This window comes from Colius striatus, chromosome 5 (genome assembly GCF_028858725.1).
Source record: "Colius striatus isolate bColStr4 chromosome 5, bColStr4.1.hap1, whole genome shotgun sequence".
NCBI lineage: Eukaryota > Metazoa > Chordata > Aves > Coliiformes > Coliidae > Colius > Colius striatus.
Genome location: NC_084763.1, coordinates 10,525,832 through 10,659,809, shown reverse-complemented (window position 1 = coordinate 10,659,809; position 133,978 = coordinate 10,525,832). Strand labels below are relative to the sequence as shown.

Here is a 133,978-nt window from a genome sequence, read left to right as displayed (position 1 = left end):
AGCAAGGCTATGCTTGTAAGAGCAAGGACTGAGGCAATGTCAACACTTGGCCTCAGCAGTGCTCCTGACAATATCTTGCAGGGATTCTCCCGGTAATCCTGTGTCAAGAGTACTTTCATGGAAAAGGAATGGCTAATAAAGTGCTATGTCTAGGTCATATTTCCCATCTACTCCATCAGCAATCCATTCTCTCCTTATCCTGGAAACTACTCCGTTAATAGATTGGCTCCTGATAAGGTATCTACAGCCCTTGATCACTTATTTTTGGGCTATTTGGTTTTTTTTTGGCTCAGAACAAGGACAGCTTTCTGAAAAGCAAGTGCTGTCTGAAGCATTCTCTGCTTTTTCCCTGGGTGTGTTTGCATGTGTATGTGGTGGCTATATAATGATGTGATATCTCTGCTTCTAGAGCCTAATGATTTTTCTCTTGCAGTCTTTGTCAAAACATCAGGCATGCCTGTGTGGTGCCGTGAAATAAATCTCCCTTAAAAATCAATAAATCAGTCATGAACTATGCTGAGCTTAGCACCCACCAACAAGCAACAGCCATGTCATTCTGCTGCGGTGTGAACTTGCCTCTTGCCTTTGAGACAGAACCATGAACTCGAGTTTGGAGGCAGCACCCACTTCCTGGGGTCGTATTCAGCCCAGCAGCTCATCCACAGGGCTGGAGAAAAGTCTTTACACCCAGGGTCGCCTGGGCTGCTCCTGAGAGTAAGCTGCTCTTTGGCAGAGGCTTCTTCAGAGTCTCACAACCACTTAGCAAACGTAGCTGGTTGCCCAGGTGGGGTTTTATTTGCACGCCTGGCTTTTGTTTGTGGCAATATGCAAATATGAGTGTCCTGCACCTCCAGATAATGACAAGGAGTGGAGTTAATTTTTAAGGAGAAGCTGTATAAGCATGGCACAGTTAAAGTTCTTGATGTAAAGAAAGTCACCAATTCACAAAGGAATTTGATTACCTCTATCCATTATACACACACAGTGAGTGATCGTGCTACTAACCATCTGTCATCTATTTCATTTGCATCATCAACACCTGCCCTGTTTATCTGCTACATTCTTTTCTTCCCTGAATTCTTACACTGCTTTAATAAAATACAGAAATGTTATTGTTAAAAACCAATTAATTTACAATCCTCCATAGAGATAGTATTACTTATAATTCAATTTAGCTTCTAATGACCTGCTTTCTTGCAAAATGACTTAATTCTAGTGTCAAAGATTAGTTATTAGACATTACCCTGCTGCACCAGTCATGTACTGCTGAGACAGGCAAAGCAGCTCTAGGTGTCCCTGGTCATTAATCAGAACTCGGAGACATTTTCCCTTTAACTCATTACAGAACCTGATTTCATCTGCCACTTTAACTCTTTGCTCTACAGACTATTTTGAATCTACCTTTTCTTGTGTTTTCCTATTTTGGGCCTTCAAAGGGGGAACAGAGTCAGAAGTCTGACCTTCAGAAAAAGCCATCATTTCCCTTTCATTCTGCTGACCCTCCACTGAGGAGTTCATTTGGCATCTCGACCATTATGTGAATGAGGTCTGAAAGGCAGTACTTGCATTTCCCTACATCAGTTTTGGGGAAATTAACACAATTAGATTTACCACACAATTGTAGTGCTGGGTGTACTTTCCTCTTCTTATTACAAGAAACAGTGTTGTAAACATACACCACAATGTGCTTCCACTGGGAGTGCGTTGGCAAGGCAGCTAATGGTAGCCACCTCCCTCTTGGCCTTCACAACATTCTCACAGCCTCAGCCGGGCTCATGTGCTTTCAGAAGAGTGGCTGGCTTTGCAGTTCACACAATGATGTTCCATAGACAAAATATTACCTGCAATCTACAGCTGGGTCAAGTTCTTCCATGTTATATCCTAGGCAAGGGTTGGCTTTTCTTGCTTGTTACTGGTATGGCTTCTTCCTTCTCAAGTGTCATAGCACCTCACTGAGACTAACCCTACTTGTGGGGCATTTTCAGGCTGTGATATGACAGTAAGAGTGGATTTCATCCTCGGAAAACAGTCCATTATTTTGTTTCTTTCTGTTTGTGTCTGTTCTATTTCTGTGACGTGTTAGAGAAAGACCTGCCATTAAATTAAATCCCAAATCTTTAGAGTATTTCAGCAACAAAGGGCATAATTGCATTTAGAAAGAGATGGATTATGTATAGAAATTAAGCCTTTTAAACAATTTATAACAACTTGAGCTTTTGAATAACTACACACAGAATATTTTTTAAATGTCTAACGAAGTTAAAACTTCAGGCTCATCAAAAGCCATTCAGGGAGATGGCACAACTGGTAGGATTTAACGTGGAAAAGGTTATTTCTTCTATTCACAGCCAAGTCTATATGCTGCAGAACTACTTCCAATAAAATCTTATTTTTAGCATGTTTAAGTGGTGCAGAGTAGAGAGGGTGACATTTTTTATTTTCCCCAAATACAGTCACTTCTGTCTTTCGAAAACTGAGAAGCTACCTATTGTTATAAAAGGCAAATGGTGTCTCATCTGACTTCTTGACAACTACATTCCACACTGGAAGAGTAAGAGATGCTCATTATTTTCATAAAGCACAGGAATTGGCTGTACGGTGCAGGCTGACGAAACTTCAACAGCTGTCTTCTAAGAAGCAGGGGTTTTTTCACAATAGACTATCAAGGGACATGTGAATAGTACACCAGACTAACTCTTAAACAACAGGCATTCTTACAAATGATCAAACTCAGCTATGAGAGCCTAAGAATAACCTCCTTTCGATGGCAGAGGTGGGATACGTTGCTCTTCGCATACTGTAAATGCTAAAGCCGTACATAAAACACTTTGCTGGGTGAATGCTCTCTTTATATAGCTTATAATATTTGCAGACAAAAATCCATCTGAAACACTAATATCTTAAATACTCTGAAGATCAGCCCTTTGGACAATACGGTAAATCTCTTTCTATGAGCATCCTTTCCAAATGATATAGACTTATCTCTTCAATCCGACTAATAAATAATTCACATTTCTAAGTAGTTTCTACACAGGGTGATGAAGCATTGTGGTAAGGTAGGAAACATTCAGCTAGAGCCTAAAATGTCTTCAGACATAATCCTAAAATCCTGTTTTCAAATGCTAAAAGTTCGTGCCTCCTGCTTAGGCTGCACATCATCAGCATCCAGATCAGGAGTTATGCCAAACTAGCTGTAATCTAATATGGAAATGAGATGTTGGCCTTGATATTGTGTCATTCTTCTGAATGGGATCACCTGCACCCATATCTCCTAGGAGGAAATTTCAAACAGAGTTAGCTCCTTAAACCTTCTAATTAAAATGAGAAATCCCCAGGCTTCCATGACTCAGCCTCAGAAAAAGATTATTAGGAATTTAATAGGGAAAATATCGCATCTCAGACCATCTGTGACCCAGTGCTCTGTGAGAATTTAAAGAAAACTGGAGGGAGGAGGTGCACGCTCCAAAGCACACTCTAGGAGTACTTTGTTGGAGCTGCAATAAATCAACATAGTTAGAGTACAGCCTTTTTCAGATTTAATTACTGTTACATAATTATTAGCAAAGCAGTCTCCTCTGAAACTGTAAAACTCATTACATCAAAAATCCCCAAGCTCCTGATGGAATTTATGAACTAGTTACTTTCTTCCTAGCTCTGGGAAAATGCAATAGGATGCATTTGGGTTTGTCTCCAGCATATTTTTTTTTCCAATGTGCTGTGTTATTCTATTCTTCTTAGTTTTGGGGAACATTACCTATTTGCCTTTTTGGTTTTTTATTATGAGCCTCATTCATTTTCATTTGTTTGCTTTTCTGCTCCTGGCATGGAATCTAGCCATAAGCATTCGAGGACAGATACCCTTTCCCCTTCACGGAAAGAGATTCGCATCTCATTTCCTCCATCACTCTAGTAGCTACTGATTAAGCTAAAGTGCAGATTCCCTCATGGAGATGCCAAAGAACAAAATTTTCGTTGTCTTTTCCCAGAGGTTTTGCTGTGAACACACAGCTTTAAAACCTGCCAATGATCTGAACAAATTGCCACGAGGGAAGAGCCATTTGGAGTCTGTATCAGGCAAGCCTGGGGCCAGCCCTTCCCTGACCATTGCTGCCTGGTTTGAGGCCATTGACAGCTGCCTCCCAGAGGATAGCAGAGAGACTGCACAATGCCCTAATGCCTTTAAATCCATGGCGTCGCCTCACAGATAGAAGTAATAAGAGACTTGAGAGAGTGAGTGAAGAATGGTAATAGCAATGGCTCTGTCAGAGTCCTATTATTTCACAGCTGGTGGGGCTGGGCTGAGCAAAGCAGTAAGGTCTCAGCTCAACCAGGTGAAAACAACTGCAGCAATCCTCCCTTTCCTACTTCCTCCCTCAGCCAGGAAATTGTACTTCTTAGTAGACTTTGTGATAGCACAGCTCAGAGATCGGTTTTAGTTGGTGTTCTTCCATGTGTGCTTGACTTTGGCTGCTTGTGAGCTCAGGAGTCACAAGTCTAGGGAAAAACATCGTAGTACATTCAGGAGTAACTCACAGATAATCAGAGCTTTTTGCCTTAAAGCAGAAAGCTGAAATCATATTTAACTGTTCAAATTGCTATGATTATAGCATCATCAGATGGGAGAAGACTGGCCTACTTGCTCTTGAGTTGCTTTGGTAAGTTTTTTACGTTGGAGAGCAACTGATCTCCCTGCATTTGCATCACCTGAAATATGACTTTGTAGTTGCATAAGTTGACTTACTCTTTCATGAAAAACTGCAAATCTTATAGTAATTTTATAGATACCCAAAATTTCTTGACTTAGTCCAATTGATGGCTTAGAAATCTTGTGCTACGCATCTACACTGGGTCAGGAATAGAGGGATATTCACTTCTGCTCTGCATTTAATATTTAAGATTTAATTTTCTTCACAGAGACTTTTGGTAGGTATTACAGGTTGCAAAACAAGAAATCCATGCAAGACTGTAAAATGTAACTTAATTTTGCATAATATTTTAATGTCATCTAAAGCCTAAAATGTTTAATTCAGTTATGGGATACATCTATAATACCTTAAAAGTAAGAATGAGGAAATAAGAATGTATAGAAGCCCTCTTTCCAAAGTAAGAGATATGGCTCAGGGATCAGGATGTGCATTTCACACAGCACAAGTGAAGCTTCCTGCACTACATTTCTGGTAGACAATAGATGAACAGATGGTTTAGAGAGGAGGGGAGAAGGATAGAGACAGTTTGGAACTGTGTTGCTTTTGCTGTTTGTTTTTTTTTTTTTTTAATGAAGGAGTTAGTAGAGTTTAATGAAAATAGGGTTCTATTGCTGATTTTTTTTCTTTTTTAAAAAAAAGTATGCTTTCTCTCCTAGGAAAAGATAACTACTCAAAGTGTGCTGGGGAAGTAGGCCTTGAGATCATAAGGACAATAAATAATGGTAGTTAAGAGGAATAAATAGCATAAACCCTGTTGGTGGGCAGAAGAGGAAAATATGGTGTATAAAATAGATGATAATGCCAGGATATGAAGACAATCTTAGTACTGTCCACAGAGTTTACTTGGATTACAGAGAGGTCTATCCAGATCTAGGTCAGAGAGAGAAGAAATAAAAGCATCTTAGGGAATTCTTTCTTTATCTGAACAAATCTTCTGAAGCATCTCACTGGAAAATTTGTTCTGAGTTTATTTTCTTGGGCACATCTTTACTTTGTGAAAGATTTGGCTCAGGATGCTTATTGGCATGGAGGCAGAGAGCATGATTTGGACAGTTATGTGGGCCACTGGGTAAAGCTTCACATTGAGGTCTCAGATACTTGAGCAAGTTACCATAGCTTAATGAGTTCCCATGTAGCAGCTGAGCTGTTGCAAATGTAGGGTAGCACATGCTAATTTAAACTATTTTCACTGAGGCTCAGCTGATGCATGGCAGCCATTAAGCCAAGGTAGCTCAGTCGTATGTCTGAAAGCTGGCTTAAGGGTTCAGTTCGGGAGGTAGGTCACCAGGCTTCTGCTCACTTTGTGACTTCTTTGGGCAACCGCTTCATCTTGGTTTTGTACATTGCAGTAGTAATGGCGTCAACTCACAACTGTAAAGTTCTTTGAGGGAGAGGAGTGAGGAAAAAGGTGCTGAAAATGATACAAGAGTGGGATGTTTCTAGTTACTGTTATGTAGAGGTGTGGAGTATACTGAACTTTGCCTGAGTTTAGTGCAAAGTTTTCATGCTTGTCCTCATTATAACCTGAGTAAATCTGATGTGTTTAAAGGGGCTTTGCTGGTATAAATGAACAGAATCTTGTCATAAATGAGGGCAGAATCTTGTCATAGGGACCTAGCCTTCTGTTGGGAAGCACATATAACCTCAGATGAGTTTTATCGCAGTTCCTGGGAAGTGCTGAGGGAAGAGCAGAAGAGTCGGGAAATGTGCTTTTTCTTACTACTTGCCCCCTTTGGGCATTCTGGGAAGTATTAGACAGCCCCATCCTCCCAGGAAAGGTGCACGTGTGTCCACTTTTTAAAAGCATGTTGTATTTTTTAAAAAAATCCTTTAATATTAAGAGGTTTGTTTTCTCCCTTATTTGAAACAAAGGTGTTCCCCCGTGAAAGGGTTTTTATTGTGTCTTTGTGTGGTGATCATAATGTGTGGCACTCCAGACAGCTATTCTGCTCAGAGCTGAAAAACACCAAGCATTTCCTTTAATGCTACCAATAAACACTTGTGTTATTTTTTCCATAAAGTGGTACTCTAAACTTGATGCCAGCTATCTGATAGATTCTTTTGGAGGCAAAAGAAAAGTATCAGGATTTACTGGTTGCCATAAGTATTTCCAAACAATTTAAGAAGCAGAAAGTCCTAAAATATTTATATATGCACATCAGTTCCAGTGCTCTGCTACCATTTATTGGGCAGAAAGACAAAATACATGTATCAGAGTTACGATTGCATTGATAATTACTTGAGGGAATCACTCCGTAATGAAAATTAGAAATAAAACTGTAATATCATGTACAGTGATTAAATATTTGTGAAATGATTTATTCTATAGTCATGGAGGTGGTTCATATTTCAAAACATCTGATCCAGAAAACTAATGTCTTGCTGCAAAGTCCCATATTCTTAGAAAAACAGCTTTAAAAGTTGTGAAGGGCGATGCTTCTCATGTATTACATCTCCCATTACAAAGGACTTTCAGACAATAAATTCATGAACTGCTACAAAAATAATCTGATTTCACTCCTGCATACATTTACAGTGGGTAATAGCTGGGAACAGCAGAACAAACATCAAAGATCTTGGTTTTTAGGGGTCCTGCCTCACAAGCATACACAGCCTCTGCCTGGTTATTCATCAGAGTAAAGATTTTCAACAGAGCTGTGCTAACCCCCTCAGCTACTGCTTCTGGGCTGGCAGTAGCAGCTGTCTCTTACCATTATGCCCTGAGGAAGCAATGGCATTTGCCAGCAACTCCCTTTGTGTCTAACTCATTTCCTACATTCTCTTCTTTCATTTGCATAGTCAACTGGTCCTTACGCCTCAAGAAAATCAGGAGAGCATCTGAGGAATAAGTTGTTAGAAATGGAGTTTTTAAACATCACACCAGGAGGTGCATGCACAGACCTCATTATATTCCCAACAGGTCTGCCAGCTCACAAGAACATAACACACCAGAGAGAGAGAGAGAGAGAGACTCTCTGTACTAACAGTTGACAGTGCTAAAATAAAGGAGGCAGCTCCCCCGCCCCCTCCCATCTCAGGAAATCATTGTGTAAATGCATTGAAATATTTCCATGAGCCTCTCTCCAACGTGATGCCCTTCTGGTGGACAGGACTTACTGATGTCAGGAAAGCTAGAAAGAGCAGAACTTAAGTTATTATTGGCTGCCAGCTTCTATTGTTCTTCCCTCCATCTGTCTCCCCTCTTTCACAGTAATTTTGCCTGGGGTTGTCCCAAAAGTGTCAGAAATTAGTCAAAATAACCTGAAATCCTAGAAGAGGTTAGATCAGAGACTTGTTCCACTGAACCCTTTCAGAATCAGGGCTTCAGCATTCTTAGTGCTTTGATCTCTGATGATTTTTCCCATCTGTGGTTAGTTGGGCTGCAATGGCATGCTGATGCCTTTTTGCCACCCAGGAAAGATCTGGCAAAGATGCTTTTCAGGTGACGGCCTCTGTTGACCTCAACTACTCTGAACAACCAAACAATTAATGATGCTTCAAAGGTGTCCCTGATAAATAATAGTTATCAAGACACAAAACAGCACTCCCTTCATTATTTTTGAAGAGCCCTGTGAATATTTGGTACGTCTATCCTCCTAGTTCTGGGTGGTGTTCGTGCCTTTGTTAGGTACTTTCAGGCTGTTATTTGACGTACTGTGGTCTCAGGCTATGAAAGGCACTTTTTTCCTGACCTCATGCTCTCTTATTCTGAGTTCAGATATGACTGAGGCTGTGCTTGATGTGGTTTCCCAGCTATAAGTGGAACCCAGGCACAGCTGAAAAGAGCTGAAACAAACCAGCTACTGACTTATCGAACAAGTGTCAAGGGCTCAATCGCAAGAGTTGTTAAGGAAAAAGAGATAATTCAGTGCTTATGATTTTCTCCTTATTTGATACTGACCTGATGCTGACTGCCGTGCCCCAGCTGATGCCAGTGGCCTATTTGAAGTAACAGAGAAAGCACACTGGGAGTCCCTGGTAATTTTATTAGCAAAGCTGGTCAGAAATCTTCCAATAAAGCAAAAGTGATTTGAAATATCTTGCTTTGGTTATGAGAGGCTTCATTGGGTGGGGTTTTTTTGGAGGAGAGGAAAGAGGGACAGAATGAGTATTGCTGTGACCTGTGTGGGCTTGCAGCCTGGTGACTAAAGCTGCGGCGTGGGATGCCAGTGTTCGTGGCCTGCTCTTATTTGGAGAGGCCTCAGTTTATTATGCTTTCTCTCAGGCAGCTAAACAATCAGACTTGAATCTAGGGGCATAGATCTGTTGTAATCACTCTTCAGTGGTCTTTGTTAGACAATAAGCCTGGTGTTGCTGGAGTTTGGTGTGGTCTTAATGCTTGAAGAAACTGAGAGACACAACTTCGAACAAAAATTGTTGCTCATTCAGACATGACAAGGCTCTGCAACAAGCCTGTTTAAGGTGAAATGCATGGACTACATACTGCCTGTACCTAGTTGATGTGTTCAAACCAATCACAGTGTCTGCACAGCTCTAGGTATGTTATGCAAAAACTCAGCAGTACTTCACCAACAGACAAACTATGAAGTGACTGTCAAAATTCATGCTCCTTGGTTGTTTTTAAGCTTTCTAGTCAATGCTAATAATGTATCATCTTGTTATGTTTTTGGTCCCGTTGGCTCTAGAAGAAGTATTGGATACTAGGTGCTATTTAAAATTGTACCTTCATGATCAGGAGGCTGAACTGATACTGGATGCCTGATTCTGGATGCCTTTCCTATGAGCTTTTGTTATATCTGTGGTTCTAGGAATGTATGTAGATATTCCTCAGTCTTATGTAGTATATGATCATCCCAAATTATGTCAGGGGGTTTGGACCTGTTTAGCCTGTGGCTGTGTGAGAACCACCTATAACAGCTTTTCTGCCAGTAAGCACAAGCTGACTTCACATACCTACAGACCATTCTGCAAATGAGCTTCTGTAGTGACCAGGGAACCTAAAATTGAAGCCATATGGAAACTTACTGTGCATATTAAATTGTATGCAGCAGTGTTAACAACATTTTGATTTGTGGCTGCAAGTAATAAATGAATTATATTAATTTTGTAGCTGCAAGCTAATTTCTCCAGAATTACTTTTTAATAACCAGCATCATGTTCACAGATAAGATTTAAATACATTTAGGAACAAATCTAAGGATTTCTTCTTTTAAAAACATTAATGCTAGATTATTACTTGAACTGCAGTTTACTTTAAAATATCTGGAGGATTATTAAATAAAATGTCACATAACAGTTGAGTGACCTAGAGTCCAGATTATCTACACATGATGAAGGAGCAGGGTTAAAAAACAGGTGGAATGAGTAATCAAGGCAGACTTTATTGTCCACTGCTACCTTCTCACATGCCAGCCTGCAGGAGAGAAGGGGCAGGTATAACACTTATCTAGGATATCTGGGTACAAGAGTTCTCCCTCCTTGTGTGTGGTCCTTTCTTGACAGTAGCTTACCTTTTTGGAAGGAGGAATGGCTTCCCAGACATCTCACTGGTGACTATAAGGCAAAAGACAAAAGTGTGTATGTTTGCAGTGTGGGATAGCTAGAAATGTGTGTGGTCCCACGTAAAATATCTCTTTTATACCTTGATCCATTAATAACATCTTTAATATATTAATACTGACATTGGTAGCAGCATTTCTGCCTAGAACAGTTTTATATTTGAAGGGAGGGCACATCCCAACAGGAAAGATAGGAAAAAGAGTATAGGGAATATGACCGTAGCAATGGTGAGATATTACACTTGCTCAGCTATTGCTGTTCGTCTCTCATGGAGGCCACTAGGCACAGCTTAAATGAACCACTGAAGAGCTTTTGCATCAGGCTGTGCCTGTGGTAGAGGCCATTACTCATGGTGGAGTCACCATCTTACAGAACATGCTGACATCTGTGTGAGTACCTGAGGGTAAGGGGAACCCGTGATTAAGTAAGATGTGGATGTATTGTACAGCAACATATCTCCTCTAGGGCATCTTTTGCAGGCTCAGCTGTTGTGAAGTGCCTGTTAATCCAGCATGAAGGCTGAAGTAACTGTTATGGGGTAGATGACCTGCTGTGCAAAGCAACTGCATCCTTCAAAGTGGGGATAGAGTTGTTGCTGGGACACACTTGCTGTCCAGGCAAAGCATGCTGGCACCTCAGCTCACATTTAACTTCTCTGTCTCTAAGGAGATATTTGAAATTGTTGTGACCATGAAGTTGCTTTTTTTTTCCCAACAGAAGCCAATTACTTCCTTACCTTTCTACAAGGTGTCACAGTGCATCCTGCGCTCAATTACTTTATGCACCAGGAAAGCCATGCTCATATTTTTTGGTGGCATTTTATCGCATCTCACATTGTTTGGTATGTTGGGGTTCTGTATCCATGGTTGCAGTATTTGTGCTTCTGGATTCTGGGTTTGGTGGTCTTAAGTCTCTCCTAAAAAAGGAGTGTGAGGTAAGCTGTGGGTACTGGGTCATCCTTTTAGCTTTGATTAGTATATTGGCAAAGGGAAAAACTGAAAAACTGATTGTGTAGAGAGAGTAAGAATATACCAAATTTAGGAGCTGAGGGAACCTGATAGTTATGACTAGTTTGATTCCACAGACTGAAAGTCCATGTAGCTAAACACCCATGGAAGTGTTGACTGGACATACTGAGTGGCTATTTACTCACTATTTTATCACACTTCTAAATTTTGTGCCCAAAATTAGTGTAACTACATGCATTCAGACAAATTATATCCCTACTTTCTGATGGGGACCTGCAAAATCTGCATTCCAGTGGATATAGGGTGTGCCTCTGTGTGTGCACTTTGTGGGTGTGAAGTGAACCAAAATGGTTTTTAAATCTGTTGTGGAGAACATATTTATTCTTCCAACATCATGCCTCTTATCAAGACAAAGATGCTAAGCACGAGAACAGCTCTCTTCATAAATCCAAAGGGAAAGGGCTTTGCACCATGACTGACGTAGAGAATTTGGGGATGGAATCTCAATTGCTTAATTATTAAAATTCACAAGAGTGTTGCTCCTGCTGTTCTCAGTGTCTGGACAATGCTTTTCTCTCTCCCATATACTTCTCCTGGTGTGGGGCGAACATCCACTATCATTCATGTGGGCTTCCCCATGGATTCTGAGGAAGATCCCATCGTAGTTTCTTTGTTTGCAAGCTGTCTGCCCTGCAAATGTCATTTCAGTTGCATCTAAGCATTATGCATCTGCTCATGTGGCTGTAAATAAATAACGTAGTGGATAAGACTACGTTTAGCTTCCCGTGTGATTTAGAACCCAATCTGGTATCTGCTGAACTCCCATGGAAAAAGAACAGACACAAGTCCTCACATTCCTGCTTTCAAGAGTACAAAATTTATGTTGTAATCTCTGATTTAGTCTGGATTCTCTATCTGTGCAAGGACCTCCAATTCAATTGATTATGACTTCAATTTGCAAACAGAGTGTCCAAGCACTTCAGAATGTATAGATTTTAACGTGTGGATACACTTACAGATCATGAAGTCTCACCAGTTTGAGACACACTTGTTCACATATTAATTCCAATTAAAAAATTATAAATAGTAATGAAAAAAAAAAGCAAACCTGCTTGGTAATGCTCTACAAAAATGCAAAAAATAGCCCAGAAAGAACAATGTTCTCTGGGCTGAGGGATGCACTGAATATCCTAGAAAAATGATAAATCATAAAGATTGCTTTTCTGTTCCAATTGTTTTTTAGCCTCCTGAGGTAGCCCAGGTTTCAGCTACAGCTGTATTTGCCTTGTTTCCGTGGAGTATGTTCTACGTACGTGATGCTCTGGAATTAAATAGTTCCAGTAGCAAAATTACAGGGATAACTGTAGAAGTTTAAGGAGGTAGTAATAAAGTAGCCAGCAGAAAATGTTTTTTTGAGGGAGGAAAAAGGAAACTTCTTAACAATTGTAACAACCTTTGTGTGTGATGACAAGTCAGAGGGACTCCACGCTGCAGGCATGAAAACACCCCCCAAAACTTTTTTCTTTTCCACAGCTGTTTTGTCTGGGAATTTAGCTTTTCTTTCCTTTTCCCTAGCTCATTTTTGCACATCCTCTGGAGTAAGAGAGAAGGCTCTGCAGGAAAATAGGCCATCGTCTTGGTATGGCACGCAAGAGTTTTGTGAGATGGCTCACTCAGGTCTGATGGTGAGGCAGAGAGGGCTTGGGAGTGCAATTCTGCATAGCAGCCCCATGTACGGTAGTTAGATTTGTATCAGTGAGACACGACAGGTCTGCCCTTGAGATTCCATGGTGGCACGGTGCCAGCTGTTCTCCACGCTGATCTGTGTCTCTCCAGAGCAAAATCACAACCTGCTGCCACGGTTCAGCTCTGGGTCAGATCTACAGCCAGATTATTGAGGGTGGTGGGGTGTTTTGTTGTTGTTTTGTTGCATTTTTTTGTTTGTTTGGGTTTACTTTTAATTTGGAAATTGCTGAAAATTTGTAAGGGGAGCTGCTTTCATGATAATTCATCCAGAAACAGTACCATCTCTGCTGCTGGTACATGAAAAGCTGTAGGATTTTGGTCCTGGGATTAAACCTGTTTTGACCTTGGATATGGACCATAAAATGTAACCTGAGGCTTGAGTTAAGCTAAATTCACAATCTGAAAAACAAAACCAGCTAGTTTTTAATTTAGGCAAGTATTATTTGCTTTTGCAAGGAAAGATTCTGCCATGTGTTTCACTGGGATTTCATTCATCTTTATTGATGGCATTTCACTTAATTTGCTGCCATTTGAGAGCCCTACAGGCAAAGGGGAGAAGAGAAGAGTAAAGCAAGGGTAAAAATGGGAAAGGGAATTGCTAGTTTAGAACAAAACCTGCCGTCACGTTTGTGCCTGTGCAATCTCTGTTCATTTTAAAAATCTTTGTGCAGATAGCTATGAAGTGAAAGAACGCAGACAGTCCCAAAGGGAGCATAGCCAGGATGTGTCCTAAAATGAGTCTATTCCTACTGTAACGCAGAGGAGATTTGAGATCTTGTCTGAGCTCTGGCAAAGCAGTGACTACCCCTCCTGCTCTCTTTGTGGTCACACTGGGATTTGTAGGACTGTGGGACTGGGACCACTGGTTTTGAATTTTACTCCTGAAGGGGTTAGGGGTTTTTTGAGATGGAGCCTAACACTACCCAATCCATCCTACTCGGTGATTACTGGTGAGCCCCACGTTACAGAGAAAAGGGTGTAAAGCCTGTGGAATGCTGCCGTGCCTCCCACCCCTTTTCCAATTCAGGCACATCCCCGTCTTCAACAGGGCTGGCTGGAATCCTGGAACATGATGTTTAGTTTCTTTTCCTGCATTTTTATTAGTGAAACAAAGATTTATTTTCCTCATCCTATTCTGATATGGGGTTTTTTTATGCCTTCATGTTGGAAACAGGGTATTAGGTTAGATGGATGCTTAATCTGAACTGGTACAGCCATTCTTAAATAATTAGTGTATTTCTGATACCATAAACACATACAGTGCTTTTTAAAAATCTCACTGAAATGTTACTCTGGGAAATAATAAATGGTAAAGAGTTCCACTGTGTAACAAAACCACATATGAAATTGCTTTTCTTCTGCCAGCTTTGGGGTTCCCACCTCTAAAATTGACAGAAGGCTTCATTACTCTTGTGCTAGAGGACAGGGGAGAATAGAAACTTCTCACCTAATTTTTCTGGAGCAGTTGCTATTTTACATATTTCTATCCTCAAGGAAGTGAAGGCAGTTAAGAGGAGAACAAGGCAGGCAGAAATGAGCAGCTTTGTTTTGCTGTATGAACAGGGTTGAAAGGAGACAAACCTCATAAAGCAGAGACTATGGGTGAAGAAACCCCCTGGCTTCTATTCCTGTGAGCTTAAAGCACCAGAACTTTCTCGACGCTCAGATTTGTTCCCTACAATAAGGCGACTTCAAAGGCTTTTATAAATCACATCAAAGCTTGGAGCACCTTATGTTCTCTGCCTGGCCAGTGAAGGAGCACAGGAATGTTTGTCGTGTTCGTAAAAGAGAAGGTATGTGAGAGAGCCCGCTCTCAAGGGAATCCCCTACTTCCATGTCTCTAAATAATCCATACTCTCCTAGATGGGGAATGTCAGGGATTTTTTTTTAGGCTGTCTCAATATTTTCCTATGGCTTGCTCCATTATTTATTCTGGACTGACTTTCCAATTTGCGATGCCCTGAGCAAGCGTGTTGCCTGCCTTGAGCTACCAGAGGGGGAATCTGGCTGCGAATTGCCTCCCCATCTGTCATGGAGTGAGCGAGAAAGATCCAAACTGGCAGGGATTTTTTTAGTATTATTATTTCTTTTTTTCCCCCTTTTTCCCTTTGCTTTGGCTTCCAGAAGGGGAAACTGGAACTGACCCATGAGTTATTGAGTTAAAACATGGCCACAGAGCTGGACACCCCCGGACTGTAGAACGAACCTGAAGTCTAAACACCCCTTGGGTGCCTGCTGAATGCACTGTGGCGGGTGTTTCCTTCCCCTGGTTCAGGACTTTACAGCTGCCTCCTCGCTTCGTTCACAACTTATGCAAACACATCCTTCCCCAGTGCAGCCACGCTGCTCCCAGGTGCTTGACTGATTTTGAGGCTTCTCTTTTAAAACTTGTTAGATAAGTTTGCTCTTACTGCCCGGTGAGACAGTATCTGCCTCTCTCTTCCCCAAAGGATCCCCTATTGCCAGGCCTGATTGCCTGTAGCTCCTTGTGATGTATATTTCCATATCTCTTCATGGGAATCGGCGCTCAGGACTGCATGCTTGCTTCTCTTTGACCAACTTCTTTCCCCTTCTGCTCTATCTTGTCACCTTTCCATGCTTTGAATATCATCTGATTCTGAATAACGGCAAAAGCAGTGTATTTTACCCTCTTCTCTTTCCCTAAACCTCTCCTAAATTCAGTGCAAAACACCTGGCGATGCTTTTGAGCTGCCAGTCATCACTATTGCCTCTCACTCAAGGCAGAAAGCCCCTGCGTGTTACTTACATAGTTCCTAACCCTGAATAAAGGTGGGATAATCCTGAGATACATCTTCTGAGCTCAATACTCTGCTTCAAAAGGCTCAACTTTGGGCCTGATATTTCTGTCTAGAGAGTGTGTTGATTAAGCAAAACCCCACGTCGACCCTCCTCCCTGTGCAAATTTGGAAGCATTTAGACCCTGATCCAAATTTTGGGATCTGTTACCCCTTTCCAGAGATTGAGGTAGCCTTGTCTGATTTAGAAGACAATGCTGTTGTCCTGAAGGAGCTGTGATGCTTGACAAGGCAAACTGTTTGCAGCATGCCCCCCTTGTGAAATTAGGCAAATAATCAGGAAAAAACTGGACCCCTCCTCTCTGTTTTTCAAGCTGCATAATCAACTGAGGGTCTGAGGTTGATGCCACTAACAACTTGCAACACAGACTGACTCAGGAGTCTCTAACTTGCAGGTGGAATTTGCACTTTCTATATAGGGACTTCACAAAAATGATTCCCTGATCATTGGCAGCATAGCATTTTGGTACTTCAGGTGAGTGCTTGTCAGGGAACGGCTATTTATCCCTCAAAATCAAGAGGCCTCGCCCACAGGTTTAAAGGCTGTAGACTTTTAGCTCAACTGTTTGTTCGTTTTGTCACTCATGGAGCTTATGGAGAAGTATCTCTGTGCAGTTAGAAAACAACTGAGACTCGGCTGAGCTCAACTCTGATAAGGTGCAAGGGGCTGTGCAGATCCCTGTAGCTGCTGAACTACTGTGAGTTGCAGACGCATCTGTAGTTTCTCCGTGCTGGATATTAGCCAGCACTAAGTTCAGCAGTGTTCAGGGAGTCCTTCCCTCTGTGGTTTTTAGTCCTCTCTCCCTTCTGCACTCCTCCATAAACCAGAGCTGGAGGGACAGCTAGGGCCTGCCCGTCTGCTCAGGGCCCTTTCCCCTATGAAATTTGGCGTTTTGTTGAGCTATACAATTGCTTTCTTCCTCTAACCTGTGTTTCATTTAGCACACAGCTGTTTCTGTGATATTTTGGGTCTGCTTTTGCTGTGTTGCTGATACATCCTTCTGAAAATAGCACGAAGTTTGCCCTGATAATTCATGATTTCCATCCCCGGGGCTCAAGCACTATGGGGGTGCAGGGAAGAAAGCTGTGTAGGCAAGACCAAAGGCAGCTGTATACTGTGAAATAAGAAGTATCAGGCAAAACACAGTATCACAGCTAATAGATGTATTTTAAAAGTGGAAACATCTATGTTTAATTGCATTTAAATTACGTAGTGAGAAACCACAGTTATACATTGTTATAACAAAACCTTTACATCTTGAAGTCAGAATAATACAAAAAAAAGTGCTGATTATATATGGTCAAAATAACTGAGGCAAAATTTTGACAACATCTTCTAAAATATTAGCATGTGGCCCCTGCCAGCAACACTCTAAAGGTCAGACTGAATAATGTCAGTGACAATCACTGATTTTCCTTATCTTACCCTAAAACAACAACCCAAAAAACTGCTTTGTTTTTTGTTTGCTTTTTTTTTTTTGCATAGCTTTCAATATTGCTGCACTCTCACCTCTGCATATTGCAAGCCCATCTCAGTTCTGAAATAATTTCTTTAAAGTTCTGAATATTTCTAATCCAGTTCTCCTCAAATACATAATATATATTTTCTACCAATTATAAATACATCATTTTTATTAATCTGATTTCAATAGCATGCATTTGTATAATTACTGTACAATCAAATAGACATTGACTTTACACAGTGTGTATGCTTTTATTTCAGCGATATCGTTCAGACACACTGCTTAATAAATCAAGCAAACAGGGAAATAAAAGACATTATATTAAAAAAAAAAAAGAAGGGGAAATAACCTCTGGGAGGAAACAGAATCTCACAGTGTTTACAGACAAAAAAACCCCCAAAAACAAAAATGAAAAGAAAAATACTTATCAGGGAAAAAAAGGATTTATTAATACATAGAAAATCCCCACAATAGTTGAAACACACTTTAGGAACTAGTAAACACGTTAAATAGAGTTGTGCCAATTATGCAGTGCCCAAGCATCTGCTTGCTCTTAATTAGATGGGGAGGTGAATGACCACTGTTTATTTTCATTTTCCTCATTAATTATGAAAAACTGCATTTAATTCATCTTGCATGGTGAGAGACTGGCTGCGCAGATGTAAGTCGTAAGGGAAGTGGCTCTCTGTAGGCAACCTGAACATCGAGCTCTGCCCAAGGGGACCCCTGGGTGGCACTGCACAGTAATGCATGCCGTAATTGTAATTTTTGCCATAGTCCAAGCTTTCTTCTTGCTTCAGGGAAAATATCCCATTATAGTTAATTGGGGGAGGACTTAAGGGACCTTCAAACTGTGGGCTGGTGCACTCGGGGGAAGTGCTTTCATAGAAGGACTCGTAAGCGCTGCAGTAATTGTAAGGTTTCATGGACTTGGAGTTGTCGAGAGTCCCATGCCCCGGGGGGGTGCCGAGCTCAGGACTGTGGTAAGGGGGGTAGAAGGTGGAGTAGGGTGAGCGGGTGTGATGGGCGCCTTCACCCGCCTGGCCCATCAGGAAACTTCTGGCATTCAGCTGCAGGCATCCCGCCACCAAGTTTGTAGTTGGCTGGGACAGACCCTTGCACAAGTTTTGGACGAAGGTGAGCAGGTCGGGTCTCTTGCCAATTCGCAGGATTTCAGAAAGAGCCCAAATGTAGTTCTTGGCTAGTCTTAAAGTTTCTATTTTGGACAGTTTTTGTGTTTTAGAGTAACAAGGGACCACTTTCCTTAAATTGTCCAGGGCGTCGTTAAGGCCGTGCATCCGGTTCCTCTCTCGCGCGTTGGCTTCTTGTCGCCTGAATTTGATCCTTTCCATCCTTATCTTGCTCGTCTTTTTTTTCCGAAGGCCCCTTCGCCTAGGCAAGCCATTCTCATCCTCCTCTTCTCTCTCTTCCTCTTCCTCCTCTTTTTCCGTGTCTTCTCCAGGAGATCTTTTAATGTTCTTTCCTCGGAGCACGATCTGCTTTGAAAAGCTTTCTGGGTTCTTCATTTGCTTTTGGTCATCACTTTCTCTGGAAAACTTTCTGCACATCTGGGATTCTGGCATTACAACAGACTCATCAAACGGTAGTGTTAACATGGTTCTATAATCTTAAGTTACCTGAAAAAATGCCAGCACAATATTTAAATATTTCCATTTTGGTTAAAGTTTGCCGACTTACACACATCCTCATGCACCTTTCCTGCGGCTGCGTGCACGCTCTGACTGTATGAGTGTGTGTGTCTATATATAAATGCACAATTTAGGCTTTTTTGCATAAGATGCCAGTTGCACATGTTTGCCTTTTTATAAAAACAAAAATAAAGACAATAAGAGCTGTCCAGAATTCTAAAATCGTTCAAAACATTCAGGATCTTGCAACTAAAAAGCCACATTTCTCACAGAGAAGTAGAGAGTAAACCAATATTTAAAATGTACAATGAACTCCCTGCTCATTTATCTTATTTTTAAGCAAGCCCTTCGAACCCTTGCCACCGTGGAATTCAAAGAAATGCAAAACATGATAAAGCAACACAGAAATTCCATTAATCCACATTCCCTTGGGTGACAAAAAAGAGGAGAGCGAGAGCAGTCTTAAAATTGAAAAGTGCCATATCTCTGTTAACTGATAGTTACATTTTTTTCATCACTTTTTCACTTATATTTCAAAGTTTGGGGTTTTTTTTACCCCTCATGTTTCTTCCCTTGCGAATCAAAGTATTAAACTCTAGTAAGTTAGAGTGGATGAGGAAAAAATAATTAATAGAACATCATCCCCTGCCAGATCACTCAGCTAGTAACATAATTAAAAACTAATATTTTTGTCCTCATGATTTGTAGAGAAATCACCTATTGCTTATTTCATATTACAACAAAAATCAGAATCATCTAACCCTAGACGTATTTAGATGAGAGTTAGGAAATAAAATCTCCCTACCTTTCTTTTCCTTTTTCCCCAGCCAAAATTCTAATTGATAGTATCTGTTTGGTTACAATCGACTTATTTGCGTTTTTCTCTCATTCTTTCCTCCTTTCTCTTTTTCTCCTTTTTTTTTTTTTCTCCCCCATCAATTGTGGTGGGGGGGAGGTGAAAAATCCCCTGCACGCTATAGCAGTGTTTATGTTCTGCGAGGCTCAGACGTCTCCCTCCAGCTCGTAGCTGACAGGAGCGGTCTGTAGATTCTGACTGAAATCCTGCACGTGTGCTCAGAATCCAGCCTGGAAGGGGAAAATAATTTCCTTTTCCCAATTATTTTGCTTTTGTTTGCAGTTTGGGAGCAGCAAAAGCTTGGATCCCACGGTCCTCAAAGAGCCTAGCAAAACGAATGCAGGGACTTTTTTTAATAGAACAAAACTAAACAAAAACCCCAGTCAAAAACTAACTCTATCAGTATTGTCTACACACTTGCAATATTACATAACACCAATGAAAGTATGCAATTGCATCAGAAGAATAAAATGTTAGGAGGAGTTATTAGACAGTCAATAACATACATAAAATACAAGACAATGATACTGTATCTTTAAACACTTGCATGCACACCCAGCACCAACTGAAATATATCTTTATTTGTATTACCTTAGCTTTTTATTTCATTCAACAATCAGTTTTCATTTTTTGCCTTCCAAATCTTTTCAGTCTGAATGTCGCATCGTCTCCTGGAGTCTAGATCTGTGTATATCTGCACTATCTCATTGATCTCTAAAAAGTGACATTGATGCCAACTGCCAGAGCTGGTACCCATGCCATCTGCTAGTGACGTCACGGGGCAGAGAAAACCACGTGAGCCTTTCTCCTGGGACCTTCATTCTGCACTGATCATCTGGCATCCCTCTAAGTGGGTACCAGCATTCATGTATCAACACAGAAGGTTAGACTGATAGAAAAAAAAAAAAAAGGGTAAAGAAAAAAAATCTGCACCAGCATTTCACATAGAGTAGGTGCATTTCCACTGGAGCTGCTTCTTTTTAGCAGTCTAGCTGCACGGATAGACGTGCCAACATTTGGTGCTATCCCTGCCTACAGGTACGGCTGCCCTGTGGTTGTTAATACGGTATTGTTTATACGAAAAGTGCTGTCTTGTATTGATCTGAGTCACTTCGGTGCACCTGGTACCCAGGAAAGAAAAAAAAGAGGCAAGAAAGGGAAGGCAGGAATGGGGAAGTAATACCGGTGTTATAACACACAGCACGGTCACAAAAAGTAGTTTTTATGTGATGCTTCTGGGAGTGATTTTTTGGGGGATGTGGGTTTTGTATGGGGTTGCTTTTGTAAAGGGTTTTTTGGGATTTTTTTTTTTTTGTTTGAGTGCAGTATGTTGTCCCAGACCTCAGGATAACAGGAGCAAACCTCTTACCAGCTGTATGAAATCCTCCCCTTGCATCCCTTGCTAGTTTTTGCCATTTCCCGAAAGGAAAAAAAAGGCGTTTGTGGGAAACTAGACATGTAAGGTGAAGATTTAAGGAGCGATGCCTTTATTCAGGAGCGTGTGGTCCCCTCCTGCCCTGGTGTGACGTGATGTGACCAGGGGCACCTGCTCCTGGCAGGGCAATGCGCTTGCAGGTGTCACTTGGGGTGTTCGGAGGCTTTGCCGCTCAGCCAAATTTTCTCTGCCTGCCTGGCCTTTTTGTGAAAGCTTCCCTGAAATCTCTTTAAAAACTGAGTTATTTCCTTTGGAAACAGGCTCTTTCTCCTCCCCAAAAAAATCTCCCCCTGCTCTTCCACTTGCCTCCCTAGCTGCTCCTTTCCTCATGCCCTTGTTTCTCCCATCAGCTGCCTCTCCTGTACTCCCTGCTCTTCCTCCCTTAACCCTTTGTCTCTTTCTACAGGCAAGAAACTGTTAAATGAAGCTGACAAAGCCTCTCGGCTCAGCCTTGCCATGGAGCTTATGGCAAACTCCACCTTGGTGTGTTTGGGGTTTGTGGGATTTTTTATTTAAGGAGTGGCATGTCACATATAAGCAATATCAAGAGAGTTACAGGGGGGACAATATGTCATCTTAGACACATTCTTTTTTAAAAGTTTGCTTTCATGATTACCACATATCACTGCTTTTTAGGGACTAAATAATCTCTGTTTTTTAAAAAAAAAATAGTGAGCCACAGAGTATGCTTTTAGTATTAAAATAATCCCTGGCAGAGCTGCTATTGTTATGGGTCTGTGTCAGCGTTTCCGTTATAAATCCTGTTTTTGAAGGGTTTATAACTCATCTGCTTTAATTCACATTGGGCCCAAGCTTGGCATTAATGTTCTCGGCCCCCCCATCCAATTATTTTGTTTTCACAAAGTTTCATTTAAATCTGTTTGGGCATTTTTTTCATTAGAGAGGGGAACAAAAAATAAGGCAGCAGCAGAACAATGTGTGTGTGGAGAGAGTGTGATGTACATCTACGTGTATGTGCTCAGTGATTTTTAGAGCCTTTCATTTAAAAAAAGAAAAAAAAAAAAAAGCCCTTACTCCAAATTTTGTATTTTTGGGTTTTTTTGCAGAAATGAAACATATCAGATTGTTCATTCTTTACAGAGCTCAGCCCTCTATTTTTCTAATTAATTTTCACTTTTTAAGATAAATGGATTTGAAGCGACAGTGATGTTAAAACTTATGTGGTAACTGTTCCAAAGGAGCAAGAACTGTACTATACACAACCTTTGTTTCATTTTATCCCAAATACTACAATCTGTGTAACAGAGGAGAGGGTAGAATCCCATTATCCTCAATAGGAATTTATGTATTAAGATTTATATTGTTGAAAGGACCTAAGGGTTGTCAACCTTTTCAAGGATTTTACATATGCAGAGTATTATACAAAGCACGATAATCTAAATATGCAAAGTCCTGAGGAGCCAAACCGTGTTTCAGTGCATACTAAAGATACTAGGAGAAACTGAAGGAAAGGTTGACATTGTAGTGGGTCTGTGTTAAGACCATCTAAATTTCCAGTTACATCACCTAACCTCCAAAATACACTTTAAAAAAATATTTTCTGTCCTTTTTTATTGCTGAATTAGATGAGTGGGTTTGGTTTGTGGTTTTCTTTTTCCAAACTACTCAAACGTTATTGTCAGATGCTTTTTTTTTAATGGCTTTTATACTGCCTCTAAAACCAAAATAAATGAATTAGTTTGTGTTGAAGGATTCCCTCTGTAGTAGTAACATAACATTTTTGCAGATTCTTAATCCATCATTTGACCTTTTTAATATTTTCAGATAAATAGTGGAGAAACAAAATAGCTGAGATATCAAGGTTTAAAAAGCCTCTACTGTGCATGCATAATAACTTTTCGTAAGGATTTTACTACGCATTTTGTATTATGGATCCATGATATGCAAATGTGTACTGCTGTTAATATGCATTCACAGCATACCCCATAACTGCTGCTTTGCTGTCTACTGTGAATGCATGTTAAGAATAATACACAAAACACAGTTAAATGCACTCTATAGAACGGCTGCACAGCACCAAATATGTTACTGAACACAGACCACAAATTTGTTTTCCTGCACCCAGGCTGAATAGTTATGAATTGTAAGTGAGTCTATGTCAAATGCAGTATTATTAGAATACATTTAACACAGCCAAATGTTAAGAGATTCACTGAAATGATATTAAGTTCAAAGGACCTCAGAACCTCCACGGTGCATCAGGGGGACTGACCCAAACTGCACTGCAATCAATGGGAGTCTTTCTGGTAACTTCAATGCGCTATCAATGGATCCTCAGGGAATATCTCGTCTCTCTTCTTTTTTTCCTGGGTGGGTTTTTTTTTTCTTTTTCCTCTTTTTCATGTTTATTTTTTTCAGTGCTCTTGCCCACCCTCTCCTAACTGGCCCACACCTCCCAGTTTCACTGAAACAGCATAACTGTGTCAGAATTAAGGAACTCTAATGACGTTTGCTCAAGACCAGTTTGATGACTGGTAGTTGAGGTCTCCGTGGTAGCAATGGGATGCTGTGGGTAGTGGAGTACTCTTCAGAAGGAGAAGTTAGCTATGTCTTTGTCTTCTTTGTTTCCTTATCTTTCTAATGTGGGTATTATATGGACACTAGTGTCACAAGGGATTTGCTACTTGTGCACATAAAGTCACGGTGACAACCCCGCAATGCCAAACTCCCTCTTCCTCACTCATGACCTGGTATGAGCTTGCCTTCCTGCCAGAGTGGCCACATGCACAGCACAAACACCAGGGAAGGAGCAGGAATATCCCCTCCAAATCCACTCGCCTCTAGTGTCCATGACAAAACCTGACTGTATGCCTGCAGCAGAGTTGGACTCTCAGCTTTCCTCAGCAGCTACCTTTGCTGCCTTGGGGGTGAGACTGAGGGCAAAAATGTACATCTAGTGCACCCAAAATTGCAAAGCCAGACCACGAGGGGCAAATGTATGGGTAACTATGAAAAACAGGCTCCTAGCTCCAGTGTCTTGCTGAGTCCAGATCCCAGGAGAAGGTGGGAATAGCTGTTTGAGGTTTTGTGTGTGTGGCTTTTTTGTAATGGTTTGGTTTGGCTGTTGTGGTTTGGGTTGTTTTTTGGTTTTATGTTTTTTCAAAAGTAGAACAAAAGGGGATGGTTTCTTGGGCAGGGCCATGGGTCTACCATACCCAGTAGGTTTCAGACTGGTCAGAACTGGAACTCTCTGGTGAAAGCAGGGCAGTGTCACAGAATCATAACGATTGGAAGGGACCTTGAAAGATCATCTAATCCAACCCCCCCCTGCCAGAGCAGGACCACCTAGAGTAGGTCACACAGGAACTTGTTCAGGTGGATTTTGAATGTCTCCAGAGAAAAAGTCTCCACAACCCATTTGTCCCAAAAGAAGGAGCTGCTGGGCAGGAGCCAATGTGTCATATGCATGTTGCATGCTAGCTAGCATGTGCAACTAGCACCTATGAAGGGATGTGCATCCATGTCCAGAGCTGACCCAGACCTTCTCTGTACCCTCAGTATGCTGCCACAGGCTATGGACTGCTTTGTGAGGGGAACCTGCCATTCCCATCAAGTTGGCTAAGCTCTGTCTCACCATTGCTAAGTTGATGTTCAGGGATATATGTTCTTCTCCCAGGAAAGATTAAAGAAGACTTTATTAAAGACCCCTCAACTTCTGAGAAATAACGTTAGTTCATGAGGATTTGATTCAGTCTGAAAACGTGATTCTTAACCCTTCTGCTAGTGCTGTAAAAGTATGCTTTCCACTATCTAAGCCCCCTGTAATGAGGATGTACTTCTTGCTCTAATCAGATATGCTTAGTTTTGTGTTTTGAATAGGCTGTTAGGAACAAATATGAAAGAGCTGCAGAGGGGTTAGTTACTTTATTTTAATGGGAATCACTTGAGTAAAACATTAATTTAGAATCCTGAAGTGGCCTCTAATACTAATTGCTTATGGTTAACCAAAAATGAGTTTGTGACTAGAAATTGCTCTAAGAGTTTTGAAATGCATGACTGGGGTCTGATTTAGATATGACATACATTTAGCTTACTCCTATTCACATTGAGCTACTCCTGGCTTGTCCTAATGTAAATGAATTGAGGGGGTGAGACCAAATAATCTTAAAATGGAAAATACTTATTGGTTAAAATTAATAAAATGTTCCACTTAAAGTAATTTCACAGTATAACCTGAGAGGCTTATTACCAAACTAACAGGTGATATGTACCTTGCACCAATATGGAATTTAAGATACTTCTCTCCTTGGGGAGAAATGCTCTAATCAGACCAGTCATGTAGCTGTGTCACTTCTTGAAACTGCAGGGAGTTAAGACAATTTCTATTGCTTTGTGGTGTGAAGCAACCCTATGGTATATCTGAGAAGCTGTTTTTGTGGGTGGGTTTTTTCCTCATCCATACTTGATAACTGGGGTTGTCACATTCTGCTACCCTGTCTCGAAAATCATCTGAGATCAGTAAGTTAGGCAGCCTTTAGAGGCTGCAGGAGGGACACTTGGCTGAAGCACACAGCCTGACGCTGCTGATCAGCAAACTCTGACAAACAGTTAGTTAGTGATACTGCTTTTTTTTTTTCCTTCCCTTTCTTCTGCTGGTGCCTACAGTGATTCACAGGCATCCTTCCTCCGTGTTTCCATTTTGAGAATGTCTCTTGTCTCCATCAAAGCATGGTTTTTGGGATGGACCTTGCAGCCAGTCCTCTCTAGAAGAAGTAGTGTGGGTATGTATGACCCCAGAATAGACCTGTGCTGCTTACCCTTCCCCAAGCAGACCCTGTGGCTGTGGTGCATGCTCTTTATTCCATAACCTGGGGACATTCTTTCCTTGAGAACTCTGAGGCTGATGGGCTGCTTTTGTCTCCCTCTTGCAAATGTCCCCGTGCAAGAGGTGCCTGATGGGATAGTCTCCCTAGGTTGCCTGTGTGGATGTATGCAGAATGCTTTAAATTAAATGCAAGGACACAGGGACATTGAATTAAACCTGACTTGATGGTAGAATTGCAAAATAAAACCTAAGACTAAAGTCGACTTCTAGTGGACAGTTCTCTCCAGAAAACTATAGGGTGTTCTGCAAGGGAAACTTTGTAAAAGATCCTTGTACAGTTTCTGAGAAACTCTGACATTTCTATTATTTGCAACAGACCTTTGAAACTCAGCAGGGAGAAAGCCCTCAGGCTAGAGAAATGACTTTTCTTTATCCCCATGAAATTTTATCCAGTTTCGGGTGAGCTGTAAGCTCCTAAGGATCATAATTTCCTTTCTCTTGCATGCACTCCTCAGGCAAATTTTAACAGCATGCTGAAATAATACCTGAACACCTTTGGAAAATAAACAAAAGCAAAAAACCTTACAAATAACCGTTCCTTTAATCGGATTTTGAAAGCACAGTATTAAAGTTGAGAAGTTGAGTAGCTGACAACAGTAAATGCCAGAGCTACAGTTGCCTGTGAAACCTCTTTCTTTATGTACAAATATGCAGGTAGTTTCTTAATAGCTCAACTGCAGTGCTTGTTTTTATGAAATAATATGAAGTGTGGGGCAGGATGACTCAGGCTTGCTGTGATGGGAATATCTGCTTCTTTTGGTTTGTCTTCTGTTATCTAAATTTATAACCCTCCTTGGACAGGGCTCTTCCCAAGATACTGGTATGATGAAGATAAGTATATTTTCCATTCAGAAAGCAGAAAAGCTGTGCAATCAGGCATCCCAACCTGCTAATGAGCTATGGCTTCCCTTACATTTCCCAAATCTGTGTTACACTTTTCAGTCCTCCTAGAACCTAGGATTGCCAACCGGCATCTCCAACATGTAAGTAAAAACTTACTGGAGATCTTTTCTTATTGAAAAGAAAGGGAACTTCAGGCTAAAAAAGAAAAGAGAAACCAGACAAAACCAAACAAACTGAACCCAGTGCCAGATCAAATGTTTTCCTTTGTCTCTGCTATGGAGCAGGGAAATGCTACTTACGAGGAGGAAAGGGGAGGCACAGGTCCTGAACTGGACCCACTGATATAAAATGCTTGATGCAAACATTAGGAACAATCAAGAACTCAATGTTTATTTCATAAATGCTCCAGAAATTCTTTCAGAAGCAAATTCAACGAAGTGTACAGTCACTGGATCTCTAGCCTTCCTGCTTTTTCCTGTTGCACAAAACAATACCTATCTTTGCTGATTTGAAGGCAGTGGAAGATGGACAGAATTATGCTTAAGAGGACTTTGACCATCAGATCTTACCTCAAGACACGCTAGTCACAGGTGCAAGTGGAAACTTGGTTGTTTGGGGTGTTTTACCCACAGAATCACTTTTCCTCTGACAGTACTGGAGACTCAGTGGCAGAATTTGATCACAGATAGAACAGGATCTTTTTTTTTTAATAAAACTGTTTTTTGGATTCAGTCCCCAAGCTTCTGAGAAAGTGAAAGGCACAGCCAATTCCAGCTCTGCTGTAAAATGTCTCTGAAATCAGATGGGGCTGTAATGATCTTTTTCTTAAATCATTTTGGAAAATTGATGTTTAAAGAATATTTTTTCAGTGATGAATGAACAAGTCTATTACTTTTAGCTGCAGATATACTTTTAGAGCAACTGATGTTTCTCATATTTATAAGAATCATTTTAACATGTTTCTTACCAAGTTTCCTGGGCAAGGGGACAAGTTGATTTTGCAAGCATTAAATTTCTTAATTTCCATTACAAATTTCATAATTTTACTAGGATAGAGTGAAAATGGAGAAGACTGAGGATAAAGCAATGGTTCCTATGTATTTAAGTACACAACTGAAAGAAGTAGAAATCAAGAGTAGATTTTACTTATACCTAGATAGATGCTTTTGGTAAGATCTGTGGACATCCCCCTGGCAGCAGCAATGTCTAACAACAGTCAATACAATTTGCCAAAATCAACATGAAGTTATGATCTGCCATAAAGAGAGGTGAGGTCACAACATATAGAAGTAGAAGCTGAAGTAAACAGTAGTTTCAGTAATTTCTATCTCTTTCCAACTCATATCTGCATAATCTCCAAGGAGTTGTGCAAGCCCTACAGCTTGCCAGCTTCCTCTGCCACCAGGCATCAGGAAAATCAGTGCTTCATGCCACAGCCTTCAGCACAGAGTGTTGTTCTTGGAGGTAACTGTGCTGCAAAGTGATCTCACCTTGCAGGGTGTGCAAAGGAAAACGAGTAGTATCTTTTGGCAGACCCAAGTTTTTCTTTCTGGCTGAGGACTGGTTTTAATCCCCAAATAGTTTAAAACAACCATAGCCAGAATGCACCTGGAACATTGGCAAGAAGCCTTCTTTTCTGGCCAAATTCCCTTTCCTAAGAAGACAGCATGATTTGCGGAGCCTGAATCCTGCTTGCGTTTCCCCTTCATTGCTGCTGTTTAAGCTGACTGTCTGTCTGGCTTCTGTGGCTTTATTTGAGGGCCTGACTCTTTAAGCTTTTGTACTGGGAAAAGGTCACACAGGGCATAGTTTGCAAAATGCTAAAGCAATCAGTGGTCAGCAGAAACAGCACTGCATATGCATATATTTTTGCATGTTAGGAATCCTTTTCTTCCCTCTTTTTTTTTTCTCCCATGGTATTGTTCATAGTGTCACTCAATATGTATCTGGCCTTATTTTGGTAACTTTGTGATAATCTTTAGTTCACTTGTTATTTTTGGAGAAATGCTCATTGCAGTTCAATTTATTATTACTTCAGTGTGACCTGGAGAGAAGCAAATATGCACTTTACAAAGTATTCAAAGCTATGTTTTCTGAGGAGTATACTATAATTTGTAACATTCTTATGTTGAGGAGTTTTATGTGTGGCTTGGGTGAAATTTGAAGTGCACTTTCTGCCTGGAAGAGTGTGCTGGCTTCTGCACTCTGTGTTTAGACCTGTAAGGCATCTCGCTGTGTAAAGCTATCTAGGTTAAAATTTACCTCCAAAGAGTACTTTGCTCTGGATTTTGAAGACAGTTGCATGGAAAACATTTGCTGTCATTAGCAGATGGTGACTGGAATAGCCACCTCTCCTTGTACCTCTAAGACCTTGAACTGTGTGAATCAAGGCAGTGCAATAATGTTTTGGGGAAGTGATGGAGGAAATACACTTGTTGTTACATCATAGGGCCAAATCCTGAGAGATTCAGAGCTCCTGCACTATGCCTTGAAGGCTAGGAGTAAAATCTGTGAGGTTCAGGTTGGTAAGGTTTAGAGCAAATACTGCTTTCCTCTGCTTTCCATTCAGTCTGTTATTCATTTGCTTCTTGCGGCACCAACTGACATCAGTGAGGGGTGGCTGGTTCTGGTGGGGTTTTTTTCCTATTGTTTTTCCAAATGATCTGACTCCCGTGGAAACAGAAATCTTGGTTATGAACAAGATATTTGCATTTTGACCTTGGAACATAAAGTGGCAGAAAATAGAACATGTTTTCTTTGAGAAGATTGTGTCTGCCTTTCAGCATAAAATTTTGTTTATTAAGTGCACTATAATGAAATTTCACTCTGAGGATGAGATATCCAGGAAAAGTAAGGTCTTTAATTCATTTCAAAGGGGTTCAAAAGGATACTTCTTTTCCCAATCACCTCTAATACATAAAATGAAAACCAGTTTCTTTCTTTTTTTTTTTTAAACAAGACATTTTGATTGATATGAAACAAATATTAACTGAAAATTTTTCATTGTGGAACACTTTCTTTTTCCCCCCTTTGCTTTTGTTTCATATCTAAAGGAAAACAAATTGAGAAATGTGAACTTTCTCCAAACAAAGAAATGACTCAGTTTGCCTAGTGTACTGAAATCCCTATAGTACCTGGGATAAATCAGTGTTTCCTCTTTCAGCTGTGTACTCTGGATTTGCAGTTTTCACTGTATTATTCCATTTCTCTATCATTTACTATATCCTATAATTCAACCTATCCTTGTTATTTAACTGCCATATATATGTTTTTACATGCTTTTTTTTTCTTTCTTTCTTTAGTCATCAGCAATTCTCTGAAGCAGCAGTTCAGGCTCCCCTATACCCTTAATTCTGTTTTGCCAAACACAACACAAAAAAAGATAGCCTTTGTTAAAAAGTTTAATGTTCTTAATTAGTAGAATTGTCAGACTAATTAGAATACCAATTAGAACTGGCAGGGCTATCGTTAATTTAGAAGTGCTGTGGTCTAGTGTTAATCGCTACTAAACCTTGTAGTTTGTGAAAGAGAGGGAGCAAGGAGATGAATACACGCACATGCAACCTCCCTCCCCTCCTGTTTTAAATGTTAAGGGTCCATAACCATAACGATTCGTGCTGTCAATGTGTACTTAGGGACTGTTTAATCCACGGAGAGGTTGATGCAAAGTTGATAACTGTTTACGCACAAAAGTAGCATTGCGGAATAAAAACTTGGAACTTTTTTTGTGTGGGCTACCATTAAAATGGTAAAATCCCATCGGGGGCTAGGAAGACACTGAAAGCACTGAGGACTTCTTATCAGAAACAAGCAAGAGAAAGACATTTTGCTCACTTTTACTTTTGGTACTGTGAAAGTTCCTTTGCACTTCCTAAAGCACGTGGTAAATAAAGATCTTGCAGCACTGTACATGCTGAAACGAAGCTTCAGTGCCAGCTGGTTCTGTGAGTTCATGTTGGTGTTTCATAGATGCAGGAGCTACCATTCACTTTCCCACAGTGAGTCAGATGTACAGTGGGGAATACACCCAGAGCTCAGCAACTTTCAGTCTCTGGATTTAACCCACATGCACAGGTGCCCTTTCCATCAACCTAATGAGAACTTGTAAGTGGTGAGAAGATTGTGAAGTAATTAAATTTTTCAACCTGAAAGAGAAATAAAGAACGTTCTATTCAAGCTAGGTACTTAAAACATCTGTCTCTGACTAAAACCATAAGGGACAAGTTCCCAGAGGTGGATGCTGTGAATATTGTTTTGAGTTCCATGTATACAGCTATCACATGCGCAGAGCCCAAATTATACCTGCAAGTGATTTGCAAGAAAGGGTGCTTGGATGATTAGAAAATCACAAGAGAGTTTGATGTCTCCAAGTCTCAAGTACAAACATAACATTTCCTAGGTACAAATATATTTCCAACTTTTATGTTTTCTCCAGCTGGTTCTATTGCCTTCTGAATTCTCTTTTTGGCTATAGATTGGGGCAAGAGTGATGGTACCATTATTATTTATCCAGGGCAGTGGTGGTGTGAGCTAGAAGAGAAAAAACTAAGGACAGAGCAGAAAAGAAAAAGGTCAGTGACACTGCTTCTATGAAGCACACAGATGTCCTACTGCCAATGCAGCAGAGCATAGACACTTTTCTGTTCCTCTCCAGCCTGATCTTGTTCAAATATTTCTCTATTTACAGAACAGCTAGTTTGTGGTCTGATAAAATCCATTTAGACTTGATTTTGCTGCCACTTCTATTCCAGAGAAACTGAATAATTGATTCTTAAGGAAGTTAGATGTTTGAAGTGCCTCTTGTAAGAATATGGCCAAGAAACCTTTGCCTTGGACAGATGATATCTTGTAAACTAATGCTTTGTTTAACCTGTGTGTGGAAAGCTTTAGTTGAGTGTGCAATGTCTTTGCTCTTGCAGGAAAAAAGTGTGAAGTTATGCTTTATGTAGGGAAATGGATATAAGAATCAGCTGCAAACTTAACCTTCATAGTTTTTCTTGTGTTACTGCTCAAAACTGAGATTTGATCCTGGGTGAATAAAAAACTGAAAAAGGAAAATAATTAAGATCTGGTAAAAGAAATTAACTGATTAAAAGAATTGTTTCACTGAAAGACAACATTTTAATTTAGTTTTCCACTAAGTAAGCTAGGTTGTGAATGTTAAAGAACTACATACACAACCAGTTTGCTCTTTACATTAGATAGTATTTAAAATGATAAATTAAAAGAGGAACTAAACATTAGTAATTAGTTAATAATGACAAAAAAAAACCCCTTTTCTCCCATAGCAAGAGTTTTTAAATACGTAAGAATGCTCACAAAATCCATTGTTGATTTTATTTGAGGGGGAGACATTTTATGGACCATGAGTGGTTTTGGTTTTTTTTCTTTAAGTGCTAGCACAATCATTTCCAGGCTTTTGTTTTGAGCTGCCTAACCACTAGGCAATGTGATCAAACCAACTTGAAGCCATTTAAAATCCCATCAAAAGTTAATTCCAAATCTGTCAGTCCCATTTTCAGTGAGAGTATTTCCTATTATGGCATGAAGAGAGATTTCTGTCAGGCTGCTGCAACCTTTGCACTTGGCCACATATTTCATGACATAGCTTCAGGTCTTTGCCACTTAATCTTACAGACTCTAAAATGTTACTAATTTCATTTTATCCAGGCAGACAGAGTCAGCCATGGTGATGCCAAGGATGACAGTGAGGGTAGGACCTTTCCACTGAGCTTAGCTTCAGGTGGATTTAACTCAGCTCAGCACTGTATTATATGGGCAATGAATAACAACCCTGCAAGTGCACTTGAAGCTGTGCAAGGACTCACATATGCCCAGTTTTACTGCTTAGTAGCTGCATGAGTGAAAGCAACTGTCTAAGCTTGCTTTTAAAGAGTGGGAAGAGAAGGCATCGTCTTCTCCTGGGGTGTCTAAACCAAATGAATCACCTTCCAGTACTTTACACTAACTCTGTGTGTGTTTTAGAAAACCTGCTTAGGACAGCCAAATGTTTTTACTGGCTGATGTTAGATCAATCAAATTCTACTGTAAATCTCTGCAAGGTCAGGACTAGGGCTGTTTGGCAGTTCGTTGCCAGAACTATTTGCTCTTGATAAAGCTGTTCTCACAAAGCAGAGTTTTCTTGAGTGTGTTTTGTTGGTAGGGAAGTCTGTTGATTATCTTCTCAGAAAGACAAAACCAGTCCTTTGTGGAGCTGATAAACTCCAACAGGAATAATCTTTATTGGGCTGTCCCAAAATGTGTACTTCTGTAGTCAGTTAAGCATCAATGTGTTCTATCCTAGAAGACACATTTTGTTATGGGACTTGTGGTGTGGACCCTGGTTCTTCTTTATGGCTTTTGTTCTGTGGCTATAAAGTGTTCTCCAGGTCACAGTGCAGCCCTTCATCTGAATGACTGTTCCTCTGTACCACAGTGGGCAGCAGGGGTGGGAAGATAGGATTGCAGGGGACACTTCCAGAGGAAAATTCCCACAATAAGTGTCTTTGGAGAAATAGCCATTTCTCCATTTTAAGTGTCTGGCAATGAGCTATTGTTTCCTACTTTGTACATCAAAGCTGAAAAGTTGAGCTTCTGACATTTAACTATGATTTTTCAGTTGAAAATACCATTAGGGAGTTTATCAACCAAATATTGCAGTACTTCAGCATCACTGGGATTGAAAACAAACCTGGAAATTTTGAGATAACTCACTGGAAGAATACTCTGATTTTGATTTATCTTTAACTATTTCAAGGAACCTTGCAGCCACAACTCCATATTAACCTATCACATAGCAGGGTCAGCATTTCTGCCTCTGTGTGTAGTACAGTGAAGTATCTTTCAAGAAAGATGAGCAAAGGTCTACAAAATATAGTAAAAGGGAGTAAACCAGACTTTTTTATCTCTGCTAGGGATGTGACAGTTCAGTTCTACGTTTCTGACCTGCATCAGTGGAAGTCCCCGTCCCTCAAGTACTGACCTGCTTCACATCTTGATTTGCATCAGGTCCTTGTTACTGCTGCCTTCCTGGGCAGCTGCAACCACAATGTCCAAGTCCTGGATTTCCAATCTTGCTATATATCACTATATTCCCCAGGACTGACTTCAAGTCCAATTCTCCACACAGGTGCCCTCTCTGAGCTGTGGATGGTATTGGATGGACATGTAGGCAGAGAGGAAGCATCGCTCTATTCCTCTGAGAGATGAACAGCAGTCTCAGTTTGCCTCTCTGGATATCTTACCACTTGGGTGAGAAGGCATCCTTGTGCTCAAAATGCCTGGAGGCAGAGAGCTGTGGTCATGGAGCTTTGGTATAGACAAATGACTTTCCCATTTTACTGCTACTATTTCCCCAATCATTATTTTTATTTTTTGCTTAGGTGGTTTGCAGTTGCCATCCTTATTCATTCTATTGTTTGCCTTTAGGGCTTCTCTGTGTCTTTTCTCCACCATTAGTCTATTCTCCTCTTTTTTTTCCCCCAGTGATTTTTATATGTAATCTTCATTTTAATCTAGCCTGATAGTTGTCCTCTTGTCCATTGTAGATGCAATTGTTTCTAAAGAGATAAACAATATTAATTAATTTGTTTGGTGAAAAAGACCTTGTGTGTTATACCACCTCTTTTGCTCAAGCAATCAAGTTTCCCATATCTTTTCTTCATCCTCTTTTTATTCTAGCCTTATAAATAGTTAGGAAAGAGCCTAAATCAACAGCCAAAAGCCATTCATTCCCATAAGAGGAAGGACTACATAGACATATAGTCTCCAGCTGAGAAGATAGGAATATTTTCTGTTTGTTTAGACCCAAGATTGGTCACATCTCATATTTATTTTTTGGCAATAGCCATTGCCAAAGAGAGACCTCTAAAGTATACACGTGAAGGTTAAAAAGAGATTACCCTTGTTAAGTCTCAACCCGTTCTCGAACAGTTGCTGAATTCTGTGAGCCCTGAAGCATGACCCAAAAACGTTATTTTAATTAATTAGGGAAACTCTGATATGCATATCAATTCCTTTTTGCAAATGTACATTTTTTAAATCCTCTTCTTGTGGCAGTGAGCTCTCCAGCCTAAGTACATATAAAGCATCTATTTTGGATGCTCTACTTAATATTTTCTTCCATTTAAAACTCTTAATGTGTATGAGTACATCAGCCGCTCCTCAGATCTAACAAAATAGCAATGTTTTAGTCATCTTTTTGCCTTCTTTTCCATCACTGAGCCTTTTATTCCTTGATTTAGAATGAGCAGGACCTTGTTCAGAACCCATCACAATCCTTGATGAATTTCTGGCAACAGTTGCAGTACTGCCATAAGGTTTCCTACTTCTCCACCCTTCCTCCAGACATCACTGAGTCAGTGCGCAGCCGAGGACAAAGCTGCAAATTAGCTCGGTGTGGTGCACATTCTGTTGCTCTGGGGTCACCTGTTCTTCCCTTGGCAAGGGTGGGGGGTCTTTAACCCTAAAAAAAGATAGATGCTGGGAAACGGTGGCCCAGTGTCATGCACGTGGAAACATTCACTTGGAAGCAGCAGAGCAACTCTAGGCAGGTCCTGCCCTCCTTTAGAGCAGGGCAAAGGAAAAAGGACATCACTGAAGTCCTTGTTTGTGCTTTGCTCACATCAAATTATTTTTTTAAGTAGAGTACTAATAAATAACGAATAATATACAGCAAATTGCTAACAGAAGTCAATAGCAAGTACACTGGTTTACTTGCCAACAAAAAACAAAAGTGAAAATGTTAACATGTGAATGCTGCTCTCTGTATGAAGAAGTGCCATGTTCCAAGCATAAGTGCAAACTAAAACCTCATTTGTGTGAATAGCTAATTATAAGGGTGAAAACACTGTCAATCTTAACACTCATCTGGGTTTCATCTTGGATGCCAAATGGGTCTTGTTGTCCTATATGTTAAGAGAAGCCTTAATTTCACAGCCCTGACAGGAGAATAAATATCAGCCAGAAGTATCTGAAAGGGAATAGACTGTCACGATGGAATTTTTATTAGCATCTCTTTTTTTTTTCCTAAAGTATTCTGAACCAAGACAATATTCTTCTGAAATAAGTATTGACAAAACTTTCTTGTTTCTAATTTATGAATGCAAGCAAAACAAAAGAGGAAAAAAGATCATTCTGTTCACAATGCCTGCCATGAGGAAGCCTACTCCAAATTGCAAAAGATGTGTGTGCTGTTGAAGGCTTCTAATTGAAGCTAACCCATCAAAGGGTCTGGAGACTTTGTCAAATGTCTAAAGTTATATCTCATGTCTCAGTGCCATTACAATTTAAACATAACTCTTTAAAGAACACTACAGACAGCCAGAACAAAGTCACATTACTGTCTCGTCCTTATTCATTGTTAAAGAGTTACCTGTGGAGTTTTGTCAAAATGTTTACATATTAATCTGTGAAAACTTGTAGGATTTTTTTTAAAACATCAGACAAAACTCACAGTAGGTGAGGAGGACTGTACTGTATAACAAACAATTTGGATCCCATGTGACTCCAGGATCCTTCAAACCTAGAAAGATCAAAAAGGTCGTTTGTTTTTAAATAAACATTTTAATTTGCATGATGTTAAATGGCATTGCCAGCAGTGCATATTTGGTATTTCAAGCAAAGATAGCAACTCTTTAAAAATAAATTTTGGGTTTGGCTGTTCCATAAACTGCCCTGTCAATTTAAATTGGTTTAGTTCTTTTAGTTACCTCTGTTTCCCAGAACCTAAGTCATGGGACTTCAATTGTCAACTCGACAGTATTTTATTCCAGTGTTTAGATATGAAAGATAAATAATAAAGAAGCTATTCTAGGGTTCCAAATTATGAGAAAAACAGAAAAACATACAATTCAAATTTCAAGAGCCTTTATCATACTAAGTTTAACCAGAACTTAATTACCTGTAAACCTCCATTTAAATAATTTGTTTCCATTTAAATAATTTAAATCAAATCATTTGAAGTGTAAATCAAAATATTTGCTCTTTTTTTTTTAACTTTTATTAGAAGATTTTTCACATGTGAGATGCCTGATTCTCAGAAATATATGAAGAACTCTGATGAATTTTGTAACACCTTCATCTGTTTTTCAGCCTATCTGTATGAGGTGGGTTAGCCTACTCAATCATATGTAAATTCCCAAGAAAACGCTCTGTAAATGTTTCACACTTATGGAAACAGTGGTGTATAACAACGAAAAGAAAGCAAATGGGGGATGCAGAAACCTCTGAGAGCTGTGGATGATGCTGCATTTCTAGTTAGCCCTAGCTTGTGTGAGATAAGAGGATGCACTTTGCCCAATGCCTCTCTAAATATCTGAGGAAAGCCTTTGGCTCCCAGGATGCCTGTGATGAATTGCACACGGTAGTGTTGATGTGAGTTAGTGTAGCTCCAGAAGATGTGGCGATTCTGCAACTCTCCTTTGATAGCCAGGTGCCATTGGATTTATTATGCTATGGGTATGTTTTTCTCTTGCCATAACAGAAGGAAGATTCTGCATAACCCCTGTCACACTGACTTCCACACCCCAATGGGCTTTGGTACCTGAGCCTCCACTAGCAAGCATCCCTGCATGCTCTTACTGGGGCATGAAGTCAGTGTGAGGAACTGCACCTTCCAGGTGTCAGTGTAGGAAAGGAAGACCACAGATCTCCCTGAGGCTGGCCAGACTGCTCCAGGAGTCTCCCTTTCTCTGGGATGCACTTAGGGAAGTGAGGGGTGCAAGGGAGAGGTGACACCAGCTGAGGAGCTAAAAGTTGCCTGTTGAAATGGATCAGAGACAAAGTAAGATTAGATGCTAGGGAAGAGCTCTGCTAGTCTTTGGTTTTCCTGACAACCCCTTCAAATGTCACCTAGTGAGGCTGCAGGACTGAATCTATAGTCATGATGGTTCTAGCAGACTCAGCTTCTTGGGATTTTAGCACAAGCTTTGGCAGCTTCATTCAGGTAGACCAAATCAAATGGTTTCCTCCAGAATATCTTTTAGGTTTGTATAAACAGCATTTGCTGCAAAATGTGTGAACTGTGGATCTCGGAGTCACAGCCTGCAGCACAGCAAACTGGCTTTTCCTGGAGCTCATAATGTGATAATTAAATTGCTAACAGGCACCTTAGTGATGGCATTTACTGGAGATGTGAAAGCCTCCTTACATTCATACCTTTCTGTAGGGGACTCATCAGTAGAAGCAGAGCTATCAGAATAGAGGGGGTTTTTTTATACATTTTCTTCAATGAGTACATTAAATTTTTATGTGGAGTGAAATGGGACAGGACGTGTTTCCCTTCCACTGCACAATGATTTATTACCCCAAAAAGACCGCAGAACTAATTAGCAGAGTAATTAATTAATATAAATTTGCATATTTGCATTTGCAATTAGTGCAGCCGACTGATTAGTCTGAAAATGGGAAGTTTGACTCATTAGATGTTAGTGTCTGCTGGACCGGAAAGCGGCTGCCAGATGAGGCGAAAAAGCATAGAATAAGCATGAGCGTGTGCGCGGGCGCAGGAGCACCCTGTCTTTTGTTAGGAGAATTTGAGTGCAAATATGCACTGGAAGATACTAAGACTGCCAGGTTTTTTCTCAAAAAATTCTTTTTGCTTTTTCTTTTTAATCACCTTTTCAGCTGTTCTCATTAATTCATTTCCCCCAATGAGCCACTGCAACCGTGGAACTCATTGGCGCTTCTGAATAGTCAAATCTTTAAGAGAGGGTAGCTGCCGCAGATCTCCTGATTTAGGTGCCGAAGGGGAGCTGTAAGGAACCTCCTTGACATATGATAGATGGGAGAGGGATATTTCCCCTCTTCCTAGTTACATCGCCTAACCAATTGCCAATGCAGAGAGGTCAAACTCGGTAGAGCCCATAAAAACCTGGGATAAGTGACTAGCTTTCCAGGTTGCTGTGCTGTCGTCTTTTCCTCCTTGGACATCCTTGTGGGTGTGCTTCTGTGTACTTCTAAACAGTGCTTCTGCTCTGTATACCTGAGTTTGGTATGCCTGACTAGCTGTTGTCCTGAGCTTTAGGGAGGTTTCAAAGAACATTGGAGAGGGATGTGACTGTTTGTGGGCTAATATATCCAGATGTCAGAATGTCTGAAGGCTCATTGCTACTAGTCCTCTCAGAGTGCCATAGCAGAGATGGTTTTCATGGAGGTCAGTAAGGGAAGTCCTGGTACCTCTCTGGGTCGCTTTATATTGCTCACTACAACTGGAGGAAACCTCCAGTCCTCCTCCAGCAAGGCTGCTCATCCCTTCAAGATTACTGGGAAAGGAGAATGAGCAGGGACTGGCCATAAAACAGAGCTCTAAAAGCTGACGAGGTGGTCCAAAAGCTTTGAATAGATTTTAGCTATTGGTGCAACTTTAACTTCTGTGTGGGTGTTGTGGAAGATTCGAATGGGTATTGTTCTTTACGTGCCACCACTGTGTATTTACAGCACAGTGGAGTTCAAGATACGTAGCAGCCTTCTCTAGCTCCTCTGATGTATCTCAACAAGTCATTTCTTCTTTTGTAAGAGCTTTCTCTATTTTTTTTTTCTTTGCTACTAAGCTTAAAAATTTAGCTACAACAGTTAGACTTGTAGTATAGATGCAGTTATACTTTTAGTAAAGCATATATCTGTTCTGTTCAAGGAATGAGTTTAAGCTAATGTACACTTTGCAGGTATAAACTCTGTCCTGTCTGTTATGCTTGCATTAGTTTATAAAATCTAAATGCAAACTTGGCTTAGGTCAACAGGATTATCTTACAAACTAGAACCCGTTAATTTTTTGTGAGATTTTCAGGTGTTGGTTAGCTCCCAAGATGCCTCTGGCATATTAGATGTATTCAAGATAATTCAAAATGGAGTCATCCCTATGAAATGAGACAATTTTTGCTTTATACACCTACACCGGGTACAGTAATTTGTTATAATGTCTGCACGGGGATTACAAGCAAAGTTACTATTTTTTTTTTCCCTGTGAATTTTATGTCTACATTTACCAAAAAAAAATGAATAATTTCCTTTAGTATTTGAAAATAATTACAAGATGAAAAAATATTATATAATATAACAAATATTGTATCATAATACTATATTTATGAAATATAATTTATTTCAATTATGAAATCCAGCACTAGTAAAAAAAGAACTTGTGAATAAGCATTTGATGAAGAAAAAACTAATATGGCTAAAGAATGTCACTTAAAGGAATCTTTTTAGCATTGCAGGTGAAGATACAGGTTTTATAGTCATTCTTTTAATATTATTCCAAAATTCTGTCATCATTACTTAGGAGAAAATATGAGCAAAGATAAAATTTGTCCTTCAGGAATGTTATCTCAGGCGAAAATCAATTTTTAGGACCAAATAACCAAACTTCATTTAACTATGGTTGCTATTATGCTTGAAAAGTAACCAGATTTCCGAACACAATCAGGACCTGTAGAGGCACATTGGTTCTTGCTGCTGTTTTCAGTGCCCCACTCCCATCAATTTTTCTATCTGCGTCCTATGACACTAAAAATCTAGCCCGGTAGGCAGGTGAGAGCCATTTTGGACATAGATGCATGTATGTATACTAGGCAGCCCTGACCTGGGGACCCATGGCACTATGTTATGTACATGTTCATCCTGATACAGGACACGCTGTCTGCCAGCAAGACATATTATTGGGACTTAACACAGCTATCCTCCTGGTAGGTTAAGATTACTTAGTACCCTGTCAGCCTCAAGTGCAGGCAGATACATAGCTCTTAGATGTCTGCAAGCTCCCAAGTCACTGAGCTATTCTTTGTTTTAATTTACAGACAGCTGTGAATTTGCTTTTTGATCTAGATTGAAATAGCATCTTCTCGTATTTGCAGCTTTATGTTTAGACATTGTCTCCAACTCCGACTATCAAAACTGTGCTAAAAGAAAATAGTGCTCTGGCTGTTTAGGGAGAACCTTTTCCCCCTCACCCACCACACCCTCCTAAATGCTGACTCAACAACTGAGCAGCTGATCACCTTCATCCTAAACTCCCCCATGCAAAAGAGGAAAACATTCTTGTTTTCACGAGGTCCAAATGCTTTGCTTCAGCTTTATTAAAGAGTTGCATTTTGATAAGGCTATTTGATTCCAACCACAAAGTAAACCGTTTTGCAGAAGCGTGACGCATAAGCAGACAGAAAAGTACAGGGCGTACGGTGCCTGCAGTTGGAGAGCACCCCCAAAGAGACTCGAGCAGCAGCAGTGACACAGCACTCTTTTTGGCTACGATACAGTGCAAAGAGAAGGATCACAATGCAGCTAGCTTCCTAAGTCTAATTAGCTGCACGGGGCCAAAGGAAAACCTGTGACATTCAAAACTGATAACTGGGTGGGGAAAGTCATCTGTATTCATGAGATGGAAGATGGGCAAAAGCCAACTTCTATTTAGATTCTAACATTGCCTATATCAGTAAGACTAAAGAAATGAGGAGGTCTTCCACCCTGAACATTGGAGAAATAGAGATTGAATAGAGTCCCAAAGGGAAAATTCAGAATCTCTCTTTCTGTAAGGTGGACATGCTGGCAAATCAGTCCCAAGACAGAACATGGTTTAACTTGATAAAAACTTGATATCTGTGCAATCCATTCCACAGCAAAGGCATGTAAAGTGGGATTTTTTTCAACAGCTAAGAATGTTTTTGCTGTCAAACATGGGCTATATTCTGGAAGCTGCAAAAATAAGTCACGTCCCAAGGTTCTGATACTGACAGCTCAGGTATTTCAGTGGCCACGTGCAAGTGCAAACCTCGGTGTCTGACAAAAGAGTATGGTTTAAAATAGTCAAACCCCTAAAACAGGTGCAATGGGGAAGGAAATGACAGTCTGAGTACATACCAACTCACTGTTTCAGGAATGCTATAGGTTCCCTATGCAATAGGCTATTTGTCAGGACACTGTAGTATGTTCTACATATAACCTGACCACGCTGGGTGAGGCAGATGAGACTGGAAGAAGAGATGAGCAGCCACAACATTTGGCAGAAAACACCTGCTGCTCTGTTATCAGCACACAAGATTTCCTGGGAAAAGGGTGCACAATGCAGAAACGCTGACAGGAGGTGAAAACGTACATGACAATTTCAAGGTATGCGACCAAGAGAAGAGGGAATACCACTGCTCAGGCAAAATGTGGGAAGCATAAACTAAGCCTGGATCATAGCAGAATGTAAATTGTTGTATAGCACATTAAGGGTTTCAGGCACCATCAGTGAAGTGAATGCCACAAAACAATCTCCCCTAAGAAACTGGAAGCCATGTGTTGAGCAACTACTTACCAATTAATATTGGGTACCAAGATCAGCAGAAGTCACAGAGTCTCCTTGTAGCCAGGATGAAGTAGCAAAATGGAACAGGAAGGACACTGTTGGCTTGGGAAAGAAACAAAATACTTTATCAAAACAAGGGAAGTCCCACCACAAGGAAGTGCTTAACAAGCAGCACTTGGAACAGCACTAGCACAAGAAGATCCACAGTGAAAGGATTGAGAATACAGACGTCAACACAGCAAAATGGTGTTCAGCTAGAAAAAAAATGAAGTATTGCTTTTGTCCCTGGGTATCAGGAGCTTAATCAGCACATATAGAGCTTTGCTGTTATCACTGGAACAGATCACAGGCCCCCAGAGGACATTCCTGACAAACCTCTAGCATCTGCATGGCCAAGACTTCATTGCAGCACTTTTAAGCTGTGAAGGTTCACTCCTTGAAAGCACAATACAAGTCCAGAAGGAAGGTTTCTTTAGGAGGTTTTTCTTGACTGCAGTTGTGTCGGGCAGCGTGTCACAAAAGAGGAGGCAAAACTAAAGGAGCAGATGTGTATACTGCAGCAGCACTTACCTGGAAAGAAGCAGAAAGTGACGATGGAATCAGTCTTTTGAAAGAAAAGATCATGTCAAGAGAGTCTGTACAACAATAAGTTCCTTTTGCTCTGGAGAGAACATGAAGCAAATTGTGGAAAGTGTATCAAGTTGAGTCCAAAGAAGTTGTGGTCAGAGGCAGAAAAATTATTCCCAGTAGACACTTTCACACAGTACTATCCAAAATATGGTTTGAAGACACATCCTCCCACTTCAGTGTTTGTGCACTGACGGCCGCATACAAACACACTCAATACCAGGATGCTCCAGGAGGCAGGGCTGGGGCTGCAGGGCCAATCTTGAGCGTGTATATGACAGTGAGGCAACAGCTGGTCTCCTCCTTGGAGACAGAGGAAAAACTATGACGGTGAGAGAAGACAACAGAATTTTTTCCAGGCCACTTCAAGAAAAGCAAGGCTGATAGATATCTTATTATCACAAAAGCAATTCCAGAATACAGAGAAGAATTTTTGCCTGAAGACTCTTGAAGGTTTTGGAGGACAACTAATGGTTTGCAGGCCACACTGACTGAAGGGCTCCTAGTCCGGGTGAGTGCAGAGGTACCAGACTGTTTGCTCAGACAGCCAAGTGACTTCAGTGTACCTTGTGAGGTTTTCCTCTGACTGTCACTATGAAGTCGTTGCTCATTTCATGGCCCGTCACTGGAAAGTTCAGCAAATAAATACAACTTCCTGACCAGAGGGAGGAGGAATCCTCCTATGAGTAAAGGCAGTAAGGTGGAAGAAAACTTCCTTTCTAGCAGAGGAAAACCCTATTGGACAGTATTAGGCTGATGTGGTAGTTGCCCAGGTGAAATGCAAAACATTCAGTTAGAAAAAGTAGTTATTGAAGTGAAGGGGCAGGCTCCAGGGAATTGCTAATACTAGTGCTACTGCCTCTGATAATGAAATCTCAGGCTGCAATACAGAGGCTGTGAGTGAGATTGCTCGTAGTAATCACAAAAGCCTAGCAAGAAGAGGAAAGGGAGAATGCAATTACGATCCCTGTGATGATTGGTTAGTGACACTACCAACATGTATTCAGCGACCCAACTCTCCTTTACTGCCAGACTATAGCATCATCTTCTGAAGTATCATCTATAGTCAATGAAGGGAGAAACTTTTTTAGAGAGTAATCCTTAGCACTTGCAGTAGGATCTTGGACTATGCCTTTCTCTGATGGTGTCTGTGTCCCATTGCTGACCATAGAGAGACCTGGGGACTTCAGCTCTGCAGTGGGTGGTCTGTAGGAAATTGCCTCACGATAGGTGTTGCGATGTTTCTTCTTACTGTGTCTTTGTAGTGAGAAAGTAATACTTGCCCCAGACACTGGAGGAGTTTCTAGTTCAAACAGTAGTAACAATACCACCAAACTTCCTTGAATTCTTGAGAGAGAATACTTAATGCCTATGCCTGGTGAGATGGCTGATGTCCCTTTAACAGAGGGACAGGCTCCTTGCCTGTGGGTACCTAGCTGGATCTCAGAGAGCAAGGGATCTGCTTGTGAGAAGACTCACGGAATCAACTCTTCTTGTTTTCTTCTGTCTTGTGTAAAATCTTAATGGCTGGGAGTGGCTTGAACCCTGGCAGCGTCAGTGAGACAGAAAGGGGCAAAGCTGGAATGGCCTTAACTGGTGACCACTCCACAGTGTTCTGCAGGAAGAAAAACCAAAAACCACATTACAACGAAGCTGAGAGAGTGCTCTACAGGTCCTGTCAGCTCTCTTAGCCTGTGTACTTCTAAAGAGATTGATCAAAATGTCTTACTTACGCAGTCAGGTGTCTTCCTCACCCCAGGGAGAAGCTTTCCAGTGGCAAGCCTTGCAGAGGGGCCAAGGGAAAGCTAATTAAAGTTAAGACTACAGGGTTCAGCCCTCAACCAGAGGAAAGGTTGCACAGAGTTCCCCAGCAACAGCAGTCTTAAGCAGGGGACTTCCAGCGAAGGGGAAACCCCAAGAAATTTCCTTTCAACCACATAACCAAACACTGCCAGGGTTTGTGAGAGAAGGCAGGCATCTGAATGCAAAGACAGGCTCGCAGAGAAGAGCATGAGCAGTCAAGGCTCATGTGTTTCGTGTAGGTCTTACACAACCAACTTCCGTCTCTTGTTCTCTTATAATTAGGTCTTGTTCTCATGCACATGCAGTACAGCCTTGTGGTTTTCCTCCTGATTGATCATCTACTGATGAGATGTGGTGTATGGGAAGGACAGACCATGGCAAAAAAAAAAAAGAGGGATTGGGGAAGTGTCATTTAAAACAGCTTAGGATGGAAGTATACTTTCTCTCCGGGTCACACAGGCATGTCTTAACACACCTGCTATGGCTGAGCGTGCATAGCAGAGCTGCATCTCCGATGCGTGGGTGGTATGTGCAGGGGTTTAAGAGCTTGAGGAGTCCAGAAATACTGCTAGTGGCAGAAAGAGACTTTCTAACACAAGGATTGCAACTTCATCCAAATCATACTGTGAGCTTGGCAAAAAAAAATGTTTGAGAGAGCCATCTGGTAGTAGCTTGGCATCCTATGGGAGCTGAGGTCTTAGTGGAAGATCTGGCCAAACAGTAAGATAATTATGGCTACCATTAGGTCTAAAGATTTTCTTTTGTGGTTGCTTCAGCACAGATGTTTAGATCGGAATGAGAATGAAGGTTGAACTGTCTTCTGCTTTTTGATGATGGCTGTGGGTGGGGAAAGATTTGTGGTGGTTTAGATGGGAAGATGTATATGGAACATGAATCTCCATACAGCATTTCTTATGGTTAAGCATTTAACTTTCAGCCTCCAGAACCTGCCACTCCAGCCTTTCTTACAAGAGTCAAGGCCAAGTATGGCTCAACATACTTTTCCTTCCTACTTTGTACATCTTTTTTGCCTGTACTACACGCAATTAAAGCAGCATTTCAGGAGAGTGTAGCATTACAGATGATGCTGTAGGTCTTTATATAAATATCTATTTTCAAAGATGTTAGAAAGGGAGAGCTTGAAAGACATACAGTACATCTTTTCCTCGTGTCTCTTTCTTCTAAGAGAGAAGTGCCAAGGAACCGTTGCATCCCACTGGTAAAATAAATTAACAAGTCTTCCGTTACTCAGTCTCCTGTGTGTACCCCTGTAGTGGCTGCAAATATTCACAGTTAACAATTATTATGCTGTGAAAGGAAGATAATTTACTTTAAAATAGCACAATTTGGAATGTAGTGCAGCTACCCTACCTGAACGTTGTGTTAGATGGCTGAACTAAGCATCCAAGTGACAGTGGCAGTTGTGCCTTCAGTTCTGCTGCTGGTTTGTTTTTCACATTGTAATCTGTACAGTCAAAAAACAAGGAACTGTTTTGCAAATGCTTTATTTGGCCTAAATCTTGGCAAATCAAGACTCAGCATGGGAGGGAGAGAGAGGTGGAATAGGGATATTTTTATACACAGGATGAGATATGTCAGAGTGACAACGGCATTTGATTCTCTACCTCCCATTCTCCCATGCTAGGAAATGATGGTGGTATGAGAGCTGAAGGTGGGAGAAGCCCACATTGCAATACTACAAGGCCCTAAACAATATAGTTTTAAATGATACTTTGTTTCTATCTTTCTGTTTATGTGAAATAATTATTTTCTTTTTAAAAAAGGAAATTATAAAGAGATGATCTTGAATATGAACACACACCACTGTCACAATGGAGAGCCTGTAGTCTTTGCCAGGGAAGCAGTGGGAACGGGAGGTTCTTGGGAGGGTGTAGAAAACCTCATCTTGAGCCAGGACTTATAGAGAAGGATTCATAGCATGGAGCTGCACTTTCAAAACCCTAAGTCCAACTTTTAAAACCTGCAGCAAACTGTAGAAGCCTAAGGCCTGCAGACTTTAAAGAAGGAAGAGGTTTTACTAATAAGACATGTAAACTTTTTTTTTTTTACTATCTAGATAGAAAATGATTCAAGAAGACCTCTCATTAGATTTTCAAAAATGACTCAGGGCTGATTTGAAGTGAGCTATGGCCTAAGTACTAGAAAGGGATAAGCAATCTAGAGTATTTGCTGTATGAGGTTGCCAAATCTGAGCTCAGTGTACAGTCATTTGAGAGAAGGAGCAACCATGCCCAATCTGGCCATCTGGAGAAGATGGTCAGGACATGATCTTCTGCAATTAGATCTTTCAAATCCATAACATCACATTTGAGAGATCTCCCATGAGATCTCCCAAATCATGCCAGAGTCACTGCTTTGGTCACTGAGGTATTATGTGGCAGTTACTTCTAGAGTCTGAATCAAAGAACACATGAGGAGTGAACAGAAGCAGGAGAACAATGCATAAAAGGGGACATAGGTGTCAAACAGGTGATGATTAACAGGGGAAAGGGAGAGAAAATCTTCCTCAGAACTTACCATGATTGCATGTTTTTTATGTAGACATTTGTGGCAGACTCAGATCTTACAGAATAATCTGAGCACAGAGAAAATCTTAATTCAAGGGACAGTTTAGAAGAAGAGTTCCATGCAGGATATAGTATAGAAGAATTGTCAGAAAAGTCTATTGGATAATAAATATAAAGCTATTTAATATATATTGAAATCTAATAGAACATTTCTGTGGGTTTTGTCTTGCTTTAGCAACATTAGTAAATGATGTCATTCCTTGAACGATTACTGTGATTACTTTATGAATATTCTGTGTTCTAGAAAATAGATATATTGTGATTGTGAATGTGTTCTTGCTAGACCTGTTTCTGATGGTGGGGTACAAGAGAACTGTAAAATCATTCTAGTGAGTATTAACTCACTTGTAGGACTATGTTTGCATATGCAAAACATCTTCATTGTATGGCAAAGGTGCAGCGAGGAAAGTTTGGCATTTTTACAAACATTAAGTCTTTATTTCAACACATTAGCAGAATGTCTTAAATATTAAAGTCTTAAATCTTGAAATATGAACACACACTCCGGAAACCTGAATCTCATATTTAGACATGAGGAAGAAATTTGAATATGGTTTAGAATTGTTCCTGTGAGACCTGATCTAGGTGGACCTGATTTAGCAGAGGGGTTGGACTAGATGATCTCTAAAGGTCCCTTCCAACACCTATCATTCCGTGATTCTCTGAAAATTGCTCTTGTTCTGGATAGTACAGCTTCCACTGTAGTCAGACTACACAAGTCTACTGTAGAAGTAGGTGTTTCCCCTCACACTTTTAGTGAAATCACACTTATGTTTTGATGCTAGTTCTGTTCCCATAGACATGTTTATAATACCTATCTGAGCAGGGTTTAGGAGAGCCTTCATATAACTGCTAGAGACTCTGTCTTTATCCATGCCTCCACAAAGAAACTGTCTTGCACGTGTAATTAGACCAAACCTAGTGCATGTAGGCAGTGTAGGAAGTCCAGACTTGCTCATCACTCAAGCCGTGACACCTTTATAAACTGGACTCATTCCTTGATGCACTAGCATGTCTGCGAGAGACTTTCTGCAAGGTCAGCTTACATACCTGACCATGCCTGATGACAAAATCAATTGTTTTCTGGAATCACAGAGGACAGTGTGATGTACTACATATGACATGAACAGAGTGGAGAGTTAGGGGTCCAACTTGCTAGTAGTGAAGTTGGCTTCAAAATGTATTTACAAATCTTGTACATTTTATTTGTGGTCTTGCTTCTGAGGCTAATGTAATCATTTAAATCCTGAAGCTGAGCTTGCAGAGACAAACATCAAATATTGTGAAACTTACTGAAATCGTGAGCTCTGGCAACACCACCTTTAAGCTGGCTCTACAGTTTTATGTAAATGTACTTACAATGTTTTTAGACACAGTTATGTGGAAAAGCTACAATCAAAGAGGTGTGTGCCGACATTTTGCCTGTTTCCTACTTCGTTTTACGATTTAAAAACATGTAGTATAATAAATGTTATCTGAAGGCCAGAGTCTGAATTCCTGGCTCTTACCGAGGAACACTTTGCTCCATCAGCAATTCCAGAAGAGTCAGGCTTTAGGTGGAAAGAATCACTGCATCGGTGTGAGGGGAAAAAGAACTAATTGTCTATCAGGTTAATGTACCCAGAACCTGAAGACCAGTTCATATTGCCAAAACCGAATGGTTTAATTTTTCAGTTTCTTGGCAGGGGTTTGGTGATTTCCCGTATGCCTAAAGTATGACTTTGAGGCCTAAAGGATTTGAGTAGATGTTCCAATAGCATCAATGTCAATGATGCATGAGAGGATCCTAAATTGGTGAGGAAATAAATGCTGCTTGTGTAGGCTTTTTCTAGTGCTAACTCCTGTGGTACCAGGATAATTTTATTCAAGTATCACAGCACGAGAAAAAAAATCTGCCCTGGTAATTGAAACTTTACATCAGGCAATCATTCATTTTAATATATCAAATGTACACATTACAAGAAACTGTTGAAAAACCCAGACTGGAAAACCCCAGGCCAAACCATATACTTCAAGACTGAAACCGATTTAAATTCCAAGAATAAGTAGCTGACAAAGATAATTTTCATAGATTAACATTTTTCACCTGGGTTTTATATATCTGGAAGAAATATACACAGCATTGGTTATGCATTGATCAAACTTTTATTGTGCCAGCTGTACTTCATAGACCTGAAAAAGTGATTCAAGCAAAACAAAAGAGAACATAAAAGCACAACTATAATGGTTTTAAATCCCAAAGAGGCAATTACAAGTTTGATTCCAGTGATGCAGCTGGACTACATTGGAAAACTAAACACTTTACACATATTAAGTAGATATGAAGGCTAGGACTAGGACTGTAAATAATAAATCCATTCCGTGGTTTTATTTGTGAAGTGCAACCCTTTTAATAAGTTGGGAAAATACAGCAATAAAATTCACACTAATTCATGTGTAAAAGGTAGTTTAACAGAGACAAAATGTGTTAAAACAGATATTTTCTTTCTTTTTTTTTTTTGAGAAAAGTTACCTAATAATTAATTGCTTAGATGAAGCAACGGCAAAGTGTACTAAAATAATGTTGCATCAGGAATTAACTATAATTCTTTAGCTTTCCTGAGTGTGTTAGGGCATAATATGATGTTTTCTATTTAGAATATTTCTTGGCTTTTTTTAGTAAAGAGAAGTCTGGTGATTGCAGTACATAATATTTAACTTTGTTCTGGGGGCTGAGTAGAAGAGTAAAAGGCAATGCAGCTTGCCCGAGGTTTAAAAGCCTGGCAATACAGAATGTGACGGTGAGAATAGTGAGAAGGAGACACACAGCCACCTCTGCAGCCTTTGCGTTCAGTCTACATGCATGGGATCTTCGCCCTCTGTTCAACCATGCCAAATAACTGTGACAGGCAATGTAGAAGCTAGTTCTGCGGGCTGCTTCAGTAGACACTTGAGAGTCATTTCTGGAGTGCTGCTCATCCCACGGAAACTGCATCAGGCTGAGATGGATCATCACTCTCCATGGAGGACCGAGAGACTCTGCATGGGTAGTTTCAACTGGGCATCTGCATTTTATGTGGTTAAAGTTAACTTAAACAGATCCTTACCTCAATAGGTGCAAGAATGATCCATCTCTTCCCTGCTTCTTCTCGTGTATTGAGTGTACAGTTGGACAGAGCAAGCTAAGGCAGTTCCTGGGATGTTTGGAGAGTTTTGCATGTGTCTGGAGTAAGGTCTTTCTTCTGATTCTCTCTGGATGGAGCAGGATGTTAAGGGTAATCTCCTTTTCTAAAGGTCAGACTTAAACACTGGTGTTTGAGAGGGGAAAAAAAAAAGATCTAATTATACATCTGTTCATCAACAATTTCAGTTCTCAGAATTAAAGAAAAAATTTTTAAATAGTAGTAAAAAATGAATGACAACAGAAGGGTAAAAATTAGCAGATCAAAAGAAAAAGAAATAGGACACCAAGTAAGTCTGCTATTTTTATTTTAGTTCTTTATTTTCTCTTTTGGAAATTGAAACATTGAAACAGTCTATTGAAGCAACAAGAAAACATGATTGATAAGGATAAGGAAAGGATAGATTTTGGCTGTTCTATTCCAATGTGAAATATTTCTGGGGAAAAATATGTTTTCTTGAAAAATTCCTTTTTGATATTTTAAAGAAGAAAGAGCTTACTGCTTTATACTTCAAACCAAAGCACAGTAAAAATCCACAGTATTTTATTTCATTTACAGTTTTAAGTGTTCCATTTTTTAAAAAATAATTATTTACATGCAATGTTTTAAGAAATCAATCTTACAGGTTTCTATTAATTTGTCATCTTCAAGGAATTCTTTTTCAGATTTTTGGCTTTATCACAAAATTCTGGAATTTCTTACATAATGGGAAAATCACTTTACATTTATTTTAATGTTTAGAATCTAGAAAGGTCTGTGGCTCAAATAATAATCAGTGTTGCGCTGTAAAATTTGGGGTGGACTTCAGTGAACTGTGTGTTGATGCTGCTTTCCACAGTATCCTGGTGGATTTGTTGCTTCTCTTCACCAGAGGCAGGTCAGTGAGAGCAATGTAAAATGTGCCTCAACATTTATGAAGCCATTTTCTTCCTGAGAAGTATGATTCGTACTAGTATTTGTCACGATTTGGCCTTAATGTTTGAGGATACCCAGAGGACACGGATGTACGCCCAGGCAGTGGAGGTGTGTAAACTAGTAGATATTGGGAGAGTTTGTCATCTACTTTATAAGTATATGCTTAGCTTCCCTGAAGCTGCTTCTGAATGTATTTAAAGTTTGTGATTAACACCTCTACCGACAGCAAGGGAGAAGTCAGACAATGAGGTCCACAGAAACATCGTTGGGGATGGGCTGAGATGTTATGAACATAACTGGTGCCACCTATAGGTAAAACAAAAGTAACTGGTGGAGCTGTGGTCTGCTTTACTGATGAAGAGCTTTGAGATGTTGACATCAGAGGTGACTGGTTGTACTATTCACAAGATTTGTAACCTGGTTGTATTTCTTTACTCTTTCCATTTTTTTTCCAGTATGGACGTACTATTGCTCTACTTGAAGCTGCAGATGTAAATTGGGAGATGTAGATGATTGAAAGGGAATTATTACACAGAACAGTTTCCTTCAGGTTAAAAAAAGGAAAATCTATTATTTCCCATTTTTATACCATTCTAATCTCCTGAGATGAGAGATATACACTTAGGTTTAATCACTCCTTTGCACCAGGACCAGAGCAGAGCTTCAAGAAGTATCTCAACTGTAGTTCACAAAGGAAAAAGAAAACTGTCCTTGAAACCTGACTAGCAGCACAGGGAATTTTAAATAAAAGTTTCAGGATCTTCTCTATCTTTGATGTCCTGACGTGACTGTTATTAGTATTTTTAAAAATCTTAAAGTATTTTAGACCATTTAAAATACTGGTGCAACTCTCTCTTTTGCAATTAGGTAGAAATAGCTTAAGGAAATGCATCACTTCACATGCAGCCCTGGGTGTTATTTCACTTTCAAACTTATCAGTTCCTGTGATTTCAAATCACATTGTTTTATCTTCTTTTCTGTGAAAGATCTAAGGGTCAAGCAGGAAAATGTGAAACTCTGATCACGATAAGACTTGGTAGAGAGTTTACTTGCTTCCATTTCATAGGACTCTGAAGATTTGAGGACAGACACATTAGCAGTTACAAAACCAGGCCTTGGTTTTCTAGTCAGGAAAAATATTGAAATTGTGGGGCTCTGAGTGTACCCACAGGTTACACGTGGATTTAGGGAAGCTCTGTGCCACTAAAAATCAGAACAAAAGTGATGCAAGATATAAAACTGCATTGATTTTATGTGTGGGAAACTCATTCACTGGGGAAAACACATATAAAAATATTAATTTCATCTACTTTAATAATTTTAAAATGCTGATTTTAAAATTTTGAGTGGAAATGTGAGTTTGAAGCTGACCTTGCCCTATGTTGCTTTTTTAGCAGCTTCCAGCAGATTTTAAAAAATTGTTTTGCAATGGATTTTTTCCAGCATAGCTCAGGTAAGCTGTCACTTTTCTTATCTCTTTCCTCTGTCCCCGTGTGAGGAATGACATACTTCCCATGAGATGTTTGTGTTGCCTCTCCTTGCTTTCCAGTGCTCATCCTTGGCATGTGCTGTGGCACTATTTATTGGTCACTTTTATGTTCTATTTTCATTTGTTGATGTGTGCATACTATACATTGTCTTATGCCTCCTATTACTAGGGCTAAAATTAGAGATATATTACTTTTCCAAACCTCAGGACCTTTCTCTGTCTGATGTCTTGTGTGTTTTTGCCTTTTATCATCAGTGCCAAGTGTATTACTGCCTGTGGGATAAGCTAGAGAAGAAATCATCATAGCAGGCATTTTGTCAAGATTCAAGCCTCTAGTCTTTTCTCTGATCATCTTTTCTGCTCTCTTATCTCCAGCTGATGAAACTTTGCACACGGTTTTCCCCTTTTTTTTTTTTGATCTTTTAAAACCAAATTGGGCTACTGTTTTGTTGATGAGGATAAGTGCATGTCTTCTAGCTTGCCAGATAAGAAAGAGTGATCCTCATATCTGTAGCAAGCACAAGTGATAGTTTTAGTAGAGTTGCTGTTAAATATCACTGTCTGGATTTAAATGTTTGGACAAAGATTAGCTGCCAGTACAAAACAAATAGCATGAATGTTTAATCGAGATCTATCGTTCCTCCTAGTCAGATATTGCCTTTTTTGTTCAAAAGCCCAGTATAATGGAGACACGATGCCCATGGAGAAGTCCTGTATCTCTGTTAATAATGGGATATTTTGAGAAATAAATCAAATTCATACCTCGGTGCACAATCAGGAGTAAAAAAAGAGTTCAATTTGTGCCTAAATAGGTAGATGTGTGCTTTACAGCTCCTTTAACATTTTAATTATGTCTTTAAAGTTAGCATCAGGACTTTCAAAAATGCAGACATTTAGTCACTAGAGGGAGACACGATCTCGTGTAACCCAGAGCACATCTACCTCCGCAAACAGGGATAAAAGGGAGGTAGATGTTAACCAGGCTGGGATGCTACTGCCCAAGTGAAAGGATGATGATTTGTTCAGCATCTGGGCGTCGTGGGGATTACATACAGTGAAAGACGCTTTCACGGACCCACCTGACCCCGCAGGGTAGCATCAGCAATTCCTTTCTGTAAAACAGAGCTGATCTGGGTTCCAATGAGATCATATTTAATTGAAGTGAGAAGAAGAGGCTTTAGCCCCATCTTAAGCCAGTGCTAGTCTGTGCCCCGTTGTTTGTCTTTCTCAAGAAACCATTTCTCACCCCAGAGCAACGTGGTAGAGTGGAGAAGTGGTAGGTCAATGGAGAAACAAAGCCCTGTCTCTCTTCAGCTTTTCTACTCTCAGCAAGTGGACTGGCACACGTTATCAGCTCCTGCTACATGCTACCCAATGATCATCTAATTCTGCCTTTGGGTTGAGAAAGATGCTGCTTGGGGGAAGCCAGTGCTGGAAGGATGTGCAGCGAAGTCTCCTGGACCATTTGCTGGCATGGAGAGAAGATCTGGTTTTCCCTTGGTGCAAGACCCTGTAGGGGACAATCTGTGCAACTGTTTGGCTGGGGAGAGCAGTACGTGAGGCTGGATTGATAGGGTCTCGCCCCAGTGATTTACTTTAACATGAAAGCTTAGGTGCAAACACGAGAGGCAGATTTTGTGCCCACCGGAAAGTGCTTTGATCAAAGCACAAAGCCCATCGCGAAGTCTGCACAAGTGTTGTTATTCATCCAAAAAACAAACAGAGCAAGCCAAAGGCCCTGTCCACACTGGGATCAGGATTGGGCTAGCACCAACCATGTTGCTGCTGATAAAACCACAGGGAAACATCTCTACATCTGGAGCTTCTGTTCAGTGTTAATCCATACTGGGATGCTGTTTAATAATGTATTTAACTAGAGTACTGCAAATGTGTGGTAAATGACATTTCTTACCATTACATTAATAATAGGTGTTATTTATCCTTTATTGCCCAGAAACATTTTAGGGACCGTTGTTAATATTTCCTTGAAATAAATGTTTATGGAATCATTAACGCTGGTTTTATTGGCCATATTTCTCACAAAGCTTCTGAGTCATGCCTTCAAGTCCGCTAGGATTTGTGATCCTGTTTTCTGTTTGCTTTGTACATTTTGTCTGTCTGTGTAATTTGAAGACAGAATTGTAGAGTGTAAGATGGAGGCAAGTATTCTTTATTTTAATTAAAATGCTAGCATAAGAAATTATCTTATTGAGTGATTGTGTTGTAACACAGCCACTTGCTCTGCCATACAGTAGTTAAGTGTGATTTGATGCTTCCTCTAGAATGCTTCCTATTCTCCAGGGCTTATACTGTAGCCAAAAAAAAATTCCCTTTTAAGCTGAAACTTGGCATGCAAAACCTCAGCTAAACTTGAAACATAAAACTTTGCTTTCCCATGTTCAAGTTACTTTGGAATACCACACCTGATGGTTCCCTCTATTGTTTCTTTGTGGAGTAATTGAAGAGCTCAATGTCTTTCTAATATTAAAAATTAAATGTTGCTGGTATTGATTTGCAATGGGAATTAATTTCTGTCCACTATGGAAAAAAAAATCTTTGTCATGGTCCAGAGAAGGTCTACGTAGACATGCATATATAACTGTTCACAAAGGAAGAAGGAATACTTTCTCTAGAAGATTTTACCTATGTTTCTTGTTCTAAATGGAAGCCTCTTACCACTCATACTGGGGCCATGCCACATGCTCTGTGACCGACCCTTGTTGAAAACAGAGGTGTCAGCTACCTGCACGTTTGGTCTGATCCAGGTGTGAGCTGTTGTGTCTTCTCAACAGCACAGTGAAGAGGTCTATTGAAGAGTGTTGATACATTGCCAATGGTGTGAGTCTAGGTTCTGCTGTAGACATTAACAATATCTTATCTACAACTATCACTGTGTAAATGGTTTCTGAGGCAAGCCAAGTGTGTTGCTGAGCACATCGTCTCTTCCCAAGAAAGCTGGTCATAATAATCTGCTTGGCTGGTTAGATTTGGGTAAATCTTTCTTCTTTTGGTAGTAGCATATACATATACATGGGAGAGCAGAGTCAAGACCTCTGTAACCTTAGGATACATAAAGACCAGGTCTAGCACAACTTGCACACCTGGGACCAACAAGTACCTGTGCAGCAAGGCTGCAAAGCTGGACAATACATATTTATCTAGCTTTTTTCTTCTGTAAATTTTATATCTGATTGATTTCAAGCCATTTTTGCAGCATGTTTTTTTCAAGAGCTTTACCATAAATTAGTAGCTGCTGATGACTGATTGTTCTCTTGATTTTATTTATATTCACCCTTTGAAATGTCCTTGCACATTTAAAAAACATAAGAGACAATGTTAGATTATAATTTCTATGGCTATGAACTATCCATGAAAAGGGTTCTTTTTGGTAGAAAGAAGGGAAAAAAAGTTCTTTCAGTATAGGAGAAAAGGAGCAGTCAAAGTTTTTTCAGTTGGAGAATTAGAATCATGGACTGGTAGGGGTTGGAAGGGACCTTTAAAGATCATCTAGTCCAACCCCCCTGGCAAAGCAGGAAGAAGTACTGACTGACCTTTGAGAACAGGGAAATAAAGTTTCAGGTAGAAGAATTTGTGGTTATTTAAGCTGGTCGAGAGTCATAAGGAAATTCAGAGAGAGACAACAGGACCTAACACAGTGACAGAGGAAGATGAAAGTTGATAAATGCATGTCATTTATCTTGAGGTAAAATGAAGGTAAAATGTGAAATAGCCCACTCATTTTGGAGTTTACAAGTTAACTTTAATCATCAGGAAAAATATCACTGAACACAGGTCAGTCAGAACTGGTCAGTCTCTAATAGCAGCTCAAGCATAGGCAAGCCATCAGTACCTGTAAAGGCTGGAATATAAAACTTTGTCAATCAGTTACAGCTAGAGAAGAGTGTGAACCTAATAATGTTCTAATAACTAATGTTCTAATAACTCTGCATCAGTGATATATTGTCACTTGTGACATAGGATCAGAGGAGCCTATCCAGAAGATGAAGAACTAACTTTCTATTTTTCCTTCTTACAAATGCTTGTATTATATTCATAAGATTCCAGTACTTATATACCAGTACAGTTTACGAAACCTGCTTTTGTCAGCAGAGAGTCAGAAGCCGATGTGGATCTTCCCAGGCCACCATTCCAGTGTCTGTGGGGGTATGAAATTGTATAAATCCAGATGAAAGGCTGAATTACAGTTTTCTCCCTTTCCATGGGTAACTTCTTCCATTCCACCAACCTCCAGTGATCAGAAGGATGTCAATTTCCATGTGATGTCACTGATTCTACAAGAAGAGGAGTTATTTTCCTGTACTCTCCAGTAAGGCACCTACTTACCTGCTCATCTTTAGGCATGTCAGTGACATGAGGATTCTTGCAGGATGTCACATGCATGATGGGAGCTGGAGCTGGGCAAGTAGAAACTCATGGGACCTCGTGCTGGTGTGAGAACGGCCTATCAGATGACAACAGCATGCACAAATGGGCAAGGGAGTTTACTGTGTTTGGGTGGAATAAGAATGACTGCTGAAACATTGAGCAATGGAGCCTGACTCTGCTCTCAGAGATTGTGGGAATCATTGGCCTGAAAGAGATGGAGTAGTGTTTATGCAGAAGTGGCTTAAGAGGAGCGAAACTCTGTTTTGCAGCCTTTATGGGGTTAGTCTTTTCATATTCCTGTGAGCAGAGTTGGTGAACAAGGTGAGTTAATAGTACATAAGTAAAATTGAAGCCTACAGCAATTAAATTAAAAGCTAAAAAGATCTGGAATGGTAAAACTGAATTCATTTTAATTGAACATAATTCTGTTGAAGACTATTAAATTACCACAGTGGAATAGAAGCACAAAAAACCATGATAATGAGTTCCTGAATGAAAATTTTAAATGGATAAACTGAAAAATTGCAGGTACCCCGGTGTATGACATGCTCATGATATGAGAACATGAATTATTTATATCTCCTTTAAATGTAGAATGTAAATTTGGTTTGAATTAATTTCTATTGGGAAATCACTACAGAGTAAACATAACTGTCTCTTAGGGCTATGTTTTTTCCTTCTAATTATTATTATTATTATTTTATTACAATGTTGTTTGGAAAGGGGAAGGGAAAATGGCAGATTTTGTGGCAGGAAGTCATTGAAGTAGTGGTTATATTGAAAGCAAGGTGGTGCTTTACTTCGGGGTGAAACATACGGTAAGCTAGACTGCTGTTAAAGTAACTTAGGACACATAGACTCCACTTTGATGTTGCTGTGATGGGGTAAAGCAGCTGGTATTTGGTTTCCCAACAGCAAGTAGGTCAGTAGGCTGGTAGGGGACATGAAAGGGTCCAGCTAGTGACTTATTACTGTTGTGATCTGTAGGATGCAAAGGCAGGTGTCAAAGCTCATGGTGAGGCAGTTGTGGCTGTAGGAGTAATCCAAGAACGGAGAAAAAGCTCTTGTAAGCAGGAAGAGGGTTGTTAAAGGAACGAGCCACCCTTATTGTGACCTTTATTCTCTTTTGTTTTCACATCTACAGGTGTGTACAACAGTAGGGGAAAGGTGTCACTTTGAGGGAATTAGGACAAACAGATATGCTCATAGCTAGACTGTTGATGTTGTTTTAGTCAAGTGATTGCCTTTGCAACATGCAGGCAAACCTATGGTAAGGGCACTGAACAATCAGGCCTTTTCCAGCTGTGTTTTATACTCTTAAGTTTAGAAAAAGTGAGGCATAGAACTCTTTTTTGGCTTCAGAGGGGCATTGTGCTTGGAAGTCACTGGAGTGTCTTTGTTTAAGATGGTTGCTGGGACTCAAGCTTTTGTTGCTTGGCCTGACCTTTGCAACCCTTGCTGCTCATTTCTAATAACACTTTATTGATCCATCTCTCTCACTCCGGGGAATAATGCAGATAATGTTATCTAGAAAAGATTAATTTTGAGTAGCAAGTGGAAGATGAAAAATTAAATCATTTTGCTATGTAGAATATGCTATTTTTTCATTACTTTTGTCTTGGACTTGCAACCCATCTGGATCTGCAACTCCTCAGTAGCTGCAAACTATGTTCTGCCCATTCTCAATCCTCTGACAATGGGAGAACCACAAGCTAAAAATGTAAAGATTTTTGTTCTTATTATTTTGGAACAACTGCTCTCCCGTTTTCTGCTGTTTTCTTTTCATGGACCATTAGCAGCTTTCAAAGGCAATATCCTTTCACTGTCACACTATGCCATAGGGTGCCATTTCAACAACTTCAGACGAGGGCATTAAGTACAATTCTGGATGAGAGTCAGAGCATAACCAAATAAAAATAATAAAAGAAAGCTTGTAAGAGCAATTTGGAATGCTGTCCTGTGCTGAATTCATTTGCAGCTTAGCAGAGAGCTACCAATCACTGGTGATCAGTGCAATACTCCGCAGCACCTTATTTAATTGTAAAGTATTTCATACCCTAAGAAACATCACTGTTCATTTGCTTTTCCTTTTTCGGTGATCATCTTAGCCGAATGCTGAGCGGTGAATCAGTGGGAGGGGAAGAAAATTCATGTTTCTAATTCGAGGAGAATAAAAATGGACTTCTTGTTGTTCCTCTCCCTTCCCACTTGCAATTAATCTGGAGTTACGCATTTCTTAGGATAGTCTTTTTTTAAAAAATCCTGGAAGGAGGGGAAAAAACCTTCTTAATCTTTTGGTAAAGCTCTCCATGCATAAAGGTCAAACTGTGGCAGATGTTGCTTACAGGTCCAAGCCAAAGCATCCTCCTGGCCAGCAGAGTAGGACTGTGAGGCAGAAGCAATTTCCTTTAGCTCACCTCCCAGAGAGACAGAGGAAGGACTACTCTAAAGGTCCTCAAAGCACTCCACGCTTTGTGGAGGATTCAGGCTACCTACACGCACTGAAATAGCCCCTAAATTGGCACTGACTGATCTGGCACTGCCTTTGGCATTCAGTGCTTGAACAAATTATTCATTCTTTATGGTGGGGAAAACCTGTAAGGTACATGATGAGGAAGCTGATCGGAGCTGGAGTCGAGGCAGCCGCTGGCTCTGACACCACATTCCCTCTCCACACCTCTTTGGTGGTGATGGATATGCCACTTAGCAGGCGCTGCTTGGAAGTGAGGTGCAGAGATCCACATAGAGCTTGTCAGCTGGAGAGAAGATCAGTCAAGAGGCTTAAGCATAGGACTGGGAGGCAGCTGGGATGGTTGCTGTCTTTGGCTATGCTGATAGATCACTTTGGGCTAGGTACTTAACATCTGTGTATTCTGCTTCTGCAAAAGGCTAATCTCTTTACTCGTGGATGTCAGAGCTTTCTCTATTGCTGGCTTGTGTAAAAATATCTTAATGCCAGCACAGAAGGTGTTGGGAGACTGTGACCATGAACTTGTGTTGGGCTAGGTGCAACGTGTTACCAATGCCTTTGACCAGAGTGTTTACATTTGACTTGCACCTTATGTAAAATACAGTTTTATACTCCTCTCTGCTCTGAGAAATAATATTGAGGCTCCTGTCATTTTATCCCTAATGTAGGAACTATTTTTCACCTTAACGTGATAGGCTAGACAAGGGTGTCCAGTGCTGGAGTAAACATACATAAGCCTGGAGAAGCCCAGGGCGATTGCTCCCTTGTCTTAGCTCCGTCAAAGCAATACACATCACCGATCCTAATTTGGTTTGTGTGGGGTTTTTATTAGTTCTCTGAAATTTTCCAGTCCCTTTGTGAACTCATGAAGACTTTCAGCATTTCCAGCACTCCTTGACACAGAGATCTGCAGCTTAACCACATCCTGTGTGAAGAAGTGTTTCCTTCAATTTTGAACCAGCCATTGCTAGTTTTATTTCACATGCTTTGCATCAGAAGACATAGCAGGAGATCATTCCCTCTATTACAGTACATCACATGATTTTATAGATCTATTCAGACATCCACCCCATCATCCCATGGAAAAGTAGAAGACTCCCAATTTATTTAGCCCTTCCTCTTACAAAAAAGCATAATACAAAAGCTACATCCTACTCTTGACCATCCTTGCCACAATTCCCTTTACCTTTTCTGTTCTTTTAAAGGAGGGGTGACTGGAGTTGCAAACATTCATGAGACCAGCACATTGTGAATACATAAAATATTATACACATGTCTTTGGATTGTCCTTTGTGACAAGTCTGTCATTCATGGGCTTGCATTGCAATTATTTCAGGTGAGTTATTAATGTTGTTACAGTGGCTGGGGATATATGAGAGTCCTGGCACTGAGTGATAGAACAGATCCCTACTGCCACTGCAAGTCTGAGCAGGAGAGGAAGAAGCCATCCAGACTAGCATAGCTTCCTCTGCGTTCTGCCTTGTTTGCCTCTCTGCCTGCTTTATGATGCCCCACATTTTATTTGTCACCTTGGATTGTTTTCCTCTTATTGTACATTCACTAGAAAAGCGAAAAGCCTCTCTAAAACTGCTGGACTGAAAATGAAATATAGGATGGCTGCGGGCTATGTTTTTCTTTGCTGGGAAGCACTACCATGATAATTGTTTCTACAAAAAGAAACTACTACTCTGGAAAAAAAAAAGGAAGGAAGAAAAAAAAAAGACAAAACAAAAACCAAAAATCCAAACATCCTCTATTTGCTTGAACCTACCATAAACTATTGCTAGTAATTATAGAAGCTGACTGCACAACAGCTTAATTTGACTTAATTGGCAATTTTTTAAAGCTGCAACACAATAAAAATAGAAAACAAACTCAGAGCACAGGTTCTGGAGATGGTAAATTTCACTTTACAAAAAAAGATGTAAACCTTCATGTAACGTGTTGCCTTGTAATTCACTTCAATTGCTTATATAGCCTTTTTCTTTTTTCTTTTTCTGTTGTGATATGAAAATGTAAAATGTCTGGAAGAAGACTAAGCTTTGCCTTTTGCTCTCAGTGCTGGGATACAGTCTGACAGAAATGTTTCAGAGTGAAAGTTTATTAGAGGGAGAGAGATCATTTGCTAGCCTTATCACTTTGTTAATGACCACAGGGTTGGGGTTTTGTTTGGTGTTTTTTTGGGAAGAGAGTGTTTTTTTTAAAAGTGACTAATCTTTCTAAATGGCAACTTCTTTTGTTTTCCCCAAACATTTAACAAAATAGTGGTCTAGGAGAGAGATAAATCTTTTTTGAGCTATGAATTTATCCATTGTGGGTTTAACTTTAAATAGATTAGTAGTCCCCTTTAAGTCAATTGAGCTTTAGTGGGTATTACAGAAAATTAAGCCATCTGTACACACTACCAGTGAGATCATTTAATTACACAATGTTCTGATATGGTAAGAGAACAATTTATATTAAGTCAATGTTTATTTATTCGAATGTGAGCTGAGGATTGTGTATTACAATATACGGATATTATACAAGTTGATGTGATGACAGAATGAATTGATTTATACTGTAAGTACCTAAAGGATGCAAATTTGTGTACACAGTTGAAATATCAAATAAGGATCTGCAAAAGTTAGGCATTCAGGCTTTACATCCACTACCACAGTTTACACCTCTTCTGTCCCATATGAAGAATCTAGTCCCAGCTGCCTTGGCCGCAGAACTGCCTCAGAGATCACCTAAATCCTTCATCAGGGAAGGTGCTGTAGATAGAGGGGATGTGGGAAGGACTTTAAGCGCATTGCAGCCAGAGGATGGATTCCTACTGAGTATTTTCCAGTTCACATAGTTTACCATAGATGCAGACCAGGCAGAGAACCAGAGTAAATCCTCTCACTCAATGCACTCAATATTGTGGCAAATCCACTGTAGTCTTTGAAATTAGTCCTCTGTTGGCATGAGAAACCAGATTCTGCACTTTGTCTGAAAGAGCTGAAGCTTAAGAAAGATATGCGAAGCTGATATTTTAAGCTACCTTTGAACTTCCTTAGCCCTACAGTTCATACAAACTGAAGACTGTTTAAAGGTGTCAGTCATCAGTAAGTAAGTTTGCTTTAAGTTTATCTCCTCCTAATTCTTGTGATAGCCTCTGATAGTTCCCATTATAGGTTTATAGCAATGATGGTTTGAGTTGGTGGCTTAAACTGATTCATAAGTTCTCAATAGAAACACAAGAATCATCCAGATAATGAGGAAAAATGAGCCTTAGCTATAATATAGCATGAGCAATATGCACACTTCCAGTGAGAAATGAGTATACACATCATAGCACTTAGCCATTCCTGGAAACAGACTTTATACTCCCATGCTTGGTGTGTTTTGTGCTTATATGAAAGAGTTACTCTGGATCACTAGTCCTTAGAGTGTATGAGACTTGCTATTTCTTTTCTAAATGAACTCCCTACACTCTGGTGCTGCTGAGTACCCTGCCATAGTGTGGTTTAGTCCTGAATCAGAGGTACTGAAGGTAAATTCTGATGTCATGTGGTGATACTTGTATGTATATGTCATTATTTAAGCTTTTTTCCTTAAAGTCTCATTATGGTTCTATGATTAAAATGTCCCATACTATCCAGTCTATTTAAAAACTATGGGCTTGATTTGTCTATATCTTTATGGTTACAGACTTTTGAATGAGAGTGGCAGAATGCTACACATTCTCCATACTGGTTAGTAAAGAAACAGGGAGGAAAACATTTGAGACTGTAGTACAGTATGAAGCTACAGAAAATTTCTAGTAGACAATTCCAGGAGCTGACAAACAATCTAGATTTTCACAGTCAGTTTTAGCTCTATTTCACTGAGAAGAGATTTCTAGCAGCAGGAGCAAGACTGGACTTTTAAGATCATTAACACTTCTAACCTGCGTATTTATGACCTGCCAACTGGCAACAACAAGGTGACTCAGTTGATGTGTTTATTGAGCAGCAGAAAACCTGCAGCCTGATTCATAACATATGAGGGCATAATAGGGGACAGCCTGTTATCTACTGAAATTCACTGAAGGAGAGAGGGAAGAAAGGAGCAAAATCCTGTCTTAAGAATTGTGAATGGAGAGGGTCCCACTTTACAGATATCCTTCACATTATTGCCAAGGCAGATGTAGATATTTATGTTGTTCTGCTGAAGTTGTATCTCAAGGCAGCAGAGGACAGCACACATGATATAGGAGTTACATGATGAAACGTAAGACTTATTGAAGGGGTGAGTACCACAGCTGGACTGAGTTTATGTTGCCCTGCTATCTTCAGGGGACCTGTAGCAGCTACAATCACTGCTCTCTGTGACTTACCACAGCTGAGAATTGGACTCCATTCTTTTATGGATAAATTATTTCAAGATGTTCAGAGCTGTACTTCTGCCAGTGAGTCAGCTCAGTGGGAAGCATCTTGGACATGGTGTATCTGTGCCTTTTCATTTGTGTTATTGAAACATCTCTTGTTCCTCTGAAAAGAATGAGTCTCAAGAGTGATCATGTGTGGTATGGATGGTATAGCTGTAACCCCAGGAGACACTATATATGTGGAAATGGGGTGCAGACAGGGTAAATTTTTGACACATCAGTGTATGGTTCTGTTCTTGTTTCCTGGCATATTGCTCTTTTGTAACTACTTCAGGGTTAATAGTCTCTGACTCAGGAAGCTTATTTGATTTGAACACTGAAGTTTTGGCTTTCTGCCTGTACTTTTTAAACTGTTGGGCTTTTAGGGGGAGGGTTCAACATGATGTCTAACAATACTGAGTACTGATCTGAATGTTCTTGGACTTGGGAAAAAGTCAGTCTATTTACTATACACATTGAGTTTTTCCTGGCTTTTTTTACTCTACATAAAGCTTGGCATGATGTGCTTAGACTAAAGAAATGTTGAAAATCTCACTTGTGAGTTGTGGATCATTATTTGTTTTTACCTCACTCCGAATCCCCTAGAAAGTGAGTTGCAGTTTACCATGTGTTATTATAGGTACTCAGGAGCTGTAAAGAGCTCCAGTTTTTAAAACATTCAGAGAAGTAGCCCACCAATAAAAGTCAGTATTTCCTATTTAGTTCAGATAGTTATGTGCCAGAGATGTGACCACAATGATCAGAAAGGCACAAGTTTCATGTTTGGCTATTTTACATTTCATGACTCAGCTCTTCTCATAATCAGAAAAGGATACTCAGGGTATCTTCTTTAATTGGGATTGGGAGCTTATTCTTTGAATTTCTGGTTTCATGTTGGATGCCATCGTAACCCCACGTCTTCTGTTCATGCTCATCCCATACGCAACCCTTGTTATGAAAGATGTGGCTCCTGCACTTAAGAGTTAATTGTAAATGAACTCTTTGACCATTAATGATGATTCATTCCCAGGGTATCATGTAAATTTGTCACTGGAGCCAGGTCAAGATGTCTCTAAACAACAAACCTAATAATTTGAAACTCCACACCTCAGAAACAATTCATATAATAAACCTTCCACTTCTCTTCCACCCATCCAAGAAACCCTTGCTTACACAGATTTTACATACAAATTTAAGACAAATGAAAGATTATTTTTTTTGTGTGATCATTGGATTTTTAGTGGATTTTATAGCTTCTTTTATTGAGATATTTAGCTCAGGATATTTGTCTCATACTCACAGATACCCTTTTGTGAAGTTTATTTCACAGCAGATACCTCATTATTCTTCACTTTCTAGGATGTCCAGAGAGATTCCAGAGACTAAAGTGGAAAAGGATTTTCCAAATGTCAGGAGCCAAAGTGAATGTGCAGGTGAGAAAGGAGTTTATCTTTCAAGATCTCTGGGGTGTCAGAATCACTTATCAATGTTTTCTACAGGAAGAAATATTTTCCCAAACTATGAACATTAGATGTACAATGTTTAAGCAGGTAAAAAGAACCAAATAATGATTTACATTAAATTCTTGATATAATACCTTGGAGATGGCTCTAACACATGTATTATAGTGAGTACTGCCAAAGCGACCACCTGATGAGGTCAGTAATAGTATATGGTAGGTTCTCTTCTAGCCCAGGCAAGTCCTGGAAGACTTTGATTTAGTTCTTGGCTCTGTCACAGTCCTTTCATCTGACAGTGACATTTCATCTGACAGTGACTTATCCTTTTCCATTCTGTCAATCAATTGGATTATTAACTCTGTAAGAAGGAAATGCTTTACTCTGTGCTCTACAATGAAGAAGAAACTTGAAGAGCAATAATGTAATGTAACCAAATTTTATCACTTTAAGAGGCTGACTCAGTTCAGTGAGAAACATGATGAACTCTGAAGGGCATGTACTTCGTGACGCTGTGTGTGGTCTGAAATCTTATGCAGAGACAGATTGAAATCCTGATATTTTAATGAAGCTTTAGGTATGAGGAACAGTACACTGTCATATAAAATGACGGTAGTGAGTTATTTTGCCAATTTGCAACTTCCCATAACACTGTAAACAAAAATTAAAAAGCCCTACCCTTGGAAGACTTTGAAAAATAATCAAATCACACAAACCTCCTTGTATTTGAGAACAGCCTAAATAGAAGAGTTGCAATATTATCACAATAATTTCAAAGTAAAAGGATAAAGCTAGGAAGCCAAGTATTTCATAATGAATGCAGCATATAGCTTTTAAACAGGGCTAACATATGGACCACTAATGTGAATGTGAATGCAAATTAGATACTTTTGATTGCTTGAAATAAAGTCAGCAGAATCCAAGCTTCAAAAAGCAAATTGTGTGGATTTAACTACCTGAGTGCCACAGAAAGAATACTGTTCTTGCAATATTTCCATATGAAACAAGGTAATGAAGCTAATTAAGCTAATTCTGAGGCTAGCTACCCTAGATAACTTGAAGATGAGTTGTATGTTTTCTCTAGCCTCTTTTTTGTTCCTTTTAGTTTATCTGAGTTTCTCAACCCTGTTTTATTTAACCTTTTGGGGCTACTCCCTGCTAATTCTTGTCATGCAAAACGACAGGTGCTGTACAAAATATCTGTCATTTTAAAAGTGATACAGCTTACTAGGAATGTGTTGCTATTGAGAAGAAGCAACACAACTGGTGCTGAATGGAATAAACAAGTCTTTGGGAACTCCTCAGCTCATAAAGTACAATTTAGCAAACAGAATGATAGGGCTTCTGCCATGTTCTGGCTCAGGTAAACAAAGGGAGAAGATCAGAGGTTCTCCTAAACATAGCTCAGCACGAGATACTTTGCAACCAACATTGCTGAGCTGTGAGTAATGGAAAAAGAAGAGAGTAGTATTTATTTTCTCCATAAGCCATTGCCCTTCATGCAAAAGCAATAAGCTTCTCTTGGTGAGGGGGAAAACTAAGAGGGCTGCCTACCACCTTGCATCTGGCATGGCTCACCCCTATGCAGCAGCTATGGCATACCCTCACTGTGAGCAGCAATTTGCAGGTACCACAGGAGTTGTTGCCAGGAGGACTTGGTTTATGGGTGCCCTTGGGGCTGCATGGCCTGGAGGAGGAAGAGCAACTCCAGACAGTGAGAGCCTGGGTGCTAGGACATCTTTATTCCAGCTTCATGTCCTACTTGCCCATATCACAGTAAAATCTTGGGCTCTACCAGACTAAAGAGATGATTTTTTCACCACATCTCCTGATCTACAACCTTCTGTCAAACCATCTTTCCCTCACCCAGAACGACCTGTGCTCCAAACTGCTTTTTAACTCTCCTCACAGCCAGCATAACTTCACATTATCAGATACATCAGCTCCCACCCCTGGCCTGACTGTGCTGAACGAACGGGACCACATCTGCACCTGCTGATACTTCTGCAGCTGTGCTTGGTATTTCCCTGATGCCTTCCCACCAACATCTGGAGATCTCAGTACATTAGCAGCCCCTGCTGTTTTTTTAACATCCTTTCCATAATTGGCCAGGTATGTGGGTGTGCTAACCTAAACTCTTGGTAGAGCTGGCAGGTTTGGGGCAGTTGCATTAACTCTTCATCACCACAACCTGAGGAAGGTTACATACTGATCCCAAAGTAAAGTTTAAGAGAAGAAGGAAATGACTAAATGAGCTCATTTACATGGTTGCCAATCACTTGCCAATTTGCAAATATGTGAATTAACGCATTCTGAAATTTGCATAAATTCACACATGGAGCTGTGCAAGACTTGGCAGCTATGAAACATAAAAGAAAAAACGTATTAATGGCTGTGTAAAAGGAAAAGGAAATCAGTTCCAGAATATAAATGACTTTATGATTATATGAAGAATGGGGAAATGGCTTTTGAACCTAAGATTGCCTGTCAGATTCAGAACTGGTAAAAACAGATGCCCACTCTGTTACTATCACTGGTACCCATTTGTGTAAGTCTTGAAACTGGGCTTCATGATCCAAAGCATTGACTCGGGCTGCCTTCTTTCTTGGGAAACCATAAAAAACAGTTGTGAAGACTAGAAAGAAAAATTTTTATGAGGAGAAAAATGCAGCACACAACGCATTGAGTAGAGTTAGTGAAGAGTTTTGAGGGATTCTCTGTCTCCTACGTTGCTTGTTTGACACCAGCATTACTCATCCCTGGCTGCACACTTGCAATCTAAAAATGATTTTGATTGAACAAAGCATGCTTCTAACTTATATATCTGTGTTAAAGTTTCAGTTGAGCCTGAAATGCCTTCTGAACCACTGCTGTTGCACTCATGTTTGCATAGGGGGCTTGGCTACTGGGGCCATGGAGCCTAGACTGCAGCCTGGCTTGCAGCTTTCCTTCAGAGTCAACCTGAAGAACAAGCTTGCAGCTAGACCATCCCATCTGATGATGGGACTTATTTAGGGCCATTTCTTCCCTTCATAAATGTGTAGCAGCTTGAATAAGCATCAGCTTCCTCCTCTCTATAGGGTGCCAACTCTGAATCACCCGCTTGCATTCTCACCTATTTCAGGGATGGCTGCTTGCAGGTGGACAGGTAGTGTATAATCCTCATCGTCTGTGCCTTTCCAAGAGCTGCTGTTTCCAGCTAGTTATCTCTCAGCAGGCAGAACTGGCTGATAAGGTCAGTGAATGTCAATGACTTGGAAAGTGTCAGCTTATACCACACATTTTTATTAGCAGAGGTGTAGCCACCATGGATAGGCAGGGCAAGAACTAATTTATGACACATATAGGTAGAAAAGGGACAGCTGATGGCATTTTATGCTAACAGAATTGGGCTTTTATCAATACATTCTTCTTTACCTGTAAAGACTGGATTAATCACTACCAAAAAAGCACACTGTCACTCTCAAAAAATGAGAGGTGCTTTGCTCGTCCCGGATCCTGTTATTGTTACACAAGCTGCTGCCTTCATCAGTGGGTCTGACCTCTGTTGTCAGCACCACAATCTTTTACAAGTTGAAAATTAAAGGCAGAGAGCTTTGTGCAATGCAGCAATCTAGTGTCAGTGTAAGTGGTCACAGAAATCTCTTTTGAAAATACCTTCTTACAAGCAACTGCTTTTTTGACTGGAATAAAAATAGTGAGTTTATATAAAGTGTTATAACTCTTAAGGGCAAGACAGAAAAATAAGGTAAATCAAACTTGCTGTTATACAAAAACTTGGTTTAGATTAAAATTGCCCAGGTTTTGCAAAGTTATTATCTTACTGAGAGCATTTTTTTCATTACAAAAATACAAATTATATTTAGGGAAATTTAGGAAAGCAGGAGAACTAGTAGATACTGTAAAATGAACTCTAAAAATTCAACTGAAAATGCCAGACCATGTTCCTTCTGAAGTGTCATGTTGCCACAAAATTCAGGAACCATTAGATATACAATGTTCACTGATTTGTTTTTCCAGAGGCTACAAGTTAGTCCCTGGTTGCTTCTGTCACAGGAGTACGTATATTTAAAGGAGTGTTTGTTAGGAGGAGTGTGAGGGTTTGATATACAGAGGAAAAAGGGTATGAAAACTGGACTCTGTTGTACTTCTAAAACATCTGAAGAGACTGGCAGCCCTCAAAGTCTACAGATTCTTCCCTCCCCAGTTTAAACGTCATACTCTGTGCTGAGTAAATTTAGACACTAAGGTCACTAACTACCTTGTAGACTACAGTAATTAATCCAGTAATGCTCCCCTTGGCTTGTATGACACAATTGGAAATCTATCCAGGTAGAGACAATTATCTAGAAACAGAGAAACATAATCCTTCCGTCCCTGAAGTGTTACAGTACTTATCTGTCACTGTTCCCCTGTTTCATCTTGTGAGAGTCAGCAACTATTTCAGCTTCTCTCATTTTATTTACTTTCAAGTCATGATTAGGTTAGAGAATTCTGTTGTTGCCTCCTTCCCTTAAAATCCAGGAAGCCAGAGCTGGGCTGATTCACTTTCTAAAGATAATTCAATTGCCTTAATGAGTTTGCTTAATTTTTTCAAATCTCCTGTGAAGTCATAGGCAGAAGTTGAAATGGTTTTATTTGCCTTGGAGAAAATATATCCACTTTGTTCTAAGTAAATGGCTTAGGTGTGCAATGCCAAATCATGCACAGCCTCATCTGTCCACAGCAATGACGAGCGGACTCCCATACTGTTGGTAGCACCTGGTGATGGGCACATGTAAAAATCTAGTTTGCAGACAGGATTTTTCAGCAATTTCAGAATTTTTCAGCAATCCTAAGTGTTCTGAACCTGAAGCAGAATGAAGCTGAAGGTGTACAATATCCTGCCAGAACAGGAACATGTTATGCAAATCTACTCATGCAAAGATCAATATTTGGGATGGATAGCTCTGGGCAATTTGCTCTTGTACAAGTTTTATTTATGACCCTCTGAAAACAGATTCTCTATTCTTCAGAAACAAAGAGAAGAGGATAGGCCTGAGAAAGGCGATGTACAAAGTCTTGCCCTGCTCCAGGCTTTCCAGGTGCTCTAATTCAGGTAATTTATCTTCTGAGACTTTATTATCCACTTGCCTAAGAAAAACCTAGCACATAAAGCTAAATCCATTTAGCTGTGGAGTATTTAGAACCTGTGCAGCTGGCCATGAGTTATGCATAATTTCCATACCCTTCAAGAAGGTACGTTAACTTGGCATGAAGACTTGTCCTATTTCTGAAGAAAATAGGTACCAGTGGGTCTGTCTACGCTAGCAAGCTTTAACATTCTCCTGCCTCTTCATGCTTTCTGAAGTAAAATACAAGAGATTTGGTTTGCATTTAGGGCTAGAAAGTAGCCTATCTGTTAGTGAGGCACTAGCAGACATGGAGCTGCTGTGTAATCACTTAAAATATCAATCCATAACAATTTTGGAAATCCCATATGTAATCATATCAATGAGACAAAATAGAGTATCATTCTGCTGAGACAGAGAATTTCCCTGCACATAGACATTACCCTAACTGAACAGGGGCATACTGCTTAGCCAGGCAGAAAATGGACTCTCTGGACCTAGGTAAGCATCTGGGGCACTTACCAAGTTTCCTTCTGTGCTCAAGGTCCCACCTGAAACTGTTTTGACAAAGACAAAAAGGCAATGAGTGATTGATTTGCTCCAATAGCAGGAACAAATGACTGGGGCTTAGTAGGATCAGAAAAGTCTCTAAGCCATGAGGGGCCATGGGAGTCCAAGGACAAAAGCTGACCCAAGCTTTTGTCCTTGACAAGCTGAGAAGCCTTTCTAGTGGGCTCCTGCATTTCCCTAGAGGATTAACCTTCTGTGAGACTAGTAACAGTTTTCAGAGGGCAAGAAATTAAAAGGCCCACAGTCAAACACTGCAATGCCTCCTTTCTCATTTCCCTACCTGCTGGACTGATGAATTGTTTAGGTGTTGAAAGCAGGAGCTCCTGGCCGGAGTGATGGTCACCTTATCTCGCTTTCCTCTGTCTAGTTAGATTACTACACATGGGATCGCCAGCAGCCAGGCCTGGCACATGGGTCTGCCAAAACCCTTGGCTGTAAGGCTTCTGTGGTATCAGATGTACAAATGGGACTTAAAACAACTCCTCTTTCTTTCTTTATTTCATCTTGTCTGAGAAAGAAAAGACTACATTTCAAGCAGAATAAAGCACTTGAGTGTGTATTTACAATAGCTTTACATATTTAATAGAGGCATTTCACAATGTTTTTGATGTTTTAGCCTGTCACAGTCAGGACACTTTTAATAATGTTTCTTTCTTTTGTATTTCAGCACTGGCCCTTCCTGTCTTGATCACAATTAGACAAAATAAGGGTAAGAAATAGAAAACAATCAAGTACAATCTTTTACACTTCCCAAAGGTCTGTGATCTGATTTGTTTCAAGTTTAAATAAAAGTTTGTGTCATTTCTTATTTAACAGCATTGTTTTCCCTTCTCTGAATTAATTAATCCTAGAGGCAGAATTGTCTTTGGATCTTTCTCAATTGCTTTTTAACCCACTCATAGAATATACAATACTCTAGTGATGCACTGTTTTTTTTGAACAGTTGTCTGTAATTTAGAGGTCTATAGAATTTAACTTCTTCGGTCACTGAAATTAATGAGTGTTCACACTTTATGTGATCTCCCTGTATCCAGGTTAGACTAAACAATAGCACTGGTTCTGATATTAAAAAAAATGGGGTTTAAATTCCATGTGTAACCGTGCAGTGAAGTGCTGAACTAGTGTGGGTAATAGAGGAAACAAAGTGTGGTAACTGCATTTTATAACAAGAGTAGACTTGCGCAGTACCTGGGGAACATCATGCACTTTTCATACGTGCAGGCAGTCTTTGTGGTAAGCACCATATGAATTGAATCAGATGTACCCTGGAAGTGACAGATTCAGTACACCTGGACTGGAAGATTTACTCATACTTGCTCATTGGTCTTTGCCAGGCACATATTAAGAAAAAAATTCATATTTCACCCAGCAGGTGAAGACAGGTCTGAGGGATCCCCAAACCAGAGTAGCTTTATGCAAGCACCAGTTGTTGGCTTTTTTGTTTGCAGAGAATTTAACTGCTTCAAGGTGACACTTGAGAACGTTTACTGAGTGAAAGTGCCTTTCTTGTCTTTGATGAAAGCAACAAAATCACTATGTGGAGACACGTGAAAAATGATAAGAGGCTTTGTTTGTGCTGCTCCACCCCATGCACCTAGAATTGTATCTGTTCAGCTTTAAAATTTAATTTAACATCTTTTTAACTCTGATGGAACAAATGTCAAATGAGAAACGGCTGACATCCTTACTGAAAACATGGAATGTAGCAGCCAGAAACAGTTTCTGCAAATCTTTTGTGTAAATGGTGGCACTGTTACTGATGGTATTGCTATATGAATTATTGAGATACTAGCTGGTAGGTGGTAGAGATGTTTTGACTCCTCTACAGGTACTTGGCAATAAACTTCATGACTTCCAGATATTTTAGATCATATAGACCTAATAGACACACAATACAAGCAAGTACTACGGTCAATTGAACCCACAAACTAAGTAAATTAAGGTGCTAAGCAGTAATTATGTTTCTTGATACCTTTGAGGTATATCTCTGCCTTGTGAGCCTTGAGGGTCACTTTTACAAACAGCACCTTGCATGTGAAATATGTATTATAGAGGTGGGGTTTTAGTTTTAAAAAGCATGCTAATATGAAGTATCTGCAGGAATATCTATTAGGGAATAATGAACTCAAAACCTTCCCTGATATCCAGTCATTGTTGTTCTTCCTGTCTGCTACCATTTAAACCCATATTCTAGTTATGTCTTTGGAGTGGACAGAGCAAGTTCGGGTACGATATGCATGGCTGCAGACTATGAGTTCACTTGTTAGAAACTGCTAGTGCACATATGTGCCAGTCAATGTGTCGTATTCTTTAAGTTCAGTGCTTTGTGATCTCTGAGTTTGTAATCTAACTATTCTGTGCTGCCCTAAAAGTATGACATCCTAGAAGGAGCTAACACTGATGTAGCGATGCTGTAACAGGTATGTCATTCAACACAAGCTGGCAGCTTGCTTCCCCAGATCTCCTCCTGGAGAAGGATGTGTGGATTGTGCTCCAGACGTGAACAGAGACCTGCCCAGGGCAGGCCACTACAATATCAGAGGAGACGTGAAGATATCAAGGGCCATGCTTAGAAGAGCCTTGCAGCAGAATGATGACACTTAACAAAACGCTTGTAAACTGGATCTTGCAGTGCAATGATAAAGAAATTTTCTGCTCAAGTGAACTTGTGTTTGGAGGGAAGACATTTATCCCGAGGAAGCAGAAGCCAAAGGAATTTGTTGCCTGGTGAGACAGTTGACTGTCGTAGGCAGAACTGGAAAGGCAGAACGAGTGTTTTGAGAGTTTACCCCCACCAATTAAAAATGCAGAGGAAAAATGATAGTTGTTCTCCCAAAAAAAGGAAAAAACCAAGAGGATCAAACTCTCATATATACTTGAGCCTTTCAAAATGGTTTCTATACCTACTAAGTATTTTGGGTGAAGTTGTAGGTTCCAGTTAGTATTATTCCCTTGTGATTCTGGTGTGCTCTAAGGCAAATATGTTGTTTTAACTTAATATCCTAGTTTATTACCTTCAACAAGTATTGGGCAGCTATGGTGGCATTCCATATTCTTTAAAAACAGGCATTTCTCTATCTGCATGAAAGCATTAGGAGTGGGATGCATCCCATCTCACTACAGCTGTCTGGAGTGCACGTTTCTGTACCTGAGCTCATGAGCCTGCCTCTCTTTGCACTCAGTCATTCATTTGTCAGACGAATTAATCCCATTCTAGGTGTCTGAGTTTCATGGTTGTAGACTTTGTTTTATATTTTATGTAAGCAAGATTGGTATTTTTGGTATTCCACTCTTTCCAGTTTTGGACTCTATCACTAAGTAAACCATCTCTCCCTTCAGAAGCTTGGTACTCCTGTATACCATTATTCACGAGAAAAAAGGTTTGTACTGATTTAAATATACTAACAACACTTTATATGTATTAGCTGGAATATATTTATCATATTTCTGATTCTTAAAGCGCCAAAATATTTGTTTGTATCATTGAATGAGTGAAAACTGTGGATATTCCCCCCCCCCCCCCCCGCCCCTTATTGCCACAGTTGTGGTGAGAAAAGGTAAGCAGTTAGGTTTCTCAACTTTTGGAAGCTCTAGTCTCTTGCTTTCCACACAACCTGCAGTGTAAATGTTGTCAAGTCCTTTGCAGTCCTTTACAGAGGCAGTTTTTAATGAGACATTTGCTGGAACAAAGTGAAGTAGTGTGAATGTTAAGTCCAAGGGAATGCACAGGAGATATTGTGATGGGATTTGTTTGCAAACTGGCACCAGACTGGAGTAAGAGGATCTCCCATTTGACATGTATCATCACTTTTTCTTGATCTTCTCCTGTTCTCCCCAAGCATTCAGAAACCGTGAGTCAAACCTTGGAAGAACACCTTGAAAAGGAATGGAAAATAACTGAGTTGGCATGCTTTTCCTTTGTCCTTTCCCAGCTGATTTTGCAAGCTTTTTGTGGTGTGGGGTTTTTTGTTTTGTTTTGTTTTTGTTTTTCTCTCTGTAATGAGAACAACAAACTCACTTTTTTGTTCTTAATGAACAGCTTTGATTCTTAAATGTTCACATGACTTCAGTAGCTGGAGCTTTAGAAAGAATATTGTGATGCAACCAATACAATTGTGATATATTGATGAGAGATAGCAATTGTGAAACAGATATGGAGCTAAAAGTGTAGGAGTGAGCTTCGACTTTAAACACTTATTGGCTAATTGACCTGTAACCTCCTTTCCTTGGGGGACTTTCCTGGGTCAGAGATGCAGCATTGTCTCCTCACCTCTCACTTGAACTGACACTTCATCAAAGTTCAGCTTTTGGTTTGAGGTCTTCCTGCAATGTTCTCCCCCACACTGGTTTTAGAGGATCTCTTTTCTTGACTGCATAATCAAGAAGTCCAGGACTTCTTCCATGACAGGAGTTCAGACAGTCCAGGAAGGACAGAAGCACCACTTCCAGTTTGAAATGAGCACACATTAAGGGGCAATCTCAGAGCAGCAGTGAGACTTGTAATCATAATTTCTCATGTGCCACTGTGACCATTTACATTTTGCAAAAAGGTGTCCCTATGGAATTAATTGTCAGCATTGGGGAAATATGGGCAGCTTTTTATAGTTTGATAATAATTTATCAGCCTCTCTCCTGCAGTCCTTTGCTGGCTGGCTGCTCTAAAAGCACACAATCAACAAGAGAGCAGTGAACAGAAATATTTTCAAGAGCAGATGGGATGCACCTTCAAAAACCAGGATTGTCCCAGTGAAACTGGGACATCTGGCAACCCTAAAAAAACCCAAACTAGATGAAATAAAAATTATGAGATGGAGGAGCAGAAAAATATGTCTTTGCATTGATTAGCAGGCAAAGTAATTAATCTCCTTCAACTCCCCTTTCGGTCCTTGGTGTAAAACAAGGAGAAATAGGGATATTATTGCTTTGCCAAGCTTTAATTCCTGTATAGCAATTGCTGAGCCATATTTCCAGACTTAGAAGAGGTATTTTGCATCCTTGTCTTCCCTCTTTCCTGCTGCCCCCAATATCAGTCTTCCTGGCATTTTTTTAACAAATCCTTTCCCTGCTATCTTTGTCACTGAGCCTAATTCAAAGTTTTCCTGATGTCTTTCAGGCACTTTGGATCAAACTCAAGCCTATCTTTGCTGATTGTGTTATTGTACAAGACCCTAGACAGACTAAGTGGCACCATCTCTGCTGTTTCACAGGCATTATCTAGTCCCACAGTAGAATTTGGGGTAGGAAATTCACCAAAATTCTGAGTGTGAAAGACTGGGACAATTGATTTGTCAGTTTAAGAAATTCATGTACCTTGCTAGAAAAATGTGCTAGAAGGCCAAATGCACTAAAAAATGATGTTCCTTGCATTAAAACAGTTAAGATTTTTTTCCTACATCTTTAGAAGATAATACATGTTTACAGCATTTCCACAGCATCTAGGGCAGTGGGATCTTTGCCCCTGTTGGAGAGAAAAAAAATCATGTGATAAGCTCCTTGGAAATGTTAAACAATGCTGGTTTTGTATTGTGTTTCTTCAGCAGATAGCACAGTATATCCATAGTGGCAACTTATAGTTTCAGTAAAGGGAAAAAATAAATGGCAGAGAGGTGTTTGGCCAGCTAGTGTGAGTGTTTTCACAGAATCATAGAATCACAGAACGGCTGGGGTGGGAAGGGATCTCTAGAGATCATCCAGTCCCATCTCTGCTAAAGCAGGTTCCTCTCACACAGGAACATGTCCAGGCAGGTTTAGAAATCTCGAGACAAAGAATCTCCATACCTTCCCTGGGCAGCCTGTGCCAGTGTTCCATCATCCTTACAGTAAAGTAGATTTTCCATATGTTTCAGTGGAAACTTTTGTGTTACAGCTGATGACGGTTTCCCCTTGTTCTGTCACTGGAGACAGGAAAAAGTGCTTCCCTGTCCTCTTGACATCCACCTTTTAAATACTTGTGTTAATGAGATCCTCTTCAATCTTGTCTAGACTGAACAGTCCCAGTCTTGCAGCCTTTCCTCATAAGAAAGGCAATGTTAATTAAATGTTTCTATGGCAGTCTAACAACATAGAGGAAAGTGGCTTTTTTTAAGCATCTTATCACCCATAAGATGACAAGACAACCCAGAAAATCAAAGCTCCCTGATACCCGGCATAGGTGTGTTTCCCAGTAAGGTTATATGAGGAATATCAACCCTCCTCTCAGACACACTTACTTATCTGAATCATTGTGTTACTCTCAATGTTTTCTTTGGCCAATTGCACATCTTATCAAATTTCCTATTTCCCTTTGTTTCTATTTTTAATTTACTGCAGTATAACAGTCTCATGCTTTCTCAGGTTCATGCCATCATTGTGCCTAACAGGTGTTTCTTAATTTGTAACTTCTTTTTTTTTAATCTCAGGTTCTTTTTCTAAACAACAGCTCTTGCCTTAGCTGAAGTAAAAAACCTAAAATGCACCTGCTGCTTAAAACTTGAATGGCAGTATGTATTAGTTCATAGTTTGATCTTCAGCTGGAGGTATATGTCCTCATGAACACAGTCTGTTTGTCAGAGCCAGTGCATGTGAGGGTGGGATTTGGCCTTCTGGCAAGTGAGTTGCAGATGATGCTTGTAGATACGAGAAAGAAAAGGGAGAAAACAGATGGCTCCCATTTGCCCACTGCATTTTTACTGAGACTTATACAAAGTTTTAGTGTTGCATAGGCAGGTTTTTCCCAGACAAATATAATTGCTCAGGAAAAATATTTAGGCCATCATTGTTGCTTAAACTGACCAATCTCATATGTACAACAAATATGAAAACAGGGGTTGTATTGATGTTTCACAGCACAAACTGAATGTGTTTGATTAAATTAGGAGCATTGTCTTAAGCTTTTTACATTCTTTATATTCCACCCTAGACTACTCCAAAGCATATGAAGAATACCCCAGGCACTGGAACCATTTTTAAGATGCTCCCTTAGATAAAAAGTCCGTTTTTTACGAGCTCCTTAATACATTCTAGAGTGCAAATGACCTCTGCTGGTGGAAATCTGCATGTCTGTTCAATTAATCAGGTATTATCCAGGTCTATTCATAAACAATTGCATCCAAATCAGTTGCCATGCTTTCTCAGTGTATTTTATTGCAGCAACCTTCTAAGGGAAACTGGAATTTTTCTGAGATGCTGCATGTTAGAAGATTGTCAGCTATCCTCAGTATCAAAAAGATACAGACCCAAAGAGTATTAGGGAGGATGTCACAAATGCTGAAATTCTAAAGACAGAGTGGCCCCAAAGTATTCTCACATAAAGTATTTTGACTGTGGTGTCCATTCCTATGACATTTTCTCCTTAAATATAATGAACAGACTTCTAGCAAGGAGCAAATTAGATCATAAAAGTGATAGTAGAATCATTTCAAAAGCTCCTTTCTGTATGGAAGATAGATTTGATTTGGAAGAAGGTCATCATCCTGCATTTACTGACAAAGTCAATCTTTCTAATCTTTCTATAGGATTCAAAAGGTTTATGATCTGAATCACATTTTAAAAAGATGTCATTTTCTATCTTATCTTATAAAGGGCACTTAGTGAATGATAACAACCAATAAACTACATAGGTGTTGGTATTAATCTGTATGCAGGCCTGGAGAAATAGAAAATCATGACCATATTGATTTCTTAAATTATGGGAGTTTTTAAAATGTTATCTAAAGTCACAGTGCTGTTTTCTAGACATCAGCTTAATATTTTCTATGCCAATGTCTGCACACTGTTGTTACTGACAAAGATATTATTGCAATCAAGAAAAAAAGAGGGAGTTTATCCACTTTTTTGTAGTTGGGGAGTAATGTTTGCTAGTTGTAACAGTACCAGAGTGGGAAAAGGGCATGTGAAAACATTTTTAAATGTGCTTGGTTAAAGACAAATTTTTAAAAACCACGTTTAAAAAAAACCAATTACCCAGTTTGTGAAAGCTTCATTCTCACAGGAATCTCCATTTCAATGCAACCCTTCTTTTTCACTGGGGAAAGAAAGTTTTTCAGAAACTTTCCAACCAGACATCTCTAGGGAATGTCCTGTCATAGGACAGGGCAGGCCCAGCCATTTATGTGTTGTTTTCCCAAATTGTCTTTAGCAGTCTGACTTGAGAGTCTCCCGTGTGACAAAAAAGGGGGCAGAAAAGACATGGCAAGAGCCCAAAATGAGCTTTTTGTGCTGTGGATTGCAAGAGAGCACATTAGTTTTTTCCCATCCAGATTCATTCTCCGTCACATTTCTGGTTAACTTCACAGAGAATGCTGAAAACATTTATTTTCATCCCTTTCTTCTAATTCTGTAAATACCTTTTATGCACCTGTATAAAGCATACACAAACACACACATAGCTCCTTTTTAATGACCAACCTGATGAAAAACGTCCTTTATTTCACCTAGTATTCTAGAAATAGCTCTGAGAAGAATAATTGCACTTTGTTGTTACAGATTGTCAACCAAACTTTCAGATTTCATTTGTACAGAAGGCGTCTGTGGCTTTAAATCTCCAAGGAAGAGGCTGAACTGTTTGACTTTTTTCTTTCTATTCTCTTTTTTACAGAAGACATGGAAGGTAAAATTTTAAAGATTATTCCAGGAAAGTTGTCAGAAAGGCTCCTGCTGAATGGCTGAGTCCAGTTTGCTTGATTTCAAATGTAAGTCTGTCTTTATCAGCAAAAGCAGTGGAAGCTGTTCTTAGTTCTAAGCACACACTTCACTGCTTTTGAGTCTAAACTCTGACCAATCGTTCTGGATTCAATGGGGTGAAAATCCACTCTGTCTACCAAGAAAAATACATCATCAGATTTGTAATTGCAATCTCACATGCTTTGCAGTGGTGAAGAATAAATCCCTTCAGTAATAAAGGAGTGATATTTTAATACCTGGTCTTTGGGCTAGTCCCCTCTTGTGGCTCATATGGAGCTGAGGTGACAAGTATGTGCCTTTCTTCCTCTACCAAAGACCACAAGAGACTATATCTCCTCTGAAATCCCAGGCAAGACTTGCTTTATAGAAAGCAAAGGACCATTTAAACATAAGGGAAAACTCTCTATATATTCAGATGAGGGAGCCCTGGCACAGGCTGCCCAGGGTGGGTATGGAGGCTCCTTCTCTGGAGGTTTCCAAACCCACCTGGATACATTCCTGTGTGATCTGATCTAGGTGGGGAATGGACTAGATGATCTCTAAAGGTCCCTCCCAACCCCTCCCATTCTATGAATCTATGATTCTATGACTGCATGGAAAGAAGTATGTGAATGTGATGAGATTTCTCACCAAACATAGAACGTTTGCTTGTGGACCTGAGGAGCAGCTTACTACTGCTTGGCCATTGTATTTATCATATTGTGTCTCCCAGAAACTCATGTCTTTGAACAGGACATGACCCTCCTTCAAGTCATTCAAGACTGAAGGAGAAGCAGGGAAAGAAATTGGAAATAAAGCTGGATATAACTTTTTTTTTTTAATGTTTTCTCCATTTAAAATGTTGATCTGCCAAAACCAAGAGCATTTAAAAGTATATTAACTTTATTAACTTGAAACTCTTTAGGACTGTCTTTCTTTTAGATTTATTAAAAATGTGCCATCATAGCCTTTTCATCACAAGATTTTTTTTTTCCAGTCTGAAAGGCTTTCTTATACACAGAAATGGAATTCATTTAAATACGTATTTTCAAATGAAATGTTAACAATAAAATGAGTTGATTTGATATTACTAAAATAGAAACATTTAATGAGTTTGAGAGAGTCTGTAACCTTTTAGTTGGTATTTTTTGAGATAAAAGGAAAAAATATTAAATAAGCATTGTGGAGAGAGCAAAAATCTAAACAAAATCAAGGGGTTTTATGTATGAAGAAAGTTTAGAGAGAAAACAGAATGCCATTTGACCCAGCAGTTACATACTGGAGGGTGACATGTCTTTGAAACCCAGATTCTGAGTCTTGATGAAAATCACTAGGAAAAGACCTTTTTCTTTTTTTGTATGTTCCATAAATGACATTCACAGTAATGATGAATTGCATCATACTGGCTGTCATGAAGACATTGGGATACAGTGTCTGACTTGGTTAAAAAGCTGTGGAAAAGAGGCTGGTTTACCTTTGTTGGCCTCTTTAGTTTGATTTTTCTCCACCTCTTTAGTACAACACTCCACTGAATGCTCTGAAAATAAATGGAAACAAACACAGATGAATTGCTAATCCAGGCTGGGTGACATTTTCCTTCTTAAAGAGGCTGAGATTTCACTAGGGAAAATAAGGTGATTTTGTGAGGATGCGCCTTCTATATGAACGTCATGCAACATAACTTTGTTTAGGGACATCCCTGCAGGCTCTGCTGGGTATCTTGCTGCATTTTGCAGCAATATCAATTAGTGCTGTTAAACTCCTTTCTCACTGGTAAAATGCCACGCACTGGTGCAAACCAGTTAGCACTGTGCAGTAGGAGGTTGATGGAGCTCGGTGCAGCTCTGTTGTACTTGTGTTATTTCCAGTTGTGTACATCTACCCTCAAATGTGCACAAGGTTGGAGAGTGAATGGTCTGAAGTTAAACATGAAAATGAGTGGTTTGTGTTTTGGACTTCCTCACTGAGGGAGTGTGAAAGCCAAAAAGCGTAGGAGAAGACAGGGAGGAAGAAAGGGAGAAGGATAAATTGCACTTAATGAAATCATGTGTTATTTATGTGTATTCATGCATTACAAGTAACTCCTTAAAACTAATATTTAGCTTCTGATGACTCTTTAACTACTTGTTAACTCTTTAAAACCTCTTGTTTGGATTCCTAGAATTGATTTAGTCAACCTACTTGACTACAGTTTCTTGATCTGGCTATTTCATTAAGCCCATCTAGCACGAACTTTGAGATTTCAATACACGTGGAGGGAGGAGACATTATGAAGACTTTTCTGACCAGGGTTCCTGATCAAAGGGCTGTTTGAGGGCACCTCTTGCTCACAGTTGTTTCTTTCTGAATTAGTACTTGCAGAGAAGATGTTTCATCCTCAGTGGATATGTCAACAGGGAATATATACTACTACTGTGTAAGGTCGCATGCATACTTTAATATATGTGTGCCAGGTTGCTGAAATCCTTATAAGAGGTGCAGTGTAGACACAGAGAAGTCAAAATACATGCCCAAAATACTTTGTGGAAGTCAAAGGCTGAGCCAGGCTGAGGATTTGGGGTTTACTCTGAGTGATAATCATGCTAGCCAGCCTGCTCAATAGCTCTGCAGTACTATTGACAGTGTCCTTGCCCCCCCCCGCTGAAGTGGCACACCCTGCAGCAGTTGAGTGTTTGGGAATATTGCACTGGGAAGAGTAGCTTTACAAGGTTGGATTTGTTGTTTTGTCAGGCTGTTTGTTTATTGTTTTCAAGTCTGATGAAAGCAGCTTTGTAGACTTTGGCCGTGTTGTTATTTTCATTAGTTTTCAAGTGTTGAGTTTGTTTTTGTTAACTCGCCTGTTTGTTTTAAAAGTCTTGTTTGTTCTTGGGATTGAGGTTTGAGAGTGCTTTGTGCCATTTCCAGGAATTGTGAAAGCACCGTGAATGTTTATTCTTTTGATGGACTCTGCGGGTGCTCCATCCTCAGGAACCTGATTGACAGTTGGGCAGATTGGCTTCTTGAGGACACCTGAACCTTCACAAGCGCAGAGGAAGGCATGGATTGACCACGGTAAGGCTGTCTAGTTTTGTATGTTGTTCCAAAGCCCACGTCTGCTTCACCCCACAGCATTCCCCGGAATGTTTTGCATTCATGTACTACTCTGTGCACAGATAAGCTGGCTCATGGCATCAACAGGGCAGAAGCCCTCACAACAGGTCTCACTAGCCCTAAAACCTATGCTGCATTAACTTCCCTCGTCACTTGAAGAAAACAATCAACAATACAAAACTTCCTGAGCACGTCTATTCCTGAAAACACTTAAATGTGTTTTCACTTAATGAAAACACGTAAATGACACAGAGCAGACAAAGCGTATTTGAAAAACAGTTTTTTTCTTGTTGTGAATGGGTGGGGATTATGAAAATATCAGTCCAGGTTAGGCAAATACTTGTTCTCTCTCCTTTAGGAATGAGAAAGCCGGAAAAGATTTTCAGAGCTGCTGAGCTGTCATGGGAGAGCTGCTGGATACTCTCACCTCTCCCTCCCCTGGCTTCTGAGGGAGCATTAGAGATTCCTCTGGGATAGGGATGCTGGCTCAGGTAAGCCTTGTTTGTTTTCTCTTACTCTTTATTGAAGCTGCATATATGTTGTAAGCCTACCCTAGACAAGCATTGCTGGCAGAAGGGTGATCCCAAGGGATGTATCTGTAGAGGACAAAAATTCCTTTTCTGCTGTTCCACATGCATGTAACAGAGAGGGAAGGTGTGTCTAACACAGCATGACTGTCTCGGACTATATTACTCCATGTGCATGGGACTGCCATTATCCCTGGCTAAAACTTGAGTAATTAAATATACAATGTCTAATGACACCACTGTCTAAGATATTGAGCTTTGTACTTTTATTGGTCCTCATTAACTTATTGACTTATCAACTATACTCCTTGTTATCTCAGACATAGAGACAGGATGAGCAATCGTTTAAATGACACCTCGTTTTGACTAAGAGACGTCAAATCTGGCCTACAACACAAAAGAGTACATATACTCCCAGCTGTGTCCTCCCTGCCCACCCCTGGTATGCAAAGCATACTCTTATCAACACAGAGAAGTAAAATGTTTGCCCTCGGGGTTCCCTGTGCCAGGTCACAGATAGAGGAAATTAGTTTTCACGAAGGCTGACAGTCTGATGTGCATGAAGCCTGAATCAAATTCTTAGTGAGTAATTTTCAATCGATTTTTGTCGTCTCAGAACTATTGATTGTCAGTTAAACTGGGAGTAATTTTGGTCAAAAACCATCTCCTTCCATGTGAAAGAAAAATCAGCTCTAACTTTGTACTGCAAGGAGAAAAAGACAAGCAATAGTGGTTAAACATTTGTTGGAGCAATTCCCGTGTATCTCTAGAAGGTTGATTTCATATGATTTCTTTCTTTTTTTGCTAACACATACCAAGTATGATGGCTTCTATTTGAAGTCAGCCAAGCTGCTTGTGAACTAACCTAAAGCTATTGAAATTTGTTCCAAAATCATGGCAAAATTGGGTATGACTAGCTGCAAGCCACCAAAACTCATGTTTGCTTCTCTGCATTAGGACATTACTGAGATATTAGTGAAATGCATACTCATCCCATAATCAGTACTGTTTTTAAACTTTTCCACCTTTTTCAGCTATTATCAGCAAACAAAAAGTCTGAGCTCCTGTGATAGGGTGGGGTAGAGACACAAAGGTTGGAAAGAGCCAGATTCTACTTGAAAGGTATAGCTATAAATGGCAACAAATGTAAAAATAGTTTGCACTGCAGCTTTTCTTTGAAATGAACCCTGGAAGAATGACATTGCAAGGGCCAACACACTTAAGTATTGCTGTATCCTTTGTGACTTAAAGATCCTAGTTTTACCAAGAAGAAAAAACAAACGTTCTACATTTGAGTTCTACAAATTTAGCCTTGTCCGTAAAAGCCAGGGTGAGTTATTCCTGGCTCTGACAATGCTAAAAATAAAAATAGCAGGCCATTTACCTCTTCTGGGATATCTGTCCATAATTCCCTTGAAACCAATGGAAATAACAGGATATCTACTGTTTAGAAATTCAGCATTACCATATAGAAATTATGGTCATGCTGAACTGAGGAGGCAGGGAATGCTTGTAGTTGTGCAGGATTAATAGAATTAAAGCAATAAAATGGTTTTTACTAAAACACACAGAGGGAACAGACCTGTTGGATGGAGGACTGAGCCCAAACTTGTTTTCAGACATTAAAGAAAACAATGCTTTTCATAGATTATTCACTCTGAGTCATTTTGCCATTCAAGACACTTACCATCCCATCTGCCTCGCTACATCTTTACTGGCTGGTATACTCATGTTTAAAGAAATGTCAAGAAAAATGTTTTCTAATAAATTTTGTTGCAGGTAAAAGCAAGGAATCTAGAGGGCAGGAGAATGGGACTATAAGTAAGTGAAATGCCAAGTATGGTTTTCTAGGAGACCTGTGTATGGTCAGAATTTATGTTTCCTTTGGCCCAGCAGGACAGAGTAGCACTGGTGTTTTCCATGTTTTCCTGTTGCTGCTGCAGGGTGCACCTGAAAGTGCACTAAGAGCAGCCCATGCATGAAATGTCCTTGCTCTGCACTGCTGCAATGGGATCCTGAAGCCCTGGAGAGCTATTTGCTCCCATTTCAAGTCCCACCTTCCTCCCTCTCCCTCCTTGACCTGTTTCATGGGCTGGTGCAGGGAGCGAGGAGGAAAGAGTAGACCCAGGGTTTTATTTCATCATCAGGTGCTCCAAAAGGATAGAAAAACACTGAAGCATGTGTGTATAAAGTCCAATGGTGCATCCAAAGGTACCATGAGGCTGGGGCAGTATTTGTGTGTTTGACACCTGTCCCCTTCCCTGTTGCTCTCTCCAGCAGCACATTTACTAAAAGGCCTGACACAATCTCTCTCCTCAGTAGTTGACTTAGGGAATAATTGTCAGCATCCATGAACATCTTAGGCTGGTGATATTGCTGTGTGCTTCTAAAACCAGTCTCAAGAGCTCATATTATTGTGTCTCTATGGGGTCTGAGTGAAGGTACAGAGTGTGCTGAGGCGGGACACCAGAACAAAGAGGTAAGTTAACCCTTTTGCAAAGCTCCCTGTTCTTTGCTCAGGGACACAGCAGCGGTGGGCTTGAGCTCCCTGTGATTCAGAGCATTCAGAGCTCAGCTTGGTGCCAGCTGCTTGCTTTAGAAGAAAGGGAAAAGGCAAATACATCTGGGGATAATGTTTCTCCCACTTGCAGACACCAACAAGAAACAGATTCACTGATGTGAGTGGGATTATGTTGGTGCAAAGCTACAATTTTGTGGATCCTTCTGAAACTGAAGGGTTAGTGATCCTAATTATCCCCTCATACAGAGAGTGGCGGCTTAAGGGTAGAGAGAGGTCTGACTGCACCTTCATCAAAGGAAAGCTACTTAGATGCTGCTGGTGCCTTGTCACCAGCTGCTGGCCACTCTCTGGAAGTGGGAAGCCAAGAAGAGTATCCTGGAAAAATATATCTGTCCCTGGCCCCATCAGAAGTGTGCCTAGTCCAGTGCTAAAGGAGAAACAATGTATTTGCCAAACATCTGACCTACTGTTCTAGTTAATCTGTGCCTAAGATCCCTTGGAAAGAAATCTCATTATTCATTAATGCGGGCTAACTAGGATCCAGTTCTTTTTCCACTCAAATCGATGGTAATTTGGCCATTTCTGTCCATAGAATCAGGGTCATACCATTTGTATTCCAACTATTGAACTAAAAATGATATGTGACAATGTATCTGGCAGAGCTTAAACCAATAAAGGAAGAATTACTGACAGTCTAACAAGGTAATAGACAAAAGATCATCTGCAATTTATTACAGGGAAACAAGACCATTTCCCTCTTTGCTGAACTGTACTGCACTGGTTCCCACTAGGCCTGCTTAGGGGACTGTTCATCTCGCTCATTTAACTGGATTTCGTGTAAAATTAAGGTACTTTATACAGTACTTCTTCAGAATGAAGAGTACACTTGGATAAAAACTGCTGCATAAAAGCCCAGCAATCATAAGGCTTGGCCTCTTCCTGTTCCATTCCTGTGTTTGTGGAAATCACTTATTCCAGATTACTACCATATTGATTCACTCTGGCATCCCAGGGGGGAAAAGCTGGAAAGCAAAATGATCTCCATACCTATCTGTTATCAATTTCACACCAGGTAGCATATGAAATCTCATTTGTTCTGCAAATGACATGATTCTACCTCTTTCTCCTTCATCTGAAATGCAGCATCTCTTACTCCTCTTGGTACCATGCACAGACCCAAAGCTACTGGTTGTTTTACTTGTGATTAGTCAGGAGGAAGAACCTGGGAAGCTCTGTGGTCAGAATATCAAGTTGGGTGTCCTTCACTGCTCCTGGTTGTTTGCAATGCAAATGGAAGGCTTTGTCTCACATAGTGCCATATCCATGGTAACCAAATGAAGACAAGTTTGCATTACTTCCTCAGTAAAGTGTAATCCTTCCCCTGGTACATGTGCCAAAGAGGCATATGGAGTTAAAGGGACAGCAGTATATTTATTGGAAATGGAAGCAAGCAAAGCAACTTCTGCTTTTCTTTAAATTTTCCCCTCCATTTCAGCCATTGCTGCCTTTACTTCTTTACTCTCTCTCACCCATCTTTTCTCTCTCTGGAGTTCCCATGGTTAAAACTAGACTGTCCTGATTTCTGCTTTCCCTTTACCCAGAGGTTAAGCAAACAATCATCCCTCTGAATTGTCAACTTAAACACTAGTTCTTGGCAAACAGACTTTCTTTGCCCTTCCTAGTATATTTTTGTAAAGAAATAAATAATGGGGATGGAAATCCAACCCAAGAGCATCAGTTCTTGCCCTCTGCTTTCTCAGACTTTGAGTCTGTGGCAGAACAGAGGCACAGATGCATCAGCCTGCAAGTATTCTATTAACAGCTGGATCGAGCCACACAGGTTGGAGCTTACAATCTTTTTTTCACTGTAGTGGTTAAAAATTTTAGAAAGCCTTTTATTTTTTCTTCTCTTCTGATCTGTAAGATATGATGGGGATAATAATTTCTTTCTTTAAGGTTTCTGGGTTTAATTCCAATTTAAAAAGCTGAATTCCAGATTTTAAGAGCTTTGGTTTCATTTTCATAACTTCATACGCTGTCTCTTTTCACCTGGGTACATGTTTAGCAAAGGGACTAGCCTCAAGCTGGTTGTACTGAAAAATTATTACTGTTTTTACTGTTTTCACTGTTGTTTTGTTTCCTTTTGTGTGACAACCTGGGCACAGAATTTATGCACTTTCCCTTATGCATCTAGGAGGCTTAAAATACAACTCTCTCCCTCTTCAGTACAGTCTCCTGCTGTTTCAAATGGAAATATCTTTAGCTGTTGCTATTTAGCATTATCTGAATTATTTCTGTTCAATTAAGAGTGGGTTCACCTTGCGATTAAAATGCAGCCTGATGATAACATCAGCTCTCAATGCAGTCATTCACAGTGAGCAACACTGATTGTCTCAACCAGCCCTAGGACTTAGTTAATATTGTGGCCTCTCAACATCAATTCTACCAAAGTCTTCACATGGTACTCTACCCAAATGTATATTTACCAATCTATGAGAAGGGTTGGACTGTTATTACAGCTTTCACTACCTGGCACACTTCCAGAAAAGCTTCATTCCCTGGAGTCACTTCACTTGCAGTTTTTCACATGGATGTTCCAGGGGTGCTTTGAATATCAAAGCAGGTGTCTTTCATTTGTTTCAATGCAAATGGTATGCATGCTGAAGATACAAAATAAATCTTCCTACAACCACTATGATTTCTGTGTGCTTAACAACTCATTCATGGGCAGGGAAAGGGAACTTCAATTTCATTTATCTGTCCATAGTCAAATCCTTAAATTAAAGACTGAAAAGGTTTTTCTCATCTCTGCCTTCTTCAGTCTCTCAATAAATGACCACTAAAAAGAGTAAATACTACAGACCAGAAATTAGGATTGTTCCTGCCTGAGGACACCATAACAGCTGCATCTTTCTTCCTGTTTTCTGGAGCAGAGATGGGTAGTCAGATACCATGAGTTTCCTCCCTGATGGAGCTTCCGTAAAAAGTATAGGTGAGTCAGAATGCAGAACACAACTGTATCACATAAATGACTCCACAGTTATAGCATAAAAAAATCTCCTTTGTTGTTTTCCTCCCTTTCTTTCAGTTTTTTAATGGTTACCTAAACACAGTGATTTATTCAGAAAATATATTTATATGTGAGTTCATAGAGTTGATAATAGAAGGACTTCTCATCCTAGCTATAGTGTCTGAAAAAAGCATATTTTTTCCTATTTATTCCAAATTGCAAAGACCCTTAGTCTTCTTCTGTCATTCTCAAACAGGCCAGTCACCATAAATATGCTCCAAAACTTTTCTGTATGGATACAGAACATCTATCATATGAGGAAAGGCTGCAGGACCTGGGGCTGTTTAGTCTAGAAAAGAGGAGACTGAGGGGGGATTCTATTAATATTTACAAATATCTAAATGGTGGGTGTCAGGAGGATCAGGCATCCCTTTTTTCTATTGTATCTAGCAACAGGACAAGGGGTAATGGGATGAAGCTGGAACACAAAAAGTTACATTTAAATATAAGAAAAAACTATTCCACTGTTGAGGTGAGGGAGCCCTGGCACAGGCTGCCCAGAGGAGTTGTGGAGGCTCCTTCCTTGGAGGTCTTCAAGACCCATCTTGACATGTTCTTATGTGACCTGATCTAAGTGGACCTGCTTCTGCAGGGCAGTTGGACTAGATGATCTCTAAAGGTCCCTTCCAACCTCTACCATTCTATGATTTTATGATATGGAATGTCTTGAAATTTTAAAAGCTTCCTAACTCAAAATATCTGAGATTTGTTCCTACCTCCTAATTCATGTCTGTATAACTGCAAGTTTAGTGGCATATTTCTCAATATTGATGTTAACTGTGGGCTGTCTACTTGATTCTTAGTGCACCTGGATATGGAGATGTTTGCATTCATAAACGTCTAAAAAAAGTGGATAAATATTAACCAAGTGTGAATGAGTAATCACTTGACAAATGGAAAGGGAAGAGTAATATTAGCAGCGCTACCTGATAGGTATCACACAGTGTGAGGAATATGGTGCAAAACTGATGAAGTTCAAGATCTTGTTTCAGTGCAACAAAAACACTTTAGTTGGTGGCAAGGAGAATGGTTCTGTTAAATGCTGGCAGCCGAAGTGAGACAAATCTGTCTGGGAATCTGCCATAAACTGTTTATATGTTTTTCAGTTTTTAGAAACTTTTCTTGCGTTCTGTAGTAAAGAGTTGGTATGAATTTCTCACTGATTTAGAGTCCTCAGTTTCTACCTTGGAGGGGAGGGGGAGGAGGGTGGGGAAAGATATTTCCAAGATGTTCTCAGTGTGTTATCAAATGAACAAAACACACAGAACATGGAAACCAGCCAGTCATTCATTCCATCGACAGATTTGCAGAGCTAAATTTGCTTCTGGAGAGCAGTTAGAAATTAAAACACACAGATGATGAGTGGTGCTGGCACCCAAACTGTGATCAAGAGGACACTCTTGTCTGAAAAGATGTACCCTATCAGATTAATCATTATGTGTTAATTAATTTGAAATCAAAAGGATGTCTTCTGCTGTCTGTGCACAGGAAATTAATGGTGATAGCACTAATTAAATGTAATGGAAGTTATCTCTGTACTTCCCACATCTGGGGCCAAACTCTTTATTGTCCTTCATGTTGTGTCACTTACAGTTCAGTCCCATTGTAGCATCTTGCCCTCATTGTGCCCTGCTGTAAATGGTTGTGCAAGTCATGAGGCAGCAGAGAATCAGGCTGGTGGATTAGTCAGCTGGGGAATGAGCTAATTCCAATTAAAGTAGCTGTAAACTTTGACTTCTTAACCCTAAGAAGGTGTGTCACTGTATCTCCTCCACTATGAGTCATCCTAATGTGAACAAATGGGCCTTCTGCCTCACTCTCTCTCTTTACTCCCCCAAAACACTACTGTCCTTTCTTTGGCCTCCCGTTGCTGCACACACATTTCTCCTGGCGTTTCACTGGGAGCTGGGAGGCTTTAAGCAAGATATTTTTTCCCTGTTGTTGTGTAACTGCAGTGTTCTGACTGGAAGGACGGTCACAGGAAGTGGACAAGACACTGGATTCCCTCCGTCAAAAGATGCAGAAACACAGTTCATGAAGCCTACCCCATCCTCTGCACAAAGGAGGTTGCTAGCCTATTCTTTCAGTCTTTTACTCATGACTTTTTATTAGTCTCAATAACAGAATAACAGAAAAGAAATCAGTGAGTTTATCAACACAATGACAAATTACTGCAACTAAAAATCTACATGATTTCAAGAAAATGAAGTATCCTGGTTTATTTGTCCACTCACAAGAGTCAGGAAAATAATTTTCTTTTCCCATACCAATCATAGGTAGTTGGCTTTGTAAAATCTTTTGTCTCTGGTGTCACATCTGGGCTGTTGTATTTGTCTGCAGAAGACTTAGACATCGTTCCCTTGTGTTTTCAAGTCAGGAGAGTCATAAAACCCCTTCTTTTACTTGCTGTTCACCTTGGCACCTTTTCTCTACAAATGTCTTTGGCACATTGCTCATTACGTGCATCCCCTTCTACCCATCCCTTCTCACCATTTCAGGAACAAACTTGCCTTGATGTGCTTAATAACCACATTGATGGCTGTGAGAACATTGTATTCCTGGTTTGCTGGAGCAGTTTCCACAGTCTGAGGCGTAGCAGCTGTTCACTGCTATGTCAGTGGCATCATATCAAACTTACTTTTGATTGCAAATACATCTAAACATATCAGAAAAGGTTAATTTCCAAAAGATATGAGAATTGATAGGGAACAAGATGCCCCACCACTAGCCATTGCAGAGGACTTTAGAATTTCTGTTACAGTGGTACTGAAAAGAACACACTGTTACACTGATCAAGGTACAAGATGCTGCTGGATAAAAATCTTACCACTGAAATGGATACTATCAGAAAAAGGGAGCATTATTATACTTACACCGTGCACAGAAAACTGAAGTGCAAAAGAAAGACAAGACTTGCTCATTCAAGAAGAAACCCATGTTTCCAGAGTACCAGTCCAGCAATCCAGCCTCAAAAGGGAATCCCACAGTATGATCATCAACAGAGCTTTTTATTGGCTCTAAATCCACTGTTGATACTTCACAATTAGTAAGGTCAGGGGATATTGCTCTTTAGCTTCCAGACTTGCTTTGTGAGATGGCATCAGATCCGGGCCGATGAGTCCACTATAACTTTGAGATGAACAAGGGACGGATTCTGTTGTGCAACAGATCATCATGGGCTTACCTAGACAAAGACTCTCCACTGTTAAAAGTGGTAGATTACCATTTTCTTATGCCACTGCTTGGTAAGATAGGAAAAAAGGATTCTGCAGGTTCTCTACATCCCATGGTGGCCGAGGGCCACGTCAGAGTATTTTTTCTGTACTAGCAATAAGCCTTTATGCTGTGATCTTCATCATTAACTCCATTTTTATTCTCAATCTTTTGTTCTTGCTCACAGAGGTTCTGGTGGAATCTGTGCACCTGTTTGTATTTCTCATTGAAATATTAAATATGCAAAAATCCATTGGTTCCTCAGGACAGTTTGTAAGTATCAGATACTTGAATTGGTACGCAGTCTAACACTTGTCCTTGCAGTTTGCCTTCTTTATCTTCATTGGATGTGGGGAAAATCACCATGTGTTGCAAACACTGATCTTGCTTTAATCACAACTTCACCTTTGTTCTGCTGTTCTTACTTCTACCTGGGTGCACGTGTCACTTTTCAGGGTATGTCATCTAACATCTGGGATTGTCTCACTAGCCATCTCAGAGCTCCATATTCAGTCCAAAGCCTAGACTGCTGCCTCTGTCAGCAGAGAAAAGGACCTTCAAATCACTCATCTCTTCCTCCCAATGCAGGCAAATTGCTATAGATGTGTCTTATTCTTTGTATTGACTGTAAAGGAAACCTAAAAGCCTTTTTTTGGAGAAAATGTGCTGATTTACTGGGAGATCCTAACCTTTAGTAATGAGCTTTCAGGGTTACAGCTAGGCAGAAACTGACAATCTTACAACTCTGTAGCTGAACAAAAACCAGAGTATATATACTTAAATATATATCTGTGACCTGATCTAGGTGAACCTGCTTCTGCAGGGGGGTTGGACTAGATGATCTCTAAAGGTCCCTTCCAACCCCTACCATTCTATGATTCTATGAATATGTATTGTATGGTATACTGTATTTTGCACATCATAGACACTTTATGGTTGGAAAAGACCTGTAAGATCATCAAGTTCAACGACTCACCTCACATTGCCAAGTCCCGTCACTAAACTAAACTATATCCTTCAGCACCTCATCTATGTGTCTTTTGAATATCTCTAGGGATGGTGATTCCACCACCTCCCTGCGCAGCTCGTCCCTGTGCTTAACCATCCTCTTGCTGAGCATTAGATCTCTAAAGACTTGAGCATAAAGACTTCTGATTGCAGCAGTCCCATGGGTTTTTTTTCATTATGTTAATGCCCACAGCATTTTTTCAATGAGTTAAATGCTTACAAGCCATCTTTGCTTACCTTTGGGTTGAAAGAGTGGAAAGGCAGGAGACCTGAGATCTGTTCCTGGTTCTTTGGGAGGCTTTCTGCTTTCTTGTGAAAAGGCAATAATCCTCCCTCCACACAAGAGTATTCTGTCTCCTCCATTTCAAGCTATGCAGGAACTGTGCATCAGGATGCATTCATGCAGAATCAAAAGACCCAGACTTCCATTTTCATTAGGACTGCAAGATACTTCCAGAATATGGATAACTGTCAAATAATAGACAAGTGAATAATACAGAATTCTGTTTTCCTTTCCAAATTTGCTTCAAAAAACCCTCAGATTACTGAAGGAAATTACTAGACCCTTCTCCCAATATTTTTCATGCATTCCAGGACTCACCAAAAAATGAAGCCATATAATAGGGTGGTTAGGTTTTATTAACTTATCTGACAATACTTTACCTAAGAGCTCTACTTATATTTTTAGAGGACTCTGTAGAGGAAAATATTCCTTATTGGTTGAATTATTGTGTTTTGTAACTTTGAGCCACATTATTACTTAATTATTTGTTGGCTGATTTCTCCAATAGGAAATATAATGTCTGCAATACTGAAGTTTCCAGCAGGAAAATTATGACCCCTGAAAATTCAGAACAAAATATTCTGCTTTGGATGATTTCAACCAAAGAATGAGGTTTTTTTGTTTTGTTGAACCACATCAAAATACTCTTTTAGTCTGTCTTGCTTACAACCCAGTACCTCACGAGAAACATGTCTCAGTTCTCTATTCATTTCCAGGGTATTCTTTAAAGGATAACATGTTCTATTGTGTGTCTGGATAGCTTTCTGATGAAGCTATCTGCTGCATCATGGGAATCTGACAATGCTGTATGCCTCAAAGGAGATGTAGCCTGCTCCATGGACATGATTTATGGTGCAAACTGTGGTTATACATACCTACAACTGCATAAGGCAATGTGTTACTGTAGGGAAATACAGTTTAGACTTGAACTTTGTAAACTTGAATGCATTTTGTTCACCAAAATTCTGAGGTTCTTAATTTTTTGCTGTTCAAATTCAGACATGAAGTCTGAAACTTTGATATTTCCCATGAACTTTTCAGGATGACTTCATGCATTCACTGCTTAAGCAAATGCAGCTGAAGTGTATTTGGTCAGAGACAGGTTTGTGGCAGAGAACAAAAGAAAAAAGACACAGCCTTAGGAACGATGTTTGGAAGTATGGTTATGAGTGAAAAAATACCAGTAATCTTATATAACAGTTGTAACAGCATTTTCCTGTAGCAGGGTAAGGCCAAGTCAGCCAGACTCACACATTGCAGGTCAGACTGTTACTACTGTTGTTAACAATTACCATGCCACCATGCAGATATGGATCAACTGAGACCTGTCATACAGCTGCCTCCCATGTGATGCACCTAAAAGGCTTTTGTTTCCATTCTTCTCAGTCCTGCCCTGGATAAGCTGGTTTAATTAGATTCCTAGTAAAATGTAAGCCCAGAAGTAGCAGAATTTGCTCATGCAGAATGCTAAAACTTCATGGTCTTTGCCTTAAACATGAATCTCAACACTTAACAGAGGCCAATGTATGTTGATGGGAAAGTTGGTGATGTTCACAGGCAGGGAAGCAGATGAGTCTGTGAATTGGTTTTTCTACTAGCCATCCCCATTTAGCTCGTTCATGTCCTATGTCATGCTTGCTAGTCAGACTGCTTCCTTGACCCCATATTTTCTTCTTAGGAAAGAACAGCCATTCCTTTAGTGGATTTAATTTCTTTTTAATTTTTAATGCTTTTATATTCCAGTCTATCTACAGTTGGGGATAATCTGCAAGGCCAAGAACAGGCAAGTAAGACTACTTCTATTAAGGACTGCTTAACTATAAAATACCACAGAGTTTGGGGAGTGGGTGTATGTGTGCAAGGGGCTACTGGGAAAATGTAATATTCATGGATTAGCCTAGCTGTATATTTTTTCCTCCATCTGGAGTCATGATGAGAAGATTCTCTCATGAGGCCTTCAACAGAAAAGTCTTAGGCTCACCTTCTCCACTGACTATTTAACTCTGCTGAAGGAGTGGAGGTTTCTAGGAGTGGTCTGGAAGTTACGGTACAAGAGTTTTGGGCAACTCAGGTTTTATCTGACCTGAATGCAGAACTTTTCACTTGTTCTCACCTACTTTTCTGATCTACTGAGGTTGAATTCAGAGCCTATTATTTAGGAAAGGAGACAGAAGCCTGAATCATCTTCTAGCTCCTCATATATTCCTGAAAATTACAACATTTTTAGTGCTTTTGGAAGCCTAGAATATTATTTATCACTGCTTCCATATCCATTTTTTGTTTATTACGTTCACAAATAGAAGATGTTCACTAATATGTGACTTAATCTTGTCTCCTGCTAATCAGAGATTACTGAGACTAAAATGCCATATCTTCCCTCAAGTACTAGAGGCCATATTTTTCTTAGTAAAATATATTATTCATAAGCAAAGATATACTTAGATGTGCAGTAAACAGAGCACCAATTAGCACCACAGTTGTTTTACAAAGTTGTTTGTTTGTTTGTTTTCATACGGTTTTCTGACAGATTTCTAAAGGGCATTATTTCCCCAAAAGTATCTTCCAGTTTGGTAATGAGATTCAGTGTTTCTTGTGTCAGGAGCAAAACATTTACACAAATCAGGAAATGTAAATATCGTGTTACCCCATTACTATTTCTGTGACCTCTTAAAGGTGGAGAAAACAAACTCTAATATTTCAAAATGCCGAGCTCTCTAATGAGGAACTTCTCATGAGAGTCTTCTCATTAGAGAAAAGGGAGACACTAACCATAAGTGACATGGCCCATGTTGCACTACCTAGAAGTGCAAAGTCTGTCGAAGTGGAGACACTAACCATAAGTGACATGGCCCATGTTGCACTGCCTAGAGGTATGTCCAAGTCATGATGTGGATAGGAGCTCCTGAGCAGTTTGCTACCACTGATTGCGTGGCTTAGCCTTGGTAGCAGTATGTTGGCACGTTCTTGACCCACAGCAATGCAGGACAATTCAGCTTTAGCCTTCAAGAAAACTTAGGATGTCACAGCCTGTGGTTAGCCTGCTTTGATTACAGTTACTGCTTCTTACACAACTTGTAGTAACCTATCAAGTCCTGTTAATTTGATTTCTTTGGTGACCTATTACTTCCTAAACATCCTACAAACACCAGATTTCTCCATTAAATTATTTACTTAACACCTTGGCCAGAGTTTTACAGTGCTAGGTTTTTAATATGCCAGCACTTGTGCTCATTCAGTCCTGACAATAGGAAAATCACAGCAGCAGACAGTTTATGGTATAATGTTCTGTTAGGGAAGAGTGCCTGTGTGCTCCTAGGGAAAAAAAAAATGTATTAACACTCTCTTTAAGATCTTATTTTTTACATTCTCAAGCATTTTTATAGTGAATCTACAGCTTCTGTTGGCACTTGAGTAGGAAATGGTATACAACAAGTAGCTGATTCTTATTCAAATTATGCTCAGTTTGCTGCTAGAAAGCCTGGTTTATGTTACCACAGTAAATTACAGGATGTCAGTAACCTTTATGTTCTCAATTTGGATGGATATCCTTGCACTGAGTAAGCCAGAAGGAACTTATGTTAGAATTTACGAGCGGAAGAGTAATCCAGTAGAGAATGTGAAAGGGTGTTTTCTTCTTTATTGACACAATTTTGTTATATAGAAAAGAAAACTTTAAAAACTGGAGGAAAAAATACTCATCTTGTGGAATGCAGAAGGACATCTACTGCTGCTCCAAAGCAAAAGTTATCTCAGCTTTCAGAGGATCAATGAGTGTGTAATTACAGCATTAGGAGAAGTGACAACTACAGGCACTGCAACTGAGTTATTTCCATTTCATCATCATGAAATGATGAAATATACACCTTACAGCTCATAGCACACTTGGGAGTCCAATACACAACCTTATCAGGTAAATATTGGATAAATATTTTCTCCTCTAGAAACTCTTACAACTGTCTCACTGCTCTCAAACACATTTGGAACACGATGCAAAGCCCAGGGAAATCAATATTCACAAATATTTACAACATTTCAATGAATGACACTTGAAAAACTGTTACACATAAAAAGGTTGTACCAGGGTGTGCTGGAATGAGAATTGAAAAGAATATATTGTATTTTTTTCCTAAAAAAGATGGACGATTAAAATATATTTTCATCATTTATTTATTTATTTACTTTATGTATCTTCAATGGCTCTGCAGCAGACAATGTTCTCTAATTTATGGTGCTTACTTTTAAATAACAGGGTCCTAAGAGGGTACTGCTACCGATTTATGAACTGTAAAAACACCTATTTCCCCGTTGTTATAGGCATGTGTTGCATTTATTTATGTCTAATATATGGTGACTTGAGCTATCCACAATGGTATTGTTCTGCAACTTTAACACTTAGGCTAAAATATTTTCTTATGTAATCCAATTAATCATTCCTCTAGTTTGACACATTTGTGTTTTAAGGGGGAAAAAAGGTAAGAAAGTAAATTACTTTTCTTTCTTCTTGCTTTCAGCTTCCTTGTGAGTACCAGAAATGGTACAGGTAACTGCACAAAGCTACAGGAGGTAGGTGCCAGACGCTGGAAGGATCTGTTATAACTTTGTTGTTCTTTTTTTTTTTTTTTGACAAAAGGAGGAATTTAGTGGTTGGGTATTTTTTTCTTCTTCTCTCAAACTGGTAGCAACAGTGCTGGTTCAAAAACCAACATATGCCTCTAGGCCTGTTTCAGTTGTGAGCTGATGGATGACCTGCAGTGATAAAAAAAAAGAGATCAAGGAAACGCTTCAACTCTATATAAACATACACTGCTGATCTTGATAAATATGTCAAGGTAAAGTTAAGCTTGGGCAGAACAAAATTGTGTTGTCTTATCTGCAAGATACTTCTTTTAAACTTCTTTTGCCATGCTGCAGGATACTTCTTTTGCAGCAAGTGGGCTCTGAAAAGCTGCTTTTTCTCTGCAGATCAGTGAATACAAACACAAGGAGAAGCAAAGCACGGAATTGTTCTCAGGTGTCACTCCTGCTGCTGCAACTCATTGTGCTTTGTCTTTCCAAAACTTTGTTAAAGAGCAGTTATATCTTTTGAAGTAGGTGGCTAGAGAAACTATGCTCCCTAAAGGTTCCCCAAAGATTCACCATCTGTCAAAAGCGAGCCATTCTGCCACCTTTATAATTAGCATTTACTGGTACCTCACACCTACGTTCTCACACCTACTGTAACATACTGTTCTTGAGAATAAGCGCATTGCTGCGCTCTCATGCCGGCTCTTCTTCTGAGGCATTGGTATTATGTATCATTATAAACCAAGACAAAATGCAAATGTTTACTCTAGGAAAAAAATCATAATGATGTCCCAGAGGAGCACACGAGCAACTCCATTTCATTGTTTGTTTGGGTTTTTTTCCAACCAGATCCCTGCAAGAGTTTTCAGAAAGTCCAATTATGTCAAGATGCAAGAGTCTCAGCTCTTCCCACTCACTCACTGGTGCTCCTCAGAGGTTAGTATTGCCAGACAGGAATGCAAGGTATGAGTCAATGTAGAGATTGGAAGGGACCTCTAGAGATCATCCAGTCCAACCCCCTGCTAAAGCAGGTTCCCCTCCATTAGGTCATGTAGGAACATGTCCAGGTGGGTTTGGAAATCTCCAGAGAAGGAGCCTCCACACCCTCCTTGGGAAGCCTGTGCCAGGCCTCCTCCACTTGAACACCAAACAAGTTTCTCTTCAAGTGGAACTTCCTGTGTTCAGCTAGTGCTCTTTACCCCTTGTCCTATCACTGGGCACCACAGAAAACAGACTGGCCCCATCCTCTCCAAACCTACCCTTCAGGTATTTATAAGTGTTTATAAAGTTCCCCTTCAGTCTTCTTTAGGCTAAACAGAGAGTACAAATGTAAATACAATTTTGAATATCCAGTCAAGACCTCAGTTCATAAAAGGCAAGCCCTCATTTATTTTAGCAAGAACAAAATGACCTTCTTAATAACAGATATCTGATCTCAAATGCATTTGTACCAGTAAAAAAACAAAACCTACCTGAAACTGCAGTGGATTTTGAATCTACTGGAAGGTAAAAAGCTGTGAGGTCTTACAGCAGCTCAAGGATGCTTTATCTGTATCGTGTCTAGAGAGAAGTGAGCCTGCAGAGCTGTGGACCTACACAGTTTATTAATGTTCTTCTTGCTCAGCTACTAGATCCAATGCCACAAATTCCTGGGAGGAGGATGGGGGGGAGGGAATGTGCATTAATCTTTTAGCAATGTGACTGAAAATATTACTTTCACTTAGGCAGTAGTGTCCCCAAGAGGGGAGAAAGGAAGATAAATATCTAATAAAAACAAGACCATTTGACAGCTACTGCAAAAGAAAAGTGGTACCAAGACAATGGTGTAAATAATCCTAATGTTTTCACCACAGCATCACTGAATACCTGGCACTCTGGGAAAATGATCCAGTGGAGATTCTTCTTGATTTGGGGTTTGGTATAGAAGAACCTGATGTCTGCACTAAAATCCCTCCTCGATTCCTCAGTGGTGCTTCTGTAGCAAAAGGGATCAACATCCGAGTCTTTTTGGAAGCTCAGAAACAGCGGATGGACATTGAGAGGTCAAACCTACACGGTAAGGAGAGGCATTTTGGCAAAAGGAGAACAGTTTTAGCCATAAATAGCATGGGGACTGAGAGGGTAGAGATGAAAAGATTTATGAAAGAAAATTCATTAAAACACGACACATGTTCAGGAGGCATCAATCCTCATGCACTCCTTCCTAATGTGACTGAAAAACGATATAGCTCTCCTCAGCTGTGGCCTCTGGTTTGTGTGCTGAAGATAGCAGCATGTGGTATTTTAAAACATAACTGCCCATCCCCTGTAAGACCTACCCCACCACCAAAGATTGTGGTGGGTGTCATGGAGGCTGCAAGATTGAACACAAGTCCATTGCCTCAGTCACTTCACCAGCAGCACGTTAGTATGTACTCACCATCCTTGGCTGTGTAAGCCAATACAGAGGATTTTGAACTCAGCCAGGCGAGACATGGGCTCACATCCACTTTTCCCCTTGGTGGGCACACAACCTCTCTCATAGGAAAATGTGCAGAGCAGATGACAAGATCTTAACTATGCATGACTAGAGCTGCCAGAGTTTGTACATCAGACCCACACATTCCTAATTAGAACCTGGCTGTTTTGTGGTTCAAATGTGGCCTAAGATGTAGGTGAGGATCATATTTTAAGTCCAACAAATTTACACCATTTAAAGCACACAGTCTTGGTTTTCATTCATTTAGATGGTTTTAGTCCTTGTTTTGTGTATTTTGCAGTTGAGAAATGAATACAAGGTCCTCACCCTAAAGATAAATGTGCATTAAAATAGCATTGTTAATTTGCTGGTATGTCACCCATCTGAAAAGTCCAACTTTAACATCATTTCCCCTCATGTTTGCTACACAGGATAGCCAGATGGCTCTCGAAATCTTCTATTTACTTAAGATGCTCAGTGAAGCAGGATCTCTCACATAGCTTGTGCATCGCCATTTAGAATTACATGAAGGAAGCAGTATGGATGGAATGAGAATTGAAACAGAAATGCCAGAGAATTGTGGAAAATGTGGTTCTCTCTCTCTCTCTCTTTTTATAGCAAGCCCCATGCGCACATTTCAATATTTACAGCAAACTGACACATCAAACAGGTTTCTCAGCTCTCACTTTCTTTCTCTGTAACTCCTCTGAGAGAGAGAGGGATCAGAGATAATCAGTCTGAGTGGATGGTGGATGGAGACCTCAGGGAAGAAGGTAGAGAACCAGAACGGAATGAGAGCAGAGAAAGGGCCTCTGAGGGAAGGAGTTCACACAATGAAGGCAAGTAGTAGTATGCCAAGGTGTGAATGTAATGACTGTTCCTGCAATCATTCTCAATGGGAGTACTCTCAGTACATGTTAATGGCTTCTCTGTATGGGGGAGTTGCTGTGAAGTAAGATTTGAATTTATGTTTTGGTGGGTGTGATGTCCATCAAAGCATATTATCTAGCTTTTGACAGTTTGGAGGGGGTTTTCACACCATCTGCTTAGGCCTCCTAAGTATGTGCCTGGGCTGGGAGCATTTAATCTAGAGAGGTGGGATTCATCCTTCAGAAATACTTACCTCTTCTTTTCACAGAATCTCAAGGGCTGGAAGGGACCTCGAAAGATCATCTAGTCCAACCCCCCTGCCAGAGCAGGACCATCTAGAGTAGGTCACACAGGAACTCATCCAGGTGGGTTTGAATGTCTCCAGAGAAGGAGACGCCACAAGTCATCTGGGCAGCTCGTTCCAGTGCTCCCTCACCTGAGGCAATTCTTCCTCTTTGGAACCTCTTATGTTCCCGCTTGTACCCATTGCCCCTTGTCCTATCATTGGCCATCACTGAGAACAGCCTGGATCCATCCTCCTGACATCTGCCCTTTATGTACTTGTAAACATGAATGAAGTCACCCCTCAATCTCCTCTTCTGTAAGCTCAAGAGCCCCAGCTCCCTCAGCCTTTCATCGTAAGAAAGACGCTGCACCCCATCATCTTTGTGGCCCTGTGCTGAACTCTCTCCAGCAGCTCCTTGTCCTTCTTGAACTGAGGGGCCCAGAACTGGGCACAATATTCCAGATATGAACTCACGAGGGCAGAGTAGAGGATGAGGAGAACCTCTCTCATCCTGCTAACCACAGCCCTTCTAATACACCCCAGGATGCCATTGGCCTTCTTGGCCATGAGGGCACATTGCTGGCTCATGCTCATCCTGCTGCCTACCAAGACCCCTAGGTCCCTTTCCCTACACAACACTCTAAGATTTCATGGTACATGGGGTTATTCTTTCCCAGATGCAAGACTCTACACTTGCCCTTGTTGGATTTCATTAGGTTTCTCTCTGCCCAACCCTCCAGCCTGTCCAAGTCTCATTGAACAGCAGCACAGCCTTCTTGGGGTGTCAGCAAACTTGCTGACAGTGCCTCTGTTCCCTCATCAAGCTTATTAATGAATATATTGAACAGTTCCAGTCCCAGCACTGACCCCTGAGGGACTCCACTAGAGATAGGCCTCCAACTAGACCCTACCCCATTGATCACAACTCTCTGTTTCCATATATGCAGTGATTAACCTCAGCCTGTTTCACTGCACCAAATTACAGATATTTAGCTCAAGCATTAACTCAGGGAGCTTAATCACTGTAGATTCTTTGTATCTCCATAGCAAGTAGAGTTGGGTAATTCCTATGGGTGATCAGCTAGGAACAACTTAAAAAAACACCTCTTAGAAGAAGCAGTCTCAGTAATCTTGCACAAGTAGCTTCTTCCATCTGGTGTTGCAGGAGAGGATTGACGGTTAAGAAAGAGATTTATCAGATGTACCAATATCTGAGGAATACCCACAAATGGTCTTTGTTCAAAACCTGCTTTTTCCAGTCTCGTCAACCTTAGATTGCCTAATGAGGTATAGGAAGAAGGAAGAGTGGCAAATGGATGTTTATTGGATTTTAAAATGAATTGCATCTCTAGAGCTGTACCTAAGTCTATCTGCATCCACTACTAATACTGCACCCAGATTTTCAGGCATCTAATGAGCCAGCTCTTCTAAAGCAGAAGCTGACATTCCTTGTAGTGGCAATAAGTGCTTTTGAAGGCCCCCAGAAGAAGATCCAGACAAAGATGCTTCTCTCTAAGTAGAAGGTTCATGTCTAGAGATGTTTCACTGCTTTTACCTTTCCATGAACAATTTTGGGAACTCAAAAGTCCGTATTTTCAGAGGACCACTTCATCCAGGCATTGAAATGAAAGTGCCAAAATGAGGCAGACCACGCACCACTTCTAGAGATTTCAAGACTATTGAACCACTGCTCCCAGAGACAGAGGTGCTGGATGGATTCAGTTGTTCTCATCCTGTTTGGTTTGTTATCACAGGACCATTTCAATGCAAATAAAGTCTGAATCCAGTCTCCAGTCATGGAAAACGAAGAAACTGATTAATCTGAGTTAGTGAATAACTGAGAGGTTATCTCATTGTCAGTTTGCTTTCTCTTATTCTCTGAATCAGCAAAGAAAGTTAATTGATTTAGTTGAACGTGTTACTCTGAGAAAGTGAGAGATAAGGAGAAAGATTATAGGTTCAATATGGAAGACAAGAAACCTGGAGGAAAAAAGGAGTGGGAGTTGAGAGTGACCATAACAGAATGATCCCTCTCCACTTTAACATTTCATTAATTTCCTAGTGCAGTTCTTTTCTGTTTCCATCTGTCTGTTCACTGCTTCTAATTAATACAGTTTTCCAGGACTACTTTGCTGATGATTAGATCTTCTAAAATATGTGGATTGTTATAGAGTTATTTGTTGTCCTCTCATTTGGTGCTGTTTCCCCAGCATTGCCAGAGAGAGTTTTCAAAAGGTTCCATTCACAAAAATAGGATGTATTTTTTAAATGTCAGTCAGCCTTTCAGTTTCTGAGACAGATCCAAAAGAAAAGCTTATCCCCATCTTTCACCAGTGATGAAAATTTTACTGACCTCATTAGAAGTTATATTTGCCTTTCTAACTGGAGAAATACAGTCACTTGACAGTCAGACCTTATCTTAAATGAAAAATAATTCTATTTCTGAATATGTTGACCTCCAAACTATTTGAAAACTCCAAGTTTCTGAACATTTTAGTCCAGAAATTTTGAAATGTTTCAATCTGACGCTCAATATTAAAAAACATCCCTCCAGGTTTCAGTACCACCTTTCCATACCAACATATCTAAATCTACTTGGGCTTTAGTGTTGTGTTTTTGTGGATTTTTCACACTCATTTCAATCTCTCCTGGCTTCTGCAAGCCCTTCACTGGAGTAGTTCAAGTCTGACTCTTGTCTGAGATGGGTGTATTAGGTAGACACCATTCCCACGATATATGGTTGTTCTTCAACCACCACAGGTCAGCTAGGAGAGAGGAAAGAGATGTCAGCCAGCAAATCCACCCCTCAAATGAAATGATTGCTAAATACATTCTTTAAAGTACAGCTTTGACTCAAACAAAGGCAGCATTGCCAAGTCTCAAGTCAAAGCAATCTAAAAAAGGGAGAGTACTTCCATAGATGACAAAGTAGACAATGCTGAAATTTCATTTTTACATTTTCTGAGATAAAACTGAGCAATTTCAAATGTCTTGATTTTCCCACTGAAATTTTTTACTTCTTTGTTTTATGTTTCAAATTCTGCCATTTGCTGCCAAAAAAAAAACCCCAAAAAAACAATTGATTGAAAATTTCTTTCTGTCTCTGGAAACGTTCAATGTTCCTTCATTTCACTGTTGGCTTGCTGAAGACTTTCCAAATCTTTCATGTAGATAACTATGTCAGCCTATATAATACCACATTTAAGGAAGGAGGAACAAAACTGTGAGCTTCCCCTCCTAAATTATGAAATGGTTGATCATTAGAAGCCTCGTGAAAGACACAGACTCTGTTGAAGATTCATTGATCTTGTTTACAGCACAGCCATTTGCTGTTTTCGACTGAAGTTTCTAGTGAAAACGAATCTGTGTTTACGTCCTTTAACATCTTGTCTGTGCTACTATTTTGGACTGTTTCACAGCAGGCTGCAGGGACTAAAGAGATCTCACCCTCTTGCCTATTTGAGGCATAATCCTTGGGGAGCATGCATAGAAACTGAAGGGACTGCTTGCCTGGAGGAAATAGCTCGTGGAGCAAGGCTGTCCCTGACATAATTTCTTCATGAGCAGAGTGAGGGGTTTTGTCTATGTTTTTAATTTATCATTTCTCTCATTTGATTTGTTCTTTGGGTGTAAAAGCACTTTGCAATAATTTACAAGAGCTAAGCAGTGTGTAAAAACTATTTCCAATTGCAGGAAGTTTGGTTCTGGTTCAAATCAAAAGAAGGTCTGGACTGCTGTGTTGCTGTCAGTCAAAGGAGATTAGCACTTGGCATTTTTATCTGCTGATGCAGCGAGAGCCAGACGAAATACTGAGGATAAAATGTGCTTTACATGGAGAACATGTGGTAGCACAATGGATGTACAAAACCAAAAATTATTAATTCTGACATCCTAAGCTTATGAATAAGAAAACTATACAATACTGTGTAATGTGTGTAATGACAGATCAAATAACTCCTTTAAACAACACCAGGTGAAACATTTGACCATGTTTTAAAAAGTGGCAGCAATGACAATGTTTTCCTTCGGTGTGAAAAATCAGGCAATATCTGGGTTGAAGAAAAAAAAAAAGTAGTATTCTTGAGATACAGTAACTCTCAGGAATTGCATGTCATGGTATTGATCCCAGATGCAAAGGACCAGCTTGGATTCATGTTAAAAATCCCCTCCTTGTCTAATTGTCAGTGAAATGGCATTACCAACAGCCTGCATGCAGACTGCATGCAGTAAATTTGGCTGCTCTCTGAGAGAAATGGCAGCCAAGAAAGTTAGCTTTTTGCCATCTACTGTCCTCAATGAATCTCTCAAGGAAGGAGGAGTTCTGGTGACATGTTCATTGCCTCAGGATAGGTACAGACACAACGTGCAAGCAAATGTGTTGTGCTTCTTTGTATAAATAACTTTGTAGTGTTGTAGTGATGTAAATCTCCACGATCCCTTAGGGAAAACATTATTCACTTCTCTTTAGATGTTATGCCATGGGAAAAAAAAAATGATACAAAAGTTACAGAAGGTTAGTACAATGAAAAAAAATCCGGGAATCTTTATACAATATCAGCTATGAGTTTCTGGGGGTTGTTTTGCTTTGTGTTGCTAAGAAAACAAGAACATAGCTTCCTGTGGTCAGTTTTTATCAGTTAATGGCTATATGCATTTTGCAGTTATTCTGGACAGCTGCCAGCTGCAAACATTTGAGATCAGATTTTAGTAACTTTATTCACATGAATTTTAATAAATCCTCCGAAATGGCATCCGTGTCTGGCCCAGCCAACTGGAGAATTTCAGATTGGGTTCTGTTACCTCTGTTCACATGGAGCAGCTGCACATGACCCAGTGAATTCAACATTGCACAAATGTTTGTCTAATACAAAGAGTTATGCAATGTCATCTGCATGTAGCCTGAATGGATCCTCTGGAAGCTAATGGAAAAATGTAGCCACTTTTGAATGAGGTGCTTAGTACATTTCTTGGTCATGACAAGATTGAGTAATCACTGTAACTGATTAGTTCAAATTATAATTCTCAATGACCATGTTGCCTTCCATTCTGCCAAACTTAAGAACGTTTTCGACAGCTGGAAGTACTTGACCACGTAACCAGTGCCCTCTCATCTTTGCTGGCCGATGTCAACGCTCAACAGATCAAAGCACTGAGCACCGGTGAGGATGAGACCTGTCTCCTGGAAGCTGCAAAGAGCAGCCCTGTGGTCACACGAGCAAAGCGGAGAATGAGTCAGCTTCTGAAAAGAGCATCTCGGCCAACAGTGCTGGTGAAACAGGGCTCGCTGGCACCTGGAAACGCCAGCCTGCCCAGCAGGAAAGAGCAACCCTGTTCTTGCACAGATACTGTTGAGAAGGGAACAGTCCAGGTGGGCTTTTCTGCATGTGTTACATTGGACTGTCTGACCCAGGAGCAAACTCTCAGAGACAAAGGCACCTCAGCATATCCCACCTCCCAGTGTCCACCAATCCCATCGCGTACTGCCTGGGTTTCATCACACCTAGCTACAGAACAGTGCCACCTTTCTCCTGCATGTGAGATGTCTGCCAAAGACAGACCAAGAAAGGAACTACTTCTGCCTACGTCCCACGCACTCAAAAAAGGGACCAGCCTAAACTGCAAGCTGCCAGACTCATTTGAAATGGAAGAGGTGAGCTGATTTTTTTTTTTGCTTATTGTACTAGCAATGTATCTGCACCCATATTTAGGATGGAAGCTAAAGTAAATTGTTTCGAGAAGCATCATACAACAGCATTCTGGGGAAAACTAGTATGATTTGCACTACTCATTGAGGTTTTGATTATTTGAAATTGTGTTAAGATACCATCAAGGAAGATGGCATTGAAGTTACCCAGACAGGATTCATTCCACTAGCATGATAGTGTAGGAGCCAATGTGTTTTCCGCAGCGCTAGGTTTGGTTCCTTGCAAACAGGAATACCAATACGTATGGTAAAGGATATTTTTTGCAGATTCTGTCATTAGCCAGAGTTGGGGTTTTTTCCCCTATCTTTTTTTTCTTTTTTCCCCCTGTAAGCTCATTTTCTGGTGTGCTTTTTCAGAAAGCTGCATTACAAAATTAACCTTAGTTTTACAGCAGTGTTTGAAATATCAATCTGTAAGCTGAACATCCTAGAACCAGAATAACTCAGAACAGCAGCTTGTTCTTATATCCAGTCTGTGAAGTTTATGATACTCAGCTCTCTGTGAGAACTCAATATGAAGAAGCAGAGATCAAGATGCTTGCCAGCTCCTCTCTTACATCTGTAGCCATTTTGTGAACACAAATTTTCTGGCTGTACTACTGCACAAAAAGGACTACAATAGGATGCTCTCCCATCATATGGACGCTACTGAGATGCCAACAGGAATACTCTTCCAGACATCCTTCAAGAATGAGGAAAAGGAAGGAGTCTTATATTAGCCTACTTATATTAGGCTCTACTGTAAGAATCAAAATAAAGAGGAGAAATGGGATGGTTGGCACCTCCCTGAAAATATATGAAGCATGACATGGAGGAAATGAGTGAAGCAGGGAGCAGTAAAAGTGGCTGGAAAAGATGGGGAGCTGAAAAGAGTTTTCTGGTTTTTAAAATATTGGATAATGTTGATTAAGGCAGCAGTATTCTTCTCAAAGAAATAATATTTTTCTTTTTAAGTCATTCCAAGGATATATTTTTCTGTGAGAGATTTGGTGCAGTTTTAGTGTCGGCAGAGCCAACCCAAGAATCAAAGCCTGGGCTTGATTATTAGCCTCAGTGGGGAAGAAAATGTCTTTCAGAGATCTCCAGCACAGCAAATTGATAGTCCCAAAGCAGCCCATATGTCTTTGTAAAGCACTTAGCATGCTGGACTTGCAGCTCTGTGACTAGAGGCTAACACAGAAGTGAGGACATTGACAAAGCAGTAAATGCAGATCATCAAAAACTCCCCAGTTTGACATCTGAGACAAAGTGGTGAATGCTGTATTCACAAACTAGACAGGGTATATCTTGTTTAACTTCTGAGTACTCTCTACCATATAACTAAATTAAGTCTGTAAGAGCCGTGTACTGGCTGAAACCATCAGGAATCTAAATTGTTAATCTGGCAATGGCCAGTAGCAGATGTGTGAGGAACTGAGTAACAAGCACATAGAGAGCAATTCTTGTCTTTTACTCTTCTAGCCTTTCACAATGAGGGGCTTAGAGATCTCCCGAGCTACAGATTCCATGGAGAACAGATCCAATATGCACGCTCCTGTGTTATTTGTATCTAATGGATCCCCTTTTCTGTTAAGTTTTTATTTTCTGAAGGCATTTATGCATCACCATGACATGCTATTCCCCTTGATACTATGACAAAGTCAAATGAGTCTTCATTCCTAGAGGATAAAAAAAATCTGACCTTACATACACTCTTTGGCAAGAATTTATCTCCATATGGTTACATTTCTTTGAGTTTCTTCTTTTTTTTTTTCTTTTCTAGAGACATTTCTCTGAGGCTGTTCAAATAAGATTGTTAGTGTATTCATGTGTTGGGAACCTTTATGTACTGGTTACTTTGAGCAAGCTTGGAAAGGTCCTGAGATTAGAGAATACTTTATGACAAGAAAAAATATTTTAAAGAGGAGACAACCAAAAAGGAACCATCTGAAATATTTTAAATTCTCATTTTTTAAATGTCCAGGATATTTTTTATTGTTGTTTTTACTCCTACCCTCCCCTTCATGATAAGCTGTACACTCATAATCGTTACCATCAATAAGAATTTTTCCTCTTCTCTTACTTTTTTTTTCAGATTCAGAGTTTTGAGGATGAAAGTCTGTGTGGAAATGCTCCTGACACCACTTCAGGTGAGTGTTAAGAAACAGACCATTTGGGCAGTTTTGTTTTTGAAACATTATTCTCATGTAGATGATTCAAAAGTTTATCCTAACAATATTTTTCTTCTCTGTACTTTCACCTCTGGCACTTGAATGTATTATTTCTACAAGTGCCAGTCTAGGTGATAAGACCTGATAAATCATAGGGCTGTAAAATATTCTTAGCTTGTCAGGGAGACAAAATGAGTGCACATGAAAAGGGCATCTCATATGCACAGCTTTGAGTATGAGGGGTCCCTGTCAGATGCTTTAAACAGACTACTTTTCCAAGCAACATCAAAGCTTTGCTGTTGTTCTTGTCAGACTCGGAGGACCTCTTATTCACCAGCTCTCAGATCCCTAGGAGAAAAGTCAACCAAGAGCCAGGAGATAGTGGCTCTGCTTCCACTCTGTACCTAGCTCACCCAGGACCACACAAACAGGATGTTCTGGTGGTAGCATGACCTCTACCCAATCATCTGGGTCTCCTATCACCACATGAGCTAACATAGCACTGAAACATGTGTTAAAAAATAAGTTATTTGAGGTGTCTATGAAAGGACTGAAAACAAAGACCAGATGTTACACTGTCATTTGGGGCAATCTAAGATTGGATCCTGAGAAAGGTTTGCTCTCAGGGAGGGTGGTGGTGGTATTGGGGAAATGTCTGTTCAGCCCCCAAAGCAGAGTGTGCTTGGTCTTGCTCTCTAGGGACTCTTGCTAACCAGAGCTCAAAGCAGCACTGGCAGGTTTGTATTTTTTGTAAATGAGACAGAAATTTAATGTGAAAGAAATAGTAACATGAATCAGATAGCAAGGAACAAAGGTGAAATTTGGTGAGCCCTCAGCTTTTGAGGACTATGTTAAATCAGTATTAGGGAGACAGCTCAATAAATTAAAGTTACTCAAGTTCATGCACAGGTATTAAAAAAAATTGAGATATCAGCAGATGCAGGTCATTCACAGGTGCCATTGGCTGGAATGACAGCTGGATTTGCAGGAATAAAATCATGAGCTTGTGAAGGTAGTGACTTAAGTACCACTGGCTCCGGGGGTTTCTTTAAAGTGTGTGGGTTTTTCTTGGGAATTGTTGAAGCTGAGTAGTGGCAATGGAGTATAGCATGGATTCCTCAGGTCTGGAGGGTATTTTTTTTCTTTTCTAAATAATCTGTGAGCAAACCTTTGCTATTTTGATAGGGGTTTTATTTGAATGGAGTGATAGATTGCATAGCTGTGGTGCTCAACTGCTCATGCCACATCTTCTGGCATGGTTGTATGTGTCCAGTCTGTCAACATGTGACTCCGGTGACTTTTGGGGCTTAATGTCAGGTCCTTGTTGCTATTCAGACTGTATGATTTGTTACCTGAGTTACATGAGGTTACTTTTGATATTTTTTTAATTTTTTATTGGATATCTTGATCTTCATAAACAAAGACCAATCCCCATGTCAGTAGTCTTGCTCGTGGCAGTATCTATGCAAAGAACAGCAACCTCCCAGGACTGGTACAGTGAAAAACACCACTCAGACAAACATTCAGTGATCAATTAAAAAAAAAAGGATGTGGACCTAATCCTGTGGGGGGAAAATTCAAAACATAATAAAATATCCACAAATGCTTTTCTCCTTTCTTTGTCCATCTCTTTAAAAAAAAGTCTGTGCTATTTAATAAGCATTAATTAAAGAATTTAGCATTAAAGGGTATTAGTTTAAGAATTTACCAGTTTGTATTAGATATATCAATCACAATGTAAGGGGAAAAAAGATCACTGTATGCCCTGAGTACTCTTTTAAGACGTAGGAATAAGCACATATTTAGTAGTAATTTCATGACAGAAAATGCAGAAAGTTAATTATTTGGTTTTAATTCTAGTAAGATTGTCATCTAGTTAAGCGATTAATCATAACCACACACATAAATTGCACTTATATAAGATTTATGCCTTTGCAGCACCATAATACTCTTTTAAAGAGTTTTGTTTAAAGGCTGGAATATATATCACAGAATCCTAAGGGTTGGAAGGGACCTCAAAAGATCGTCTAGTCCAACTCTCTGGCAGATTAGGACCACCTAAAGTAGGTCACACAGGAACTTTTGTGTTGTTTTAGTGTCACTGATACTTGGCCTAAATTTAAAGTGGAGATTTCCAGCTTTTTTTGGTTTTTTACAGGCATTTTTTTCATACTCTTTCTCTGTTTCCCACTGTTCTTACGTGGTGTACTCCTTCAAACCCATGGGAGATTTATTGTAACTTCAACTTGCTGTGCATCATGGAAACAAGCTAAAAATTGCCAGTTACGAACATAATCTTGTTAGTAGTGAATAATACCTAGCTCTTAAGAAGGTTTCTACCAAATTCAGCCAAACATAGTTGAGATCCATAAGCAAGGTCCCCCAAAGAAAGAGCAAATGGGAAATAGAGGCCATCAGGAGACTACTCAAGGAAAACCTCAGCTCCCAGCAGAGTGTGCCTGAATTCAGGTTCGCTCTCCAAATCCCATGGGGCATGGGCTGCCTGTTTTTCAAAGCACACAGTGGGCCTGATACCATAAGGGCCCACTCTCATTTGGTTGTAGGCTCTGCTGGAAAGGAGATGAGTGATGATGAAGATGTGAGAGCCTGACACAACCCTGCTGAAATGGGAGCAGGGAAAGGAGATGCCCACTATGAGAAGAAATAGAGATAGATAGGAACAGACTGCTTTGCCTAGATGGAGCATATTAGAGACGGGTGACTTATGGAAGTGCTTGTCCCAGTGGTATTGTCCCTTGGCTCTGTAGCCTGGCCTCAATTTTAGTCCAATTGCTTAATTTTCTACACTCCCTGTGAAAGCCAATTCCCTGGCTGCTGTGTGTCTTCTTTATATTTTTCCATAATGTAGATTCTAGCTGTTTAACTGCAGTAGGCTTTATGATAAGGCTTTTTTTTTTCCTCTCTCTCTTGGCAGAATGCTGAGACTTAATTTTAAAAGATGCTTAAACCCCCCAAACATCCCTGAATGACTTACAGGGAAAGCAGAGTGTTTTCTAGCTCTGTTTTAAAAAATATTGCAATCTTTTTTATTAGGCAATTTTATCATTGTTATAAATAAGTAATTGTACTGGGGAGAAGGGATAATCCTTATTTAATTAAATTCATCTATACTCCCAGGTTGGCAGCAACCAGACATATGTGAGACTAATACCCACAGCCTGCCTGTATGCATGTGCAATTAAAAATTCACTCTACAGTAGCACTGGCAGTTTAGTGTTGCTTTTGGCATTTACAAATTCTTTTATTTTGTGACTTTTTTTTTTACCATACACATATGCTGGAGCAGATGTTGCTTATTTGTTGTTTATTCAAATCTGTAGGCTCTGGCAGCTAACTCCATTGTTCTGTAATGAAGCTTTATTCACTGTCCTGTATTAGGACCCAGCAAATGCATGACAGGCAGAGTTAGCTCTCAGCAGGAACTACAGTTATTGTCCTTACTTATTGGCTGTTTATATTCTAAAGCTCACAGTTGAGAAAGCTGGCTGGGCAGGGTTAGGGACTGGGGATGCCGTGTGCAGAGGAAAATTACTCGACTCCACTCACTGTATCTTTGCCCTGATGAGGTGCAGGCTTGCATGTAAACTCATCTGTTGCAGGGATTTCATGTTCAGCATCTGAAAAATAGAGCTGTTCTTCCCCCCCCACCTCTTCTGCTTTGTTCTCCCCCCACTCCACTCCTGCTGCTCCTTCCTTTTTCAATTAGCCTTCGTAAAACACTGGGTTTAACTAAAGGATGTGTCAATGTTGCTCACCCCCGTTAACTCAGCATGTGCCTGAAAATTCATTAGCACCAACATCTATTAGGGAGGCATGGGAAGACAGGGTTATTTTGGTGCTCATGGTAGTCGTCCTCTCCCTCTTGCTCCTTATTTACTCCCCTCTCCCTCTGCAGGGTGGCCATGCACCCAAAAGGCGGGAGGAATTCCTGCATGCTGCTGACCCAAGCAGACACACCGCTCCTGGGCACTTGAGTGCCAACAGAAAGGCATTAGCCTGCTGGAAAAGCCCTTGGTAGCCCAAGAGGCAATCAATCAGCGAAGTAACCACCTCCATCTGGCTCACTGTGACATGGTAGCTCACTACCGAAGCGCCTGTGATTCATCTTGTCCCAACGAGTGGTGCCAGGGACTGCATACACCCAGTTTTTTCGGCAGCTGGGAATGTCCTAGCTTCCCTGCACGCTGAGCTAACACATTAGCTCCTCTGACTTATCAAGTAGCAATTCTTTCAATTATCACACCTTCACTCCTCCTACTCACCAACTCCTCTGATGGTTTGGCGCCGTGGGAATATTTGCTAAACGCAATTGGTATTTCTTATAATTGACTGAGTGCCAGGAACGTGAATCCTGTTTATTATCCATTATCTGTTGTAATGTCTGCCTGCAATTGAAGGAGCAGTGTCTTCAAAAGTGCAAGAAGAAAGGGCACATACATTTCCCACACTTCAAAGGGTGTAGGATTTTTTTGTGTCCCTTTCTCTAGTTTCAGTATTAAGAAGTGAACAGCTATTTCATGTTTCCTATTTGCTGTAGTGCCTACAGAACACTGGTTTTCTTCATATTTAAGACAGTGACTTTTAAGTACAGAGTAAAGGAAAGGGAAAGAGAAAACCAAAGGTAAGACTTGCTAAAGGTGCAATCAAAATGAGGACATGAACTTAAAAATGTCCTGCAACTACACTTCTGTTGATATTGCCTGACATTTATGTTAAACTTTGGCATTGGCTAATGATCACGTACATCCTCCAAATAAGAGCTTTGCCATCGTAAAACATGACGAATAGTAGATCCATAATAGGCAGATCCCTCTTTGCAACTGTTTTATCTTCTGCAGGTGATCTGGCACAAAGTAGATATCCCCCTTTTTTAGCTGCCTTGAGTTGCCTCCATTTTTTTATGATGCCACAGCCTATATTTTTCTCATCTTCTCCACATGAATCATGTAAAAGCCTCCTTATTCTTTCATATTCTATATATAAGGGATCTGTAAATAAGAATAAGAGGAATCTTTGTCATATTACTGCATTATGAAATGTAAAGAAGTCTGGAGGGAAAGTCCTGTAACTCCAGAAAGAGAAGAAGACCGAGAGAAACAAGCAAAGTGAAAAGCAAAGTTGTGAAATGATAAGTCTTCAGACTTTCCCACATATCTTCCCCATCTAGAAACAACCTGACTTGTTTGGTTCCCTCAGAGAATTCCTTCTAGAAAGATAATATATTTCTGTAGCTCTTGAGAATTCCCTGGCTGCTTCATTTTGCCACAGTCTTCCTTGATGTATCTCACACACATACATACGTCTAAGTTCAGCAATGGATATAAAGATGGTGGTCCAGGAGGTGGTGATGCCATGTTCTCCAGTACAGAAACAAGATGAGCAGCAAAGAAAGAAGTGTGGCAGACTTTTGAAATGGCTTCTGGGTCTGTGGTCATGACACCTGTCAATGATGTCAGGACATATCTGTCTACAGTCCTCAGGTCTAAGCACTCGTTCCAAGAGCTTTGGAGGGTTGTACAACTTTCACTGAGTCCATTCCTAAAATTCATTGCACGTTTATGACACTTCATTGCATGTATGTGTCACATTTTAGGTCCTACTGCAGCAAGCTGATTCATCCTAGTGGGAAAAGATATGCACACACTGCATACTTAAGGCAGATGGCCCAGTTAAAGTTATAAAACCTACTGTTGTTTCAATCTTAGGGGAAAAAATGCCATAAAATACCTTAGGTATCCAGGAAGACAAGAAAAGTCTTTGACAAGCAAATACTTAAGAGACATTAGTTTAGATTAACACAGACAGGAGTTTTCTTGTTTAAAAGGCTGAAACAAAATCTAGTGGTGATCAACTTGTGCTGAGATCTTGAAAGGTCTTTTTCTAATATGTCCTCCTCTACCTTGTCTTCACATGCACTCAACAGAGCACAGCAGGATCAGAGGCTTGCTTGCACAGTCAAGGACCTTCATGTTGCTATACTAACTGCTCCATTTGATAGGCTGACCCTTTGAATCTTGCTGCAAAATTCAAAATCCCAACACTACTCTCAGCTTGGGCTTCATGGCAGCTTTATGAGAACATACGTGGCTTTTCTGATGGCACCACATTGCTTTCACCACTGCTGCTATGAGAGTCTTGATTCACTTCACTTTTGGTGAGGCTGTGAGAAGAGGACCTTTGGTGCTATCCTGGGTGCATTTTTTAGTGTTCTGAATTACTCTGATTTCTTTATGGATGAGAAATATGATTCCTATTTCATAAATCTTCTGTATACTTGTCAGCTACTGGCTGATACTTAGCATTTCTCCTCAGGAGAGGCAAGCTTACTAAGCCTGGCACTCGTAGACCCCCTAACAGTCTAATAGCTATTACCATAGAAATAGACCTACGATCGCTGACTATTGATCTCTACAAAGTAACATCCAAAAGCCAGATACCTGTTCTGGCCTCCTGATTTCTTTAGGCACTGCTGACCAGGCAAAAGTTGCAGGACCTACCAAAAACAAAGGAGCTTTTCACTCATTTTTTTCCCCAAAGGTCTCTTACAGAGTAGCTGGAAGCCATCCTTCCTTTTGTGAGGTGCTCTCAGTTGCAGAAAGCCCTACGAGGCTCCCCACGATTGCTTATTTTTTATTCATTATCTCTGTGCAGCTGCTACTGGGAGAAGTTGTGATGTAACATGAGCTACAGTGTGGGCTGATGACATTCAGCTCTACCTCTCATTTTCATCAGAAGCAGACACAACCATCACCCGTCTCTCCCGACATTTGGCAGTGGGACGAATCTGAATTAATGACAGTTGGCTGAAGCTCAGTTGAAATAAGATGGAAGTGATACTGGCTCCCAAGGAAAAGTAGGAGGAGGGCCTGGCAAAGTTTGAAGCTGTTTCATCAGCTGAGGGAAGATAAAAGACCATTGTCAAAGTGACTGCAATTTCAGGTTTTGACTAGATTCATCACTACTCCTAACCTCCCAGACTGCAGAAGCATCATTTATCACAGACAACTGCCTACAGTGTTCTCTCTCTTTTCCTGTCAAGTTCAGCTCTTAGATTACTCATTTATACTTTTACCATTTCTAGGGCAGTATGCTCTTGTGTAGGACAGGCAGGAGACAGTGAGAAGCTCTGACTCACAGGGAAGGCAGCAGCCTTGCTCCTGAGAACAGTGGTGTGCAGGGGTGAATCTGCTGTTCTCAGTAACAATGTGGGACATTCACAGTGTTAACCTGTATAACCCAACCTGACATGACCTCTTTCCCCAGCTACTTTAAATAGCACTGTCACAGGCTGCCCAGGGAGGATGTGGAGTCTGCTCTGGTTTTCAAACCCTCATGGACCCATTCCTGTGCAATCCCCTGATTGAGGGGATCTTACTTTTAGCAAGGGATTGGACTGGATGCTCTCCAGAGGTCCCTCCCTCACCCTACCATTCTATAATTCTATTAAATACTTTCTCTAGTTCCAGACAACCTATTAAAGGAAGTGTCCAGTGTTGTGGACCAAATTGTGCTAGGGATATTCCTGAAAGGCAAATTACGGAGACTTCTGGATGGTGAACTCCTGTTCACCAGTGCCCACAGATGTCACTTCTGACTTCCACTAGAGATACACGGGGTGATTCCCCAGTGCAGGAAATAAATTACATCCTTTTCAGTGATGTACAATGTAGAGAACATGCTTCTTCCCCGATCTATATTCATCTGTGATTTGAGTAGGGAGAAGAGGAAATAAGCATTAAAAAAAAAAAAAGGGTAATTGTTTCATTTTTCATTAATGAGTACCTTATAGAATATTATCAAGCTAATTCAGTTCTTCTCTAAAGCTTCCTTCTACACACAAACTCAGGACAACCTGTAATGTGAAAGAGTGAGAGCCAACCAACCCACCCACCAGCCTCAGGCATTTCACAAAGGAGTATATTTATACCTGCTGTCACAGAGCTGACTGGAATGTGCAGCAGATGTACTGAAGCTACTTTTAAACCAGTAAATATGTGCACCAGCTTTAAAGTATGCTAGTATGTAGTGCAGGTACCGGTGGCTGCCTGGCTGCAGCATCCGGGAGCCGACAGGTCAGATGATCATTGGGTTCCTGTGTGACCTGATTTAGGTGGACCTGCTTGAGCAGGGGGGTTGGACTGGATGATCTTTAGAGATCCCTTCCAGCCCCTGCCATTCTGTGATTCTGTGACAGTAAAACCTCTCACCTTGTTTTTCAGAGAGGTTTCTCAGCCTGGTTAATGCTCCAGGCTGCTGTGCTCTGCTTGCCGGCTGTGCTGTGTCACCAGCACGATAGACATAACCGTACTATACACTCAATCTTCAGCCAAAAACTTGGCTGGAACTTGGTGCAAAACTGCTTTTTTTTTTTCCTCGGGTGTTCTGGAGACAGAATGCTCTGATGATACATGTAGGTTTGCTATTTCTGTCGTGTTCTGGGCAGGCGCAGTTTCTGTCTTTAACACTCTGTGACCTGGTTCCCTCAAGTGCTTATGGCTGATATCTGGAGAACATCTAGGCCAGTGTCTTCCCAGGGAGACGTGGGCATACAGGGCTCTGGTGAGAGCCAGGCCATGGGCCAAGAGTGAGGAGACTGCGTGGGAGGATGGTATGTGCACTTCCAGTGCCCCCAGAGCTATGCATATGTCCGGCTCCTGCTATTGGTGGCTGTGATAGCCAGACCCTAATGATAACCATGTAAAGAGCTGCAGGCTGAACACAGAGGTAAAGCAAAATACGTGTAGCTATCACACAACATATGTGTCCCATTACCTTTCATCCCTCTTGGCCCTGTCTCACTTCTTTGGGGTGCAGCACATGTGCACTCATGTCCCACCTGAGGTGGTTGCAGTCATGAGGACCACAGGGCTTTCCCCTCTTTTTCATCATGAGCCTGGGTTCACTCCAACAAAGAGAAAAGACTACCTTGAGTCCTCTATATGCCAGTGGTACCCAAAGCAATGACAGGGAGAACATTGCAGACTCAGTGAGAGCTGGGCAAACAGATTTGACAAGCAGAAGGAAACGTCTCATAGGAGTCAAGTTTTATTCACCTGGTAAGCTCTTCTGGGCTTAGACTGTTCTGCTGTTCCATTCATACAGCACCTACCAGCGCGATGGAGCTCAATTTGTGGCACAAATTGCTTTGTGTAGAGGTGTTTCTTTGATATGTATTTTTACCCAGTCACACTGTGTGACTGACATGAAATTCCCCTTTAGTCAAAAGGGAGCAGGGATAGGCATTTCATAGATCCACTTGATTTTGAATAAGAATAGGAGCTTTTGCCGCATCTGCTGCACTTCGAGGTGCATTATTTGCTTTCCAACAACATGGATATTCTAATAAGATGGTTTATCTAATTTCTGCTGTAATGTCATTGAAAAATAACATTTGCAGAAGGACATGGATAAAACCTCTAGTTAGTGCTGGCCCTTGGAAACACGGCTTGTGGTTTATGTGCGGCTGCCATCTGGTGATTGTTCTCCCGAAATACAGCACAAAACTGAGATCGGGCTGTGCAGTCAGTGCTGCAGTCGTGCTCCAGTGACAGCAGTTCTGGACCCATCTCACTCTCTTCCGAGCAAGTTGTAGAACTGTATATCTCATTTAGCCACAAAATAAATGTAAACTTGATGTTTTTCACCTCACTTTGCTTGTTCATGGCCATTTCTGCAATGTGGAAAGTGAATTGGTGTTACAGAAGTTGTACAAGATTACAAAAAAAGGATTAAGAACAGACTTTTTCTTTGAGATTTCAGGGGTGCTAAGTGAAGTGTTTACATTCATAACAATCAGTAACTGGTGCAATTGTTTATGGAGGAGATGCTGCTTAGATTGAGGAAGGACAGTATGCTGGGAATGAAGAAGGAACTTTTACACAAGGTCAAGTTTTCCCACATACACAAGAAGTGATATGAATGACATTTCTTTTCCCAAAATGCTGAAAGTTTTACAAAATAATTTCTTCTGGTGCATGAAGGCTGAGTGAGCTTCAGAAGACCACTACTCTGGATAACACTTTGAAAAATGTCTTCTGCAGAATACATCTTCTCAGTGGAGTTTCATTAGCTCTTAACAGCCATATCATGTGTGGTACTGAAAAATTAGTGGTTCCTATCCTCTGAGTAGCAGGATAAGGTGTTGGAGGGGGAAGCTGCAGTAGCTCTCTGTCATAGGACCAGACCTTGCAGCTGACATGTTCCTCTAGCACATAGCCAGCTTGTCCTGCAATATCATTTTGTGTGATGCCATAGGCAGGGCAGTATTTTTAAGGATAATATACGGATTTACCAGTTTGCAGAAAAGGAGAAGAAGTGAAACATCCAGCGAAACTTACACAAAATAAGCCCATTTTTATTTTGAAAGTACTGTTTGAAAAATGTGTTTTTCAAGGTCATGCAAGATGGATATTCTTTTTTTTTGTCTTGTGTTGGAGAACCAAATCCTTCATGTCTTTGACAAGCTGCTAGAGTCATAGTGCTGAGCAGCTTTGGGGGACAGACCACTTTTAGTATCTGATGCTTGTGTTTCAGAAGCAAAAAACAAAATATCCAAAATGTAATAAAATATCTATTTGATTCTGGTACTTCTGTGGATGTGGTGTGATATTCATTGACCCCAAGCTTACTGCATTTGACTACTACTGAATTTGACTACTATTGAATGGATGTGTTTCTTAAGGTTCTATTGGTGAAATATTTGTGTGTGCACTTAATTCTGGATGGGGGAATATTATGCATAGAGTTAAGCCTGAATCTAGTTTCACTGCTGAGTTTAGCCCCAGTGTTTAAGCTGTAATTACGTTCATGCCTTCAGAGTTTTGCGTGAGAGAGACTGCAAAACGCCTTTGTTTATAGAGTGAAGTGGAAGTGTTATTCTAAGTCCTTCAGGCTTCTTTTTTCTTTTACAAAATCTCTGACTAAATTGTGCCTTATAAGCATTATTTAGTCCTGTGTATGTAGCACACTTTTCTAGAAATACTATTCCCATCAATGACCAGCAACATTAAAACAGCTACAAAAATACCCCAGATTTGAGCAGTATTGCCAGGTTTCAGGGGGCCATTCTGCTTTTTCCTATGACAAGGTGAGCAGTCGAGGTTTTGATTTGTGAATTTAAAGTTCTAATTTGCACAAATGCTCTTGCAGCTTTTGTGCCTACGCTTCCCCACATACTCAAATGATGTAGAAAACAAATATTGAAGTACGTTCATCAATGTTAATGTGATTCAAAAGACATGCAAAAAAAGGTGCTATTATTTACAAGCAGTGTAGTAGCTCTCAGGACAACTTTTGCAGTTTGCATGTATTCTCCAGGCTGGAAACTAGGAAGAGGTTGTGTTGTTTGCAGCCAAATTCACAGAAAACCAGCTGTGAAGTGTTCAGAGGAACACAGAACTGTACTCCAGCACTTATTTTTTTTACTAATTAGGGAATATTCTTTCATTAATGGTGAACCTAGGAGTCTGATAGTTTCAGAAAGTTTCCTGCTGAAAATAGGAGTCACTGTACCTGCATGCAAATAAGGGGAGAGGAAAAAATCTCTTAATGAAATTGGATTGATCAAGTAAAGGGCTGGAAAGCTGAGACCTTTGAGATTTGGAAGGCGTATGCTTTCTTATAAGACACAAAATGGAGCAGGAACCGATTATTAAGTTCCTCTAACCTATTTTTATTTAAAATTCAGGCAGAACAGAAATGGGATGCAGGAGCTAAACCATCCCAGTTCAATTAGCACAGAAAGGCGAAGAGCCAAGGTTTTCCTCACCAAGATCTTCAGGGGCAATTCTCAGCTTTCCTCTTTCCAGCATAGACAGATGTATTCTCCGCACAGGGCCCAGAGTTGTAATTTTTAGTTCATAGTTGAATACTGGTCTGCGTCTCTACTTCTTCTCCAAACATACTTTATCTTTCCTTGATGTGATGCTCTGCATGTATTTGCAGAATCTCTACAGGTTTGGGTGTCTCCACACACTAGGAGAACTGAGTAGAGCTACATGAATAATGGATATTTTGGTTCCGTGGTGAGCCAAATGATCGGGGGAAAATGCAGTTTGGGTAGACCTGAAACAAAACCATGCTTTGCTTAATGTTCAGGTGATTTAACCCATCTTTGTACTATTCTTCAAATTAAAAAATTAGGTTGCTTTCAGTTAAAAAAAAAAAAAAGCAAGAAAAAGCTTCATCTTAGTTGAAAGAAAAAGGTGAGAGTATTTAAAAATGTCAAATAAACTATGTGAATTTTGCTGACCTTCCTTCCCATCTTTTTGGCCAACTTGTATCCCTCCTAATGACAATATTCCAGTTGCTAAAAGGTTTTAGTTCATTTGAACATCAGGAATTGTTGCTGTGAAGAAACGGTGTCCCTAAAAGTCACCTTGGATGCTGCTGAAAGGGTCTTATATGCTAGTCCATTATGGGACAAACTACTGCCAATATCCAGTCTGGACATTGTCGGGTATCTGACAGAGGAATTTGTCCTAGGAGATGTAGCAAAGACCTGCTTTGGACCTCTTCAAAGAGTCCTAGTAGAAGCTTGGACAATGGATATCCTCTCTGGATATTAGAGCTTGCCAAGAAAAACTGGACTGTTACCATTGGCAAGCTACTAACATTGCTGAAAATTCCACAAAGAGGGAAACTCTGCTTCTCCTCAGGACGGCATAAGGCATGGTCTCATTTGCAGTCCCGTTGAATTTCTATTTGGGACACCAAGAGGAAAAGAAGTGATAGATTGTCCCACTCCCCACCCAAACTAGAATTTCCCTGGTATGTAAATGCAGCCCTCCATTATGCAAATGTTACTTGGCTCTGGTATATAGACATTAAATCAAACTGTATTTACATAGGTTGACAGTGAGCTGCCTCAAATTGAAAAGGCTATCATGTTTAGTACACTTTTGGCACAACCCCAGACTGCAGTGTGACTTGTCTTCCCAACACATCCCTGCTCCACATTCCTCCTGGGAGCTTGGTATGTGTTGTTCAGGTTCAGGTCCTTGGGGGAGCACTTTGGCAACCTCTTCACAGATGTTTTTTTGCCTCATCTCGAATTGGAGGCCTATATTCATTTTCATTAAGTCTTTTTTTAAAATTCAGACTTCCACTAAAATCAAGGGAATTTTGACTGGCTTTGCATAAACTGTTAAAGAGTCAGAGGAACATCTCGTCTTCAAAAAAACCCTTATCTTCACCTGCCCACCTTCATCAGGGCCTGGCATACTGGGTAGATTCTTGCAAGTCAGTGTGGGATGTAATGATTAAATTAGGCATCTGAAAGTAGTTGGAAAAGAACTGCAGCTCAGACCTTCAGAGACATTGCTTTGCACGGACTATATGGGGAATTTAAGCTTTTGCTCTGGGAGTAGTAGTTCATTACAAATCTAACATGTAGGTAGGTACAAATTAGATGCCTAACTCAGATGAGGGTGAATACTTGGTGTATTGGTGGAAATCATGGTAACAAACACAGGTGAACTGTGCTTAATGTAGTTCTCCTCCTACTCTACCTTTCTTTTATAAGATTTTATTTTGCTAACATAAAATTTGTACAAACTGAATTTATGCTCAGAATGGTCATTAGGTCTTATATTACCATTTAAAAATATGTATTCAGATAGCTTTTCAGAGTGCTTTGTGCCTTGGTTTATCTACATACCTTGCATGTATCTATGAGAGCTATGGGAGCAGAGCACACAACACTCCTTCCAGAGCAAGTCTGGGGAGACACATGAAGATCTTTCTGTAGCCTAAGCCGTAGTGACACTAATTTGGCCTGCAAACATTTATTCCAATCTTTAATGTCTCACCTTGTGCCTAAAGATCAACTCCAAGTCCACTGTCACATGTTTTGGGTGGTTCTTTAGCGTATGAATGTAAACGTGGGTGGGAAGGCTTTGTTGTTGCAATACACAAACATAATTGACTGCTGTTGGAACAGATGCATCCCATTTATCTTAATAAATGGGTCAAACCTGGCTACAGCCACCTGGTTTTGAGCAGGTCAGAGGATGAATTCTAACTACACTTACTCTTCCAGTAAAAGTTACAGGGTTTTTTGCTGCCCATAATCTCTAGTAGCATGGCAGCTACTTTGGTATCCTACATGTCTCAGGAGGGAAACGGGCCCCTCAAAACACCAAGTAGGCAGATAACGTGGTCTTCTAGTTCTGCAAACTTTAAAGCCTGAAGGCCAGTTGTTATGATAGTAGGATACAATTAAGTATTTGAGACTGAAATAATTTTGAGTCTCCAATTGGTTGCAACTACAGCAGCTGAAGTAGTTCAGCTTTTCTAAATTTTTCCTAAGCCTTTCTTTCTTCATTTTTTTTTAAGTATACAAAACTATAGGCCAGACTGACACACTGGAAGCAACAGCTGGCAAAGATGCAAAGGGTAATTGAAACAGCTTTAAAAAAAGTTTAGAGAATCTGTAGAGCAATCTCCCTGGGGGAGAAGCTGAACCATGATGTTGTTTGTGGGAAACTGCAAGGATGAGTTTTGAGACCACCCACAAAACAGGCAATTTTCAGCAACATCGCTTCAGATTTTGTAATGTGTGAGATGGGAACCACATATTTCTCATCTGAAATAGGAAAGTGACTGGTGGACTGCCGTGCTGCTGATGGTATCAGGACTGGCAATGCAAGTAATTCATTTGAAAACCATAAAATGATATCTGGTTTTGATTTTACAGTTGCTGCCTACAAATAGATTGTGTGATTTTCATTAATTGGTGCCCAAGATACATTTGATAAAGCCCATAGCCTGTTAATGTGTGAAAACATAATTTGTGGGCTTTTTTTTTTCTTTTGCATTTTCCAGTTCACATCAGTGAGAATTAATAACTCGGGTCTCAGAACTGCTAGATGAATTGCCATATTTTCATGGATATAACTGGAAGATAAATAGCCCTAGGATTCAGTAGTGGTTATGTATGCAAGGAGCAAGAGAAGAAGTGTTTTGAAATTGCCTGAGACTCCATTCCCTCCCTTCCCCAGCAGAGCACCTCAGCCTGTTCTCTCAACTTTACCTCTATTTTTGTGCCAGCTGGTTGAGAATTAGGGCATTATCTGAGGATGGAGGTTACCTGAAAGTGCAAATTATCCAAAAGTTGAGAGGAATTGGGACTTACAGGATAACTGAAGGTTTACTTTTCAGCATTTATACTTTTAAAGAAGATTAGCTTTTATTTGCGAAATCAGCTAATTAATGGTGTATACTTTATTTAGTCACAAAAGTTGAGGTAAGAATTATCTAGCTAGATGATGTGGCTACTAGATTAGAAACCTCCTTTAGAGTAAAACTATAATATCTTCTTGCTTTTATGTTTTGCCATGCAAACCTACATCACCTCTGTTTATTACTGTGATTTCCTGTCCTCAGACAAAAAAAAATCCAACAAAGATGATACACAGGGCCTCAAAGCAGAGACAGATTGGTCTAGGGAGTGGCTAGGGCAGCCCTCTTTCCCTGCAGGAGTCACATTGTTGAAGCCATCAAAACTGTGTAGGTATGAAGGAGACTTGGTCCAAGTCAGTTCTAGCAATCAGAAGTCAACATTTTTTAGCAGAGGAAAGCAAGACGTTGGCTGCTTTGTCGGTTGGTTCCACTGTGTATGTTGTGTGAATATATATAAATCTGAACTCTGCAGTTGAGGATTAAACCAGTGAGTAAGTCAATGCTTTGTAACACTAGCAGTAGCTATCTTGACCATATTTTGTTTTTGTTGGGTTTTTTTTTGCTGGTTGTAGCAATATTGCAGATTTCTGGCCAAGATTAAGAATATTTCTAGAAATGCACATTTAAAGTGCCTCTGAATAGCTCTAGATTCATTTTGGCCTAGTACTGCTTTCTATCTTTCTTTCTATTTTTTTCTTATCCTTTTGTTTTCACCAGCAGAGGCGATGGTGACAAGAACAAGCAGCTGCCAGTCAGACAGCAGTGGATTCATGGAGGAACTGCCAGAAGCTGGAATTTTGCAAGTAAGAAATGACCAATAGTAAACAGTAGGTCTGTGAAAACTCTGTAACCCTGGCACAAGTGACATACTACAGGAATCTTTGATTCTTTGTCTCATTAGATATATAAGATATCATAGAATCGTACAGTCATAGAATGGTAGGGGTTGGAAGGGATCTTTGGAGATCATCTGGTTCAACCCCCCTGCAGAAGCAGGTCCACCTAGATCAGGTTGCATAGGAATGTGTCCAGGTGGGTCTTGACCTCCAAGGAAAGAGCCTCCACACCCTCCCTGGGCAGCCTGTGCCAGGGCTCCCTCATCTCAACAGTGAAGTGCTTTTTTCTTATGTTTAAATAGAACTTTTTATGTTCCAGCTTCATCCCGTTACCCCTTGTCCTGTTGCTAGATATCATAGAAAAAAAAGATGCCCCAACCTCCTGACACCCACCATTTGGATATTTGTAAATATTAATGAGACCCCCTCAGTCTCCTCTTCTCCAGATTAAACCAGGTTCCAGGTCCTGCAGTCTTTCCTCATAAAGAAGATGCTCCAGCCCCCTGATCATCTTGGTGGCCCTGCGCTGGACTCTCTCCAGAAGTCCTGGGAGTACCCAGGGCAAAATAATGGTTGGCAGAACAAACCCAGAGTTCCAATTTCTCTCTTTTTTTTTTCTCCCCTTCAGAATGCTTCTTTGTTAGGAGAGATTAATTTTATTTCCGATATCCAGAATCAAGAAACAGCCCTGTCACATGGGACAGGTTTTCCTATGTTAAACTGGGATTTTCAACAGAAGTCAGATGATTGTATTGCAAAGTTCTTCATCACAGCTTGTGAGACCGTGTTGGCAATGCCTAGATCAATGAAAACATGCAGTGACCAGGGAGAAAACACTAATCCACTGCTGACTGCAGGAAATGGCAAATATCAAGCATGTAATGCTGAGCCACAGAATTTTGTCCAAGAAATGTTATGTGACATGGATAAGAAAGAGGACAAAACTGAAAGAAAGCGGCTGGAAAAAGAGAAGTACATAAAGGAGCATAGACCTTGTTTTCGGGGTGATACTCAGGATGAAGGGGACCCTAGCTCCTCCAAATTTGATTGTCACTTATGTTTTAGTAGAGGAGACAGAAAGACAAATGTAACCTTCACTGAACTGAGTGATATAAACCCTGCAGTCATCTGTGAAAGCAAAATCAGAGGTGAAGATGAAGGTGAGAGTTGCTGGATTGAAAAAGACATTGGAGTTGCCTGTCATGAAAGTGGCCATGGAGCTGGCACAGGATATCTTAAAGGACAGTGGTGGGGTGTGGAAGTAGTCAGCAAAGACAGTACTCCATTTGCAGTGAACAAGGCTACAAAAAGGCAGAAGTTCTGCAAAATGCACAGTGATTCAAAATATACAAGATGCTCTCCCAAAAAGGGGCTCCCAGAAACTCTGCAGTGGAGCTCAGCACCACAAAGTGGGATCAGTGCAGCTTCAAGCTGTTCTATGCAAGTACCTCAGAAGCATCTCTCCTGCCTAGCTGAAGGGCCTGGATTAAGTTCATCTAAAGAGCAAGAGACTGGTAGCATAGAGGAGATGTTAGGTGCAGACAAATCAGAACAGGAAGATACTGTCCAAAACAGTGAAATGGCTTCTGCTCCTTTAAAATCTGTTACTGTTCAGATGTCTTCAGGACTGGAGTTTCTTTCAATACCAAAGGGTGAGAGGCAAAATGCTTGTCTCAGTTATAGCCTTGCTAGGGAAGATCCTGTGGACTTCTCTGACATGTTAGCACACTGTTCTGAGGGTGGTCCTCTCATACAGTCAGACCCAGGGGCTTTGACGGACAGTGTGCAGCAGACTACTAAAGCTTCCAGCCAAACTAACGACTGGACACCCAGGCAACTGCCATTGCTTTGTCTACCCCATACTCACTTGACAAAATCAGCCTCTCTTGACAGCGTGCTTTGTGGCAAACACAGATCATGCTACTGGAGTGAAGCCTCTGGCACTGGGTGTGTGCAGGGTGGTTGCTGCTGTCACTGCTACTGCCCATGGACCTTCCCCACAGCTGCCTCTCCCCAGTGCTCTGTGGGCTGCTGTTCAAGCTGTGCCACCAGTGAGCTAGAGCTCTTCAAAACCCTGGTGCTCCTCCAGGACACTGCCAAGTGGAACTCTGCACCGGTGAGTAGATTTCTTCATATTACAGAATCACAGAATGCCTGGGGTTGGAAGGGAGATCATCTAGTCCAACCCCCCTGATAAAGCAGGTTCCCTCCATCAGGTCACACAGGAACACATCCAGGCAGGTTTGGGAAACTCCAGAGAAGGAGACTCCACACTGTCCCTGGGCAGCCTGTGCCAGGGCTCCCTCACCCTCAGCAAAGACGTTTTTCCTCTTTTTCCAGTGGAACTTCCTGTGTTCCTTCCAGCTTGTGCCCATTACCCCTTGTTACTGGGCACCACAGCAAACAGACTGGCCCCATCCCCTTGACATCCACCCTTCAAGTATTGATAAGGTCTCTACTCATTCTCCTCCAGGCTAAACAGCCCCAGGTCCCACAGCCTTTTCTCATAGGAGAGATGTTCCAGTCCCCTCAGCATCTTGATATTCCTCCACTGGACTCTCTCCAGAAGTTTTCTATTACTCTTGAGCTTGGGAGCCCAGAACTGGACACAGGACTGTAGATGAGGACTTACCAGGAAAGAGTAGAGGAGGAGAATCTCCTTTGACCTGCTGGTGATGCTTTTCTTAATGCAGCCCAGAATTCCATTGGCCTTCTTGGCCCCAAGGGCACACTGCTTATGAGCTAAATGTACAATCTGCCTTTTCCTTTCCTTTTCTGCCATTCTTGCTTCTTTTGTGAAACATGTCCTGGGAATGTAACTGACAAAATGGATGAGGAAAAAGAGACTTCCTTGTGAGCAAAAATGGCAAATGGATCTGCTACCTCTGGTTTGGTTGGACAGCTTCTTTTAGCAACTTATGTACATCAGCTACAGTAACTGAGTAACTTAGTGGAGTATAGAATAGCCAAGGGTACACGATTTAAGTGTAATGTTCTTAGGTTGTGTTACTCAGGGTTTATTAAAGACTAGCTATGAACACTCAGATAAGCCAAGCTGCACTACATGAAAGCGAATTGTGAGTTTTCAGAGCCTCAAGCCATCTTACAGTTGTAGAATAAGGAGCTTGCATTGAACCTAAGGCCCCACTAAGATTAATATTTGTGATAAAAAATGCTGACAGTAAAAAGTCCAAAGTTTTTATGTGTTTGTTCAGAGTTACTGAAAGTTCCTAAAAGCTGTGAAATGTTCAGTAAGGAAGGGAGTCAGGAGCAGCTTTTGCATTCTGAGAGAAATGTGGAAGGAGCAGCATACTTCTTGCGGCATTTCCATTTTTCCTCTTCTGTTTGCTCTTCGTAAGGAAATGAAACCTGAGCTGTTGTACAAATTGGGGAAGAAAATTATTAGATCAAAGTTCCAGAAAGTGAAACTGGTGGGTTTTATCTTTCTGCAAAGCCTTCTGTCAGCTACCGTGTGGTTGCCACGAGATGGCAGTGAGTCAGTGCCTTATGCTGCACTGGGAAGCCTTTGCTCACTCAGTCACTACGATTTTATCCCTCTTCTAACACGAGCTAATGGTGATTTGTCTTTTCTGGTCTGTGGACAGGGTATGTGGGAGGAAAAATCTTTGGACCATACTATTATTCAAGTTCTTAGGGATATGGATCCACATCCAAGTCACTGTACAAGGAGTGAGTGAATTTACAGACTATTAGTCACTCTGCAGAGACTACACTCATGCCTACTTTGTGCTTTGCGTTACAGGTGAGGTAGTTTCTACATCTTTTATTGAGAGAATCTTGCTCAGGTTATGTCCCATTTAGCAAGGGCATGCATAAGGAATGTAACAACCACAGAGCAACTATCAGACAATACATTTACCCTGTTTGCCTGCACCTTACCTTAAATAAGGTCTTGCATGAGTGTGGTCCTGGAACAGTTTGTTCCCCCTCCATCCTTGCTGAGCATGAGCTATGAATTAAACTATGTGAACTTGTGCTTTGTGATATGTTCAAAGAGCCAGTGCCAGGGGAGCTGCCTGTACCTCTACTATGAGGGCTGGCATGACTTTCACAAAACCTACCCACATTGTGCCTGTTGGATCTTTTGTGTGGTGCTTCCCAGATTTCTCTTAGCCTTGAGGAACCACCTAGAAATTTGTCTGTGGCCCATTGACTTATTCTTGAAGGACGGGAGCTCTTCAAGCTCATTTGAGCACACTTTTTTGATGTCTGCTAAATCCTCACTCTGCTCAGATCTGACAGTGGGTAGAATAAATCATGACTACTATGTGGGCACTGCTCAGTTGTATTCCACACAGTCTAGGAAAAATAAAACTGTCTGAGGTTCAAAATCAAAGTTTGGGTTAGGGGCCAAATGGGCAACCAGTCAACATTCAACCTGAAGTTGCTTGTAACACGTCTGACTGCCTCAGTGGAGTGTGATCGCCGCCCTGACCCATAGCATTAAGACTATCAGTTGTGCTGCACTGGAGCAGATACTCAGGAGAGCTCACCTCCACTGCAGTCACAGGACTGGTCCTATCAAATTAGTATTAGCCTCTGATTAGCCCTTTCTGATGTAATCCCATGGCTGTTGGGGCTAAATTTCTTAATTTATTGCTAAGGAACGGTTTATCTCTGAGTCCTGCACATCAGGAATGTGCCTGGCATAGCACCTGCATGAAATAGAGATTGAGAATTCAGTTTCTCAAAAGCACAGGGAGCATCTTTTGCCCTCTAGCAGAAGCATATCCCCTAGCAGGGAGAGCCTCCTCCTGTTCCAGGGAGTGAGAGACACATTGAAGCACACAAACACAAAGAAATCATCAAAGGACAAGATTGGAGGATTCTAAACAGACTGGGCATTTTTACGTTGCACAAATGCGTCTCTCGTTCTCTGTCAGTTAGAGTGGGCAGCAGTGGAGTGCAGGTTTCTGCACTGTCTTCCCATGGCCTACAAGAGACAAAATTTGCTGAGATGGGAACATACCAAACACCTTCTTGTAGTCTTAGAGTAGTTTCAGCATAATAGAGGGTCATGTTTTCAGAAGGCAGATGGTATTGTCTCCAGAGCAATTTAGATGATGCTGTCTTCATTACTGTCCTGGATAAGGCGTGAAATGTCAAAGAGAATGCTTTAATGTGGCTAGAAACTCCAGTGGGTTACAGGGTTTATTTTGATGTCACTAGAGGGCTGCCATTGTATTAGTCGTGTGCTACAAAGTAGTAAATTGCAAATCTGCCTGTACTTTTCATGTGCCATTCCTGCTCATTCACCTCCCCTGCCTTGATATATTCCTGCTGTAGATGGCTATATCAGCATAGATGATCTCTCAAACTACATACTTTCTCTCAACAAAGAGTAGTTGCATAGATCATCTGACCTATTACAGATGTCTACTTTAGGATCAGAACAATTGCTCTGTTCAGTACTTGCATGTACATTTGTCATGGTAAATCCCTGTACCTGGTCAGATAAATCCAATTCTAGGTTTCTAATGGGTAATAGATGAAAAACTATCAGTGTGAGGCTTAGCAGAGGCCATCACGAAAGATGCTTTTCCTTCTCATAGTTCTTCCCCCTCTCTCCTTCTTTCTCTTTTCAAAAACAGTTTCTAACTTCCAGTGGACAGTAATTTAAGCTATCATTAATCCATAGCAACTCATCCTGCTCAAATGTAATACTTGATAACAGTGTGATAATATCAGAATTTGGCACAATGTGTCAGATCTTTAATCAAAGTCCCTCTCCCCTTCAGTGACAAAAAATGAAATTCTCATTGGCTCAAGTACTGCCAGGACTTAATCTTACACGCTTTAGGAGAAAAGGTGGTGATTGGGATGTGAGTGATGCACCCAGGGCAAACTCACTTGAAGTGCCATCTGGACAGTCAGAGCAGCTGCTTGCAGAGTCCTTGTTGTGCAGGTCAGAGGAGGACTCATACTGTTCGGGCTGTCAGCATCAAATGCACTTGACATGGAAATGTTCAAAGTGGGGTGTCTTCTTGCTTTTCTATGTAGTGCACCCTCCATGAGATAGAAGCAATGAAGCATTCCTGCCAGCACTTCCAGGAGAAGCTGGATGAGATTGAACAGCACCTGATTGAACAGCAGGCACTGTTTTCCAGTGCTATGACAGATGAAGGAAGGTAATGGCAGCCCAATACACTTATCTAAACCCAAAATTAGCATCAGCAAGAGTCCGTGGGCACATGCAACATGTCTGGTCACTTGTGTTACCATAGCACTGTGGTCACAGTCAGTGATATACATCTGTGGGCATCCACAAGTAGAGGTATGATGTGATTTTTGTCAGAGGAAAGTCCACATTCTCTCCACACCGTTCAAGGCTCTTAAACATGAGCATTTTGAAGGGGAAGACTGCACCATAGATGTAGGCTACATTTTTAGCATAGAAATAGTATGTTTTAATAGCAATAGGAACGCAGGAACGGATCTCAGTCAGCTGGAGCTCAGTGTCCCAGGTCAGTGCTGGGATCAGAGAAGGAGATGGGAATGATTTCTGACAAATCATTCCCTTTAAGTTGTGCACTGAGCACTCACAACCGATGCAGGCAAACTCAAAATAGCTCTTCATGGGCTCAGCCCAAGTCCACAGTGATTACCAAGCAGCCTCAGGTTCGCAAAAAGTTATTAGGGACTTCCAACCCTGAACTGCTTGAAAGTAGGGCATTTATGCAGTCTTTGTGCTGGTTATAAATCAGAAGTGATAAACCTGTCTGGACTCAAGCTGGCTCTGCAACTACAATGTGTTTAATCTTGCAACTAGGATAATCAAAGAAATGAGAGTCAAGCAGAAAAGGGCTGTTATTTATTATTTTGTAAGGTACCCTGCTATCATGGGTGAAAACAAGACTGCACCAAAGGGAGAAACAGGTCTTATACCTGGACTGAGGAAGAGGAGAGTGTTCACTGTTCACTCGAGTGTGCTTTTGCTACTGTCCCTACAGGGAAGAAGGCAGATACCTTCAATTCTTACGGCAAGCTGTTCGTCAGGAGGTTGCAGAGCTGGAATTTCAGCTGAATGACAGAGCTTTCCAGGTCAGGGAGAGCATCCTTATGGTATGTTGTGCAAGACACTGCTCTGGGGAGAGTTTAAAGTCTGTCCCAGTATCCAGCATTCAAAGTGCTATCTCTGAGGTATGTCTGAACAATCCTTTCAGTGCCAAGAGGAGGATTTCCAATAACAGAGTTCACATCTTTGACTCTCTTACTCCTTTGCTACACTGTTTGAGCTCAACTGCCTAGGAAAAGTGACAATATTTATAAAAGTGTATCCTACTCTGCTCCTGTTTCCAAAATAAGGTGACAGGCAGTTAGCTTACATAATTATTGGGAAATGGTCACTGCTCTGGTTATTTTCTGGACCAGCTCTCTGGTAAAGTAAAGAAATGATGGTCAAGAGACTTGACTTTTCCTGACAAGCTTGAGTTAGAGGGTCAAGATTGCAATGGCCACAGATTGAAGTCCGTTTGCAGATTTCCCATTAGGTAATTACATCTGTTGGAATAAAATGTCCTTCAAGCTTTTCTCTTTTTTATGGCAACATCTCATTTGCCAGATATTTCATGTCTTCTTTGGACCAAACAGAAGAAGCAGGCATGCTTCATATACTCTTGTGTATCCTGCTTGATTCCTTTTATTATATTTTTATTACTGCAATATGCTTTTCCTTCTATTTTCTCTGCAGCAGCTGGACCAATTACTGGCAGAACAATCCCATCTGTTTTCTGAGCTCGGACTTTCTGATTGGAAGGGAGAAAGAAAAACCTTGAATAAACAAGCGTTTCCAGATGCTGCTGACACTGAGCATCCTCAAAGTGGGTGCTCAAAAGTGGTGCTCCAAAGAGCTCCTAGCAAACACATGACAGCCACAAGCTTGCACTCTGCTTTGCAGCTGGGGACATCCCCAATATTTCCTACTGGGACAGCACCTGAGCCAAATTCAGTAGATTCTGTCCCATGGGTACCCTCCATCAGTAAAAGGAAATTAAAGGACCTCCTCAAGCAAAAATGAACTTTAAAGCATTTCTACACAATGTAAGGAGATGTTTCAGTCTCACCCTCAAAGTTTTAAGTGGGAGGGACGGCTAACCTGCAATGAGGTTTTACTGTTCTCATTGCCACAGCCTAGGATAGGACCCTTTCCTGCCAGGACGTGCACTCATCTAAACATAGAGAGCCTGTGTTTCAGGGCACTTTCAGTTAGAACTGAGACTGGGCCTGCTTTGATATTTGTCAATAAGCAATGGTAATGATCTAGATGCTCCAGGGAGAAGAACATATAAATATGTGGCTGGTATTTGGCTTGCTTGAACTTTGAATGCAACTGTTTGACTAATTACAATATTCAATCCTCTCTCACAGTGTGAAATTAGTAATTTATGGCTTCCATTTGCAGAGACAATTATCCAGTTTTGCAAGGGCAGTAAAGGCAGTGAACTGGAAGGTTTG

General features: G+C 40.5%; 2 protein-coding genes across 2 annotated transcripts; one reads left to right on the top strand and one right to left on the bottom strand.

Moving 5' to 3' along the window:
- Nucleotides 1-17,821: 17,821 nt before the first annotated feature.
- NEUROD6 (neuronal differentiation 6) lies at nucleotides 17,822-18,835 on the bottom strand. The gene has a single exon (XM_010204732.2). It carries the CDS (start codon nucleotides 18,833-18,835, stop codon nucleotides 17,822-17,824), a length of 1,014 nt encoding a protein of 337 aa, XP_010203034.1.
- Nucleotides 18,836-83,243: 64,408 nt separating this feature from the next.
- Nucleotides 83,244-133,541, top strand: ITPRID1 (ITPR interacting domain containing 1). Its single transcript, XM_061996883.1, has 11 exons — nucleotides 83,244-83,304; nucleotides 97,947-97,998; nucleotides 98,848-98,934; nucleotides 99,852-100,054; nucleotides 106,673-107,262; nucleotides 109,391-109,445; nucleotides 125,385-125,470; nucleotides 126,132-127,619; nucleotides 131,525-131,652; nucleotides 132,475-132,586; nucleotides 133,215-133,541. The coding sequence occupies exons 2-11, from the start codon at nucleotides 97,967-97,969 to the stop codon at nucleotides 133,539-133,541; spliced, it is 3,108 nt and encodes a 1,035-aa protein (XP_061852867.1). The 5' UTR covers nucleotides 83,244-83,304; nucleotides 97,947-97,966.
- The last annotated feature ends 437 nt before the right edge of the window (nucleotides 133,542-133,978 follow it).

Bases quoted from the DNA above. Each gene is read 5' to 3' on its own strand.
- NEUROD6 (XM_010204732.2), bottom strand. From the start codon at position 18,835: ATGTTAACACTACCGTTTGATGAGTCTGTTGTAATGCCAGAATCCCAG.
- ITPRID1 (XM_061996883.1), top strand. From the start codon at position 97,967: ATGGTACAGGTAACTGCACAAAGCTACAGGAG. The intron at 109,446-125,384 runs GTGAGTGTTAAG...TGTTTTCACCAG, and splicing joins TGCTCCTGACACCACTTCAG to CAGAGGCGATGGTGACAAGA. The intron at 125,471-126,131 runs GTAAGAAATGAC...TCTCCCCTTCAG, and splicing joins CAGAAGCTGGAATTTTGCAA to AATGCTTCTTTGTTAGGAGA.